General features: G+C 44.7%; 2 protein-coding genes across 14 annotated transcripts; both read left to right on the top strand.

Annotated features, from left to right (window-relative positions):
* Positions 1-1,229: 1,229 nt before the first annotated feature.
* PLEKHA6 (pleckstrin homology domain containing A6) lies at positions 1,230-84,024 on the top strand. Of its 11 annotated transcripts, none has more exons than XM_033917755.1 (26): positions 1,230-1,329; positions 41,637-41,705; positions 41,816-41,915; positions 42,671-42,775; positions 44,135-44,207; positions 47,999-48,099; positions 51,488-51,663; positions 52,700-53,143; positions 53,469-54,012; positions 56,073-56,159; positions 61,528-61,608; positions 62,755-62,823; positions 63,044-63,124; positions 63,736-63,885; positions 65,115-65,210; positions 67,126-67,237; positions 68,598-68,725; positions 71,666-71,821; positions 75,878-76,010; positions 76,981-77,078; positions 79,701-79,883; positions 80,505-80,669; positions 81,412-81,545; positions 81,705-81,847; positions 82,337-82,487; positions 82,790-84,024. In XM_033917755.1, the coding sequence occupies exons 3-25, from the start codon at positions 41,829-41,831 to the stop codon at positions 82,477-82,479; spliced, it is 3,489 nt and encodes a 1,162-aa protein (XP_033773646.1). In that variant the 5' UTR covers positions 1,230-1,329; positions 41,637-41,705; positions 41,816-41,828; the 3' UTR covers positions 82,480-82,487; positions 82,790-84,024. The 11 variants fall into 11 exon arrangements, with proteins under 11 accessions (XP_033773646.1, XP_033773647.1, XP_033773651.1 ...); XM_033917756.1 differs by lacking the exon at positions 1,230-1,329 and adding an exon at positions 19,929-20,014; XM_033917753.1 differs by lacking the exon at positions 1,230-1,329 and adding an exon at positions 19,963-20,076 and having other exon boundaries at positions 51,548-51,663.
* A 3,815-nt stretch (positions 84,025-87,839) lies between these two features.
* LOC117347860 (vesicle transport protein GOT1A-like) lies at positions 87,840-113,812 on the top strand. 3 transcript variants are annotated; one of them, XM_033919313.1, is made up of 6 exons: positions 87,840-88,328; positions 93,257-93,348; positions 96,351-96,529; positions 98,001-98,064; positions 109,893-110,005; positions 112,228-112,359. In XM_033919313.1, the coding sequence occupies exons 1-5, from the start codon at positions 88,304-88,306 to the stop codon at positions 109,956-109,958; spliced, it is 426 nt and encodes a 141-aa protein (XP_033775204.1). In that variant the 5' UTR covers positions 87,840-88,303; the 3' UTR covers positions 109,959-110,005; positions 112,228-112,359. The 3 variants fall into 3 exon arrangements, with proteins under 3 accessions (XP_033775204.1, XP_033775207.1, XP_033775206.1); XM_033919316.1 differs by lacking the exons at positions 109,893-110,005; positions 112,228-112,359 and adding an exon at positions 99,069-100,005 and having other exon boundaries at positions 87,844-88,328; XM_033919315.1 differs by lacking the exons at positions 87,840-88,328; positions 93,257-93,348; positions 96,351-96,529; positions 98,001-98,064 and adding an exon at positions 109,671-109,809 and having other exon boundaries at positions 112,228-113,812.
* The last annotated feature ends 7,686 nt before the right edge of the window (positions 113,813-121,498 follow it).

The following is a 121,498-nucleotide window of genomic DNA, read 5'->3' as shown; positions in this document are numbered from 1 at the left end:
GGGTCTGTTTTGATCCCTCTTCTGTGTAATATTTATTTATTACCTCTCATCCAAAGTCTTTGATAATGATATTTGGGTAATTTGATCTGCGGACCCATCTCAATCAAGGGTCAGACTCTGTGGCTGCTGTTTCAGTCCAAGGGCAGTGGTTCTCATCTCAATCCTGGAGTACCCCCTTGCCAGTCAGGTTTTCAGGATACCCATAATGAATATTCATGAGTTAGATTTGCATGTGTTAGGTGCCATCAACTCGTGCTTGATGATCTAAAAAGAGATCGGTTTTGTGCTAGTCCAATAAAGTCCTCCAGCGTCATCCCCATGGTTGTTTTCAATGTGTCCAGCCAGCTGATTGCAGATCACCCTCTTCGCCTGGCTCCTTCGATCAACCTTAACATAATGTCCTTCTCCAAAGATCTTTCTCTTGCCTCCGTTATAGGCAAATCTCTTTCAACCCACATAACTAAGTGGGCACTGATTGAACTGCCTTTTGTCCGGTTGGCTATATGGGCATTGACACAGACTTGGGCTGATGCCTGCCTCCTCCATGACTCCATCACAGACCCCCTGGCACTAACCACATAGTGCCCCCGAATTATGGAACTCTATGCCATCAGAACTTTGGGAGGAATCTTTGCTGGATCGATTCAAATTGAATTTAAAAAAAAACAACTTTCTAATGTAAAATCCCCCAATCACTCCTAACTACACAGATAAAATTTCTCTCTCTCTCTATCCCATCTATGATTGAATTTCAACCCTCGACCTATTGAATGATGATAATGTAAGTCTGTTAATGAGATCACTTAGAAGTTGGGGATAACAAATTTAAAACCTCTTGAAAATGGAGCCCTAGAGTTCAATATAAGATTCTGCCATCACTACATAAAACATTTCAGCTTCTTGCTCAGATTTTCTGCTCTCCATATCTTGCTTCTGTTTTGTGGAATAAGCTGCCCTCCCTTGTCTGTTAGGGATGAGACTTCTCGGGTCGGGGCAGGAAATCTTCAAATACCCGTAAAGTGTAAATGCCCAGCAGGAGGGTTCCAAGGTGGTGGTGAAGAGGGAGGGAGGGAGCAGGTGCTTTTTTTCAGCCCCTGCTGACCAGTAATAGCCCCCGAGCCTCAGAAGGCGTCCGAGGTGGACTCGGCAGCTGCTCGGCGGCGAGCAAGGGGTTAATCCTGGGCTCCCCTCCTCCCTCCGCCCCGCAAGTGACAGCTCCGAGTCATGTGAGCCGGCGGCCGGGGCTGCTGCCCGGATCCCGGGAGAGGGAAGAGCGCAGGTGGGCGCAGGGCGAGACTGGCAGCGACCCCCGAGCCTCCCGCCAGCCAGGTAGGTCGCGCATCGGTGTTTGCGGTGCCAGGCCATGCCCGTGCCCTCTGCTCCAGCCATGGCAGGTGCTAAGCAAACAATGGAGTGTGTGGGTGGCAGGATTTCAGGCTGAACCAGCTTGCTTCCTGCTGGGACCCCACCCTTGACAACTAGAACCAGGGCACGTTGCAAATGCAATGCAGTGGGTTAATGGTTAATGGATCTGCGCTGCAGAAAGTTGGCCAAACGTTTGCAAAAGCCACCTGCCCCTGGGGCTGGTTTGGCGTCATTTGTTTCATTTCCCCCCTCAGTTGCCTTTTCTCCTAGCCGAAGAGCCCTACTCTGCTTGGCGTCTCTGTCCCCCAGTAATGTGGAGTTCCCTCCGGCAAGCTGTGGGCTTCTGGTCTGGGCTAGATGAGCATTGCAAAGCCATTTTAGGGACCTGCAGAGAGCATTTTACTGGATTGCTTCTGAGCTTTTATGGATATGGATATTCTTTGGGGTGGTTTATGAGATGGGCTTTTGTGTATCTAAATTATGGAGTTCTTTGCCTATGACTAGATATGTTTTTTTTTAAATTTGCTGTAAAGTGTCATGGCGGTATATTAAATCCCCTGAAGAAAGTCACAGCATGATGGCTGAAACGTTGCTTCTACTTGCCCAGATGTGGCAACAATCATGCCAGCTGTGGAAGCCTAAGAGAGCTGTGTTCTCTTTACCAGTCATGGACACTTTTCCATATCTGGGGATCCTTTTTCATAACGAGCTTTTGTTCCAAAGAGTTAGGCCAGCTTGTTTCTTGGAACCCCCTTCTCTTCACGCAATTTTGATATCTTGCCTTGATTACTGTAACCCTTTATGCTTGGATGGCCCCAATTCCAGCTGAAGCGTCTACAAACTTTGCAAAATACTGCAGCATTATTTCTGTGTTTTCAATGATGCCCCCTCCCCCCTGTTATTTCAATTTCATTAGCTACCGATCCATATCCCTATTAGGTGTAAAAATCCTTTGTCTGACTCTTAAAGTCTATTACTTGGGAACTACAAGTGTTTATCTTCATGGACCCTCTGTCAGTAGATGTCCACCAACTGGTTTTTACCATCCCCTTAATATGGGCATTAAGACGCCAACAGACATGCAGCATTTCTTTTTCTTGCTCCCAAATGATGGAACAACCTACCAAGATGATAAAGGGGCTGGAACTCCTCTTGTATGAGGAAAGACTGAAACGGTTAGGGCTCTTCAGCTTGGAAAAGAGACGGCTGAGGGGAGATAGGATTGAAGTCTACAAAATCCTGAGTGGAGTAGAATGGGTACAAGTGGATCGATTCTTCACACCGTCAAAAATGATAAAGACTAGGGGACACTCGATGAAGTTATAAGGAAATACTATTAAAACCAATAGGAAGAAAATTTTTTTTCACTCAGAGAATAATTAAGCTCTAGAACGCATTGCCAGAGGTTGTGGTAAGAGCGGATAACGTAGCTGGTTTTAAGAAAGGTTTGGACAATTTCCTGGAGGAAAAGCCCATAGTCTGTTATTGAGAAAGACATGGGGGAAGCCACTGCTTCCCTGGATCGGTAGCATGGAATGTTGCTACTCCTTGGGGTTCTAGAATCTTTTGTTACTCTTTGGGGTTCTAGAATCTTGTTACTCTTTGAGGATTCTGTTTGGAATGTTGCTACTCCTTGGGGTTTGCCCAGGTGCTAGGGACCTGGATTGGCTACCGTGAAAACAGGCTACTGGGCTTGGTGGGCCAAAGGCTATTCTTAGGTTTGCACTGAACAATCTTTTTCTAAATTTAAAGTGGCTTTAAATGCTCATGGGGGGTATTTAATTTTTGGATATATGTTTTCAACTTCTGCTGGTTCACTGTTTTTCTGGCTGAATTACTGAACTTTGCCTGTCCCCTTCTCTCCTGTTTGTCTCCATTCTGCACCTATTATAAATCATTTTGCATTCCTTCCCTTAGCCCTTATAATTTTGTATTTGCAAACTGCCTTGACCTGCCTGCCAGTGCCAGACAAAACGATATCAAGTTTACATAATAAACAGAAATGTGGCTGGAAAAAGCAGAGCTGCAGGGATGAACTGGACTCTTGTCCTCGGAAGTTCATGATGGTTACAGAGGCATTAGAATAGTCTCTGTTTTAATCTAAGCTTGAAAGGATTACAGGAAATCAGTCTTAACATGAGAATTTACATCCAGATACTAACATTTGTAAATTCAGTTAGAAACATAGAAAGATGACGGTAGATAAGGGCTACAGCCCATCAAGTCTGCCCACACCATCGACCCTCCCTTTTAAGTCTAATGTCCCCTTTAAGTAGAATTGTAATAATGCCATTCTACTGACCCGCTCTTTCAAGTCTATACCCTTTGTCTGAGCCAGAGACTCCTAATTTCTCTGGTAGATATTTGGGGTCGAACAGCCAGGTATGAGGGCTGCTGTGTTTCTATCAGGATGAAATTCACAAGGGGCTTTCTCCCTATTTTCATCATTGTTTGGGGAGCTTGTTTGAGGCGGTTCTGAATCTGAGAGCGTACATTTCTTTTTGGGGTTTAGAGGGAGATGAAGGGGCTCACGCAGAGCAGGGGACCATCCCGTGTAAGATTTTAAAAGCCCGCATTCCTTCACTGGAAACCATCCTCCATTCCTTTCTTCATAATTCTTAACATTGAATCTGCTTTTATGACCTCTGCCAGAGAAGTAACATTAGATGCCCAAAGTCAGCAGTGGGAAAATGCCCGTGTTCAAAAGATACGTCAAGAATTTTTTGAAAATTGTCTATCTGGACATCCAGGCTATTGTTTGTCCAGTCCGCCAGAATGTCCATCTTTATACCATATTTCATCCATGTCCCAAATGCCTAGAACAAGACCATTTGGATGTGGGAAGGGCCAATCTTGTATTGGACTGGTCACCCAGACAGAGCAGTGGGGCACATAAACATCTCACCAGAACTCCCTTATAGGTTATGGTGAGACTCCCCCCAAACCACTCTACCCACCTGCCTATAACTCCAATAGTCCTTATGGCTGCAGGTGGCATCTATATGGCAGTAGAGGAGGGTTGGTGACCTCACATCTTCCAGCATGAATGTAGTGGTTAGAGTGGCTTATGGGCCTGGGTCCTCCTCTTTATGGTTCACTAGCCCCCCCCCCCCCCACCCCCCGGCTATTTAAGATATCTCTGTGCAGCTCTCTAGGCTATCCTATGCCAGGTGCTAATGTTCTGGAGACAGGTAGGTACTTATTTATTCTGATCTTTGGGGGGGTGAGGGGAGTCAGTGAACACGGAGGGAGTGTAGGGGGTCTTTACTTTGTCTCTGCTCCCATCCCGCCCAACCACTCTTCCAGATATGCCCATTTTGGCTCTGGGCACACAGTGGGATTCAGAGACCTAAAAAGTCCTGCAACATGTCCAGAAAATTGGTTTGATTATTGGCACTTGGACGACCTGTATTATAGGTCTTCCAAGGGCTGACTTGGGTGGGTTTTTAGACGTGTTTAAGTTTTTGATTATGAGCCCCTCAGGGTTTAGAGCATCAGGTTGTTTCAAGGAAATCAACATTCAAATCCCACTAACACCCTTTGTGAATTTAGACAAATTTCTTCCCCCTTTTTTGCATGTTTTTTCGTTGCAAGGCCTAGGGGTCAGTGGTTGATAGTCAATTACTCATCAAGCAGTATTTCTGGGAGTTTTTCCTCTATATTATATGAGTTAATATTAAGACAAGCATGGTGCTAGGGAGGTTGTACCGTTCATTTGCATATTCCTCCCAGCATCCTCCGGGGCGACTCTTCAATCTAGCCCAAATCACTTAGTCCTCTCCTCTTGCTGCCTCGTGCTCTTCAGGCACCTGCCAGGTATTGGGGAGGTTTTGCAGTCTATTTGCATATTCCTCCCAGTGTCCTCTGGGCTAAATTCCAGATCCACCCGAACTCATTTGGGCCTCAACTCCTGCTATCTCATATTCTTTCTAGCTTTCTGCTAGGCACTAAGAATGTTTCACAACCTATCTGAATGGTCTTCCCAGCATCCTTCAGGCAGACTCCCTGGTCCAGCTGAACCATTTAGGCCTCTATTCCTGGTGACCCATGTTCCTTCTGGTGGTGTGTCACATTATATTTTCACAAGCCTGTATTTCCTATTGCTCCACTACACTTAATCTTCCTGATACTAACTCTTTTCAGTCTTATTCCCCGTCTCAAACTAATATATATATATCTCAAAACCATACTGCCCATTTTCTGCTTTCATCACCTCACTATCCATTTTGTCTTTGATCTTCAAGCTTCAACATTAAATTCCTTTCACTGACATCCCTCACCTTCTCTTTTCCATATCTCTTGTTCCTTCTCTATTTAAATAACTCTATCACGTCTCCCCTCTCCAGCCTTTCCCTCCAAAGTATAGATATTGAGATCTTTAAGTTTGTTTCCATATGCTTCATGATGAAGACAACATAGCTGGTTTTAAGAAAGGTTTGGAGGAAAAGTCATAAGAACATAAGAATTGCCAGACTGGGACAGACTGAAGTTTCAAGTTTAAGTTTATCAAGTTTATTTGATTATTTGATTAAACACCTATTAAAATACTAAGCGTTGTACAATAATAATTAAAACATTGACAAAAGTACACAGAGACTAACATCTTAACATACTTCAAACACAATATCCTGTTTCCAACAGTGGCCAACCCAGGTCCCAAGTACCCAGCTAGATCCCAAGTAGCAAAACAGTCCATAGTCTGTTATTGAGACAGACATGGGGGAAGCCACTGCTTGCCATGGATTGGTAGCATGGAAGGTTGCTACTCTTTGGGATTCTGTATGGAATGTTGCTACTCTTTGGGATTCTGTATGGAATCTTGCTACTCTTTGGGATTCTGTATGGAATGTTGCTACTCTTTGGGATTCTGTATGGAATCTTGCTACTCTTTGGGATTCTGTATGGAATTTTGCTACTCTTTGGGATTCTGTATGGAATCTTGCTACTCTTTGGGATTCTGTATGGAATGTTGCTACTCTTTGGGATTCTGTATGGAATCTTGTTACTGTTTGGGTTTTTGCCAGGTACTAGTGACCTGGATTGGCCACCGTGAGGACGGGCTACTGACCTAGATGGACCAATTGGTCTGACCCAGTAAGGCTATTCTTATGTTCTTATGACCATTTTAGTTGCCTTCCTCTGGACCGACCCCGTCATGTTTATTTCTTTTTGAAGCTTCAGTCTTCAGAATTGAACACAGTAGTCTATATGAGATCTCACTTGATGTTTTTATAGAGAAGTGTAAGAGTGCCCAAATGGTTAGCACAGTGGGCTAAGAACCTGGGGACCTGGGTTCAATTCCCACTGTAGCTCATTGCAACTCAGGTACAAAAACTTAGATTATGAGTCCACCAGGAGCAGAGAAAGTACCTGCATATAAATAAAAATGTGAAACACTTAGACTGTATCACAGAAAAAGCAGGATATCAAATCAACTCCTTTTTCCTGCTGACCATTCTTCTCCTTTGTAACCTTCAAGGTTTTGACATCACCTTTTCTGCCTGTTCAGCCACCTTTAAATCACCGGATTCAATCACACCCAAGTTCTGCCCCTCTTTTGTGCACAAAATTTCTACACCCCTAAATTGTACTGCATCCTTATGTTTTTGCCTGACCCTGCATTTTGTAGCATTCAATTTTAGCTGCCAAATTCTGGACCATTCTTCAAACTTTGCTGTCGACATCATCAGAGGGTGTCTACCCTATTGCAGATTCTGGTATTGTCTGTAAAGAGGCAAATCTTACCTGACAGCCCTAGAACATTATCGCTTACAAAAATGTTAAAAAGAATAGGCCCAAGAACCGAACCTTAAGGCACAACATTGGTAACATCCCGGCCGATTACCAGTTTTAAAAAGTGTAGCAAGTGCCAGCGCGCGATTTCGCTCACGGACCCTCATCGACGCTGCTTATAGTGTCTGGGACCGGATCACTTCCCGAAATCGTGCCGGCCTTGCTCCACTCTGACAGCGAGAGCGTTTAAGCGCCGCTGTCTACTGTGGGAGTCCATGTTCAAGATGGAAGCTTCATCGGATCCTGCAGCTTCGACATCGACATCGACGAGTGCTTCGACTCCTTCCGCGAAGCCCTCTGCCTCCCTGGCTGCTTCGGGCCTCCTGAAACCGGCATTGTTCACACCGGTTTCAGCCCCGGCTTCGGCGCCGGTGCCTTCCTCCGTCTCCTCGGAGCAGGTATCGACCCCGACAGTTCCACCGGTGGTGCTCAAGGTGCCGAAGACTGGCAAGCAGAAGCACGCAGCACCGAAGGAGCGCGGAGCTTCTTAGGGACCCCCAAGAACCAGGACAAGGACCCTGCCTTTCCAGAAGAGGGATAAATAGCCCGAAGGCCGGTCTGTGCGAGTCTGGCCCATGAGGACCTAAGACAGTTGCCTTCTTATTTTAAAGTGGACTTTCAACAGGTCTTTCTTAACTGAACCATTTCTGTATTTTCCCTTTTGAGCCACTAGTGGGTTTTTTTGTTTGTTTGTTTTATAATAACTGAGTACACTTTTGATTTGGGGCATCTCATCAAATAAAGATGACTTTGATGCTTCTGTATTTTTTTTTAACCTTTAGGCAGTGAAGGCCCTTGCGCGGTTGCTTCTTCACCATCCACCCGACCCGTCTTATGGACTCTGAGTTACACTTTAGTCCCATAAAATGTAATCTGGAAAATATTATGCTCTAGCAAGTTTATCATTTTAGGTCAGGTAGCAAAAGCCCCCTATCTCTCTCTCCCACAGCTCTCCTGAACACCATCGGAAACTCCAGACTCTAAGTTGTCTCCCCTTTCCCATGCATTCTTGAATTCAGATCTCTCCTTTCGTCCCCTTCTCTCATTTCCTTTTTTTCCCCATATTTCTCCATCTTCTCTCCTGTTCTACTTGCAAGCCTTCTTTGAATAGCTGGTCTCTAGGTCTCCATCCTGTTGCTATGGTAACTCAGCTGGCAAACATGGCCGCCACACTGACTCTCATAAGGTTAGAGGTTTCTTCAGCCGCTGCAGCTAAAAACACAAAACAAGCCAAGATATTTCAGCTGAAAATTACGTCTTCCCTAGCCCTTCGTGGGTTTGAGTGCTTTATATTAAGAGTGAAAAATACCTAGGGGGGAATCCACAGATCACATATATAGGGAAGGGCTTAGGTTTAATTATCCTGAATGTTGCACAATCTAAATAGATCCTGAGAACCTTTGAAAACAATATTAGCTCTGTTATAAATGAAGCCATTATTCTGTCAATATATTTTCCAACTCTCTCATATCACCAGGAAACGTGGTATCTTTTAGGCATGAATCACATCAGGGTTATAAAATAAATAAACCAGAGTGCACCCTTTGCTCACCACTATTGTTTAACTATCTTCTCACCCAGTTTATAATTTTTCTGACAACTCCCAGACGGGCCAGCTGCTCGCCAAAATCCTGATAGGCCACATCTAATGCCCCTCCCTGATCCGCACCTCTGGTTATTGCAACAAAGCAATCAAGTTGTTTGGCAAGATTTCCCGTCTGTGAAACTATGTTGCCTTTGATTCTAAAACACGTTGGCTTCAAGATACTGAATTATCCTTTCCTTCAGTACTGCTTCCATTTAGGAGTATTAGGCTCCGAGGAGTACCTTCAGCTTTCTGCCCTCTTTAACCATCATTTAGGGACCTGGGTCTCTCCCCTTGAGGATCATAAGAATTGCCACTGCTGGGTCAGACCAGTGGTCCATCGTGCCCAGCAGTCCACTCAAGTGGCGGCCCTTTGGTCAAAGACCAGTGCCCTAACTGAGACTAGCCCTACCTGCGTACATTCTGGTTCAGCAGGAACTTGTCCAACTTTGTCTTGAATCCCTGGAGGGTGTTTTTCTCTATGACAGACTCCAGAAGAGCGTTCCAGTTTTCCACCACTCTCTGGGTGAAGAAGAACTTCCTTACGTTTGTACGGAATCTATCCCCTTTTAACTTTAGAGAGTGCCCTCTCGTTCTCTCTACCTTGGAGAGGGTGAACAACCTGTCCTTATCTATTAAGTCCATTCCCTTCAGTACCTTGAATGTTTCGATCATGTCCCCTCTCAATCTCCTCTGTTCGAGAGAGAAGAGGCCCAGTTTCTCTAATCTTTCGCTGTACGGCAGCTCCTCCTTTCCCTGAACAAACTTGTAGAAAGGAATAACAGAAGATGAACAAAAACTGTAACCATTAAACTGTGTTGGATTTAAGGGGGGAGAGTTGGATCGAAGAGGAGATCTAGACTCCTTACTTTTCCTTCTGAAAAACAAATCAAACACACTCAATCAAAAACAGTCTCCAAAAATCCTTAAGAGTACTTAGGATAAATATCTCACTGTACTCTGAACTTTTTCTCAAAAATTCTTTTTAAAAAAAAATATTTTCAAAATGAGATAAAAGAAGAGGAAATCCTCAAAGAAATAAGTCTATCATATATGACATTAAAAAAATCATACAAGGCTATGGTAACATTACAGGGGAGAAAGAAGAAACCATAATGGACAAATCCAAGTTTATTAATATTTGATATACAAGTATCTGGTCGGTTTACAATGCTAAAATTTAAGATAATAATAAATAGTAAAAGAGGGAACGTAAATAAAATAGTTATTGGACAAGACATAGACAAATTTGAAACAAAAGGAACTGGGGTAAGGGTAAGATTCAAAATTACACCGAAGTTGAAATAAAATTTAAAGGGAGGTAAGGAGGGGAAAGGGATGAATAAGAGGGGAAGGGATCTCATCCTGAAATAGGAAGGTTTTGAGTTTGTCGAGGGGTGATGGCAGAGTGGAAAAGATGGTGTTTCGAGTATAGAAAAGTTCCTTGATTGGGGGAGCAGTCGGCAGATTCTGATCAGTGGATCTCAGGGCCCGTGAGGACGCGTAAGGGATGAGATATTTGTCTAGGAGGCTGGGGGCTGAGTGAATTTAATTTTGAGGGTGAGTAGGAGTATTTTATATGCTGCTCGGTGGGAAACTGACAACCAATGAGTTTCGCGGAGTAGAGGAGTAACGTGGTCCTATTTTTTTGCTTTGTAAATAAGTTGGATGGCGGTGGTTTGGATCAGTTGTAATCGACAGATTTCATTTTGGGTTATACCACAAACATACACACAACAAAACAAAACAAAAAAATGTCTAAAATGAATTCTCTCTGGGCTCCTTTTCCTAAACTGCAGGAGAGCTTTTTACTGCGGGCCACAAGGTAAATAAACATTATCCGATGCTCATTCAGTTCCTCTGATTGTCCGAGCATTTACCTTCCCGGCCTGCGGTAAAAAGCTCTATTGCAGTTTTAGTAAAAGCCAGCATATGTCCACTGCCCAAAGTCATAAAATGCTCCAGAATTGATCAGGTTCTCCCTCTTAAGTTAAGCTGGAGTTTCTAAGGTGGGTGCATGCTCCAGGTCATGCATTTCCTTCCCAGAAGTTTCCTCTCAGACTGTTATAGTGTTATAATCTGTGCCAGGCTGCTCTTACAAAACCCACACCATCAGAGAGGCCAGGCTGGTTAAAGATCTGTTTTCTCTCGATTCAAAGTCCCTGCCAGCTCCATGGAAGCTGAGGATGTTTGATCTTCCCTAATACCAGATCTCCCTCCCACATGTCCTTCTCAATCTCACCTCTGGGGGAGTGCAGGAGGCAGGTACTTTTTTCTCTGTTCTCTGATATCTGAAGTGCTCAGATACAGTATATGTAGAGCTGAAGCCTGTGGTTCAGTGAGTGAGTGCAGAAGGGACCACATGGACCCAGGAGCCAGTCACGGATCCACTAGCTCTCCAAAGCCACACTCTCTCAGTTTCTCCCTTCAGGACCTCTTAAACTGGAGATCAGACCATTACACTGAAAATACGATAAGCTGCTTTCAGTATCGATTTGAGGGGCTTGCCTGCAGTCTCTTCTTCCATGTCTGGACACAGATGTGTGCCTAGGGCATAAATGTACCTATGTGTGCAAAAGTTTCAGTAGCCTTTTAGCTCAAGTATTTTTCTCTATCTGCCCTGATAGGCTCACACTCTAATGTACCTGGAGCAATGGGGGATTGTGTGACTTGCCCAGGGTCACAAGGAGCAGCATGGGATTTGAACCCACAACCTCAGGGTGCTGAGGCTGTAGCCACATGGTAACCCTAAATTCAAGTCACCCTTTGCTTAATAGTTAACAAGGTGCTTCAGCCACAACTACACAATATACTTTTGGAGAAATAAAAAAGGTGAATAGTCCAAAACACTTTGGTTCAGAAACTTCCTGGCTTATCATGGTTTTCTTTTGCATACTTTGGATGATAACTTTTGGGATGAAGTCATAGAAAACATTCTTTCTGACAACTCCCCATTGCACATCTCTGTGGATCAAGCTGCCCGAATCCCTAAGGCGGGCTCCGTCTCTGGCAGTGCTTTCGACTCCTAACTCCTCTCACCTTGGATTCCACATCTTTAACCCTATATGTCTTGTCTGCCTGTCCAAGTTAGATTGTAAGCTCTTCTGAGCAGGGACTGTCAAAATGTACAGCCCAATAGTAGTAGCCTGAAACACAGCAGTTGAGGAATTGCTTCCATCAAACTGTCTCTTCTTCCGGTTACAAAACAGACATACACAAATACTCGGCTTGGAAAGAATTCCATGGCCCATGTGCCATATATTTTCCCCACTGTGTCCCCCCCCCCCCCCCCCCCCCCCCCCCACCGTCAACTGCTACCTACAACCTTTCAAATGAATATTTAATTTTCTTTGTTTCAAATTTTACTGTCAAACCTAATGACCAAACTAGCAAGGGCTCCCAATCTTTCGATACAATTAGAAAATCTAGATAAAATACCTTTGAAAGGGAAATTTAGGGTTTTCAATTCTGAAAACCCCTAAAAGTAATCCTTCAGAGGCACTTTAATCACCGCTGAATGGCATAATTGGAGCAGGCCAGCCCTGGAATCCCCACCGTGGTGCCAGTGGCCAGAAGCTCAGAGGTTCTGGAATCGGGTGTGAGATGGTGGCTGGGGCTAGGGGAGCTGGGAATGGCAGAAGGGGACAGATGCTGGGGCTGGAGGCTGATATTGGGCCTGAGAGAAGGGGGTTTATGCTGGGGAGATAGAGGCTGATGCTGGAGCTGGGTGAAGGGGGTTTTATTGGCAGATGGTAGGGGCAGGTGGAAGAAGGGAGACTGGTTGTTATGTAAGTATATCATGATATACCGCATCAAAAACACAGTTCTGTAAGCTCTTGCTAAATGAAATGAAACCCTTGTGATTTGACTAAATGCTGCCTGTCCTGTTCTCAGGCTTTAATCAAGCACTGGCAGTGTAATTTCCCATTTTACTGAGACTTTGTACTGGATTTTAATCTCTAGGGGGGCTATGCTGGCAGATGGTGGGGCTGGGCAAAGAGACTGCAGCTAGGTGAGTGGGCTTGATTAGAGACTTGTCTTATGAGGCACCAAATGAAATTCACCTAAAAAGCCTCTAAACGTTATTTTTTGTGATGTGAAGCCACTGATAAATCCCTATTTGTGGCCCTGGGAAAGCATCGAAATGCCCTAAAAACAAATCCCCCATGTGCAGCTTTCTTAATAGTTGTTATGGCTGGTGATAACTAGTGACTGAACCATTTTGGGGGTCTTTTACTAAAGGTTAGCGCATGTTACCTGCAGCAGGGTGAAAAAGGTTAAATCTAAGGCAAAGTTAGTGAGACTCTCTAGGAATGGAGGTTTTTATGCCAATGGCTGACCAATGGGGTGAACTATAATATGCATATGTATAAGACCCCTTAGGCTCCTTTCCGTTATAGACACCAGCAACATTTGATACAGTGGATGAGCTATAAATTAGTTAATTTTGGGTTTTTGACTATTGACCCCATTTTTTGCTTAATATCATATGTTAATGTTGCTATTAGTGCATGAAATGAAGGATCAACAAGTCAATTAGTAAGATTAAATGCAAGACCTCAGCAATGTCACCCAGGATCAACAATTTGCATACTCCGTGGGAATGAATGCACCATAATCATCATTGATCCACAAGAGAATTCTTTAAGTTTATAATATTTATAGGAAGTGACATATCCCCTCCTTCAAAAATTCTTTATTTATTACTTAACATATGTCGGTTGGGGACTTTGACTGACATGAGTCAAGGAAACACCCCTACAAAACCCCAAACATCCTGCTATCACTCTCTTCCTTTTAATAAAACCTCAAACTCTAAACTGGGGGTATCCAACCTCGGCCCTCGCCAGGTTGTTTTCAGGATTTCCTCAATGAATATGCATTTGCATCTATTTGCATACAATGGAAGTAGTGCATCCAAATAGATCTCATGCATATTCATTGGTGAAATCCTGAAAGCCTGACTGGATTGCGGCCCTCAAGGATCAGTGTTGGTCAACCCATATTTTTAAAAATCATACTGATATTTTTTCCTGCAAAGATGCGGCGGTTTGCTTCTCCCAAATGAACCAATCACAACACAGAATACCCAATTTTAAACTAATGACATCCAATCAATTTCTAATTTAAAACATTTACTGCATACACTCAAATATAAGCCTAGATTTTTGGAACAAAACCCGACTTCACCCAACATCTCTTGGAATCATTTACTCCAAACATTCCAGGAAATCGCACGCACTCTTCTCTTTTCCATCTGCTAAGGGTTGTAAATTTAAAAGATTTCAACAATGTCTGCTGTCCTTTCAAGCAGCACTAGGGGATAAGGATATGAATTTCTTAATTATGTCAACTGACTCTTATCTACAATTTCGTCATGTTTTAAAAACGTATCTTTTTACTGAATACTTTGAAAATTAGGCATTCTCTTCCTCTCTTCTCATCTTTGCACTCATAACTTTTTGTGAACCCTGTAGAACTTAGTGGTAATTGAAGTATAAAAAGTGAGTTTTTATGTTATGTTTATGTTCTCTATGCCTTCGTCCTCTTCCGCATGGGTCTAAAATAAAATCTGGTAACCCTAGTTATTATGCTTGTTACCTTGTAACCCATTCTGAGGTCTCTGGGAAGGACGGGATATAAAAGAAATTAATAAATAAATAAAAATGGGTGTCTCGGTTAATATTCGAGTCTTCCCCCTTTCAGACCCATCACAGGCCTCTCCCCCGGTCTACCTTAAGCCATGCTGGTCCAGTGGTGAGCCAGGGCGAGAGCGATCCTCCTGCCCCCTGCAGTTCCCTCAGTAACCCTGCGAGTTCGGTTTATGTTTGAGTAAATAGGGGAACCACGCTGGCACTTCCTGACCTCTCTTTCCTGTCAAGTGTTTTGGATATTCATGAGATCTGTTTGCATACAATGCCTCCCTGGTATGCAAATCTCTTTCATGCAAATTCCGTGTGGATGTCCTGAGAACCTGACAGATTGGGGATCCATGTAATAAGGGCTCATCTGCTAATTCGTTAGCACGCCATGATGTAACTGCGCTGATTACTGCAGAAAGGCCCACTCTCTGCTCCCAGACCAAATTTTTGTGGGTTTTTTTGAGCAGTTAGCATGTGTCGATTTCAAACTTACCACAGGACGCCTGAGCATAGGTATATGCAGAAAATACATTTAAAAAATAAATAAGCATGCTCTAGAGAGCTTACCACAGTTTAGTTAAAGGACCCCAGCTTAGAAGAATAAATCCTCTATCAGCCCACTATGTATCTCTGTCTATCTACTTGTACAAATATGTCTGTATTTGCATTCTTGTGAATTGTCCTTACACATCCACTGATGTTTGCGTGTGCGAGTTCACTGTGAGGTCTACAAAAATGTGTGGGTGTGAGGAGACAGCTGTTGTAGTGCCTGTGGGTTTTTTTTCCTTCTTCAGGCCCATTCCTGCCTTTTTGTCTAACCCACTAATCAGCCCTTTGGTCCTGGTGTGTGAAATTAGCCTGTAAAGCAGATGTGATTATTAGGAGTTGGGTATTTACAGCGTAAGCTTTTCCGTCTGTCTACGAAGAAAATGGCACATCCCCATCTAGTCTGCCCTGGTGCGATTCCACAGTAAGGACAGAGTTGACCTTCTAAGTGCCAGTGTTTGCAGAGTGAGAATGGAAGGAAGAAGTTATCTCAAGGTTCAGTTCTTGGGCCTGTTCTTTTGAACATTTTTCTACGTGATCTTGCAGAAGGGCTGTCTAGCAAGGTTTGCTTCTTTGGGGATGATACCAAAATCTGCCATAAGGTAGACACCCCTGATGGTGAGTTTCAAGTTTATTTAAAATTTGATAAAAATTTCTAAGCGATGTACATAATAATAAAAATAGGGGTTACGAGACAGTTACAAAATACAAACAAGACAAACTTTGGGCAACAAACGAACAGGAAAAAGGGGTAGAACTACAACGGTATTAATAAAAGTTAAAAATAAAGGAAAAAAACGATAGGTTGGAGGCATGACCAGAGCCAAATTTCTTATGAAAACAGATGAGAGTTAAAGATGTGGCATTCTTTTTTTTTTTTTTAATTCATTTTTAAACATACAATAAGTGTATCCATATGTTAAAACAAATTAATCATAAATATATCACTTAATAATCATCAAGAGTACAAATATGCTATTATCACCCACCCTTCCCATTATATAATCATATACATTGCACCATATATAATAATAAGATAATAAAATTATCCCCCTCCCCCCTCATAATTGAACCTGTAAATTTAAGGGAAAAGATGTCATCTAATCAGTACAATATTTTGTTAAAGGCTCCCACACATCTTGATGTGGCGTTCTAATGTTTAGATAAGCCGAGGCTAATGATTTTAAGTTTCAAATGCGTCCTTATAGAGAAAGGTTTTCAAGGAGCGAGTTCCATAGCTGGGGTGCAAGATCTCATTACGTCTGGGGCTGATGATTTTTAGTGAGGGAAGGATCTAGTGAGCTTGAAGAATGGTCCAGAAGTGGGACATGGGTGTGATCGTATGTGACACTATTCAAGTGGCCAAACAGGTAGAAATGGGCCAGTTGCAAGAGGTGATGATGCCACTGTATAAGAACATAAGACTAATGGTCCATCTAGCCCAGGCCAATCCAGGTCACAAATACCTGGCAGAAATCCAAATAGGAGCAACATTCCATGTGGAATCCCCAGAGTAGTAAAATTCTATGCCAGCAGTGGCTTCTCCCAAGTATGACCTAATTTAGAATATTGGCGTCTGTCGGTACTCAAGCATTTTCCCCTGTCTGTCCCAGTGGGCTCACAATCTATTTCATGTACCTGGGCAGTGGAGGATTGAGTGACTTGACCAGAGTCACAAGGAGCAGTGCATGATTTGAACCCACAACCTCAGGGTGCTGAGGCTGTAGTTCTAACCACTACGCCACCCCTTCTCTGCAATTCTGGAGGCCGCGTCTTCAAAAAGATTTAAACGGGATGAGGTCGGTCCAGAGGAAGGCTACTAAAATGGTTGGTGGTCACATCATAAAGCGTATGGGACAGACTCCAAGATCTCAATCTGTATACTTTGGAGGGAAAAGCTGGAGAAGGGAGATATGACAGAGATGTTGAAATATCTACGTGGCAAGTCTAGAATAAGGAGAGATAGGATGAAGGTGAAAGAGAACAGGCTTAGAAGTGACCTGAGGAAATACTTCACGGAAAGGATGGCGAATTCATGAAATGGCCTCCCAGTGGAGGTGGTGAAGACAAAGACTGTGTCTGAATTCAAGAAAGCTTGGGACAGGTACATTGGAGAAGAAGATAAGAACAGCCTTCCTGGGTCAGACCAATGGTCCATCAAGCCCAGTAGCCCCTTCTCACAGTGGCCAATCAGGTCACTAGTACCTGGCCCAAACCCAAGGAGAGTGGACGATGTGGATGGGCAGACTGGAGGGGCCCCCTCTTGCTGCTTCAGGTGACAGTATAATAATCCTGCTGGTGTTAGTGAGCCCCTTTATAATCTCATCTTTCAATACCTTATCTGGACTTTTATTCATTCTTAAATAAGACTACCACAGCCTACATTATTTACAGACACTCTGATGTGACGACACCACTCCTCAGTTTAATGAGTGAGAGTTTGTATTGGGATTTAAATCTCAATCCAGTGCATTTTGGTATTGGGAGTCCTTATTCTCCTATTAAATCTCTGCCCACCCCCACAGAACTATGGGTACCAAAGTTAGTGCAGGGATGAGAAACCCAATTGGGTTTTCAGACTTACCTCAATGAATGTGCGAGAGATCACTTTGCCTACAATGGAGGCAGTACTTGAAACCGATCTCATGCATATTCATTGGGGGAAATCCTTCAAACCTGATTGGGTCGTGGCCCTTGAGAACTGAGGCTACGCACCCTTGGCGTGACCCTAATTCATGCGGCTGCAGAAAAAGTGCAAGACCCCAAGCGGCGCAGGACAATGACATCCTATGAGACACTCACCTAAGTTGGGACCTCAAACGCAGCTTTTATGATCCCATTGTGGGTCCTGATTTCCGGTTGGGGATGCTGGGCTATATTCTATAGATAGGTAAGTGATGCAGGCAGCCGATTTCCTGGTGACAGAACAAACATGTCCCCAGGACAGCGGGCACTAGGCGCAAAGACCTCTGCAATAGTTCATTAACCCATCCCCCGTCCCCACCACCACCACCACCCACCACTTCTCCAGCTTATTGAATGAAAATAATATACCGATAGGAGCCCTGAAGGGCCATCCATACGCCTCTCAAAGAATGAGGCCCAGCTAATGAGACGTGGGGTCCTGGTCTACTATCAACATTTCTCAGTATGGCTTTAGTACCAGCTGTTATTCTGTTCCCTAGCACTTCATTTGCTGGCTGCCTCTAACTGCCAGAACTGAGGACAGTAATTATAGGACCAGTACATGGGGTTTGAGAAAGACACCGCAGATACAGAAGGAGCGAGAAACGCTGGCTTTAGCCATGGTCACCACTTAACATTCCTAAAATACAGACACGTGTAAGAAGCAGTCCCTGTTCCAGGAATCCAAGACAGCCATGCATGACAAACTGACTAGAGATTCTAGGAGGAACGGCCCAGATGAAAACAGCAAACCCCACTTCCAAATGATCTTTGTCTAACTTTCAAGGCTCAGAGAGATGTCGAGTAAGGGATAGGGGATGAGCCTTAGTCCTAGAGATAGATGGGGACAGGAGCTGTGTGTACTCTAACAGCAGCTCAGAGGTTGGTCAGTGGGTGCATGGGGCAGGGACCAGGCAAGGCTTTCATCCCCCCTCCCCCCCCCCCCCCCCCACACACACACAAACATCACTCCTGTGGGACTGATGTAAAGGTGGATAAGACAGAGAAGCTGTTTACAGGTTTAGGGCACTCCTAAGAGCTTCTTTGTTTGCAGAGGTTCAGGAAAATAAACTGACCGCAGAAAGGGTGGCTGCGGAGGGGAGAGATGAGAGGGCTCAGTGTGAGTGACATGCTGAGAGAGAAAGCATGTTGGAGGGGATCATTTTTGTTCCTAGGTAGCCACCAACACAGACCCTGTGGCCAGCTTCTCTCTTTCATTGGAAGCTTTTCCCCACTGCCCCTCAGATCTGACAGCAGCACAGAGACCTTGGTGGACAAAATCAAGGGAAAGAGATTGGGACTATCCTGCTGTCCACGGAGAACCTACGTTACAGGTAAGTAACTACACTTTGTAGTTATATACCACACTCACAGTGGTTTATACACAGCTACTTCAAGCATTTTCCTTATCTGTCCTGGGTGGGCTCACAATCTATCTAATGTACCTGGGGTACTGGGGGTATTAAGTGACTTGCCCAGGGTCATAGGGAGCAGTGTGGGATTTGAACCCACAACCTCAGGGTGATAAGGCTGTTGATCTAACCACTGCATCATACTCTCCTCTAATACAATATCAGAAGTGAGCCAAGTCTAGAACAATGAAGCCATTGTGACATCACTGATAAGGTTGGCTCTTAGGCATTATGACATCACAACTTGAGCTCTGGAATGTTGCTACTATTGGGGTTTCTGTCAGGCATTATGACATCAGGGAATGGGATTGGGACTTGTGTACAGTAAAGTTACTTACCTGTAACATGGGTTCTCCATGGACAGCAGGATCAGTCAGCCACACATCTGCAACCACACTCAAAGCGGTTTACATACAGGTGGGATCACAATAAGGGCGTTTTACTTGTTTGCAAAACTGTCAACCCAGGATTATAATTCAGATAATCATGTGTTTAACCCTGCCAGGTATACAGGGCGCTTTCACATACAATCCAATAAAGGCAGCCGGGGGTGAAAGCAGCGTGGGATGCAGCAGTGATCGTTGCATGACTTTTCTGGTTCTGGTACCGTGATCGCCCCATGATCTCTCTGGCTGGACTTCTGGGGCAGCTGCAGGGCTGTGTTTTTCAGACGCTGCCAGGAGATCTTTCCTGTTGCTTCCTTCTGGTGGTGAGAAGAATGCAGGGTGGAGAGAGGGAGGGAGAGTGTTTTGTGGTTAAGTGTCAGCCAACCTGCGTTTCACATTTCACTCTTGGCTTATCAGCTCTTTCTGCTCAGTGTTTGTATCTGGACACATTCTCCAGTCACCCCCCCCCCCCCCCCCAGCCCAGAGGGAGTTTTGTACCTCATTCCTGAGAGCTTATGCTGCTGTTTTGAGCTGAAGCAGTCAGGGCTCAGCTCCTCTCCCCCAGCACCCATGCCGCTCACATAGGACCTGCAGTGAAAGGTAAATCCAGGTGTTCCTCTGCCTTGCTTCTTCCCTGGCCAGATGTGTTGCCGGTGTGTAAGGTGAGCTCATGGTAAGGCCATGCTAAGACTTCATAGAGGGGCCTGGGTCAGACATTCATGAAGAAGAATTCTTTCTAAAACACTTATTTAAAGTGAGTTTGTATTTCGACGTGAACTTTCTTTCTCTGTGACCTGAGCATCTCTTCCATTCTTTTGCCCCTCTTGTGGTCTCTCGTTTCTGCATTTTCTTCCTCCTTCTCTCTCATTCTGACACTGATTGTCCATCTGTCCTGCTTTGTTCCCTGGGAGAATAAAACCATACCTTGTCAAATTGTTGCTTTTCGCTTACATGGAGTGGCCTTGAAGATTCAGGACCAGCTGAGGCTTCCGAATACTGTACCTGCCTCTCTCATTCTTTGGCCTAGGTCCCAGAGTCATCGGTCGTTTCTATTTTGCTAAATATTTTTTCTCATTTTGCATGTTTGGAATAGGCGAGTCTTAACTGGCCAAACTGGTCTCGGCGGAGAGACGTGTGGGTTCAGTTCCTGGCTCTGGTCTTCCTCTCCTTGGATTGGCCGGGGATGTTGCAGAGTCAGGGCTGACAGCTTCTGGGAGAGGGAATCCGAGTCAATGCACGAGTGCAACACCTAGTGGTCAGATTTGGAGTCCATTACTGCCAGATTCCATGAGGTGAGGACTGTTGCTGCAGCAGTAATGGACTCCAGATCTGACCACTAGGTGTTGCACTCGTGCATTGACTCGGATTTAATGGACTGCTCAGGAGGGAGGGGTGTCCGTTAAACGCGATTGTCTGGAAAATCCGAATATCCCTCCCTCTGTGAATAACTCCCTCCCTCTAAGGAGGGGGGGGTGGTTATGCCGAGAAAAATCCCTGTTTTCCTCTGGGGCTGCTCAGCCCCCAAATGTTGCACTTGTGTCGCTGAAGAGGGTGATGCATTGCAAAGTGGGAGTTGTAGTCGCCGGAGCGCGGTCCATTTAATCCAGTGGTCTCAAGTGTGCGGCCTGGGGGCCACAAGCAGCCCACCAGGTACTATTTTGAGGCCCTTGGTATATTTATCATAATCACAAAAGTAAAATAAAACAGTTTCTTGATCAAATGTCTCTTTAGATATAAATGACAATATTATTATTAAGACTTAGCCAAAAGGAAAGATTTATAAACTATAAAGAGTTTTACCTCATGCAAAATTGTCATTTCTGTAATAAGACATTAACTATTTTTTCTGAGGCCCTCCAAGTACCTACAAATCCAAAATGTGGCCCTGCAAAGGGTTTGAGTTTGAGACCACTGATTTAATCCAAAATCCGGAAAATCGAGGGCTTACTGTATTGATGCTTGGTGTGGGGATCTGATAAAGATTCATCATACTTCCTGTGTGTTACTGAATGGTCTGAGCATGGGGAGGGGGGCAGAGCATTGCCACCTGTCCCTGTCAGGATGCAGACTACTGTGGAGCTGTTTGTGTGTCACCCTTGGGACTTGTGTAGATAGGGCAAGGTGCACATGGGGGTCAGATGGCTGTGTGCTTAGAGGAAGTATTCGAGCTACAACCTGGGGCATTCTGGACTTTGTAGTTTCAGAAGGTCCAGAAAGACTTGAGGAAATGTCCAAACGTGCGTTGGAAGAGAATGTCTCCTGAGGCTCTTTTAACCTAGTGGCAACGGAATCCAAACTGGACTTTTCGCTTTGCTCCTCTCCCAGTTTACAGGAAGCTGGTGTGATAGGCAGAGCATGTTGGCACAGTACTCGTTTGTTCTCATAGGCTTCCGCGGCTGGCGTCATGATTGTAGCAGGCTTCCGGGTCTCGCCGCGTCTGTGTAGAAAGAGCTGACGTTTCAGGGCTTTATTCAGGGCATGATGTGAGGTCTGCAGTGTGTCTTGATATATAGTGGGACTCACGGACCCACAGACTGCCCTGTTCTCAATCAGGTCCGTGATCTCACTATATATCAAGACACACTGCAGACCTCACATCATGCCCTGAAGAAACCCTCAGCATAATGGCTGAAACGTCGGTTCTTTCTACACAGACGCGGCGAGGCCCGGAAGCCTGCTACAATCACAGTTACTCATTTAATTTCATCCCATTTAACTTAATTTCTGCATTATCTCATAAGGCCCAGAACAAATTACAGTCTTTAAGTGAAACTGCAAAATGTAATCAAAATATAAAGTCACAAGCTGAACATACATTCAAAATGACAAAGTCTGCACAGGGGATTGATTTGGGGGCACAGGGAGTGCAGACCTGTCAGCTGGTCACAAATGGCTCCATAGCTCTGTAAGTGCCACGCACAGCATGGCTGCCTTCTGCCTCCTGGTGTCAGTCAGGTCACGTGTGTAGATGCTAAGGAAACTGTATAGTGTCAGATAACACGTATGCACAGGACAGGGAGATCCGAGCAGAATGTATACACTGCCCAGCCCATCACGGTGCATATTTCATATGTGAAGTATATTTTGTCAGACGGCACCTTTAAACATTTGTCATTCAGCAGGTAATTGGGTTTGCTCTTTCCTTTCATGGGCTGACATATGCTCCCTCAGCCAGGTGTAGAACCTGTAGGAAGAGGAGGAGATGCAACCTGGCTTTTGAATGTAGCAGGACCGCCCCTTGGAGATGGCTGGGCTCACCTGTTTACTTTCTCAGTCTGGACAGATAGTGAGCAGGGCGCAGCAGCGTCGTCCCTCTGAGCCCTACACGGGAGCAGCTGAGTGGCCAGGTATATACAGGGCGGTGCAGCGTCCAGGCTGTGGCCCATGTCTCAGCTCCCAGGCTTTAGATGTGGCAGGGGAAGCACAGGGGCAGCTGTAATGGGCATCTTCAGTCCCTGTCTCCCTGAGCTTATGAAGGGCTGGTGCATGGATACTGGCTACCCTAAATGAACTTTCAGCCTTGCAAGTCAACGTTCAATCCCTTAATCCCCCCCAGACATCATGTTTTCAAATAATATATTAAACTTTGGTGTGTGGGACAATGCGCAGACAAACGATGAGAGCAGTTTTGCCAGAACTCGTGGGCTCTTTGGAAACAGTCCACCCTTCCCTCATATTCTGTTTGTGACTCCTTCGTGAGTCAGGGTGCTCTCCTGGGTCCCACTTCTCTTGGTGACTGTTTTGTGCAATTCAAGCCATTTCTGTCCATTTTAGGGCTGGTTGAGGTGTTTTTAATCCTGTACATTGCACTCCTGAGAAAAAGGCTGTAGGGCCGTGTGAGTTCACTTTCCAAGGTAATATAAAGAGATAAAACAAAGGGAAGAAGGTGATTCCCTTTTTTATTGGACTAACTCGATGCATTTTATGATGAGCTCTCGAAGGTCACCCCTTCTTCTTCAGATCAGAAATAAGCAAATGCTGACAAATACCAGGAAAAAGAAACCAATGTCTACTTTACTGAGTATCATTTCACTTCAGCTGAAGCTATTCTTTGGTCCCCCTGCATAAGCTGCTGCCCTAGGCAACCGCCTACTTGTGCCTAATGGTTGGACAAGCCCTATAAAGGGTAGTAGAAGATAAAACAATGAGTGTGTGTGAGAGGATGGGGGGTATATGAAAGTCTGTGGGTGTGGATGTTTGTGCATATATGAGAGCGTCTGTGTTATTCATATGTAGCCTAATATATTCGGAGATAATGTCCATTTACTCTGCTGTTGTTGCCCTAATCGATTTCATTCATGTTGCCAAGTTTCCAAGTTTATTAAAAATTTGTAATAGCGCCTAATCCAACTTCTAGGCGGTGTGGTTTACATCTTTTAAAACCGCTCAATAATTCGTTCCAATTAATACATAGACAAAGAAACGGAAACAGTCATTGGCCTTTTTCCTCGGGAAGAAAATCAGAAATACAAACCCCAGAATTATGTTATAGGATTTTTTTTTAAACCCTCAACCAAGTCCAAACTGGACAGAAATGGCTTGAACTTTTGCGCAAAATGGTCACCATGAATTGGTGACAGAGCTGGGATCAGAAGGGGGGCCCAGGACCACCTTGACTCATGCAGGGGTCACACACAGAGCCGGGGATTAGAACCCAAGAATAGTCCATCAAGCCCAGTAGCCCAATCTCACGGTGGCCAATCCAGGAGTAGCAACATTCTAAATAGAATCCCCAAAGAGTAACAAGATTCCAGAATCCCCAGAGTAGCAACATTCCAGGGCAAGCAGTGGCTTCCCCCAAGTCTTAATAACAGACGATGGACTTTTCCAAACCTTTCTTAAAACCAGCTACGCTATCTGCTCTTACCACAACCTCTGGCAACATGTTCCAAAGCTTAACTATTCTCTGAGTGAAAAAAAAAATTCCTCCTATTGGTTTTAAAAGTATTTCCCTGTAACTTCATTGAGTGTCCCCTAGTCTTTGGGGGCAGTTATGACACTTAGCTGTGAGGTGGGTATTTTCACTTTAGTTATTATTACTCCTACTATTAATTATTTCTATAGCACGACCAGACGTATGCGGCGCTGTATAGAGTCACAAAAGAGACCATCCCTGCTCCAAAGAGCTTACAATCTAAACAGTTAGGGGGGTTGGTGAGCAGTGGGCAGAAGAGAGTAGGGTTATGGATTGAAGGCTATATCAAAAAGGTGGGTTTTCAGTCTGCTTTTAAACCAGGTAAAGGAAGGGGTGTGACGGGCAAACTCAGGTAGTTTATTGCAGCCATATGGGGCAGCTAGATGAGAGGAATAAAGCCTGGAATTGGCAGTGGAGGAGAAAGGTACAGAAAAAGCAGATCTGTGTAACACAATGCATTCAAGTGTGAAACTGTGAAAGCACGTGCACTAGTTCTTCCTGTGACCTAACCTGACCATAGGAATACCTTTGCTCTCTCCATAGAGCACATTTCTGTGGGCATCTGTCTAGTAGCACCATAGAAATGATTAGCAGTAGTAGAAGAGGTTAGAATCTAATTAGGACAGGCAGAGGCTGGCGAGTTTCTTCCAGAAAGAGTGTTAAGATGAATGTAGGTATCTTATGGTGAGTAGGAGTTGAAAGCGGGCTTGGATTTGAATACTGCTAGAGGCAGCCTGACATAATGACTCAGGCAGTGTGTTCCAGGCATACAGTGCAGCAAGATAGAAGGGACGGAGTCTGGACTTACCCGATGCTCAAGGGCTGAGAAATGTTTTCATGTGCTTACATCCTATATATATCACATCATTGGTGATCATTCTTGCCAATTTGACTATTGTAATATTAATTACTCGGGGGTTCTTCGTAGGCTGTTGCCCTGATTACAATCCTTCCAGAACATGGCAGCCAAATTGGTCTTAGGAAGACCTCACTGGGAACATATTACTCCTTTTTGTAAAGCTCGTTGGTTTCCACTGCACACAAGGTTCCAGTTCAAACTGCTTTGCAATATCTTTGAAGATCATTCGTGGCTTGGCGCTGGCTTTTTTGCCATAGTCGACTGTAGCAGGTTTCTCTAGTTGATGTTGCCTCCGTAAAAGTCTCTGGTGAGATCTCATTTCGAATATTGTGTACAATTCTAGAGGATAAATTGGATGGAGTTGGTCCAGAGGAAGGCTACTAAAACGGTCAATGGTCTTCGTTATAAAGCATATGAAGACGTACTTAAAGATCTCAATATGTGTACTGTACAGGTTATAAATAAACCAAAAAAGAGGGAAATAATAAACAAAGATATCACCTGAATACATTTTTTGACAAGCTTTCAAAGACAGAACCTTCTTCCTCTGGTCAGAGAAGAGCAAAAAATGACAATATCAGAATACAACAAAGATTATTCCAATGACTGTCGCACAGGGAAGATAGAGGTGGGGGGAGGAGTGAAAAACAGGGAGAGATGACGGCTGAACTCGGTTTCTAAGTAAATGGATTTATTGCATTCTCTTTTATGTATTCAAAAAGGTTTCTTCCATTCTGCCCTGAAGAAATATGCGTATTGTAGATAAATGCTGTCATTATCGAAGCAGAAGTAGTTGTTTTTTTAGGATGAATTTGATTCATTTATAATCGTTTCCTATCTGCGTTATGTATACTTTGGCTCTACCAGAGCCTTTAATTAAGTAGCATAATTAAATGAAATAACTATTTCTGAATATTTCTGAAGGAGGGATTTCTGTCCCCGCGCAACTCTCTACTCCTGCCCCCTCCACCCCCACCCGAACCTACTTTGGGCGCCAGGGCCTCAGGCCAAAAGGGGACTTACACTTTTTTTTTATTATGCCCCACCTATTGTATAAAAGCTTAAAAGTACCTTTGATGTCTGTATAAAGCAGAGTAAAATAGACATATTTTAATATTTATTTATTTAAAAATTTGTGTATCACATACATAAAATCTTGTTTCCCTACGATTTCCACATATAGCATAGACATGACTGGACAACATCATAAGCATTCCCCCCCCCCCCCCAATATAAAATATCAGTATATCGAGTCAATACAAATTTCACCAATTAAGAAAGCAAAAAGGCGTCAGATCAAATGATCAATTCCAAAGTAGACGACAAAACCAATTCACCTCTGCTTGCAAAGCAAGCCAAAAAGCAAATCATTGCGTTTTCAGCATTTTCTTAAAATTCATCCTCCCAATACAGGTTTAGTTTTATAACATTAATCCTACAGTAACTTATCCAGAGCCAGGAAGAATCTGGAGCCCCTTTTGCCAAATTTCTCCTGATGTATACTGCTCTACTCTCAGTCGACAACACACCCCACCCTCTGAGAGGGACATATTTTTCATTCTTTGCATGGAAAGAGGGAAAAAGAGGAAGGCTGATCGTGCTAGGGTGGGATAAGACATGTCGGGTCAAACAGCGGACCTCCTATTTCATTTATTCTGCTGGGCAGATCTGCTGCCAGTTCCTGATAAACACTGGAACATTGTCTGGGGAAAGCTAACAGCTTCCATGTGTTCAGTTGCAAGAGAGATGTCAGAATCTCAAATGAAAAGGTTTTATCCACTGGAGATTTATTGAAATACTCAGACACACCTTATCTAAAAAAATATACAGCAGAACTAGAAAAGGTTCAAAGAAGAGTGACCAAGATGACAAAGGGGATGGAACTCCTCTCGGATGAGGAAAGGCTAAAGAGGTTAGGACTTTTCAGTTTGGAAAAGAGACGGCTGAGGGGAGATAGGATTGAAGTCTACAAAATCCTGAGTGATGCAGAATGGGTAAAAGTGGATCCATTTTTTTTACTGCATCAAGAGTTACAAAGACTAGGGGACATGCGATGAAGTTACAAGGAGATACTTTTAAAACCAAGAGGAGGAAATATTTTTTCACTCAGAGAATAGTTAAGCTCTGAAACGCATTACCAGAGGATGTGGTAAGAATGGTTAACATAACCGATTAAAAAAAAAAAAGTATGGACAAGTTCCTGGAAGAAAAGTCCATAGACTGCTATTGAGACAGACATGCTTGTTCTGGATTGGTAGCATGGAATGTTGCTACTATTTGGGTTTATGCCAGATATTTATGACCTGGATTGGCCACCGTGAAGATGGGATACTGGGCAAGATGGACCATTGATGTAACCCAGTAAGGCTAGTCTTAGGTTCTTACTAAGCGCAGGGATTTTGTTCAACTGCATTCAGAATTGCTTTGGAAACCCAGCATCTAACTTTCAAAGAAACGGGGAAGTGTTTATCCTACAGAGCCTGAAAGTGCAAAACACCTCAAGGGTTTAAGCAGGATGCAATAAGCTTTGGATTTGCCACCCACATACTGTACCACTGAGAGGGGTTCAGAACAGGAAGGGAGGATTTCCTCAGGAGCTGCTAGCGGTGAAGGAGTCCTCTCTGTCCCCCGGAGTATGTCGCAGGTCATTACACTTTAAAGAAAATGGCTTATCACTGAAATTCTGGAGCAGGGGTCCCCAAAGTCCCTCCTTGAGGGCCGAATCCAGTCGGGTTTTCAGGATTTCCCCAATGAATATGCATTGAAAGCAGTGCATGCATATAGATCTCATGCAGATTCATTGGGGAAATCCTGAAAACCCGACTGGATTCGGCCCTCAAGGAGGGACTTTGGGGACCCCTGCTCTGGAGGCTCCCTATCTATACACACTATAAACCCCCGGACCTGTTCCTCTCACTCTCCCTTTATATCTCTAGATATCACTCCTGTTTTTGGTGTCCTTATGAAGTAGGCAGATTTGCTGCAGCTGTTTTGGGATCTGTGCATCTCTCAAGCAGTATCTCCAAACGAAAGGAGCAATTGATTGCAAAGGTTAGAAGTTTGCATAATGTATGTGGACTGTCTTAGAAGTCTAAATGACTGTCAGTATGTTAAAAGTTGAGGTGAAAGAGTCAAGTAAAGACAGAAGTGCATTTAAAAAAAAAACAGAAAGAGAATCCAAAAAAAGATAAGAAAGAGTAGCAAGTCCGAAGTAAAACTTGTATAAGGCACGGACATACAGTAAATAGAGGATGTAATATCCAAGCCCCCAAGCTATTTGGCAAGCCCATCTTAGTCCTCAGACAAGGTCCGAGTCATGAAAAAAATCCAGAACCTATATCAAATCTTCTATTTGCATCTGTCTGCCTTTAACAATCAAGAGAGTTTGAACCAGAAACTCAACATAGAGGTGAAAACTGTTAAGAAAAATGCCAAAGGAAAAAGCCAGTTGCTTGGAGGTTTGTGCAAATTGAATATGCAGGTGTAAATGTGGGCATGGAACTTTCCAAGGGCTAATTTTTAAAAGAAGATATGTTCTTGCGTTAGGTGACCTCTTATAAAAATTGCTTTCTAGCGGGGGTCATTTTATAAGCACCTTGAGCATGGATACTCACAATCATCTGCCCTGGACAAATTCAAAAATGTTTGATCATTGCAGAAAAATGTCCAAATTATAAGCCTGCCCTAGTTCCCCCCCCCCCCCTACCCCCCCAAAGCACACCTCTAACACAGCCCCTTCAGGGTTAGTTGCACTGCAAATGAAGAGCATGAAAATCCATCTTCAGCTTGGAGAAAAGATTCAGAAAGGGCATGACAGAAGTTTAGAAAATTCGGATGAGGTGGAATAGGTAACCAGGGGATGCTTATTTATCCTTATGAATGATAGAAGAACAAGGGGCACGTTGACAACAAATCCAAGAATTATTTTTTCACACAGCGCCGGACAGTTAGCATTACTGGGTTTATAACAGATTTGGACAAATTCCTAGAGGAAGCATTTGTAATTGATTAAGAATGCCGTGATCGGGTTTCTGTATGATACTAAACCATGAAATCAGAAAGAGAAAAACGAAGGCAGATCAATCTATGCCATCTTCTATCCCCTCCTCTCCCTTAGAGATCCAACATACTTGGCCAAAGCTTTCTTGAATTCAGATACACTTTTTCTCTCCACCACTTCCAATAGGAGGCTGTTCCAAGCGTTTACCACCCTTTTCTGAGATGACTTGAGTCTATCCTCTTTCACCTTCATCATATGCCTCCTCATTCCAGCGCTTCCTTTCAATTGAAAGAGACTTGCCTTATGCACATTTATACCATGTAGGTATTTAAACATCTCTATAATATCTCCTCTCTCCCTTTCCTCCAAAGTATACAGATTGAGATCTTTAAGTCTGTCCCCATATGCCTTATGATTAAGACCACACACCATTTTAGTAGCCTTCCTCTGGACCAACTCCATCCTTTTTATATCTTTTTGAAGGTGCGGCCTTCAGAATTGTACACAATATTCTAAATGAGGTCTCACCAGAGTCTTATACAGAGGCATCAATACCTCCTTTTTCCTACTGGCCATACCTCTCCCTATCCAACCTAGCATCTTTCTAGCTTTCACTGTCACCTTTTCAACCTGTTTGGCCACCTTAAGATCATCACAAACAATCACACCCAAGTCCCGCTCTTCTGTCGTGCACATAAGTTCTTCACCCCATAAACTGTACCGTTCCCTCGGGTTTTTGCAGCCCAAATGAATGACCTTGCATTTTTTTAGCATTAAATCTTAGCTGTCAAATTCCAAACCATTGATTACTCCTATTACTATTAATTATTTCTATAGTGCTACCAGACGTACAGAGTCACAAAGAAGACAGTCACTGCGCAAAAGAGCTGACAATCTAAACAGACAAACAGGATGTCATGGATGTAGTTATGGGGAATGGTTAATCTGCTGGCAGGGTTGGAGGGCAGAGGGGAGTAGGGTTATGGATTAAAGGCTATATCAAAAAGGTGGGGAGGGGCTTGGTGGACAAACTCAGGTAATTTATTCCAGGCTTAGGGGGGCAGCTAGATGAAAGGAACAAAGTCTGGAATTGGCAGTGGAGGAGAAGGGTACAGCTAAGAGCAGTTTACTTGAGGAACGGGGTTCTTTGGGAGGTGTATAAGGAGAGAGAAGAGAGATATTGAGGGGCAGCAGAATGAACACACTTGTAGGTCAGCAATAAGATCTTGAACTGAAAGGAAAATGGTAAAACCAGAGGATAATTTGAAGTTGAGGGGTGGTAGATTCAAGAGCAATGCTAGGAAATTCTACTTTACGGAGAGGGTGGTGGATGCCTGGAATGCGCTCCCGAGAGAGGTGGTGGAGAGGAAAACGGTGACTGAGTTCAAAGAAGCGTGGGATGAACACAGAGGATCTAGAATCAGAAAATAAGATTAAATATTGAACTAAGACCAATACTGGGCAGACTTGCACGGTCTGTGTCTGTATATGGCCGTTTGGGGGAGGATGGGCTGGGGAGGGTGTAGATGGGCTGGAGTAGGTTTTGACGGAGATTTCGGCAGTTGGAAGCCAAGCACAGAACCTGGTAGAGCTTTGGATTCTTGCCCAGAAATAGCTAAGAAGAAAAAAATTTAAATGGAATCAGGTTGGGCAGACTGGATGGACCATTCGGGTCTTTATCTGCCGTCATCTATTATGTTATGTTAGAGATAGGGAGCCAGTGAAGTGACTTAAGGAGAGGGGTGACATGAGCGTAGCGAGGTTGGTAGAAGATGAGTTTTGCACAATTGCATGGGGGAGGCCAGTTAATAGATTACAATTGATGACTGTTTGTAGGTCATATAACGTTTTAAGGTTCTGCTGCTACCTCATCAATCGTTTTCTTGACGTTTCCCGTCTTATTTGCATTTGAGTCTTATTTCATATCAGCCTCCGTTTACTCTTCCCAGGCTAATGTTTGCGTAGTTCAAGATACAGCATTTCGTGGGTTTGCGCTCTATTCTTCTTTCTGATTTGAGACACGAGACTTCCTGGGACCTAAATCTTGGCTGTTTAAACAGTCTTTCGATAACATGCTTGAGTCATTGTTGACACGGGTCAGACCAGATGCATCTCTGCTTCCTTTCGTGTCTCAGGTTAACTTACAGGTATTTTGAATTATCGTTGTGCAAGACACTTCCCCTTCCTTTTATGTGTTGGGGTTTTTATAAGTTATGCCTTTGTTTTTATGGTAATTTTAATTATATTGCTCTGAAAATTAGAATATCAAAATTAATAAACCTGGATGTGTAACTGTCAGACATGTAGCCACTGAGTTTGGTCCAGGCGGGTGACAGAACCCTGATGGTGTATCATCACTCAACCCCTTTATCCCCAGTTCTAATTTCCTATTTGGTAGATCCGAGAAGGAGAGGAAGAAGACTCCAGGTTGAACAAAGGCAGAGTTAATATTGTTTCTGGGCAGGATGAGAAGAGGAAAAGAACAGGCTTCTGTCCAGGTCAGTAAAGCTCTTTAGCTAAACGGACGACTCTGAGAACCAGGATCACTGCTGAATTTATAAGGTATCCGTGGAGGATTCAGGTTATCAGTCGGTTCCCTTGGCAACAATTTGGGCCTACTGGGAGTCTATGTAAGCTTTGCCATATTGGGACAGACTTACAACAGTGTCCAAGGCAGGTCTCAAGGACTGGGCTTATCCCACGAATAGGCTATGGATTTTCCAAGTTCTCCGTAATGATGAGAAATTGAGGGCCCTTAAAGGGACAAGACAAAAAGGTGGAAAATCTGTCACAGAATCACTGCCCTGGCAACTCATGGCGATACTGCGCCCAGAGGAGACAGTGGTAGAGGTAACCTAGAAGCAGGAGATTATCCTTAAGGGAGTCAGTTTATAGGAGTGGTGATGATATCTGTCTTAATTTAAATCCGTAAGAATACAGAGATACCAAGGGGAGTAACATGCTCATTTGAAGGCTCTCTCCCTCGTTAGGAATGTGTCATTTGAAGGCTCTTATGTTCTTATATACTTTTGGGATCTTGCAAGATATGTAGCACCTGGATTGGCCACTGTTGGAAGCAAAATGCTGGTTTGATGGACCTTTGGCCTGGCCCAGTATGGAAGTTCTTATGTTCTCTTTCACTCTCATACTGTCCAAGCCCCTTCTCACAGATTCTGATCACTATTTCAAGAGCAAGAAAGACAGGAGGCCCAGCCAGGAAGAAGGAATCCGAGTGCCGCTCCCTGCTCCAAAACCTCTGCACATGCTGGAGAGCAGATTTCAGCCCTGGGGATATGATATGAGTGACTTTAGTTATTGGGACAAATTCCTCATGTTGTCGTCACGCTGTCTCTGTCACAGGGGTGGGCAACCTCGGTTCTCCGGGGCCACGGCCCAGTTGGGCTTTCAGGATTTCCCCAATGAATATTCATGCACTGCCCAATAGATCTCCTGCATATTCATTGGGAAAATCCCGAAAACCTGACTGGGTTGTGGAACCCAAAGAAAGGCAGACATTTTGTGCTGCCGCTTTGACTTGCAAAGAAATACAATACATCTAAGTTATCAGAGAGCCTCTGGACTGCGTTGCCGTTCCTCCGTTTACTCTCCAGATAGTACTGGACACTTTATTCTGATTTTTGGTCCTGTATTATTACATCACAAAGCTTTTTATATTCCACCAGAGCCCTAACGAGTTCCAGGTGGATTACGTTAAAGCAGATGACCAGAAACAGACCCGGTTAAACAGGCAATATTGAAAAAAATCATTAAAACAACCAGTTCAAAAATTTATTGAATTAAAATGTTTTTAAAAACTTTCTAAAAACTAGAGAATTAGTTTCTGTAACAGTGAGAGGAAGTTTATTCCAAATAGTCGGAGCTAAAAGAAGCACTAATTTGACAGAATAGTTTAATTGATTTAGGTGATGGCAATTATAAACAGAATTGATTTGGTTGTATATGACCCTGTCTAACAATCATTAAGGAAGTAAATAAGAAGGAGCAGGCCGTGTAAAATATTAAAAACCAATACATGGAGCTTATAAGTTATCCTAGCAAAAGTTGGTAACCGATGTAAAGTAAGGTGTAAGTAATCCTTTCATATCATATATTCTAACTGCAGTTTGTAATCTCTTTAGGAGTCTTGGAGAACACCCAACATAAACTGTTACAATAATCCAGTTGCGAAAGAATTAATGACTGGACCTCTAGTGAAAACGCTGAACTATCAAAACTTTTTCTGACTAATCTTAACTTCCTTAAAAGATCAAAACCTTTTTTACTCACTAAATTAACCATATTGTCTGGTTGAACTTCCAATTTCGAACTTAAAACCATTCTGACAGAAAGAGGATCAAAAGATCTGATCTAGGCAAACCTGCCGGACCCAACTAAAAGAATTTTGGGTTTTTTTCTGTATTTATCTTCAATTTATGAGCAATAATCCATTGTTCAACTGTAGTGAGCAAACATTTCAACATCCTCCAATCAGAATCCTTATTATTGAAAGGTACAAGATTGCCGATATCAGAATAAATATAACTGGAAACATTATATCTTTCAAGTTCTAAACCTAACGAGTGCATCATAATATTAAACAATATTATCTGTATAAGGGCTGAAAATAATAATTTTATTCTTATACACCGCCATACCGAAAAAGTTCTAGGCGGTTCACAATAAGGTGAGCTAATACAAGGGATACAGTTAAAATACAAATTAGAATAAAGGACTTAAAAACATTACAATATAATGCAGAAAATACCAGCATGGCAGTGAAAGAAGTAATACATAGAAGAGATCAAATAAAATGTCCGGATAGTGGAGTCCTATGTTTACCGGCTCTTCTGCCTTGTACCGAGGCATCACCAGCTCTCTCATGGAGGACTCTGCAGGTAAAAGTCCCCAGTGACTTTGCATCTGCCCAAAGAGATTCAAAGCAGTAAAAAGGGGGGAGATATAGAAAGCGCAGCTCAGAGAGCCCCGAGGGAGCCCACCTAGATTCACTAGCCATGGCTGCCCCGTGCTCAAGGCTGGGCTCAGAGCCCAGGCCAGAATTACAGGGCAGTGCTGTCTGACTTAGCAGCTGCAGTGGTTCCTCCTGTCTGTCTGTGCGAGGCTGAGGCCATTGCAATGAGATCCAGCTGCCGGGAGCACTGGTTCAGCTAAGTCAAAGCTGGGTCTGCCAAGTAGAAAGCAGAAAGAGGGGGTGGGAGAGGGGAAAAGACTGCAGCCGTCTGAAAGAGCTTCGCAATGGATTCTTTTTCAAACTTGTGCGGAAGCTGAAGTCTCCTTCTGTGCGTTTGAATTTGGCTCCTACCCTTTTTTCACTTATTGCTCAAGGTGACTTTGATTCAGGTATTGTAGGCATTTGTCTGTTTGTACTCAAGGGGCCCAAGGTCACAAGGAATGGTGGTGGGATATGATCATTGGATTTCCTGGCTCTAGGCATTGCACTGTTCAACCACCATGGCTTGTGGAGGGAACAGAGGATGAGTCCTCTGTTATTGAGAAAGACATGGGGAAGCCACTGCTTGCCCTGGATCGGTAGCATGGAATGTTGCTAATCTTTGGGGGATTCCATATCCGCATGGAATGTTTCTACTATTTAGGGTTCCAGAATCTTGCTACTCTTTGAGATTCTATGTGGAATGTTGCTACTCTGGGGATTCCGGAATCTTGTTACTCTTTGGGGATTCTATTTAGAAGGTCACTACTCCTTGGGTTTTGGCCAGGTACTAGGGATCTGGATTGGCCACCGTGAGATCGGGCTACTGGGCTTGATGGACCATTGGTCTGACCCAGTAAGGTTCTTATCGTATACCTGATGGGTCTCAGGGTGTGACTGTTCCTCTATCATGCTCTTGGAGGATCCCATGTGTAAATCTACTTAGATCTTGAGTGAGTGTTTCTAGATCCTGCACCTGAAGTTTCAGCCTCTGATTGTCCCATATGAAACTTCCCTAGATCCTACAATGAGTTTGAAAAGAGGGGGCTGTGCTGGTCCAGATGCAAAGCCCTCTTGAGTTCTCTTCTCTGGTCTGTCTGCCAAGGTGGAGTTGCTGGACTTTATCCCACTCTTGCTTTTCCAATTTTGTCCTTGGATTCATAACAGGAAGAACTGTACCCCCCCCCCCTGCTTTTTCTACTCCCCCCATGCTGCATCTTTGGAGCTGTGAAATTCAGAAACATGTAATGCTTTGTTCACCATTTCTATGAACTAAAAGAGGATAATGAGGGGGAAATTGAAAATGCTTTTTAATCACATTCTGCAATTATATTTCACAATACATGGCTAGAGCTTAAGCAGAGGCAAAGCTTAAACGCTAGTTTGACTTTGTAAAGGAGGGGGACCGTGTAGGACTGAATTTACTGTCTATATCGCTGCCTTCTGTAGACAAAGATTCGAACCTTCCACCTTTTGGGAATTGGTTTTATCTCAAATAGACCTTGATAACTTCGGCTATCAAGATACATGGCATAAGGTTCTATCCTTCGCAACGGACAAACTGGCTCCTTGTAACTATTAAGACCAGAGCAACCAACCATTTGGCCTCATGGGATAATAATGAATTGATGGAGCTGAAAATATCCTGTGTGTAGTTTTGGAGGCTGCACTTTCAAAAAGATAGAAATAGGATGGAGTCAGTCCAGAGGGCTTTGTCATAAATCGTATGGGGACAGACTTAGAGACCGTAATATGGAGGAAAGATGGGAGAAACGTTTAAAAGTCTCTGTGGCGTTAATGTACAGGAGATGAGGCTTTTTCAAATGAAGGAAGACTCCGGAAGGAGAGGGCATAGGATGAAGTTAAGAGGTGATAAACTCAGGAGTAATGTAAGGAAATATTTCTTTGCAGAAAGGGTGGAATAGTCTTCCGGTGGAGGTGGTGGAAATGAATTCAAGATAGCGTGGGACAGGCGTGTGGGATCTCTTAAGGAGAGAAGGAGATAGCGGATGTTGTGGATAAGCCATGCGGCCTTTATCTGCCGTCATATTTCTCTGTTCACATTGTCTCTTGTCACCTAAAAATGCAACATCCTTAGTGAGCCTTCAAATTCCGGCGCAATCAACTCTCCCGTGCCCTGGTTCTTTCTCTGTGTGACTGGGCTGGGGGATTATTGGGTCTGTGTGTCTCTCTCTTTCTCTCTGTGTGTGTGATCAGTTGGGGGTCTGGGTTTGGGGTGGGGGGAGAGATCCCTATCTTATCTGGGGACGTTTATCTCTTTCCTCGGACGTGGAATATGGCCCTTTATTACCAAAGTTCAAAGCAGTGGTCTGGATGCAGCCTGGCTTTCAGGGCTCTTTTTGACCTCTGGCTGCACAGGGATGTTGAGTTAAAGTTTACCGCATTTGGGTTGCAAATGTTCTTTTATTGGCACAAATAGTTCAGACCTGAGCCAATGTTTTTTTGCCTGTTGAGCCTGAACCAGAAAGCCAGAGAGAGGGAGAGGCTCTGATGCAATATTTATAGAAATAAAGGTTAAGAAAAACAAAAATACATCATGGGGAAAACTTTCTTTTGCTCTAAGATAAACTTGCTTTTGGGAGCTAAAATCCCCTTCCTTCCTTCAGGACAGTGTGAGCAAAAAGATGGCAGTGACAGAAAATAAGTGAGCCATAAAAGAATTGCCTTGATAATCTGAAGGGGAAATGTGGGGAGGGATAGGGTAGAATTTTGCACCTTATGGTGAGTTAATGGAATGTTTGGCCCAGTGGTTAGAGCTCCAGCCTCAGCACCCTGAGGTTATGGGTTGAAATCCTTCGGTGCTCCTTGTGACCCTGGGCAAGTCACTTAATCCCTCCCTTGCCCCAGGTACATTAGATAGATTGTGACCCTGCTGGGACAGACAGGGACAAATGCTTGAGTACCTGAATAAATTCGTGTCAACTGTTCTGAGCTCCCTGGAGAGAACAATAGTCTGATAAGCAGAGCTGGTATTGTGATGTCATAATGCCTCATTCCACCAATAAGAGCCAACCTCATCAGTGATGTCACAAGGGCTGGATTGTCCCACACGTGGCTCACTCTTACTACAGTGGTGCAGTGGTTAAAGCTCCAGGCTCAGCATCCTGAGGTTATGGGTTAAGCTCCTCCTTGTGACCCTGGCCAAGTCACTTAATCCCCCCCTTGCCCCAGGTACGTTTGAGCCCACTGGGACAGAGAGGGAGCTCTGCTTTTCCATGCTTTTTTTCTTGAATCTTTTTTTATGTATAAATTTATTAGCTCATTATATATTTGTGATGTAAATTCTCCCATTTTTTAATTTTTTTTTTAAATTGTATTTATTGTATAAATTGTTAGTTTTTTAATATCCTATTTGTCATTTCCTATTTTAGTATTATGTTTAATTATATGTTACTTTTATATATTGTAATTCGCTTAGAAACAATTTTAATTAAGCGATTAATCAAATATAAATAAAACTTGAAACTTATGATAAAGTGCCTGAATGTCAAATCACTTAGGATATAAGTTGTATATATAATAGATGAATAAATAATATGCTTGTTTCAGTTCAATAATTTCACTCAGAGGCTTATCAGTGTAAATCTATAATGTATGTGTGATCAGTGGCATAGTAAGGAGGGCGGGGCACAGTCCACCCTAGGTGCCCCCCATGCGCACTGCTTCTCTTCTCCTCGTACCTCTGTAACATTCGTGGCATAAGCAGCAACCCTCAAGCTGCTGTCGTGCCAGCATCGGCTCTTCCTCTTACATCACTTCCTGGACTAGGAAATGACATCAGAGGAAGAGCCGAAGCTGGCATGACAGCAGCTTGGGGGTGACTGCTTATGCCACAAGCTTACAGAAGTATGAGGGAAGAGATGTGGCATGCACGTGCGGTCGGAGGAGGCGGGGAAGGAGTGGTGGGGGGCAGGGGGGCCTCTCACCTTCAGCACGCCACTATCTGAGCTGTAGTTGTCTCTGTCAGAAGGTCTTAAGAACATAAAAATCCCCAAAAGGTCCATCAAGTCCAGGATCCCGTTTTCAATCCAGATCCTGAAAGAGTAAAACAGATTTTATACTGATATTAGATGCCGTTGACTAGCGTATGAGTTCTAGTAACTTCATGAAAACAATAGATTGCCGGGCCTTTCTCCTGCGCTGTTTATATTTGATGTTGTCGCCATTGTCACATCAAACGCGATCCTCCACCTCCAACACCATTCAACAGTACATTCACTTCTAGGTCTTACAACAGCAATATTATACCACCTTGATATTATCAGCGGCATTTGACACCATCGACCATCACCTACTACTAAACAGACTGGCATCAATTGGAATAACCGACCAGATCCGAAATTGGTTCCGTTCTATTTCACGGAAAGAACATCAAGTGTAAACTTCAATAATACCATTTCAAGACCACTTACTACAAGCTATGGCATACCCCAAAGATCAAACCCATTTCACCGTTACTCTTCAATATCTTTCTTGTACTACGCATTACCATAAGCCAATGCGTAGGTTTCACACCCTCTGCAGATGCAGAAAACATCCAGCTATTGCATCAAATAGATTCAGAAAACCCAAACCAGCATTCCTTGATCAACTCTTAATCCTATACACATCTCTTAGGACCTTACGATCTACAGACCAAAATTTACTCGTTATCCCCTCCTTAAAAATAATTAGTACACGAAGAAACAAAATCTTTGCAATTTACGCTCCACAGCTATGGAACACGTTACCCTCCTATCTCAGAGGAGAATGAAATCTTGATGGTTTCAAGAGCTCCCTGAAGTCCTTTTTATAGAGAGATGCTTTTCAAAATTAAATATTAAATGCATAATGTTTCTTCCTAAAGAAACACGAATCTCAGGAGGCTCCAGACATTTCTCCTACTAGGCCCAATTTCTGCTTCCCTTATTTGTTTCTTTCCTATAATTATTGTATCATGTTGGTCCTTATTTGGTTTGGTCTATGTTCTGTGATATTGTAACTCTAATTTTTAAATTGTACATTACTTAGAAGCATTATAAGCGATACAATCAAATTTTAAATAAACCTGAACACTGTCCATCTTCTGCTGCCCAGATGGGTGGTACATCGTTAGTCTGACATTTGCCTTGGGAGGCCCTGCTAGTAGTGAAACTACCGACAGCATAGGCAGTGGAACACTGTTTGGTTTGAGGGGGAGGCCCATCTAGACATCCTGGTCCTTAGGACGTTTATATATTTTGACCATTTTTGAAAATCAAAACATCCAAAATAAGCCCATTTGGATGTGGGAGGGGCCAGCAGAAAAGTGGGGCGCCATAGGGGGCACTGCTGTGAACTTCACCTAAAGGGTGCCAACTATACATGTCAGTATAACTCCCTTATAGTGTATGGTGAGCCCTTCCAAACTCCCCCAAAACCTACTATACCCACCTGTCTGCCACCCTAATAGTCCTTATGGCTGCAGGTGGCAGTAGAGTAGGGTTTGGGTGGGTTTTGATGGGATCACACTTTCCAGCATGAATGTAGTAGCTAGCATGGGATATGGGCCTGGATCCCCCTCTCTATGGGGGTGATCACTAGGGGAATTTCGAGGCGGGGGTCAATGCTCTCACCCTCCAGTGGTCATCTGATCGGTTTGGGTACCTTTTTGGCCCTCAGATGCTTTTAAAACAGGTCTTCCTCTGGACATCTTGGGAAATATTTCATTATCCTTACAAGGTGTCCAAGTGATAAGACAGCCCAAATCTCACCCAAAACACACCTCTAAGATGCCCCCTTAACATTTAGACATCCTGGAGGGTAAATGATCTGCAAGACGTTTTCAAAATTTGATTTTGAAAATCAGCACTTGGATATTTTTGTGATTAAAACGTCCAAGTGGTGGATTATGCTGTTTTTGGATGTCTTTATTTTTTGAAATGACCCAATTAGAATCACTTTAAGATTGCTCCTTTGTTCCCCTCCATCCCCCCCCCAAATAAAAATAAAAAAAAGACAAACACATGTTTGAATCTCAAGATCTGAAGGAGCGTGATTATTTTTCATCTTTGTGTTCAGTGGTTGTTTTATTCTGAATGTGGGATCTGAGCAATGTGACTAATTAACGAATTACCTGGCAGGTATTTAGCAGACATATGTTATATATTGTTAATCTGATGGTGTAGGATTGTTACTGCCGCTCTGAGCAGGTTTTGGTTTGAGGTTGTAACTGCTGTGTTCTCTGACATTGATTGGGAGTTTAGCCCCTTGGGGTTTCACATTGTGACCCTCTGCCTAGAACTTTCTATACTTTTTTAGGTCCATATCACCTCTATCTCTCCGTTCCTCAGGGTTTTGTGCATTTAGATCTCTGAGTCTCATCTCAGATGACTTCCAATGTAGAGGCTTCAGCAGAGCTTAAATCCCCAAAGACCTGAGAAGCGGAAAAATTCCTGGCTTTTTCTGGAAGATGCTCTTGGCATTCAGAACCAGTGGCTCGTCACATACTGAATTTCTTTAATTCCACATTTTAATTAGAAGGAATAGTTCTCGCTTACTTAATCAGTGCTACAGCCACCCCTGGGGCTGTTCGCGCCGCCAAAAATCTGACTCACTCTTTGGAACCTGCTATAATTCCATTCTTTTCCTAGCCGGATGCTAAGGAGGTTTACAGCCTAGGATATTTATAGAAGAGCAATAGATGCTATGTGGGGAGGCGGAGGAGGTGCAAGAGGATGACACACGAGCAATCAAAATGCTGTCACCAGGAATCCCATCTACTGTTTATTTACATATGTTTGTTCAGAGCAGGAAGTGACAACACTCATAGACTCACACACGTGCACATACTTGTATGCAATTGACCAAGGCCCAGCTTAATTTGCCTAATGAGAATTAGGCTCATTTGCCATTCCTGGCATGGGCAGTGTTTTACCACTTCTGGCAGTGTGTTGAAGTGGTCCTGCCAAAGAGTCAGTCGCCTTCTGGGACAGTCATAGTGCCTTCCTTCTTCCTAGAAATCCCAGGTATTGCCAGAGCACAGGATGGGGGCGGAGTCTGCTAGGGGTTCCAGTCTATCACCCGCTATTGAATTCATGTAGCCAATGGCTCCACACTGCCATCTGCTGCTGAAAGTGTGTATTCATTTAGATGTCTAAATGACCGTGATAGCAATTACACAAGTATTTAGAAAGAAAAGTAGGTACTGCCCTTTCTTAATAGAATAGGCTTTAAATAGGCGCGTTCTTCGTCAGAGTTGCCAAGTTCCCTTTTGGTCAGTCCTTGTTTTGAACTTGCATCCCAAAGCATTATGGGATTTATAGTCCCTGATTTCCCTCTTTTTCGAGGACTGGTAACCCTAGCTCTAACCACGCCTATGATACCATCAGACCAGGCTCTGGGTGCTGGAGCTGGCAATACCTAATCTGCACTAGCTACAATTGCGATAGTTGGCTCCACTGGGCATAACCAACCCAGCAGCTCCCTCCACTGCTCACGTCTGCTGTTTTTCTGTTTCAGGCACAATGACGGAGGAAACAGCTCTCTGCACCCAGTAACCAGGCAGATCCCAGATGAGACCTTGCAAAGGTTGGTCTCCATGGGAGGCTGCAGTTTGGGGGTTCTATAGGGGGGTGGACATGAGTGTGTCTTTGTGCCCAGCTCATGGCTTGGTTCCTGTCTTTCTTTCTGTTTTGCAGCTCTGCCTTGGACATGTCTAATAAAGCCGTCAGCCTCAGTAGTGAAGCGCCTAAGTACACCATGGTGGCTGAGGAGTCCCAGGAGAGACCCAGTGGCAAGGTAAGCTCCGTGCAGGAAAGCCTCTCTCTCTCTGCCTGTCATCCCTGGAGCCATTTTCCAGCCTTGGCTCTCTTTTCCTGACCATAGGGCTAATCACTGTTGATGTCCTCAGAAGGAAAACACAGCCTGAGCTAGGCTGGGAATGCAATCGACTCGCGTTTGATATTTATTGAATTAATTAAGTATTTCTATACCACTTATAGCCTAAGTGGTTTACATTCAGGTCCTCAAGCATTTCTCCAGGCTCACACTCTATGGGGGATTGCCCAGGGTCACAAGAAGTAGTGTGGGATTTGAACCCACAACCTCAGGGTGCCGAGGCTGTAGCGCTAACCACTGCGCCACACACAAGTTTCATGGCAGACTACAGAAGTAGATTGCTGGGCCTTTCTTCTGCGCAGTATAAATTCAATGCTGTCACCGATCCTCCGCCTCCAATGCTGCTTGTCTGCGGTTGCCCAGATGGGTGGTACATGGTTAGTCTGCCATCTCTGCTGAAACCTGTCCGCCTTGGGAGGCCCTGATGGGAGTGAAACTACTGACAGCATCGCTTTCAGCTTCACAGATGTACAAAAGTCCCCAATGGCACGACAGGCCCACGTACTATGACTGGAGACCCCCATAATATAGGACTGTTTTTAAAACAAATTTCCCAGTTTGCTTCTCGTGGCACTGCATTACAAGCTGTGTGCTGCTCTGAGGCTGATGCTGGACACGTGTGCATGCACCGAAATGTCTTTTCTCTTCTTATTCAGCCCTCCCAGCTATCCAGAAAAGTGATAGCCTTTGGAAAACGCTCAAACTCCATGAAGAGGAACCCAAATGCTGAGGTGGCTAAGAGTGGCTGGTTACATAAACAGGTGAGACACTGCCATCCCAGACTTCTCCTAGCTAACCCTCACCCCAAAACGCTTGTAAATCCAGGGTCCTCCTTAATCCACCCTATTCCTCAAACAAGATCAAATGCATCCTCCACTCTCACACAGTCTGCCGTTGATCACCCTCACTATAAGGCATCATTCACCCTGGCACCTGTAAAATCACGGGCACCCTCACTTCTACGTGTAAACATCACAGGACACCCCTCATCCCAGAACATACCACCCCAGGGTATCTCTGGTCCCAATGTGCCCCTCTGAGCTTGGGTATAATCTAGACCAGTGATTCCCAACCCTGTCCTGGAGGAACACCAGGCCAATTGGGTTTTCAGGCTAGCCCTAATGAATATGCATGAAGCAAATTTGCATGCCTATCACTTCCATCATATGCAAATCTCTCTCATGCATATTCATTAGGGCTAGCCTGAAAACCCGATTGGCCTGGTGTTCCTCCAGGACAGGGTTGGGAACCACTGATCTAGACAATCACAATCCAGTTTTCGCCCCTTTAAATCCCAACCCCCAACCTTCCACACAGTGGAAACACCCATATACTATCTCTCTCCAAAATACCCCCTCCTCCCCCCCACACGCCCACACGCTCACTTACCCACCACCAGGACTGGCTCAAAGGTCTGTGGCACCCGCTTGCCAGTCAGGACATCCACAATGAAGATGCATAAACCTGATTTGCATGCTTTGCCTCCAGTATATGTAAATTTCTGTCATGCATATTCATTGTGGGTATCCTGACTGGCTACAGGACCGAGTTGAGAAACACTGGTCTGTGGCATCCTGAGCCAACTTTTGCACTGGCGCCCCACCCCCACACTCCCCCAGTCTTGCTATCTCTCTACCATCCCCCCCCCCCAGCGATCCAGTATCTTCCTCTCTATCTCAAGTCTCCCCCTCCTGCTGGACCAGGTGAGACACTGGATTAGGGCATTGATAACGGCTGCCAAAATCCCGGTCCGGCATCTAGAAGTCTGAAGATCGGTCGGACTGGGAATTTGGGCTCTCCTGCTCCATAGGTTGAGCTGGCCCTGCCCACCACCCAAATTCCCCTATGCCCAAACCCTACTCACACACACCTGTTATACCCCCACTGAACTGACACACCCACAGTTCACTTTCCCTCACATGCACACTTCCTCCCCTCCCCCACACACCCCCTACCTCCACAAACACCTGCACAGAACACACGTGTGCATCTACAGTCTGCAAGTACGTCGACATGTTACCTCTGCCTCCCCCACTGTCACATCGTACTGTTCCTGACCCCACTCGACCTGGTGGGGGACACACTGAACACACATGTTTTCTATGTCTCATCACTTACAGGCCAGCTCTGGAGTAAAACAATGGAATAAACGGTGGTTTGTCCTGGTGGATCGATGTGTCTTCTATTACAAAGGTACGTGACAACTCGGTCCCCTTGATTTGTCAGGGGCGTAGTCTTCGGTGGTTTCATTTTGACTAAGGGGTAATTTAAAAGTGATTTCGGTGGCACTTACAAAGTCACCTGGGGTGCAATTAGAGAATGACACAGGGACAAATTTGTCACTGTCCCCGCCTCTGCAGGAACTCATTTTCCCGTCCCCGGTGAGTTCTTTTCCTGTCTCTGCCCCATTCCTGAAAGCTCCATCTTCATCTGCACAAGCCTCAAATGCTTTAAAATCTTAAGTGTTTGAGGCTTGTGCGGTTAAGGCAGAGTTTACAGGAATGGGACAGGGACAGCGACAAAACTCATGGGGACAGGACGGGGAAATTGAGTTCCTGCAGGAATGGGAACAAATTTGTCCCCGTGTCATTCTCTACACTGCACCACTCTAGAAATCATAATGTAGTGAAAGTGAGCCAAATCTAGGACAATGAAGCCATTGTGACATCACTGATGAGGTTGGCTCTTATTGGTGGAATGAGGCATTGTGACATCACTGATGAGGTTGGCTCTTATTGGTGGAATGAGACATTATGGAGTACCGCAGGGCTCAGTCTTGGGCCCCCTCCTTTTCAACATATTCATAGGGGACCTAACTCAGGGGCTTCAAGGTAAGATAACGTTATTCATTGATGACGCCAAACTATGCAATATAGTGAGAGACGGAATTCACCCGATAGTATGACACAGGACCTACATTTGTTGGAGCTTTGGTCCTCGACTTGGCAGCTGGGTTTCAACGCTAAGAAATGCAAGATCATGCACCTCGGCAGCAGAAATCCGTGCAGAACTTGCACCTTGAATGGTGAGACCTTAGCTAGAACTTCAACAGAACGAGACTTGGGATCATCAGCGCAGACATGAAAACTGCTGATCATGTGGAGAAGGCTTCATCTAAGGCAAGACAGTTGTTAGGTTGCATCCGCAGGAGTTTCGTCAGCCGGAAGTCTGAAGTCATAATGCCATTATACAGAACCATGGTGAGGCCTCATTTGCAATTCTGGAGGCCACACTACCGAAAAGATGTGCTGAGAGTAGAGTCGGTGCAATGGATGGCCAACAGGATGGTCTCGGGGCTCAAGGATCTATCGTACGAGGAAAGGCTGAAAAATTTGCAGCTGTACTCACTCGAGGAACGTAGGGAGAGAGGAGACATGATCGAGACGTTTAAGTATATTACCGGCCGTATCGAGATGGAAGAAGAGATTCTCTTTCTCAAAGGACCCTCAGCCACAAGAGGGCATCCGCTCAAACTCAGGGGCGGGAAATTTCATGGCGACACCAGGAAATATTTCTTCACCGAGAGAGTGGTTGATCCTTGGAACGAGCTCCCGGTGCAGGTGATCGAGGCAAACAGCGTGCAAGAATTTAAGAGCAAATGGGATGCCCATGTGGGATCCCTTAGAGGGTTAAGCCAAGGGAACCTGTCACCAGGAGTGGGATCCCTAGGATAGTAGACTTGGGGCTGGGTCAGTAGAGTGGGCAGACCTGATGGGCTATGGCCCTTATCTGCCCTCATCTTCTATGTTTCTATGTTTCTATACCTGCTCTGGTTATGAGAGGCTGAAATTTTTCACACTATTTATTTAGTCAATTTTCTATACTGTTCTCCCAAGTAGAGAACGACACGGGAACAAATTTTTCCCGTCCCCATGGGAACTCATTTTCCTGCCCCATCACCACGAGTTCTTTTCCTGTCCCTGCCCCATTCCTGCAAGCTCTGTCCTCATCTGCACAAACCTCAAACACTTTAAAATCATAAGTGTTCAAGACTTGTGCGGTTAAGGCAGAGCTTAAACGAATGGGACAGGGACAAAACTCATGGGGACGGAATGTCCCCGTGTCATTCTCTACTTGCAATCATAATAGCAACTTTTCTGGAATATGTGGACTTGTTCGGGGGGGGGGGGGGGGAAGGCAAGGATTAGCACTTTGTATGAATTTTATAGATTACAGGCTTGTGCGGCTCATACCGTTTGCAAAGGTCCACACCTGCTTCGGACCAGAACAGGTCCAGGTGTAAACTCTGGAGTCATGTCTTAAAGCTACCGATCACAAGTAGGCCCCGCCCTTGCATCTCTGTCTGCCATGTTATAAGACCACTGTCACGCGGAACCAGCCATCAGCATTTAAATCTGTCTGGGCAAAATGTGGGATGTTAGACTGAACTCAGCAGCCGATGTGCTTAAATTTGTTCACTGAAAACAAGACCCTGGAATGACCTAAGTTTTAGCCTCTGGTGGGAAAAAATTTTCAGATGCTAAACCTTTGAAAAGCTCCCCCCAAGTGATTACAGGATTAAAAGAAGGGAACACTATGGTCCGAATATGGTGGTTTTGGGTGGATTTTTTAAATAGCTTCCAAGATATTTTATGATTAGAAATGATTTGTGATGATATTTGCTGATATAGAAACATGACGGCAGATAAAGGCCAAATGGCCCATCCTCAGCATCCACCATCTCCTCCTCTCCCTATTGGCTAAGGCTCTTCACACCTGCATTGTGAGGTCATAGAAACATGATGGCAGATAAAGGCCAAATGGCCCATCCGCAGCATCCACTATCTCCTCCTCTCCCTATTGGCTAAGGCTCTTCACACCTGCATTGTGAGGTCATAGAAACATGATGGCAGATAAAGGCCAAATGGCCCATCCGCAGCATCCACCATCTCCTCCTCTCCCTATTGGCTAAGAATCTTAACATTTGCATCTCCTCTTCCTATAGGCTAAGGCTCTTTACACCTGCATTGTGAGGTCATAGAGCTTTATGGTTATAGAAACATGATGGCAGTTAAAGGCCAAATGGCCCATCCACAGCATCTACTATCTCCTCCTCTCCCTATTGGCTAAGGCTCTTAACATTTGCATCTCCTCTTCCTATAGGCTAAGGCTCTTTACACCTGCATTGTGAGGTCATAGAGCTTTATAGTTATAGAAACATGATGGCAGATAAAGGCCAAATGGCCCATCCAGTCTGCCCATCCACAGTAACCATTATCTCTGTCTCTCTCTGTCTGAGAGATCCCACGTGCCTATCCCAGGCCTTCTTGAATTCAGACACAGTTTCTGTTTCCCACTACTTCTTCCGGGACACTATTCCATGCATCTACCACCCTTTCTGTAAAAAAGTATTTCCTTAGATTACTCCGGAGCCTGTCACCTCTTAACTTCATCCTATGCCCTTGCAGAGTTTCCTTTCAAATGAAAGAGACTCGACTCGTGCGCATTTACATGACATATAATTATCCTCCTTTGTGGCTTTACCTCTCATTCACGCTCTTTCTATCTCTCCTTATCTCTGGCATCCTTGATCATACTTCCCCCCCCCACCCCCACCCAGCTTTCAATCACTCATTCTGTCTCTGGCTTCCCCACTCACTCACCCTCTTTCTGGGTGTCTTTCTCTCTCTCTGGCTTTATCACTCACTCATTCTCTAAATAATTCAGGCAGTGCATTGTTAGCTGGACTCTGTGCTTCTTTGTATTTGTTCCTGAAAAATTAGGGGCAGAGCAGTTGGCAGAAGCAATGCCAATCTGTTTCTCCCCTTCCTGCAGAAGGCAGGGCCCAGGATCTCTGCTCATATATGTTTAGAGGACGGCAGCATATGAGAGGAGAATATTAGCTGATGGGGGAGGGCGGAGCCATCTGATGGGTTCTCTGCTGGCTCTGGTTCCTGGTGACTGTTGCAGTTCCCTTTCTGGTCCTGCATTAACATGAAGATAATTTGTCTCAGGCCTTCTCTTTCCTCTCCACTTTCTTACAGATGAGAAGGAAGAAGGGGTCCTTGGCAGCATCCCTCTGCTCAGCTTTCACATCGCTGCTGTCCAGCCCTCTGATAACATCACTCGTAAATACACCTTTAAGGTTAGTGCCAGGCTCTGTCAGGCCAGGGATCAGTGCCCGCTGCAGCCACTCCCTGTGCCAACATCTCCAACCGAAGGTTACATCAGAGTAAAAATAGTTCTCCATGGACTAGATCCAGGGGCTGATCATATTGGGGGTAATGTGTCCAGCCCAAAATTACTCCTGCTTATTGGAGGCTGTCTCTCCTGACAGCCTGGCTGTCTCTACCATCTTCCCTTAAGCTGCTGCTTGTTTTTCATGGCACTCTACACAGTAAATGCACATTTCATGGATTTCTGTCAGTTTAGGGGTCCTGGGTAGTTTCTCACTAGAGATTCAGAGAGCGCCTGCCACTTGGGGTATTTGAATCCTCTGACTGTAACACATGATAACAGTAATTTCCTGCTCAGGGAAAGTCCATCAGCCAGCGTAGGTTATAGAAAACCAGTGAGAGCGGATTAAATGTAGCACCCTGGACCAGTCCTTTTGCATATTTCTCCTGCGGTATCTCAGACCAGATGCAAATTCCTGGTACCCAGAACTTTCTGACCTAACAGCACAACCTTAAAAGTGTATGTGTGGTGGGGGGTGGGGGGAGTCCCAGGTGATTTGTGGATTTTTAAGGATCTCAGGCTATATGGGAAAGTGTTCATTCAGCTTCATGTCAGGGAGCTCCAGTGGCCAGGTTCTGACATGCAGGAGGACCAGCTCAAGTGACTACGGCTCACTGAATCATCTTTTGCATCAAGTCTCTCACCCCCCAGTGCTGGTAAGAAAAGGTGCCAAAATCCAAAATCCCAATCTGGCATCTCTCCCTCCCTGCCTACTTGCAGAGGAAAAGAGAGGGAGACATGCCGGACTGGGATTTTGGTTCCGGTTCCCTTTATTACCAGCGCAATGGGCCAGCGCCTCAGCTGGTCCATATGTTGAGCAGGCCCTGCTGCAATGTTTTAAGCTTTTGCTTTTTCTAGAGACTCCTGAACTACAACTCCCAGAATGCACCTAGTGCTGTGGCTGAATGCATTTAACGATGGGCTTGGCACGGCTACAAACTTTACAGTCCTCACCTCATCACATGATCTATAAGAACTAATAACTTAACAATTCCAAGAAGTAACTGAACTAATCACTTTCCCAAAACTGAAAAGCAGCTCCTGATATGAGGCCATAAAAGCCCCAGCACTGCTCCTAACCAAAGGCCCGACCCCACCCCCCAGCCGTGCCTGGCCCATCGCTCCTTCTTCTTGGTGTCAGATGCTGATGGGTGGTTGACCGCTTCTCTTTCTCTCCACCTCTTTTTTCTCATGAGGAGCCCCCTGGACAGGACTGGCTCTCTCAGCACCCATGTGAAATGGAGCCAGACCCTCACCCTTAAGTAGTAAGTGCTTTGCTTTATCACTGCTCAACCAACTTCACTAGAAATTGTCTGAAAAAGGACCAGTTAGTCCATTTCACTAGAGCAAATTGTGAAACAGAGACTTTCGATCATGCACAGGTTAGAGCAGAACTGCAGGAAAGGGTGACTCTCCTCTCTAGGTCAAGGGCAGATAGAAGAAGCAAAGGAAGCTGTGCCTGAGATGGAGGAGACAGGGAGGGGGGCTAGCGTCACGTACAGGGAGGGGGCTCCCTCAGTCTGTGCTAGTGTCAGGTACGGGGAGGGGGCTCCCTATGTCTTGTCTGGTGGTGGTAAGATCCCTTTAAATCTGTTTGGATTTCTCTGCATTTTTGGAATGGATTCTGTTTTTAATCCTGGTTGGATAACATGTTGATACAATTTTCTTTTCTTTTTAATTTAAGATTTTGATAAATACATTCACCAAAAGAATAAGGAAAACTGCACGTAAAACAGGAACAGTTAAAGCAAAATGAACCACAGAAGCAAAATTATAGAGAGCACTTTAATGCCAGACTCAATGCCAGGCTGTTTCCGGTGACCAGCATTTGGACCACGGCAACTTAGCCAGTTAAACCAATAGTTAGCGCTAACTGGCAAAGTCTCACGACAGCCACTAAGGCCCATAGTCCTAACTTAATTGGTGGAGCGATTTTAAGAAATGTAGGCCCGTATTGACGCCTAGAAAAACGGTGTCTTCTTTGCGTCTAGAGAGGGGCCTTAGAACGCCTAAGTTGGAAGTAGGCATGGTTAATACCAGAAACGACCTCAGGCGTTCTAAGGCGCATCCGTAGACACGATTCTCCTCAAAGGTAGGCGCCAGGGTTTTAAAGACCTACATTTCTGGCACCTACCTTTGACTTTGTAAATGATGCCATTGTGTAATTGAGTTGCCATCAGACCGTTTACGGAATCCGGCCCTAATCACTAATATTCAGTGGAGGCAACTGGCTGCCCCGGGTTGAATACCAGCCCTTGGCTGGCTAAGTGCTATGTAAGTAGCCAGGAGCCATTTCTGGCCACTAAAAAGTGTTGAATATGGGGGGGGGGGGGGCCAGAAATATCAAAGAAGAGACAAGTTAATTTAATCATGTATTTTGTTTTAATGAGTATAACTTATGGGCAGACTGGATGGACCGTTCGGGTCTTTATCTGCCGTCATTTACTATGTTACTTTATGAAAGGAAAGAGAACTTCATAATTATGAGAATTTCAGAGCCCTGAATTGCTGCAAAGGCCATCTTTGCTCTACTCGGTCCCTCAGACCTTCACAGCAGGTGCCGCAGGGCAGGTGGAAGTACGCTTTGTGCTCTCCACTGCGCGCTGCGTTACTCACGTGGATAAAGTGACTTCTGCTGCAGAGATCACTTTGAAATTTACTCACTACGGGGGGGAACTTTGTAAAGCATTTATTTTGTGTTCTGTGTGGAAAATGACTCTTTCTACACAGTGAGGGGAATTTTGTGTGGGAAGAGCAGATAGGGCCTGAAGACGAACTCTGCATTGGTGTTCCTGGCGGTTTAGTTTAGGAGTTATTTATGAAACGTCTATTTGGAACTGGTGTAAATTTGTGGGGTCAGATTACGACTTGTCTCAATGGAGAATTGGAGATCAAAGACTTGGCTCTTCCCTCAGATGGATTAGAAGTGCCGCTAATTTCAAACTGGCCTGGTGATACTGAAGTGGGAGGTGGGGGGGCAAAGACAGTAGGAGAGGAATAAGACAATGCTAGGTCGGGTTAGAATCGAGTGGATTGATAAATTTCTTGTGACTTTAGGTGGAGTTTGTAATGAAGAGTGGATCAATGATCAGAGCAGGGCGGGATTAGTTTGTGTGCTTTTCAAAAGGAGAGGCTTTCCAACAATGGTTCATGTCATTGGCTGGTTGAAATGGACTTTTCACATAGGTATCATGAAACTGGCTGCATCTAAGCGATAGTCTCTTACTGTGCATTGTGGGTATTGGGGTACTTTTTGAAGGGATCTCCCTGACCTCTCCTATCTGCTTTCCCCTCAGGTGACAGTGTGCTTGGTTATAGAGAAGCTGGACAATAATGGGAACTCCCTCTTTGTTCAGGCAGAACATGCCGGAATCCGGACCTACTTTTTCAGTGCAGAGAGCCGAGAAGAGCAGGAATCCTGGATCCAAGCCATGAGTGATGCCTCATACATGCAAATCCAACTCCCACAGAGGTCAGCCCTAGGGGAAGCTCCTAACCCAGACAACCCCAAGAGACACCCATAACTCTGCTAGTGGTCATTGTAACTGCTACCTTTAGCCAATCCTTTGCTCTTCCAGAGGTCCTGGAGAAAGCTTCAGCGACCAGATTGTCTCTCTTATCCTGAATTACCCTCACCTTGCCAGTGGGGAAACCCCCTTTCCTTCTTAATGCCAATGGTTAAGGCCTGGTGTGTGCCCTCCATAGGACATCCTTTCTATCAGTCCATTGACAGCCAAGAACCTTAGCAGAAGCTTGGGGAATGTCTAGCTGAGCTTAGAGAGAACATAGAATGGGGAGGAGCCTAATGACTAGTGCGGTAGCCTGGGAATCTGGGGTACTGGGTTCACCTCCTTGGGACCCTGGGCAAGTCACTTAACCCTCCACTACCTCAGGTACAAAAAAAGATTGTGAACCCACCTGCATATAATATATGTAAACCGCTTTGGTTGTACCTACAGAAAGGTGGTATATCAAATCCTTGACCCTTGACCCTTAACATGTGAACTCCCTTACCTTCTCTGGACCTGAGGATTTCCACATCTATAGAAGGCAGCTCGGTGGATGCTGAGCACCCCAGTTTCATTGTGTCCAGGAAAAGGTGATTTTTATTGTGCACGGCATCCCAACCATGTTGAAACGAGGGCACCTATGTCTTGTTTTTTGACTGTATTAGATTTGTATACAAGTGAAGAGAGAAAGATCCAGTACTGAAGAGGTTAACATAGCACAGTTCTCAGGACACACCCAGTCAGTCAGCTTTTCAGATTACACACAATGACTATGCATGAGATAAATTTGCATGCTGGGGAGGTGGGGCATGCAAAATGTTTGCATGCATAGTCATTGTGGGTATCCTGAAAACCTGGCTGGTTGTTCCAAGGACTTGGTTGAGAACCCCTGCTCTAGCACATGCATGGACAATGTGAACATGTGTTGTTGGACATACATTGACAAATACATGCTCGCTGAAGCTCACATATGTGACATGTGTGTTCTCATTGTAACAGGCGTGAGCAGGTGGCTTTGGAGAATATCCTCCCTGACAGAAGCCACCAGTCCTACAGATCCAAGGTGCAGCTAGAGACCAAAACAAGGGGAGAGGGAGACGGGCGAGGATCGGAAAAAACTGAGAGGAGATCCGAAGGGATGGAGAACAAATCCGAGTTTGTTCCCAAAACCACTGGTGTTGGGGCTGAGCAGGAAGTAACGTTGGAACCAGGCAATGCATCAGTGGAAAGACCCCAACATCCCAACGGGTGGAAGTACCCATCATCCAGCCGCCCTGGCAGCACAGCCTACCCGTCACAGGGCACTGAGAACCTGGTGCACCAGCATGGTATCCTGCCCAGGAGCAATCCAGAGAAGATGGCCTTACGGAAGAGTTCCATGGCGCAACTGCAGCACTGGGTGAACTTGCGCAGAGGGGCACCATCATCGGAGGAGGTGCAGAGGTGAGGGGGTAGCGAAACACGATAAAGGGGCTGCACTCCAGGCGGGTGGAAAGAATGCACAGGGTGGAGGACGTAGAGAAGTGAGCACCTCTAGGGCATGGAGTAGGGTGTGAATGTGGAGATAGAGGAAGGATTTTAGTGTTCAGAGGCCTGAGCTGCTCAGTGTGTACATGGAAAGTAGAGTGCACATGTATTCACAGAGCCCCCCATCCAAAGCCTAGAGAAATTAGAAAGTGTGTTTGCAGTTGGTAAGTGTGAGACTGGACCGTGGATGAATAATGAATAATTAGATCCAATCTTACCTGAACCGTTCTCTCTCCTGCAGCCCCAGCAGGCTGTATCCTGTGTCTCGGGGGGCACCAGATTACTACAATGCCTACCACCCCCAGTATTCTGAGGATTCCCAGTACTACCCTCCTGGAGTTCGCCCGGACAGTATCTGCTCAATGCCTGCCTTTGAGCGGCTCAGTCCCCACTGGGCCATGGAAGAGAAGCCACACTCCTTCCGCAATGGGACTCCCTGGAAAGATCATCCCGGCTATGTTAGACCACAAGAAGTACCTGTGTGGGTGCCCAGTATGGCCAGGCAACAGGAGGTGCCCCTGTGGGGGCCCGTAGCAGGCCGGCAGTCAGCATTCTATGATGAAATGGATGCAGCTGCGAGTTCCATGCATAGGTTGTCCCTGCAGCCTCGCTCACGCTCCGTGCCACGCTCGCCCAGTCAGGGCTCATACGCTAACAGCCGAGGGAGGCTGTACTCTCCTGTCCGGTCTCCCAGTGCACGCTTCGAGCGGATTCCACCCCAGAGTGAAGATATGTACGTCGACCCTGCTGCCCATATGATGAGGCATTCCATCAGCTCACCAAAGGTAAGTGCACGGTCTGGTCAGAACACATTCAGAGATTCAACTGTCCAGTGTGCAGCAGAGGTCATCCAGCAGGGATCATGTCCCCAAAGACAGGTGCCCATCAGCCATGGAAGCTGGAAACTGGAACCCAGAAAATTGCCCATTTGTGTAAAGGTTCGTAAAGAAAATCAGGTCTTCCCTTAGGAAGCATTTTAAATGTCAAGAAATGTGAAGATTGGGTTATCTGTTTTAACGTAGAGAAAGTTGCTGATCCAAATGAGACATACAAAATGACCCTGGCACTTTTTCTTTGTTGCAACCCCCGCACAGGTTCTCTTGAGCACAAGCACCGATGCCCTGCTGGAACATACGGGTACACACGTTCTCCTGTGTACAATAGAGCTTCCCAAACTGGGCCAGGACCTCAAATAGTGTCAGAGAAACCACATTTGGGGCAACGACCTGGATGGACTCTCCATAGGGGCATCATCATTTACTTATCCCCTCTTTTAGAAAACCATGTTAGGCTTGTTTTTTCTTTTGTTTTTTTTATCACCGGCCATGGCACTATTAGCTCTGATGCTCATAGAAATTCTGGGAGTGTCGGAGCTAATGGGGGTTAATTTTATAAAAGCTTGAGAAGCGCTGAGGTATGAACTGTGGCAGAGGCAAATTTACAAAGCCAGAAAGGGAGAAACGTCACATTCATAAAATATTTTTTTTAATGCTTTCGCTCTGCATATTTCAACTTTATTTAAACTGAATTACTTCATATTCTCTTTAAGGATACAATTATGAGATGATCTTCATAGATCCATTTTGAAAATACTGTTACCAATGAGCACTTGTCTTCGAAATCAGACTTATAACTTCCATCAATAGTATGAATTCCGAAGAGGACAATCCAACATGACACCATGTTTATATCTATCGAACTTGATAACCCACCTTCACCGATACCCGAATGAAGTGGTTTATAATTAAATTATCACATAAGAAGAAAAAGGACCTCTGTTAAATAACAGGAAAGCAGAAATAAGCAACGTTAGTAACAGTCGGTATAGAAATCAAAGAAGATATAGACTACTGAGCTGACAAAGTCTCAGCGTCACCAAATGGTCAAAGAAAAGAGCAAATCGACAGAGCCAAATGGAATTTCGGAAGCGATGATTCGGCATACAAAGACAGAGGAAAGGTGTTCCATAAAGGCGTGCAGGTCAGAAGAGCAGCGTCACAAATGGACTTGCGTTGGGCTAGTGATGCAGGTGGAATGAAAAGACGATGACCCTGGACGCTTTGCAAAACGCAAGGTGACATGTATGGTGTGATGGCCACAGAAAAGTATGATGGAGAACATGAATGAAGGACTTTCTGAGCCAGGAGGAGAGTTTAAATTTGATATGGAAGGCCGCCACGCCAGGCTGTGTATCAGAATATGAAAAGTGTATATATTTCCAAATATTTCTGGTAAAGAGTTTTTCAAAATGACTTTAAAAACTGGACCTGTGAAGATGAGGGGGGTTATTGAATCCTTAAAGAGAATGTCGGGTGCCCACTTTCTTATAATCCACTTTAAATAACATTGAAATATATGAATGGTGGAAGCATCTTTTTCAAGGTTTATTACATTGATTCTTTCATGTGATATCAGATTGTAATATTCCGCCTTTATGAACTAAGCACAAGATATCTGCCTTTCCTACCTAACTTGCCTTTAGCTAAACTACCCTCCACGTATGGAAAATCCAGTTCTATTAGGAGCCATCAGCAGACTGGCATGTAAGAACGTGAAATTTTCTGCATTAATGAGTGTCTGACTTGCTGAAAATCATGTCTGTAGCAGGCAGAGAAATAATGAAGCAGCTTGAGCTGAACCAATAAGAGCCATGAGTCAACTTTCCCTGCGAGGGACAGAGTAAAGGGGCCTTGGGCTCAGTTTGGACCCCTATGCCCAGCTTTTTCTGTATCCCTTGTTGATAAGATCTTTCCTCACTATTCAGCCCTATTTGGGCCAGCTCTGGTGCATGTTATGTGGAGTCTGGCAGTGTTTCATGTATGTTCTGTGACTTGTTTTTTTTCAGTATGACTACTTGGGTGAGAGACGGTCTCTGGCGGCTGGAAGATATCCGTACAACTACCCGGTGTCACCCACTCTTCATGACAAAATGGTACGTTCTGTGATTAGGAAGAAGGGCTAGTTAGTCTCTCTACATGTGCGTGGACACAGATCCGCAGAGGCAGGTGCATTCACGTATGGAGGACCACAGGCCAGACAGACGAATGTGGGCAGACAGGGCACATGCATTTGGGAATACGGACAATCATTTATGTTAGCAGCATGGTCAGAGATGTGCATATGACACTGACTCTCCCAGATACGTATCATATGTGAGCCTTTTGTGGCGGGTGTTAGTAACACAGCGCCCTCTGCAGGAGAGAGGTGGCTGTGGCCGTCTCTTTTCTCCCCAGTACAGTTTGCCCTTTTTCTTGGGAGCTCTTTCCCTGCAGAAACACATAAGAACAAGCAAGCCACAAACACGGAACCTCAAAACGTGCTTGCTTCTATGAAAATGCACATTCACATGTGAGTAGTGATATGTTTAAAAATCTCTCCTTTTCTGTTTATAGTATCTGGCAATGATATAAAGACATTTCATTTGGCATAAATGTTTGTTTTCCAACGATTATTTCACTCTTTATTTATTGTAAAAAAAAAAAATTTTCCTGAATGGATCACATCTTGAGAAGTACAAAATTTTAAAAAGTAAAACCTTGGTCTGCGAGAATAATTTGTTCTGGAAACGTGCTTGAAATCGAAAGCACTCGTATGTCAAAGCAAATTTCCCCACAAGAAATAATGGAAACTCAGACGATTTGTTCCACAACCCAAAAACTTTAATACAAGATACTATACTGTTATGCGTGCTTGTGGGCTCAGTTGCGATGCTGGTGCTGCTTTCAACTGTGCTCAGCAATGCGCTCAGTGATGCGACGAGCGTATGTTGTGCATACTTGTAATTTTAAAATATGTTTTACTTTTAATTTTAAACTTTTAATGACTTATTCCATTGTAAACCGTTTAGGTACTTGTTTGATAAATGGTATATCTTTTTTTTTAAAATTATTTATTTATCATTTTATTACATCCCATTTTACAAAGATGTTAAAGGAAATACAAAAATTATATATCTTATTTAGTTAAAAAACTAAGAAACAAAAAATGAACAATGAAAACAGTCATCAAATACAGTCCACAATTAGAGGAGAAGAGACAAAATTAAATAAAGCCCCTCGGGAAAGGGGAACATATACCCAAGAAAATCACAAATTAGGAAATAGAGCAGGTAAGATGTTATCCTATCCATTAATTAATACCGCATTAATAACCTGTTTCATTCGGACTGTTTAGAGATTCCTTTACCCTCCAGGAAAAAACCTAATTGGGCAGGTTCAAAGAAAATATATCTACTCCCTTGATAGGAGATAAAGCATTTACAGGGAAATCTTAACTGGAACACTGCCCCCAAAGCAATCACCTTTGATCGATAAGTCAAAAATTATTTCCTCCTAGATTGTGTCCATTTAGAGACATCCGGAAATATATATATCCTTTCACCTAAATAGGTGACCTGTTTCAAATTAAAATACAATTTCAACAACATTTCTTTATCTTGTAGGAATACCAAAGAGACTGATAAATGGTATATCAAAGAATAACGAAACTTGGAAACTTCGTGGCCCACGGCGACGTAACCGTATTGCAAGACAACGCTGGTTGATCAAGTTAAAATTTTATAAAGCGTTTTGCTCGTCTTGCAAAACACTCGCAATCCAAGGTTTTAGTGTATCTGAAATTTCTTGAAGGTTTTTTAGGATCGATGAATCCATTGATAACCAATAGACAGTCAACTAGTCTTTCCTTTGGATTTCTGAGATCCCTTTTCCTTCATTTTTAAACATATCACTATTAAATGGACAATAATAACTTTATTTTTATCTGCAGTATTGCCATACCACAAACACTTCTAAGCTGTTTACAAGGGAAGAGACTGTCTACAGACAGCGACATTACAGAGAACTTTGGAAATGACATTGGCATGTTAAGTTTAGTCAGATTTATCTGGAAGTGTTTTGGAAGTACATCAGGTTGAAGTGGGGGTCAGATAAATTTGTCAAAGAGATAAGTTTTGATTGACTTCCTAAACGTTTGGTACGAAAGTGCGTTTGAGATGAAGTTGGTCAAACATTTGTTCCTTTTCCTGCTTGGAATCATAGTGTATCTCTTGTAGGTGAAGCCCTTTAGGGATTGAAAAGCGAACTGCATGTATTAGTTGTGCCTGGAAATTCGAATTGGTGAGACAGATAGGTTGGGGATGAACCTGTCATGGTTTTGAAGCAAAGGCAAACAAACTTAAAAATGACCCTTGCTTCCACAGGCAGCCAGTGTAGTTTTTTGTAATATGGGCTTACATGGTCTGATTTCTTGAGGTTATAAATGAGACAGATTGACGGCTTTCTTGAGAGATCCCAAGTATATAATATTGCAGTAGTCTAAGGTACTTAAGATTAGGGATTGAACCAGCAGTTGAAAGGAGAAGAAATCAAAGTATTGTTTAATGGTACGAAGTTTCCATAGAGTGAGAAGGCATTTTTTGGCAGGAGCGTTAGTGTGATCTTCAAACGTCAGGCTTCGGTCCAGGGTGACGCCAAGGATTTGGGTTGTAGGATTAATTGGGTCGTCTGATCCATTTAGTCTCAAGGAGGTGTTCATGATCTTGTTATTGGGACTTGCCAAGAAAATCTTGGTTTTTTTGGGGATTCAGTTTTAGTTTGGAGTTCTACCTTGGTAAGGACGGATGAGATGAATTGTTCTGTCTCTTGGATCAATGAGGTTATGGGAATAATAATTGTTATATCATCCGTGTATATGTACGATATATAATGATATGTGAAAGTGCATTTTCATAGAACCAAGCGCTTTATGAGGTTCTGAGCTCTTTCCCTGCCTCAGACTCTCTGACTAATGGCTATGCTCTGTTTTTCTTCAATTATTTCATTTGTTCTAAAATTAACCTAGCCTCTACCTAGGATTACCAGATTTGTTGTGGCCCTTAACACACCTCCAACACCCCCCCCCCCCCTGAACTTTGGATGCTCAGCGGAAAAGGAGTCTAGCAAGATGTCTAGAAAGCTGGTTTTGGCAAGAAAAATGTCCAAGTGCCAATTGATCCGATTTTTCAAACGTCTTTGTGTTTTGGAAATGAGCCCCAGAGGCACTGACTCTTATTGGTTGCCTCTAGTTAGGTGTGCTGTTGGGTATAGAAGAGGGGGTACAGTATGTTCTCAACCCAGACGTGTGTCGAACAAGGTTGTCTGCTGGTCACCCTGGGGAGCTGAGTTCGATTCCCACTGCAGCTCACTTAACCCTCCGTTGTCCCAGACACAAAGTAAAAAGCACCTGTATATAATACGTTAACCACTTTAACTGGAACCATCCCTTTGCCCTTGTCCACTTCTAAGACCCTGAGGTCCTGCGCATCTGGCCTCACAGTGTCTTACAAAGCTTCGTTAGTATTTTTTTAGACAGAATTTTGTCAGTTCCATAAACACCAGGTATAAGTTGGGTGATTTGTGCCAGACGTGTAACTTATCCATAGATCGCCATGATTCTAGGTCTTATATATCATAACTTAGAGGCCCTGATGTTGAACTATTCCATATATCCATGTTTCTCTATATTTATGCTGATCACGTACTGAAATATTCAGCAGTGATCATTATACTGCCACTGAGTATAGGAATCTCCAATTATTCCCAAGACATTTCACTGAAAATTGACCTCATATCTGTCTGAACAAAGGTTACTCTTTCAAATGTCTTCTTCCAAGATCATATTTGTGGAAAAAGAGGACATGTGGCCCCCGATCTGCCCCGCCCCATTCCACACCCAGCCCTGCCTCCGCACAAACCTCATCTCCTCTCCTTCCCTGAGCTCAGGGCTGCGTCTGCAATGCAATGAGGTCACACACAAGCACGCATGCATGTGACATCATCACATCGCATCCCCACTTGCCCTCCAGACACGGCCTTCCAAAACCCAGACAAACTGCCAGGTTTTCAAAATCCCTACGGACACCTGGACACTCCTGTAAAAAGAGAACATGTCTGGGTAAATCTGGACAACTGATAACTCTTGGGAGGGTGGGATTGAGTATAACGATCACAATTTCAGGGAAGGTGCAAAGCTGAAGAGCACTGGCCATTTCATGCAGCCTTCTTTGGCGTGGAGAGCTTGGGGATCTGGTCTAGAAAGATGCAAAAGGATGGTGTGAATTTTACTGCCACTGGCAGAGACTAGGGGGTCAGATAAAGACATTTCCCTGAGGTCACTCACTGAAGTGAGACTTATAGGGGAAAAGAAGCACTGACTGATCCACTGGGCTGAATTTGTGCAAGGTGTAGACTAGAGCTTTTCTAAAGAGTCTGATAACAGTGACCCGCTTCGCTGCAGCCAATGGCTCGGCTTTTTCCATACTTTCTGATTCTGCTTTTGTTTTGCTGCTTGTCTGTTGGTGCTTCACCCTGCTAGGATCAACTTTTAGACCATCAATTGCAAAGAAATCTAGACTATTTGGATCGGCAGGTAGGCTTCCTGTCACTTCCCAAAACACTCATTTCTGCTACCGTCTGGTGTCCTGTGGTGCTTCCGTCTGTGATTGTCCTCCATTTTCCGATTGACATTATATCCTGTCTTTGGGAAGTGCATGACTGGATAATAAAGGGAGTGACTTTACTGCATTCTGGGACCTCTCATCTCATTTGCTAGAGCAGTGTATCACAAACTGTGTGCTGCGGTAAGATTCCTGGCGTGCCGCGAGAGGCACGTCCTGTAGGCAGCCAGCCAGCGCCTGCATCTCTCCACCTCTCCACCCCCCCCCCTGCTCAAGGGCATGTGCAGATGTCAATATGATGATGTCAGACATACGCATGACATCATCACATCGACAGCTGCACTTGCTCGGAGGCCCTGCGGAGGGCTTGAAAAAGTTTGTGAGACATTGTGCTAGAGAATGCAGAGATGGGACCATAGCTGAGCGCAGAGATTTCATTGGGGGGAGGAGAGTCTCTGCATGTCTCTCTGTGCATGGTCTGTGCTGTGAGATGTAACGTGTTCCGCGTTCAAGCAAGATGATGTGCTTAAAGATGTCCGATTGTCCTGGAGAAACGACTCACTGACCGTTCGTATCAGAAGGGTCACTGCATGGGGTAGAAGAGTTAATTTTGTAAGGAAAGGGAACAGTAATATGTTTGTTAATGCTAGAGTAGAAATTGCGAGGTATCCAAAAGATCCGGGCACCTAATTGAAGGAATTAGATGCCTTGATCTGACAGATCGAAAACGTTCCATATCTGCGCACCTGCACTTAGGTGGTGCCAGGGGGAAGCAGCTGGATGTGGTTCCTGATGGCTTTACCTTGGAGCCCATGTTCTTCCGAAGCGCTTTTGCATTTCACTTTTCCTTCCTTGTTTGTCACAGATGAGTGAGAGTGAGACTTTGATTAGTATGGTGAACCGAATGGTGGGAAACTCCTCCCCTAGGGCCCAGCTCTACCTGCAAGTAAGAGACTGTCAGAGACCTCCTTTTGCATGGCTTGTCCATTGTCATTCATACACCCGTTCACGCCACCAGCCATGTCATTATTTCATCAAAACCTGTGAAACAGGGCCTGAGGCTCACCTAGGGTTACCATATGGCTCCAGAAGAAGGAGGACAATGAAAGTAAAACCTGGATGTCTCAATCCATCCTCCTTTTTCTGGAGCCATATGGTAACCCTAATGCTGGGCCTCTGATGTGACTTAGGCTGGCAGTGTATGCTAGCCTCTGGCTATGTGTGCTGGCCTCTAGTATGAGTTAGACTGTAAGTGTGGCCTCTGGTATGAATGAGTTAGGCTGGCAGTATGTACTAGACCTCTGATATAAGTGAGTTAGGCTGGCAGTGTGTACTAGGCCTCTGGTGTGAATGAGTTAGGCTGGCAGTATGTACTAGGCCTCTGGTGTGAATGAGTTAGGCTGGCAGTGTGTAGTAGGCCTCTGGTATGAGTGAGTTAGACTGGCAGTGTGTACTAGGCCTCTGGTATGAGTGAGTTAGGCTGGCAGTATGTAGTAGGCCTCTGGTTTGAGTGAGTTAGGCTGGCAGTGTGTAGTAGGCCTCTGGTTTGAGTGAGTTAGGCTGGCAGTGTGTAGTAGGCCTCTGGTATGAGTGAGTTAGGCTGGCAGTGTGTACTAGGCCTCTGGTGTGAATGAGTTAGGCTGGCAGTGTGTAGTAGGCCTCTGGTATGAGTGAGTTAGGCTGGCAGTGTGTACTAGGCCTCTGGTGTGAATGAGTTAGGCTGGCAGTGTGTAGTAGGCCTCTGGTATGAGTGAGTTAGACTGGCAGTGTGTACTAGGCCTCTGGTATGAGTGAGTTAGGCTGGCAGTATGTAGTAGGCCTCTGGTTTGAGTGAGTTAGGCTGGCAGTGTGTACTAGGCCTCTGGTGTGAGTGAGTTAGACTGGCAGTGTGTACTAGGCCTCTGGTGTGAGTGAGTTAGTCTGTGTTCTGGGCCTCCTGTGACTTGAGCTAGTCATGTGAGATAGATCTTTGGCATAAAGAAGCCAGTTTAGCTGACTTTGTGAACTAGCTAAACCTCTGCTGTAACATATCTCTTTATCTCTCTCTCTGTAGTTCTCCTAAGTGATTTGCTTTCTGTGTTTCTTTGTTCAGGTTTCTCCCTTTTCAGATCCTTACCAAGAAGCGCTGCAGGCCTATAAAATGAATGAGCATGACACTGACGTAAGAACCTTCTCCTCCTCATTAAACATCTGTTGTTCCACCTGCACTCAGATCTGTCTTTGTTTTGTCCTTGTCCATGTTTTCACTTTCTTCAACTTTTCTTCTTATTGAAGAGGGGTCGTAGGTGTAACATTAAGACTGTGAGCAGGGAGAGGCAGGTGAAGCCTCGTACGATGAGAAGGCTTGCCAGGGCTTCATGCTTTCACATTTCTTGTGGCAGAAGCTGCTCGGGAAGCTGTGTGAACAGCATAAAGTTGTGCGGGAGCAGGAGCGGCTGGTACAGCAGCTGAGAGCAGAGAAGGTAGGTAACCCTCAAACCCCCCCCCCCCTCCTGTGCCACACACACAAGAGGTGAACAGGCTGTCAGGGGAGAACGCAAAGCAACTCTAGAAGCAGTGAGGCCATAGTGAAGACGGGGGTTGTACTGTCCTTAAAGACGCACACTGAGATTTTCTCTTTTCCCAAGAGAACGTCATCGTTCACTGCATCCGGCACACTGAAAAGGCACCGATTTATCCGTGAGCACATTAGTGCAACAGTGGCACTGAAAAGTACGTAGCACACACTGCACCAGTGACACTCAGAAGGCACTGATTCACCAAGGTCGAACACACAGACATTCATTTACCAAAGCCTGGGATCCTGGAAAACCACTAACTTCCCAATGCAGCACGCACTACACCAGTGGCACTTTTAAAGTGGTGATTTAAGAATGCAACATGCATTAGCGCTGCAAAGGCGTTAGTTTATCAGAAGAGCACATCGTACGGAGAAGTGATCACGAGCAGCGTTACCACGTTTCCCTGTCACGAAGGAGATTTGTGGTCCTGATTTCTCTAAGAGCAGCCACCTGGCTCTCTCTGCTGCAATATTTCTGGTCATTTCATTTTAATTCTGGAGTTTCCCTTGCAGGAAAGCTTAGAAAGTGCTTTAATGGCAACTCACCAGGAGATGGAGATGTTTGGAAGCCAGCCGGCCTATCCTGAGAAACTGCGCCTGAAGAAGGAATCTCTGCAAAACCAGCTGATTAATATTCGTGTGGAGTTATCCCAGGCCACAACAGTTAATGTTCTCACCTAACTTTCTGTTTGTGCCCATCGTCCCACAAATTTAATGTCTACATACAAATTCCCTCCTGCAGTAGCCAGCTTAACCCTTACATTGAGCCATCAAATGGCCGTGCTTTTTTGCCCCTACTGACTTATGCCTATGAGCTCTCTCTCCCCCAATGAGTCTGCACATAGCTTGGCACCCATATGCATCCTGTGCCCCTGAAGGGAGTCACTTGGAGCTGTGCACAATGTTTGTCCTTTGAACTGTTCCAGAGTTTTCCAGAACCCTGGATTCCCTATGAAGTTACTGTGAGCTGTATATACGGGGATGTAACAATTCACAGCCCGTTACAGACTCCCATTAGCCAGGAACATGAGCAAGAGAGCAGAGCCCAGTGTTTGCCCAGTGTGACCACTCGTGGAAAGAATTCAGTGGTTTGGGGCAAAGAGGCCTTAGGCAGTTTTACCACCGAGAGGCTCAGCAGGACTTTCAGGTCACTTTAGGCAATCAAGATGGGACAATCCAAAACAGTTTTTACAGGTTTTTGGTTTCTTCTTCCTTCCTTCTCCTTTGTTCCTTTCTGTTCTTCTCACTTTCTCTTCTCATGGTATAATTAGTTTCTTTCTCAGGGATACTGAGGCTCCAGAGCGCTGCTTTAGGTAGCTTGGTCCTGGTTGGATGTGACTTGCTCCCTGGGAGATTGGTGGCTGAAAGCCATTCTTGTTTCTTCAGCCTCTTGGATGGTTCCAGGATCCTGAAGGGATGAAAGGTGGTCTTAGGTACCCTGCTTCATGGGTGACATTATAGAGCTTAAGCGACCGCTCTTACCGCTAAATATATTAAGGTTTCTTCTAATTAGATGTTCTGGCTATGGTACTCCAGAACGCTCCTAAGTCCTAAGGCTGGATGGACTCCACTCACATGTGGAGCAACAGCTGGAGAGGGAGGAGCCATAGACAAAGATTTGAACTGCTCTGGATTTTATACCCCTGTCAAGTTCCTGCCCAAACTAATCCCCTCCCCTGGTTGTCATACCTTTTTAGAAACTAAGAGATAGGAATAAGGGCAATGAGGTAGTGCTAGAGGGCACTGTGGGATCCCAAAGAGCAAGCCTGGGTCTCAAGTAATGGAGAAGCAGACTAGACTCCAGGCTAGTTGTCCCTCCCACTGTAACCATCAAATGACTTAAAATCTCTGCAGCCACTGCTGACAGCACGTTTTCAATTCCTGCTTTACAGGCACTGAGCAACAGCAAATTGGAGTATGAGAATCTGCAGAGTGATGTGTCCAGGCTTCAGGAGGAACTTTGGGAACAACTGAACCTGGACGTTCAGGTGAGAAAAGCAATTCAGTGCAGGGGAGGAACGGGAGCTACCAAAAGAGAGCAGGGGAGGGAGGAGGAGGAACAAAAGGGGACAAGATTAGATAAGGGAATGGAATGAAAGGGATGTGTTATTTATTGCACATTATCTCACCATTGTAACAATTATAATTAATACACATACAGGGGTCCTTTTATTAAGGTATGCTAAAAGCTAAGGTGCCCATAGGAGTTTAATGGATGTCTTAGCATTTAGCGGGCACTAAATCGGTTCGTGCACAGACAATCTCCAAAACATCAGAATCATTCCAAATTCATGTCTTTAAAAGATTGATAAAAAAATATGTTTTCTTAAAATCTGCTACAATTTGTACCTTCCATAAATCAGAAGGTGAAGGTAAAGAATTCTGTAATTGTTGGATGATATTTCTCCAGCCTCACATTTTGAAAGGACAGAACGCCAAATAAAGGGTCCTGAGAGACTCAAAGTCAGCACCACAGAAATGTTTCCTGATAACATTTTTTTTTTTAAATCAGTAAAAGAATCTTAAAAGAAATCCTAAACTCAATAGGAAGCCCATGAAGTTTCTTTAAAACTGGTGCAATGTGATCACCCTCGCAATCGCATTCTGTGTGACTTTTAAGGGTCTTCGAAATTCCCAGGTACAAACCGTTTCAATAATCAAATAATGGACAAACAGGACTAAAATTTTCAAATCTGCTCAACTCTCGATGGGAAAACCACAACTGCTGCTGCTTTACAAGAGAGATCTGGGGACCGATAGACTGCAGGCCAAAGGCAGGCCAGCTGACTCCCGCTGTTGGCGTTGACTGTGGACATTCAATGCCGGGCACTTTCTGGGGGATTTTGGCCGCTAAAAAGTCAATATTCAATGCTGACTGGTTAAGTTTATAGCGGCCAACGACAGGACTGCTCTACATGGCCCATAGCCACTAACCATGAATAGTCAACAAAGATAACTGGTTATTTCACAAAGAATATTTATTTAACCAGTTAAGCTCTATTTAACTGGTCAGAACTGAATATGGTCCAGCTAGTAGGTGAGGAGTGGCTCAGCTGCTGCCTCAGCACCCTTAGGTTGTGGGATCGAATCCCAGCACTGGGCAAGTCACTTACTCCTCCACTGCCTCAGGTACAAAATAAGTACCTGGATATATGTAAACCACTTTGAATGTGTAACGACAAAATGATGGGATGCAAGACCCTTTCCTTCGCCCTTACTTCAAGAGTTGAGGTATTTGTAACAAGAAATAGCCCATGGTATGATCAGGCATCCCATTAGCATGGAAGTCACACATGTATCATAAGAACAGCCTCACTGGGTCAGACCAAGGTTCATCAAGCCCAGTAACCCGTTCTCATGGTGGCCAATCTAGGTCTCTAGTACCAGGCCAAAACCCAAGGAGCAGCAACATTCTAAATAGAATCCCCAAAGAGTAACAAGATTCCGGAATCCCCAGAGTAGCAACATTCCATGCGGAATCCCCAAAGAGTAGCAACATTCCATGCGGAATCCCCAAAGAGTAGCAACATTCCATGCTACTGATTCAGAGCAAGCAGTGGCTTCCCCTGTGTCTTTCTCAATAACAGACTATGGACTTTTCCTCTTGGAACTTGTCCAAAACTTTCTTAAAACCATCTACGCTATCCATTCTTACCACATCCCAGAGCTTAACTATTCTCTGAGTGAAAAAAATTTCCTCCTTTTGGTTTTCAAAGTGTTTCCCTGTAACTTCACCGAGTGTCCCCTAGTCAATGGAGTAATTATCTTCTCGTGGAAATATGTTTGTGTGTGTGTATATGTTGCAACAAGTCAGAACAGTGACAACTGATAAACCTGTCACATCTCAGGCTCTTTATCAGTCCCTGCCAACTTGTGACATTTCTTCTCCTCTCTCTTTGTCAGAATGAGGCTCTGCACCGACAGATCCAAAAAGAGACATGGCGGATCCAGGATGTGATGGAAGGACTGAGGAAGAACAACCCTTCGCGAGGGACAGACACAGCCAAATACAGAGGTAGGAGGCTGGTCCACCCTAGAGAATGACACGGGGACAAATTTTCCCCCGTCCTCGCAGGAACTAAATTTCCCGTCCCATCCCCGCAAGTTCTTTTCCTGTCCCCCATTTCTGCAAGCTCCGTCCTCATCTGAACAAGCCTCATCCTGTGGGGATGGGGAAAAATGTATCCCTTTGTCATTCTCTAGTCCACCCCTTTGTCTTACTGAAGCTCAAGTTCTGGCTTGTGCAGAGAAGGGTCATGTACCTGACAAAGGTTCCCTTCTTTGCGTTCCTGCGTCATTTACAGGAATTTTCTTGTTTCATTCTGGGGCAGTGTTAGAAAGTGCACAATCTTCCCCCGAAAGGCAGCTAAAGGTAGGTGCTATTGCTCAACCATCTATAGAACAAGCGTGAAAGATTTACGCACGTATGGACTGGGTGCGCTCGTTACATGATGTGTAACAGGATGCGCGCGGGGCATGGCATAGGTGTTCTCCTGTGCGACGCATGCATCCTATAGAAGAGTGTCAGATGTGCGCATTGCAAGGCGCATTAGAAACGCCAGCGTACGCCTGCCATTGACCTGGCATAAGCTGTCGGACCCAAAGCGGCTTCACGTTACTGTTCATTAAGGAACTGACGCTAAGCACGCTTCCGCAGGTGGCCCCGAGAGTTTGCATTCTTTCTCAGTAAGGTCGTGCTCTTCCCTGACAGAGCCTGTGTGTGTGAATCGGAAAATCACAGGGGAAAAACTGTCCTTTGGGACTAAAAAGGACATGAGCTGACACATTTTCCAGATTGTTTCAAACCAATGCTTTTCCCTGCTTCAGGGATTCACGTTTAGGTAGTTGCTAGGGGGGAGACAGAAACTCTGCCGAACCTCCCCATGTTGCAATCTGTATATTCCGCTCAATATTTGATAGGATTTAACTAGGCTAAGCAACCCCACACCCGATAGTCAGCAGCAACTGAGCCAATTAGTGTCACTGAAAATCACTGCTACTGAGCTGGTTAACCGCAATTTTCAGTCTTTGTAACCGCATAAAGTTAGAACAGTAAAAAGGCCGACCGAACTTTATGCATCGAAGTTAATCAGGTCTGAATATTGGCTGGTGCCTGGATAACCCAGATATACAGGCCAGGAGCCACACATGGGCCGGCATTGACTATCTGGCTCAGTGAGTGGCTCCAATGCTACCTACCACTGCGGATTGACTATCAGGGGGCATCTCTGGAAAAATGCAGAGGGCTGTCATTCTAGAAAAAAAATGCTTCTGGGAGCAGTGATTGGAAAGGGTTCTGGGCTGAATGCAGATGTGAGCAACTGTCCTTCGGTTATCAGGAATTGGTCGTTTATTAATGCTCTTTCTCACCGCAGTAGCTGGAACCTACAGTTCAAACAGCCCTGTCAGCCCCCTGAGTTCTGCCAGCCTCACCAGTCCTCTGAGCCCTTTCTCTCTCGTATCCGGCTCACAAGGGTCACCCACCAAGCAGACTGCCAACGAGGTAAGGACCGCGGCAGCGGAGGTTGCTGTGGGGTAAATTCCATGTAGGTGGCTATAGGCTAGACACCACAATCCTGGGTGTTAAGCTAGTATTCGGGGACAGCAGCGTAAGTCTGCAATTACGCGCCAAAGGCGCAGCCACTTATGCCATGTCTATGGCTGGCGTAAAAGCGGCAGGCGGGTGTATCAACGCAACTGTTGTATAAAGTGCGCAAGAGTGGTCAGAATGCCCCGACACACCACGACACACCCATGTAACTCCCCTTCTGCATTTGCACACAAGATTAGGGTTACCAGAAGTCCTTTTTAGAGGACATGTCTGGGTGTCCGGACGGCTTTTCAAAACCCGGCACTTTGTCCGGATTTTGAAAAGCTTTCAGCTGGGACTAGTGTCAGGAGGGCATCCCGAATCCGCTCTGAACAAGTGAACAGGCTGAAGGGGCAGGGCCAAGTGGAAGTAGGCAGGCCTTGGGGCATGGCCATGGGTCCGGATTTTGCTTCCGTAAAATATGGTAACCCTACACAAGATAAGTTACAAAATCTGTTTGTAGAATAGGGACATAAGTCTGTTATACAGTCATTTGGCACCAATTATTGGTATTTATTACCAATTACTTAATTATATTACATGTAACTGGCCCCATTCTATAATCTGAGTCCTGTATTACGTAACCGCCATGTATAGAATGGGGGGGGGGATGAATTCAGAGCACTGGGAATGGAAACAGCTACAGCAGTTCTCTCTGTTAGCCACCAGGTAGCACTAAAATTCCACAAGAATAGGAGCAAATCCTTTTGTTTGGGTATCTTGAAGAAAGTGACGTTATCGTTTTTTATTAACTGCCTTTATGAAGAGATTCACCCAAAGCAGTGTATAAAAGGTACCATTTATAGTAGCTGTGATCTCTTCACCTTCCAGGCCTCATGTACAGGTCTTTTGTTGCTATTTCAAATACACCAAATCGTGCCAGAGGTTACAGTCCTGGGTAGCTCTTTGTGACGTATAAAACACGTGCGTCCTATTCTCACCCCATGAAATGGACCAAGTTCTCATTTTCTTCAGAAAATCAGATCTAGAAGCCTCCGTCGTTCTGGAGAGAATACTTTGGGCATGTGGATCTGCCTAAGCCTAGCCTCTGATTTCAGGAGTAGGATTAAGGTGACCTTACGTCCCGTTTTGAACTGATCCCCTGTCCCGTTGTCCCCACGCACAGCTTCGGGACACTGAAATGTCCCTTTTCAGCGACTGCGTCCCAAAGCTGTGTGTGGGGACAACGGGACAGGCAATCGTGGGAGAATGGGCTCTCTCCACGCTTACCCACCCATCGCCACAACAACAGCTGGAAAGGCATGTCCAGGCACTGGCCCAGAAGCCTCCCCAATGTCAATTCTGATGTCGGAGAGGAAGTTCCGGGCCAGTTAATTGCTGCCTGGCTGGCCCGGAACTTCCTCGCTGACGTCAGAATTGACGTCAGGGAGAAGGCTTCTGGGCTGGCGCCTGGACATCCCTTTCCTGCGGTTGTGGCAAGAGCAGGAAGTAGCAGCGGGCAGCGACGGCGGATTGGGGGAGCAGAAGAATCAGGTAGACTTCGGAAGGAAGGAGGCAGACAGACAGACAAGCAGGAGTCCTGCAGTTCAGCTTTCTTATATTCGGCACGACAAGGAGAGAGGGAGGGAGGCTGGCTGACTAGCTGGCTGGCTTCAGGGGAGGGAGTGGGACAAAGGCTGGAAGGCAGTGAGGGGGAGGCAGGCAGACAGGCTGGCTTTGGCAAGGGAGGGGCACTAAGGACATAGGAAGGAGGCATTGAGGGCACTAAGGACATATGAAGGGGCACTAAGGACATAGAAAGGAGACACTGGGGGCACTAAGGACTTGGGAAGGAAGCACTGGGGGCACTAAAGACATGGGAAGGAGGCACCAGGGGCACTAAGGACATAGGAAGGAAAGAGAGAGGGAATAGAAAGGGACAATTCTTGGGTCTGAGTGCAGAAAGAAAGAAATGAAAGAAAGGATACACAGACAGAAGGAAACGCAACCAGAGACTCATGAAATCACCAGACAGCAAAGAAAGGAAAAATGATTTTATTTTCAATTTAGTGATCAAAATGTGTCAGTTTTGAGAAGTTATATCTGCTGTCTATATTTTGCACTATATTTGTCTATTTTTCTATAGTTACTGAGGTGACATTGCATATTTTAAAGTCATCTGCCTTGACATCTTTGAAACCCCCAAATAGAAATGAGAATTAACATTTTCTCTGCATATAGTGTGCTTTGTGGGTTTTTTTAATTTTATGGTTACCATTATGAATTAATAAGATATTATGGGTACAAGCAAACTGAATGGAATAAATTGTGGGCGGGGCTAGGGCAGGACTGGGGGCGGGACTGATAATTAATAGATGTCCCATTTTGATGAAAAAAATAAATGGTCACGTTAAGTATGATTGAACTGAAGAATGTGGTATTCTCTTTTGGTCCCTCCTAGCTCATACCACAGGGGATTTTCTGAGTCCACAAGGGGAGGAGAACTGAAGAGGAAGGGAGGAGTTAGTAGTAGTTCAGAGCTCTCACTAGGAGCTACAGGTTTCAGCTCTGACTTATATATGAGCTGTTGAGGCTCTGGGGCATTACGTGAGTGCAGGACTACAATACCCAGAATGCTTAGCACTGAAAGCTTAGAGGAGGTGGAGGGTCTTCATTCTGTACTTTTGACTGTGTGGACAAACACCTCTGCTGTGTGTTCTGAGAAAGTTATCTGTATTGTCTCTTTTTCTCCCTTCTCTGTGCTTTTCCTTCTTCCCATCACTGCCTTTCCCCTCTGTTTCCCCTTGTTCCCCCATCCTTCAACCCTGCTCCTCCTTTATTCCCTCTCCCCACCCCACCCCCAGCAGTCTCTTCTTCATTGGCTCCTAACACTGGCTTCCTCTTTACCCCCAGGAGCTGGGCCCACCGCGTCCTCCCCTTCCTAAATCCTACGTACCCCTGGAGTCTCCTCTGACCACCCCTCCATCCCTCCGTGAGGGTCGCCTCTGGCCGTGGCTGTATCCTAGTGTACCTTCCTGGCAGCAGAGCGGCGAGGCAAAGAGGGGACAGGTATTATGCTTGTCTCCATGGTGGCTGCAGTATCCTCACCCCACAGAGGGAGCAGTTCAGTCCCTGGCTCTATAGGGGGCACTAACATTGCCACAAAGAATTGGATGGGATACTGCAGCGCATGGAGCATTCAGAGGCAGCTGGGTCTAGAGATGCAACGATTAACTAAAAAGTAAAATATTTCTACTTTGCTACACACCCCCTCCCCTTATCTGTTCTGCTGAATTGTATCCCTAACAGCTGTCCTTTAGTCTCCCAGCACCTCCATAAGTGCTCAAGCTCATTGCTCTAATCCAGCGCCGAGTCTCTCCTGCAGTTCCCTGACATTTCGTATTTCTTCTTACAGTTCAGGAGTCTGTTGGACGGTTTCCATTCTCTAGTATCCTAGTCCGGGGCTCAGAGATCAATGGAGGAATTTAGCAGATTGGAAAAGACTCTCCCCTGAATAAAAATGAACCATAGAACATTGAGCCAGTGCCATTAGCAAGTGGGGAAACGGCCTATTCTTTGGGGATGGAGCTTCCCCTTTAGGTCTCGCCAGGTCCTCGAGACTTGGACCAGATGCTGGGCTTGAGGGTCTCTTAGTCCGACCCAGGACGACATATCCTGTGTTCTTAACAGTCCTTCCCATCACAGTACGTGATACATGATGATGGACAGAGCTCACATTGCTTTGCTCCACCTAGAGCCCAAAACACTTCTAGCTCCTCCATTGGCCGCATATCAAACCTTCTAAGCAGCGAAAGGACAAAGACGTAACAAGGCAACAAATTGACAAACTGGCAGAAACAAGGGGAAAGGGGGCAGGAACTCCAATGATAGGACAGAAAACAAGAAAGGTAATAAAAGTAGAGAGGGAAAGTCGCTTATGATCTCCAAAATAGCATTAAAATTAACCTCGTGCAGAATTTTAAAGTTCAAAGGCGTATTTGAATAAAGAACATAAGAATTGTCACTGCTGGGTCAGACCAGTGGTCCATCGTGCCCAGCAGTCTGGTCATTCGGCGGCCCTTGGTCAAAGACCAGCACCCTAACTGAGACCAGCCCTACCTGGTTCAGCAGGAACTTGTCTAACTTTGCCTTGAATCCCTGGAGGGTGTTTTCCCCTAGGACAGACTCCAGAAGAGCATTCCAGTTTTCCACCACTCTCTGGGTGAAGAAGAACTTCCTTACATTTGTACGGAATCTATCCCCTTTCAACTTTAGAGAGTGCCCTCTCGTTCTCTCTACCTTGGAGAGGGTGAACAACCTGTCCTTATCTACTAAGTCTATTCCCTTCAGTACCTTGAATGTTTCAATCATGTAAGAACATAAGAATTTGCCTCCGCTGGGTCAGACCAGAGGTCCATCCCGCCCAGCGGTCCGCTCCCACGGCGGCCCTCTCAATCTCCCCTGTTTGAGGGAGAAAAGGCCCAGTTTCTCTAACCTCTCATTGTATGGCAACTCCCCCAGACCTTTCAGTTTACCCATAAATCTATCTAAAAGGTTTTCCTCCCTCAATGCTGTAGACAAGGAATTCCAGATTGGGGGGCCATGACAAAGAAAATAGTAGATCGCCTCGTATTACTAATTCTGAAAGCTGGAATGGACAGTAGATTTTGATCGTCAGGCCCTAAAGATCTTGAGGGTACATAAGGAATAAGAACTCTTTCTATGAATAAGGGGGATTTGGCCAATAGGGCCAAGAGGTGACAGAATTAAAAAATGTATGGGGTGAATATGGATGAGCCCTATCAAGGAAGAGGATGGGATCAGAGCAAAACAAATGACATAGAGGGGTGTAACCTGCATGGAAAAGAAGGTACCGTCCTAAGCAAAGACACAGAGGAGGCAACCTGCATGTTTTGTAAGTTCATGTAAACCTTTTTCTTCTTCTCTACCTACTATTTAAGTTCTTGTAAACCGTGTCGAGCTCCATACTCATGGAGATGATGCGGTATATAAACTTAAGGTTTAGATTAGATTAGATTAGATTAGATGAGCCACCTTGCTGGACAGACTAGATGAAACATCCAAGGTACAGAAGGGGATAGACTTAGTAGATAAGGACAGGTTGTTCACCCTCTCCAAGGTAGAGAGAATGAGAGGACACTCTCTAAAGTTGAAAGGGGATAAATTCCGTACGAATGTAAGGAAGTTCTTCACCCAGAGAGTGGTGAAAAACTGGAAAGCTCTTCCGGAGGCTGTTATAGGGGAAAACAACCTCCAGGGATTCAAGATAAAGTTAGAACGTACACAGGTAGGGCTAGTCTCAGTTAGGGCTCTAGTCTTTGACCAAGGGCCGCCATGTGAGCGAACTGCTGGGCATGATGGACCACTGGTCTGACCCAGCAGCGGCAGTTCTTATGTTCTAATGGTTATTTGCCCTATATTGTATAGCACCTCCCTAAGGGTTGCTCATGATTAGGGTTACCAAACGTCCGGTTGTCCCCGGACGATCTGCCCAACGAGAGCAGGCAGCAGGGGGTGGGATGGGGCGGGACTAGGGCGTGATAGGGCGGGCATGGGTGGAATGGGCGGACCTGGCTACGGGTTTTGGGTCCAAACAGAAAATCTGGTAACCCTACTCATGATGGACACGTTGGACCCACCACAGGAAACACAGTGCAGTTTAGGGACGAACCATCCACTTCATTTGGGTGTCCTCAGGACTTTATTTAGGGAGCTCTAGGTGTAGTTTGGATTAGGTATGGAGGATGCCACCGACCCATCCCTCCCCCAAAAGTCACAGGGAATTGGTCCCCCTCCCCCACCTATCAATATGACTTTCTTACCCTTTGCTCCCCACTAAAAAGTAAGCAGGCAAGCAACACCAACGTGGGGATCCTCTGTGTTTATTCCACAGATCTGAATTTCATGACCACTCCAGAAGGACGGTACAAGCGGCCACCACCTTCTGTGACATATCACAATCCCTAGTTATATAAGAACCAAACTGACCCATCCATGCATGTTGGAAGAGTCCGTGTCAATAACAATAAAGCTCCTTCCCCTCCCCCTCTCCCTTCAAAAAACAATCCCTGTATCAATAAGAATGGAAGAGTCGAGCCTCCTATCAATAGCATGGAGGTGTCTTTTCTTCCCTCATCAGTAATAGTGGAAGAGTCCACCCCCCCTATCAGTAACAATGGAAGAGTCCGTCCTTCCTCCATCAGTAACAGTGGAAGAATCCATTGCCTGAGAGGGTTCTAGTAATTGACCAATGGCATCTCATTCAGACCGTGCTATGTTCTGATTGGCTGTCAGTGTGCTCCTTAGGAGGGCCCACTTTGGATGTAATGGTTGCATCTCTTTCTCCCATGGCATGTAGATATTTTCAGTCATTTCTGTTCTGTTTGTCTCCCTTGAATTCTCTTTGTGCTGTCTTTCCCTGGTTTCCTTCTCCCTGTCCTGTGGATTACTCTTTGCTGTAACTAATGCAGAATTTTAGTTTCAGGGGGTGGACTCTTTGCCAGACCTCAACTCACATGCAAACATTAAGATCAGACTCAATACTACAGCGAGTCCATGTTCTTGCTTTCAGTATTCTACAGAAAGCACACTGCACTGATAACACTGACAAGGGACCAGTTTACCAAAGGAACGCGCACTGCACTGATAACACTGACAAGGGACCAATTTACCAAAGGAACGCGCACTGCACTGATAACACTGACAAGGGACCAATTTACCAAAGGAACGCGCACTGCACTGATAACACTGACAAGGACCAATTTACCAAAGGAACGCGCACTGCACTGATAACACTGACAAGGGACCAGTTTACCAAAGGAACGCGCACTGCACTGATAACACTGACAAGGGACCAGTTTACCAAAGGAACGCGCACTGCACTGATAATACTGATAAAGGACCAATTTGCCAAGGGGACCAGTAACACTGTGTTTCTTGATGGGATCCTACATGTCCTCAATGGTAAGATTTCTGTCTCCCTCCCCAGCCCATTTTGATGTTGCTGCATGCTGTGCATGAGTCGATTCCTTAGGGTTTTCATATGGCCTCATATTAACTTTCGCAGGCGTGTAACGGGAACCTGCGCTGCCTTTCTTTTTACAGCTAAAGCTGAACTTTGAACCTCAGAAGAAGGAAATGCAGCAGACCCTTCCCCTTCTCCTTGGTGAGGACCTGAGTCCCCCCCAACCCTGTGCAGAGATGGCAGAGGCAGAGAAGCCCGTGGCCGTCAATAAAGGTATGGAGACAGCTTTTCGGGTGTTGCGTCTTTCTCTGTCCTGTGCAAGTGTCGTGTGCAGGAGGGATCCAGTAGACTCATGCAGTGGAAATCCTGGGCCTCGCTCGGACCTCAGCTGTACGGACACAGTTCTATAACTGTGCGCCTGTATTTGGGCATGAGAAACGCACCTCAATGCCCAGAATGCGGGCAAATGCGCAGGTCCTTGCCAATATTCTGGTTCTGTGCTGTGCCCACTCTATTGACCCACCCCCACTTTGAAGGTGAGCGGATCCGTTGGCAGAGTCTAAAGCATAAATTCTTTGTTTATTTTAAAAATTTCTGTTCCGCTTATGACTTAACTGGATTGCAGTGTTCAGAAGCACAAATCCAGTCGTACACTTTAACAAATAGTCAAACAGATTTAGCAAGAAAAATCATCCCGTCCTCCCGGAAGAGCTCAGAAGGGGTTACAAGTTTACATTCATAATAACGCATAACAGGATCTGGGAATGTTTAGGGTTACCAGATGTCTGGGGTCCGGACGGCTTTTCAAACCCCGGCACTTTGGGTTTTGAAAAGCTTCCCCCGAAATTGTGTTGGGCAAGAGGGCATCCACGCATGCAGAGCAAATAGGGCGAGATTAGGAGCAGGACTGGGGCGTAACAGGGTGGAGATGGGCGGGCCTGGGGGGCAGGTTTAGGGGTCCTAAATCATACGTGTGTATTTGCGGCGTTACGCTACTGTTCTCTCCAGGGATGCAGGGAATCTGCAAAGATTTCTTTGAGAAAGCCTTTAAATAGGTATTTCGGGGTGAAGGTGCAGTATCTTAGCACTGTGAACCGCAGAGAACGGCAAGGACGATGCGGTATTGAAATGATTTCTTATGTTATAGGATTAGCCTAAGCATGTCGCCAGTGTTCACAGCTGTGCTCTCTTTTTCGGGAAGTGACTGGGACCTCATGATTCCTCTTCTTTGTTGTCTTAACAGTTGGAATTGTTCCGCCAAGAACCAAGTCACCCAGTGATCAGAACCCAGGGCCGAGCTCGTATGTTGTGCGGAGAGAGAACGGCAGTCACAACTCCCGGGTAACTTCTCTAGATCTCTCATTGACTACAGAAGGGGGGGTCAGATGGGACAGATTCAGAACCAATGCTAGGAAGTTCTTCTTCACCCAACGGGTGGTGGACACCTGGAACGCGTTTCCAGAGGGAGTGATAGGACAGGGAGTTCAAGGAGGGATTGGAGAATTTTCTGAAGGTAAAGGAGATAGAAGGGTATAGATAGAGGGTTAGTATACAGGTCCTGACTGAAAAGGATTCAGGTCCCAATTCCTGCCCCATACTTTCTCTGTCTCTGTCATTTGGAAGTCAGGTACCTGGGGACACATCTTAAAGACCAGAAATCGTCTTCCAAAACATGTCCAAATTTTATTATGAGTTTCACATCTTTTATACGAATCAGGTTTGCCAGCATGTGTCAGCATGTGACGTAAATACAAACCATATATGGAAGGTCACATGAAACTTTAAACACATCAGCATTTTTCCTATCTGGAGATTGAAGTCCACAGAGGGTCAGAAAAAGCCTTAACCAGCAGAGCTTCTAATCTAAATCTGTCTGTAAATACGGCTTAACAAAACAATTGAATTCACTTCACTACATCTCTGTTTAAACATACCTGTCCTTGTACCATCTTCAAAGAAGGGAAAGATAAACAGGGCCTACCTTTGCATCTTTAAACAACATATGCCTAAGGATACTTACTAAAGTTCTGATACGTGTCCGTTCACTGACCTGATGGGCCGCTGCGTGAGTGGACTGCTGGGCATGATGGACCTCAAGTCTGACCCAGCAAAGGCACTGCTTTTGTTCTTATGATGAACTGAACTGTAACATAAAATTATTCGACCTTGCAGAACTACATAAAAAGGGCACAGAAGAAATACATGTCCATCACACAAGAACATAAGAACCGCTATACTAGGTCAGACCAGTGGTCCATCTAGTCCAATCTCCTCTTTCCACAGTGGCCCATCCAGGTCACAAGTACTTGCCAGAAAAACAAAGAGTAGCAACATTCCACATAGAATCTCAAAGAGTAAGCAAGATTCCGGAACCCTAAATAGTAGCAACATTCCATGCGGAATCCCCAAAGAGTAGCAACATTCCACATAGAATCTCAAAGAGTAAGCAAGATTCTGGAACCCTAAATAGTAGCAACATTCCATGCGGAATCCCCAAAGAGTAACAACATTCCACATAGAATCTCAAAGAGTAAGCAAGATTCTGGAACCCTAAATAGTAGCAACATTCCATGCGGAATCTCCAAAGAGTAGCAACATTCCACATAGAATCTCAAAGAGTAAGCAAGATTCCGGAACCCTAAATAGTAGCAACATTCCATGCGGAATCCCCAAAGAGTAGCAACATTCCACATAGAATCTCAAAGAGTAAGCAAGATTCTGGAACCCTAAATAGTAGCAACATTCCATGCGGAATCCCCAAAGAGTAACAACATTCCACATAGAATCTCAAAGAGTAAGCAAGATTCTGGAACCCTAAATAGTAGCAACATTCCATGCGGAATCTCCAAAGAGTAGCAACATTCCACATAGAATCTCAAAGAGTAAGCAAGATTCCGGAACCCTAAATAGTAGCAACATTCCATGCGGAATCCCCAAAGAGTAGCAACATTCCACATAGAATCTCAAAGAGTAAGCAAGATTCTGGAACCCTAAATAGTAGCAATATTCCATGCGGAATCCCCAAAGAGTAGCAACATTCCACATAGAATCTCAAAGAGTAAGCAAGATTCCGGAACCCTAAATAGTAGCAACATTCCATGCGGAATCCCCAAAGAGTAGCAACATTCCACATAGAATCTCAAAGAGTAAGCAAGATTCTGGAACCCTAAATAGTAGCAACATTCCATGCGGAATCCCCAAAGAGTAACAACATTCCACATAGAATCTCAAAGAGTAAGCAAGATTCTGGAACCCTAAATAGTAGCAACATTCCATGCGGAATCTCCAAAGAGTAGCAACATTCCACATAGAATCTCAAAGAGTAAGCAAGATTCCGGAACCCTAAATAGTAGCAACATTCCATGCGGAATCCCCAAAGAGTAGCAACATTCCACATAGAATCTCAAAGAGTAAGCAAGATTCTGGAACCCTAAATAGTAGCAATATTCCATGCGGAATCCCCAAAGAGTAGCAACATTCCACATAGAATCTCAAAGAGTAAGCAAGATTCCAGAACCCTAAATAGTAGCAACATTCCATGCGGAATCCCCAAAGAGTAGCAACATTCCATGCTACCAATTCAGGGTAAGCAGTGGCTTCCTCCATGGCTCTCTCAGTAACAGAAATTGTCCAAATCTTTCTTAAAACCAGATACATTAGTCGCTCTTACCACATCCTCTGGCAACGCGTTCCAGAGATCAACTATTCTCTGAGTGAAAAAATATTTCCTCCTATTTGGTTTAAAACTATTTCTCTGTAACTTCATGGAGTGTCCCCTAGTCTTTGTAATTATTTATGGAGTAAAAAATCGATTCACTTGTACCCGTTCTACACCACTCAGGATTTTGTAGATCTCGATCCTATCTCCCCTTAAACGTTGCACTCCCTTCGCACACACACACATTCCAAACCTCTCCCGCATATGCAGAATCCCTGGATCTGATGCTGTATTTGTGTCCACAGGAGCGGCCAAAGAGTGCCGTGTTCTCCAGTGAGCTGAAGGCGAAGATGAGTGTGGAAGAACAGATCGCTCGCATGAAGCGCCACCAGAGTGGCTCCATGAAAGAGAAAAGGAGAAGTTTGCAGCTTCCCTCGAGTCAGCAGTCAGAGCCTCCCAGTGCTAAGTCTTCAGTGTCATATAGGGCGGTAAGTCCTGCCTAAAGAGGTTGCATCTTAGTAGATGGGGTGGGGGGGCTTTTCCTCCCCTGCTTTGCCTTCATGGCTGCTGGAGTGCTGGAGAGGCCTTAGGCTGAGATGCTAAGGGGTGGAGGGGGAGATGATTTGGGTTTTGCAAGGGCTGGTTCAGCAGATTCGATCCCAGATTGCTGACAGAATGACACCAACAGGAAGACAGCCTCGCACTCCCACTATGAGAAGAAGAAACGGTAGAGGGAGCAAGGTTGTATCCAGGTCCAGGCTAGAAACCACTGGCTTAGGTAATGATTTGGGAAGCCCCCAGGTAATACCCAAGTAATTCCCTAAAGAGTATCAGTTACAAATCTGTTTTGCTACTTGGGACCTGGATTGGCCGCTGTTGGAAACTGGGCTTGATGGACCTTTGGTCTCTTCCAGTATGGTGATGTTTTAATATTTGCTAAATCTGCAGATGGTATAATTGTGTCTACTGGGTGCAAATCTTGGCTGGGATATTTGAAAGGAGACCACGTAATTCATCCTGTCCTAGGATCAGGGTCGACCTTCTCAAGGAATGTGGTTAGGTTTAGTGAGAGCGATGTACTTCTGAACAAAGTCTGGGCACCCTTTCAGGTCCGCCGGCACCGCAGTATCCATGAGGTTGACATCTCTGACCTGGAGGCAGCCCTGCGCTCAGAAGAGTCCAACCGCGCCTATGAGACCCCGCGAGATGAGATCACACGCCTCCGACGGATGGAGCTGGAGCCACAGCATTACCATGTGGACATCAGCAAAGAGGTGGGAAGATTTTATTTCTCTGTAAAGCTCTGAAAAATATTGTGTTCCTGGCGGTGGTGCCTTCCCTGCCCCTCCCCCACCACCACGCGCGCGTGCCTTCCCTTCCTCTGAACCCTTTTAACTCTTCACCATCACCAGCAGCATCGCCAACCTGCTGCCCGTGCCGGTCTCGCAACCGGGAAGCGACTTCAGAGGGAGAGGCGAGGCCAGCGCAAACAGCAGGTTGCTCCCGCTGGCAAAGAGGTATGGGGGAACGGAGAAGAGCGGAGGTGCCTGCGCCCCCACCAAGATGGCGCCTCTGGCAGTCCACCCCTCTCCGTACTATGTCACTAGTTCCCGGTAGGGCTTTGAGATTGAATCAGTATCCGATATAGATGGAGAACATTTCTGTTACGGCACCTGAGACAGGAGAATGAGGTGACGTGGTTTAAGAAGTTTCCAGAAACAGCGCTGGTTCGTTCTGAGTCTCATTACCCTGCTGTTTTGGGATGCTTTATTTTGTAGTGCTTGTGTGAGGATTATACTTACGTTATTTTTTTAATGTTATATTATGAGTGTGTTTTATATAAACTGCTTTGAACAGATGCTTTTTGGTGTAAAGCAGAGAGAGACATTGGGAGTGGGCGAGAAATGGCAGGTGTGGGGTGGGGTACAGAATATGGAGGGGCAGCGGAGAGCATAGGAATGACGGGGGATGGGACAGGCTTTGGGCTTCCCAGTAATGCTTTTCATCTGCTTCCAGCTTTGCACCCCAGATAAAGTGGTGATTCCCGAGAGATACGTAGAGATGGAACCAGAGAATCCTCTGAGCCCCGAAGAGTTAAAGGAAAAGCAGAAGAAAGTGGAAAGGATTAAAACACTTATTGCAAAATCTAGGTGAGGTGCTGTTCGGTGTGTCTGGGTGGAGCCTGTTTCAAATCCCTATTCCATGTAATCCAGTTTTCCAGAGATCGGGATGTACTTGTACAGTGAGATAGGGAGGGAGGGGGGCACCCCTGACGCTCAGGATCATCCCCCATGCCTTCTCCTTCACAGTCTGCAGAATATGGTACCTGCCAGTGATAGGGAGCCGGATGAACCTGCAGATCCGGAGTCTCAGCTGCAGGAGCAGGAGAAGAGGATTGCCCTGTCCTGTGCGCTGGCCACAGAAGCATCGCGGCGTGGCCGCTTGCTGTCTGGTAAGTGATGGGACCTCACCACCCTGTTCTGTTCTAGTTGTGCCTCGCTGTCCGTCATTAGAGAATGACACGGGGACACATTTTTCCACGTCCCCCCGCGGGAACTCATTTCCCTGCGAGCTCCGTCCTCATCCTCATAAGTGTTTGAGGTTTGTGCACTTAAGGCAGAACGTACAGGAATGGGTCAGGGATGGCAAAAAAAACCATAAGAGGGTGTCACTCAGAACGTAGTGGGGGCACCTGATTGGCTCGTACTCTCACCCCAAGCTGAACTAAGCAGATGCGGCTGGCAGCGGTCTGGGAATTGTCAGAGCCAATCAGGATCCTCTGCTACCTCTGAAGTCCCTCCCATCCCCTCCCCTCCCCCTCGACATCTCTTCATCTCATCTCCTGCAGGTCTAGATGTCTTTCTGTGATGCGGATGCCGTAACCTGTGCTGTCGGTTTTATTTTCTCTCATGTTTCACGTTGTCTTCATTTCTGTTTCTAGTGCTGTGTTCCACCCCCAGCCCACCCTCTACCCCTGTCTCCTCGAATGCACAGAACAGCTCCCTCTGGTCGGAGCCTCCATCCCATTCAGCTGGGAACAGCAGCAGCAACAACGCCACCGTGGGCCATTATATGTGTGTTTGAGCCACAATGTAAGCCCGCTTGGCATTCGACATGTCTACCCCCTCCCCCCTCCCTGCATGCACTTTCACGTGCTTAATGTGGAATTAAGGGCCAGCAAAATACAGGAGTCTAGTTAGCGGGGGCTGTTTTTACAGGAGGAGGTCAGGAGTATTTATAAGGGATTTCTTCCCGGCTCTCGGAGCCGGGGCCATCTTTTACGTGTACTGTCCAGTCCTGAGTATTTTCAGCAGTACCGTGAAAATGTTGGGTAATAGCAGAAGAGCTGTCTGTGTTTCTTTCTGGTTCATTTCCTCCTTTTTCCCCCCCACAGCTCAAGGCCTGACCACTGTGAAGTTCCACGGAGCCACCTTCTAACTCCTCTCCACGTCGGAAACTATCACCAGCTCAAATTTCCCTAACTGTGAGCTCAGCCCATTTAGGAGAGGAGGGGGCTTTCCTTCTGGCCTACTGTACCTGGAAAGAAGCCACCTGCATGCAGAATGCCAGAAGCAGAATCCCATTTCTGCCACCATTCACATTGCATGGGGAATGACATCACGATCCAGGGTGCGCTGGGGACAATGTGCACCAACAGTCATCTGAATGCCCCTGTTCAGACATCATCATGCTCCCAGTGTGAACACATAAGAATTGCCGCTGCTGGGTCAGACCAGTGGGCCCCCAGGTCAAAGACCAGTGCTCTAAATGAGTCCAGCCTCACCTGCGTACATCCCAGTTTAGCAGAAACTTGTCCAGCTTAGTCTTGACACCCTGGAGGGTGTTTTCCCCTATAACAGACTCCTACTTTGAAATGACTAACGTTTCTCATTCATTCTCAGACCATCATGACTCCTCCCTCACAGAAGAGCTGGTCCATAAAGTCAGGCAATAAGAAAGCAGAGTCAGAGCGTGGAATAGCCGCTGTCTGTCCGTGGAGTGAAGCCGCTGGTCTATTCAGGACAAACAGTCACTCAGGGAAAACGCCATCTTCTGACATGTGCAGATGAGCCAGACAGATGGACGATGGTGTTAGGGGCAAGTGAAAACCACTGGCGTGACAAGTGAGAGGTGGGATAAGCAGAAGTCTCAGTGTGCCGGGGGCTGGAGACCCCCAACCCAGATGCAGCTCTGGCAGCGAGACATTCTGCTCCGTTTCATGGCCTCTGTGCGGGAGGGTACCATGGACACAGGACAGAATGACCTTCTCGTTCCCAGCCCTCAATGCCCAAGGCAGATTGAGAAACCCCTGTGTGTACCGAATGGATCCAGTACTGACGAGAGGGAGCCCATAACAAGCCATTGATTTTACTCCTCATGCCTTAACATATCTTTATGAAATTCCACCTATGATATAAGTGACATATCATATATACAGTAGCTCTATATACAGGATTTACATATGTTTGTTTTAACTGATATTTATTCCTATAAGTGAGTATCATCCTGCAGGATTCTTTATCTGAGAACATCTGGAGTCAATTTAAGAAAAGAAAGACATATTTAAGAAATCTCATCAAACAATATCTCTGTACTCGTTGTATTAAAGGCAAAATATTTAATGTTTTATATGGTAAGGGTGTTGACTTTTGGCTTCAGCATTCCCGGGAACGGCTAGAGGAGGATTATCTCTTTAACGGGAGACAGACAAACACACTAGAACGGTATTTTTTAGCCCCCAAACCATGGGAGCATCAGGGAATTGCTATAGGGATTTAACCTATGCCAAACAGCCTGCTGATCTCGGGACTGTGATAAATGTCAGAGCTGTCACCAGGGTGAGGCAATGGGATCAGGGCACACTGGCATGCCCCCCCCCCTAATCTGTACCCCTATCCTGAGATCCAAGATTTCATACTTTTAAATATTACACTTTATTTGTAAGTGTGTTGTGTATTTGGTAGCGGGGGACATTTGAAGGGGGCACTTGGCTTGGAAAACACTGGTTTAGAGAGTAGAGAATGACACTGGGACAAATTTTTCCCCATCCCTGCAGGAACTCGATTTTCTCATCCCATCCCCGTGAGTTTTGTCGCTGTTCCTGCCCCATTCCTGTAAGCGCTGCCTTAACCACACAAGCCTCAAACACGTAGGATTTGAAAGTGTTTGAGGCTTGTGCAGGTGAGGACAGAGCTTAGGCATTGGTGGAATGAGGCATTATGACATCACATCTCAGCTCTAGAATGTTGCCACTTAAGGATTTTAAAGCATTAGAGGCTTGTGCAGATGAGGATGGAGCTTAGGCATTGGTGGAATGAGGCATTATGACATCACAATCTCAGCTCTAGAATGTTGCCACTTAAGGATTTTAAAGCGTTTGAGGCTTGTGCAGATGAGGACGGAGCTTAGGCATTGGTGGAATGAGGCATTATGACATCACAATCTCAGCTCTAGAATGTTGCCACTTAAGGATTTTAAAGCATTAGAGGCTTGTGCAGATGAGGGCGGAGCTTGCAGGAATGGGGAAAAATTTGTCCCTGTGTCATTCTGTATTAGAGAGTTCAGGGGAGAAGAGCAGAAGAGTGTATTCCAGCATGCTTTGATTGCAACCACTAGACTTCCTGCTTGGCTGAGCAATATATCATCATCAGTTGATGACTTAAACAGTTTCTGGTTTGTTGACCTTACGACCCCTGAGAAAGGCTCCACGAAGCCGAAACACAGCCTGTGTTGGGACAAAAACTCTTTTTTTTATACATTTACTACTCTTGACTACCACAGTTAAAAGAGTGTTGAGACTCCACTCTTTGTGTTTCTACTTTGTCTGGAGAGGGATGTAACAAATACAAACATATGATGAGGGTAATTTCAAATTCCAAGTCATTTGTCAGGTAAATATATTGAAACACCCCCCCTCCCCCCTTTGTCTGATGCTGTTTCTTGCCCAATAGTGTGTCAGGCCCTGGGTGTCACAGGTGGCTGAAGGTGATTCTTCTATAGGGGCTGACATGGCGGTCATGGCTATGGGGGCTTCAGCAGAACTGGGTAAGATATGAAAGCTGAGGTCCTGGGAAGGGGCCTAGTTTGCCCTACAACTGCTTATCATTTCTATAGGGCTACTAGACATAAACATTCAAGAGACAGACCCTGCTCAGTAGAGCTTACACGCTAATCAAGCAGACAAAGAGGGAATGATGAAAAACAAGCGTGGGAGTTACTAAACCTAGAGGAGGATTTTTTAACAGATAGGATTGGCAACAGTCAAAAACACAATCATCTTTTGTAAGAGAACGAAATGTAGACTGGGACTGATCTGCTGTAATATGGATCTATGGTTAGAAATCCAGTGGTGAATTTACCTTCTGTTATTCCACTGGAACAAGGTGAGCTTTACATAAAACCATAAGAGTTGCCAGACTGGGACAGACAGACCACAGGTCCATCAAGTCCGCAGTAAAATCCAGAATTCATGGACTAGAAGTCCAAGCAATCCAGTGGCTGACCCTTCCTTCTAAAGGAGGCTGCATAGTGGAGTGGGGAGGGATTGCAGTGCTTTTAAAGTGATCTCTGCAGCTCACAAATACCTGGCAAGATCCCAAAAGAGTAAAATAGTTTTTATGTTGCTTATCCTAGAGCCCCCAGGAAAGGGACTTGGGAGTACTTGTAGACAAGTCAATGAAGCCATCCTTGCAATGCGCAGCCGCGGCGAAAAGGGCTAACAGAATGCTAGGAATGATTAAGAACGGGATCACAAACAGATCAAAGAAGGTTATCATGCCGCTGTACCGGGCCAAGGTGCGCCTTCACCTGGAATAGTAAAATAGTAACAAGAAAAGGGGTCATTTATTAGAAAACCATGAGTGACTGACGAGACAGACAGACTTGGTACGAGAGGTACTGGGGTTGGCCTATGTAAAATATTTCGAAGTAAAAAAAAATTAAAAAGGAAGGGAAAGAAAGAGGGAGGGGGAGTCGCTTCTTAAAAGCGGTATTCTTTCGTCATTTGGTCATGGGTGGAGCTGCCATTTTCAAAATGCTGTTCCCTATTTTCAAAGCCCTCAGTGTATGTCATTAGCTTGCTAGAAAAGGTCATTTTCATTCATAAGACCACAGTTTATCAAACTTCCCTTCGATTATATTGTTCATTTTGTGCCAAGCATCACATATAGGGACAGAATTATTTTTCCTTCTGTAAAAATCAAAGATTTCCTTTTAAAAAATTCCTAATCATGGAATATTAGTACCTTAAATTCATCAATTATCTTAGGAACTGCTCTGGGCCCTTTCAGGATTAAGCAGGTGAAAAATGTCTCCGATTAGATTAATTTATTGAGATTTATTAACTGCCCAAGTTGGTGGACAACAGGTTCAGTTTAACAGAAAACTTACAATTTTGTTAACAGCAGAACTATGGAGCTGACCTCTTTTTTCCTACCAGATCTGTGAAAAACATCTACAGTATAACCTTGGTTTGCGAGCATTATTTGTTCCAGAAACATGCTTGTAATCCAAAGCACTTATATATCAAAGCAAATTTCCCCATAGGAAATGATGGAAACTCAGACGATTCGTTCCAGAACCCCAAAACTTTAATACAAAATACTATAGTACTTGCATTGCAAAACTTCGCTCATTTCGAACAGTCACTCCCGCAGCATCAGAGTCAGAAGAACCATCGGCTCAGTTGTGATGATGTGACGCATGTATACTGTATGTACTTGTATTGCAAGACTTTGCTTGTATATCAAGTTACAATATAATCAAATGTTTTGCTTGTCTTGCAAAACACTTGCAATCCAAGGTTTTACTGTATTTATTTATTTAAAAAGTTTTACATCCTAAACAGTAAAACAACAAAAATAAAAAATCACATTTTATAAAAAAAAAGCTTCTTGATAATAACCCCTCCCCTTTTACTAAGCCGCAGTAGAGGTTTCTCTCACAGCCTGGAACACTAAATGCTCCGACGCTCCTAGGAATTCTATTTAGTGTCCCAGGCCATGGTAGAAACCTCTAGGCCAAAATGTCTTCACACACATTCTAGATGCTACAAATGGAATCGGGGAGCCAGGATCGGACTGACATCTGTTGTACAATGTGTTATTTCCAACCCATCCAGACATCTGCATTCAGTCATATTCTACATAAATTAGCTTTTCAAGTTACCAGCTTATGTCTGATTCCCTGAGCTTAGCCACCCTCCAGACACGGAACCATATCTCAGCCTAAAACATACATCAATAAATACTGTAAATAGAGCCCTGACTGAGCTGTCCTGGCTACTGGACATGACCTTGCTGTCATTTTGGATTGCCTCTATCATACAATATGACCTAAAGAGCTGTGGGCCCATCGCAAGGGACTCAGCGGATTGGGAGAGAGGTGAGAGGCAGGCAGGAAGGCCTACAATGACCATGTCTTGGTGTGCCCTTTGGACTTTGTACTCTAGCACTGAAAGCCAGAGCTTACTGCATTCTGAGACCCATCATATCTGTTTCTCATGACAAGACGAGGAGCAGCACTCCTATTACAACTTCCTGTCTGCCACACTCTGAATCTCTGAGACCCGCAAGGTGACAGGTACTGTGAGGCCAGAACAAGCCACTCTTGGGTTTTCAATCCTAATTACCCGCAGTAAAATCCAGAATTTGTGGAACCGAAGTTCAAGCAATCCAGTGGCTGTCACTGCTGACCCTTCCTTCTAGAGGCGGCTGTCCAGTGGAATGAGGCAGGGGAGGGACGGCTGGGCTTTTAAAGTGATCTCTGCAGATCTGTTAATGATTTACCAGATGACAGGATCTCATCCCTTTCCAAGGGTCACCTCTCAAACAGGACGTGGAAGTAGCTCCCGGGTTTCATCAAAGCTGATTGGTATGAGGATCTTCTCCAGCTGGTCTCAGACAGGACAATGATTTCCATCACAGAGTTTCAGAGTAAGTACCAGGGGGAGAAGCAGAGGCCAAGAGATGCACTGTGACGTTTTGGAATAACTTCTTAGGAGTTACAAACAAATCCTCAGAGTCGGTTTGTTTGATTGATTGATTAAAATGTATATGCTTTCTGCTTGGAATAACCTGTCCCCATCTCCTCCTCCTCCTCCTCTTTATTTCACTAAGCCTTCACCCGGTAACAATAATTGGAGGATCTGAGACAATTTGTCAGATGCTTCCTTGCCCCAATATTTAGATCAGGGGAGAGCATAGCAAGGCTGACCCTACCATTGGGTGGACACAGCTGCAGAATTTAGGGGGTGACAGTGTTCCCGCTAAGCTGCGTTGACGTGCGCACGCGCACAAAATATTACCTCGCAGCGCACATGTTTCTCGTCACAGCGCACACAGTGTAGAGCACAGTTCTTCAACCGCCGGTCCGCAAACAAAATCTTGCCGGTCCACGAAGGATTCGGTCCCCGCCGCAACGAAAGGCCGGCGTCAGCTGACTTGCAACTTCCTGTTGCAGTCGCTGTGCCGGGACTCCTGCCTTCGCCGGGACTCCTGCCTTCCACCGCGTTTGCCTCCTGCCTTGTCTCCGCACCTCCAGACCAGCAGCGGCAGCTGTGTATGCTTTTAACTTCGGCACAGAGCTGCCCCTAATCAATAGTTTAGCGCGGTTTCATAAGGCAGCCTCGGGGCCTTTGCTAGGCCGGCCCACATCGCATCATCGAAGCGGGCCGGCTATCAAAGGCCCCGAGGCTGCCTCATGAAACCGCGCTAAACTATTGATTAGGGGCAGCTCTGTGCCGAAGTTAAAAGCATACAGAGCTGCCGCTGCTGGTCTGAACTCTTGGGCCGCTGAAGGAGGGCAAAAAGCAGCTGTCCTGGAGGTTTCCCTTCCTCTCGCCTTTACAGGTTCCTTTTTTCCACCTTTTTTTTTTTCCTTCAAACGGCAACGGGCCCCAGCATCGACATCAATCAAGTAAGTTCCACTGTCAATCAAGCGGTTCTGCTCGGCCAAAGCTTCCCCTGTGACATGAGCCACCCTCAGGGGAAAGAAAGTGACCCACAAAGGTGAGGGGAAGGGGGGCAGATGATGGAAGTTGGGGGGGGGGGGGGAGAGAGAGAGAGAGAAGGGGCAGATGATGGAATGGAGGAGATGAGAGAGAGAGAGAAGGGGACAGATGATGGAAGTGAGAAGAAGGGAGAGAGAGCAGAAGGCAGATGGATGTCAGTTGAGAAGGGAGAGCAGATGCTGAATGGAAGTGGGGAAAGAACACATACTGGATGGAAGGAGGAGATAAATAAAGGGGGAAGAAAATAGTAAGATAATGGAGGGGTGAGGGAAAGGGGTGACAAGCTGTGTGTAGACACAGTGAAAAGAGGGAAACGGGACTAAATAGTAAGAAAGAATTTAATTTAGATGGAGGCAGAAAATAGAGAAGGAAGACCAGAGAAGAAAAGGGAAGAGAGAGCAGAGAATGATCAGATCTGAGTGGAGGAAATGAGAAGAGAGATATGCTAAAAACCACAGGGGGGAGGGAAGGATAGAGATGCCAGACCATGAGGGGAACAGAAGGAAGATGATGGATGCTAGACCAAATTGGGGGGTGGGGGGGGGCAGGAGGAGAGATGGCAGGGAAAGACAGACAGTGAATGGAAGGGGCAGATGCTGGACTGAAGAGACAGAGAAGGTTATCATGCTGCTGTACCGGGCCATGGTACGCCCTCACCTGGAGTACTGCGTCCAGCACTGGTACTTTAAGAAGGACACGGTACTACTCGAAAGGATCCAGAGAAGAGCAACTAAAATGGTTAAGGGGCTGGAGGAGTTGCCGTACAGCGAAAGATTAGAGAAACTGGGCCTCTTCTCCCTTGAGCAGAGGAGATTGAGAGGGGACATGATAGAAACATTCAAGGTACTGAAGGGAATAGACTTAGTAGCTAAGGCAGGGAGAACGAGAGGGCACTCTCTAAAGTTGAAAGGGGATAGATTCCATACAAACGTAAGGAAGTTCTGTGGTAGAAAGCAACATATTTATTTGGCTCATAACTTGCTGGCGCCCGATATTTTTAGCTCACAGTGAAAAAAGTTTGCTCACAACACCCGCCCGCTTAGAGGGAACACTGGTGACAGTTGAGATCCTGCAGGCAGGTAAGCATGGGGTCTTCCAACACAGGCACGCTCCCTCTGACTGGAAGTCTTGTTGTGGTGGGTGGGACTTGGCGGCAATACTCCCTCTAAGGATTGGCCAGGAGTGTGCAAATTTTTTCTCATGTGAGCGACAAGTTCTAAAAATATTTTTCGTAAAAGCAACAAGTTCTAAAAACCAACAGTTTTCCAGATGTGCAAGTATTCCTAAAATGTACGAGCAATTGCTCATGTGCTCAGATTAGGGGAAACATAGGTTGGCAGCACTCAAGGCCTCGCGTCGTGCTTTCATTTTGTTGCAGTCTCAGCCTGCAGAGGGGGGATTGTGGCAGCGGAAGTGGGGAAGGGCAGGGAGATACGTGACATTGGGATGGGGATAAGGAAGGAGAGGTAGGACCTTGAGCCATCCCTGGGGGAAGAGAGGCACAGATGAAGGTTCGCCTAGACTGTCATCTAGCCTAGGATTGGCCCTGAGCATGTCATGTGGTGTACAAGTTCTTAGATTTCAGACAAGGCTTTTGGATGGTTCTGCATAGCAGACATAAACAAACTGAGGCCCTTGGGCTGGGTCAGATATTCAAGTTTCAAGTTTATTAAAAATTTGATTAATCGCTTAATCCACATTCTAAGCGATTTACATATTACTAAAATTACAATAAAAGGGGAAAAATACACTGAATAAGACTGAACATACTATTGACAAAAATTTAAAAACAAAAAACAAAACATGAAACATGAGGAAAAGCATGGGTAAAAGTTACAATATATTTTGAAGATAGAAAAACAAGTAGGGAAAATACATAAGGGAAAGGAAAAGGCTGAATATTTCAGTAAAAGATTAGAGGTAAAAGAATTATTATTAATTAGTGTAGAAATGATTAATTAGAAAAGGCATCTTTAAAGAGAAAACTCTTCAGCTTACCTTTGAATTTTTCTATGTTTGTTTCTTCCCTTAAATAGATAGGGAGAGAATTCCAGATTTGGGGGGGCTGAGACAGAAAAGATAACTTGTCGTCGAGTATTAATGAATTTAAGAGAGGGGACCGATAGCAGATGTTGTTCTGTAGATCTTAATATTCGATTAGTAGTATATGGAATCAAATATTTATGAATAAATGCTGGGGTTTTGAAAAGAAGAATTTTATATGTAAGCAGGCATATTTTATAAGTTACACGATGTGTGACTGGTAGCCAATGGGCTTCTCTAAGAAGAGGTGTCACATGGTCGAATTTCCTTGCTTTAGTAATCAATTTTATAGATGTGTTTTGAATAATCTGAAGGCGTTTAAGTTCCTTTTGAGCAATACCATTATATAGAGAGTTACAATAGTCTATCTTAGATAAAACGAAAGAATGGATAAGAATTTTAAGAGACTTTTCACAAAGAAATTGAGAAATAGAGCGAATTTGTCTAAGCCTAAAAAAAGATAATTTGACAACACTGCTGATATGATCATGAAAAGTGAGTTTATTATCAAATATAATTCCTAAGATATTGGTCATGGCAGCCATGTTGGAGGGTAGCAGAGCCAGGCCTGGAGGCAAAGTAGGGACAGTCACTGGGGTGATGCCGGAAAGCAGCAGAACAAGGCCCGTGTAGCTGGCATATCCTGCTGTCCATAGCGGAGAATGTGGCATAGTGGCTAGAGCTACAGGGTTCAAACCCTGTGACCCTGGCCAAGTCACTTAATCTTCCACTGCCCCAGGTACATTAGATAGATTGTGAACTCACCGGGACAGAGAAGGAAAAATGCTTGAAATACCTGTATGCAAACTGCTTTGAGTGTGGGGGAATAATTAACTAAGCTTTCAGGAGGTGATATTTAGCCCCAGTGCTCAGTGGTTTTAAAGCCATTGACAGATGTGGGTGAATGACAACGAAAGAGCAGGACAGGCAGGAGTAGGGTAACTAACCCATTTCCACCCTAGACTGACATGAGGAATTCGTTGAGTGAATTAACAATCCTAAAATCCATCGCCCATCCCCAGGATACAGAAGGAATAAATGCAGCAAATCCCCAACAGAGCCGCATCCCACACCTGCTGGTTCTACTGGGCATCGGAGCTGAGCTTGATGTGGAGAGGCCGCCATTTTCTCCTCCTCAGATAAATCAGCAGAATATTTATTTAATTCATTCGTTTTCTATCCTATTCTCCCTAAAGAGCTCAGGTTAACATACATAATATACAATTTACAGGTTGCAATGTGCCAGAATTCCAGTACAAGATTTTTCAATACAAGTTTTTATCCTAATGTGATACATACATACCGACGGTCTAGTAGCAATATACATTTTTTGTAGTCTATAGGTCAAGGGTAGGGGTTTAGGTGAAGAGATAGGTTTTTATTGCTTTCCTAAAGTTGAGGAGACCTTCAAGGGATCTGATCTGCGGGGGAGTAGGAACGTTGGTTGGCGGTTTGAAGTCGAAGGGGGCATTTTGAGGCGTGCTTTCTCCTATCTCTATGGAGTGCCATGGCTCTATCCACATAGTCTTGGGCTGAAGCTAGAAGTCATATAAGTATTACCAATTCGTATACAGCACTGGTACGCAATAATCATCTGGATAAGTTATGACAACTCTTTCACTGGGAACAGCTTGACTCTCTATCCAGGAAATGCTGAGCACAGTGTTTAAATATCGGGGTATGTTTCTAGGTTTTTAACTTTGCCCCTTCCTTCTCTCTTCATCTCATTGGCTCTGATCTCTTTCCGTCATTGCCTCGAGCCTCCCTCTTCTCCACATTTCACATTCTCACTACCATTTTTCTTCACAGAGCTGGGAGCAGGAGTGGCAGGCTTTGGCATTTTCTTCATTCTGTTTGGGGTCCTTTTGTACTTTGACTCGGTGCTTCTGGCCTTTGGAAATGTAAGTATAGCTTTAAACCTGCTCTTTCCTCTCCTGGGGTAACTAGACCTGCTTCCATATCCCACAATTAATGGACCAGTTCAGTATAAGGATCTGAAAGTTAAAATAGACTACCGTTTATGTTTTCATGACAAGTACGAAGAGCTCTAGGGGTACATTTAATGCAGAAAGTTCTAGAGAATGACACACTGTTCCCTTCCCCGAGGATAACCACGGGAAACTACTCTCAAGCCTTGCATCAAAGAATGCTGGTGTAGAAGGACTGAGGATGAGTTAGACACGAAAGTAGCATACAGGATGGTTTCCAGATTCATCACCGTCCCTGTCTGTGTGGATCACCATAGGAAACCATCCCCATGTCATTCTTTAAGGAGAGAGGGAACAATCCAAGTCTAAATGGGCCCAACCACTGACCCTCAAGCCTTGCACTGAAGAATGCTGGTGTAGAAGGATTGAGTTAAGCTCTGGAACATAAGAACATAAGAACATAAGAAGTTGCCTCCACTGGGTCAGACCGAGGTCCATCTCGCCCAGCGGTCCGCTCCCGCGGCGGCCCATCAGGTCTGCGACCTGTGAAGTGGTTTCTGACCACTTTTATAACCTACCTCAAGTTCTATCTGTACCCCTCTATCCCTTTATCCTCCAGGAACCTATCCAAACCCTTCTTGAACCCCTGTACAGAGTTTTGGCCTATCACTTCCTCCGGAAGCGCGTTCCATGTGTCCACCACCCTCTGCGTAAAAAAGAATTTTCTAGCATTTGTTCTAAACCTGTCCCCTTTCAATTTCTCCGAGTGACCCCTAGGTTGTGGTAAGAGCAGATAGCGTAGCTGGTTTTAAGAAAGGTTTGGACAAGTTTCTGGAGGAAAAGTCCATAGTCTGTTATTGAGAAAGACATGGGGGAAGCCACTGCTTGTCCTGGATTGGTAGCATGGAATGTTGCTACTCCTTGGGTTTTGGCCAGATACTAGGGACCTGGATTGGCCACCATGAGAACAGGCTACTGGGCTTGATGGACCATTGGTCTGACCCAGGAAGGCTGTTCTTATGTGCTTATGAGATGGATACTAAAGAATGACACAGGATGGTTTCCTGTGGTTATCCATGGGGATGGGAACAGTGATGAATTTTGAGACCGTGTCATTCGCTACTTTTGAAGGCTGAGACACCTGTCCTCAGCCCATCATAACAATTCTTCAGATATGTTGTGCACTGCCACCACGAAAAGTGCTTTGTACGTGGCAGAGCATTTATAGAGGGTATCTAGCAACAAGCCAAGCCCAGTTCTGCCTGTTCAGCTGCCTCCGCAGTTTCAAAATATTGAGTTAGCTTTCAAAAAAGCTACTATTCTACATCATAACAAAATGTATGCATCTAAGGGATCACTCCTCGTCAACCAGCCTATGCTGGGGCATCAGCTATGCAGCAGAGTTGCTTATCTGTAAAAAAGGGTTCGCTGTAGACAGCAGGATAATGCAGGCACAAAAGCAGTGCGATCATCCAGATGGAGCAGGTTAGAATCCAGGAAAGTCTTCATATGTACTCCCCAAGCAGACTCCAGTTGGTTTAGAGAAAATGGTACAGATTAGGGGGTGAAGAACTTATGTGCATGACAGAAGAGCGGGACTTGAGTGTGATTGTATGTCATGATCTTATGGTGGCCAAACAGGTTGAAAAGGTGATGGCGAAAGCTAGAAGGATGCTAGGTTGCAAAGGGAGAGGTATGGCCAGTAGGAAAAAGGAGGTATTGATGCCTCTGTATAAGACTCTGGTGAGACTTCATTTAGAATATTGTGGACTATTCTGGAGGCCGCACTTTATGTTTGGATCAGCATGTCTGTTTACTCTGACTCATTATTAGAACACATCACCTATTGGGTGTACACCCTTTTCTTGAACTAATGTATTCTCATCTTTTTCCTTTTTATGCATTTATTCATTTGTGATTACTCTTTCACTGTGGATGCACTTCACATTTGTTAATGCTATTGTTATTCTGTGTTCCTTGTTAGAACACCCATATTGTTGGCTTTGTATTTCTTCTCATATATAAAATCAATAAAACTCTTTGAACTAAAAAAAAAAAAAAAGGATGAAGTCGGTCTTCATGATAAGGCGTATGGGGCAGACTTAAAGATCTCAATCTGTAGACTTTGGAGGAAAGGCGAGAGAGGGGGGAGATATGATAGAGAGTTTAAATACCTATTTAATGCAAATGCGCACAAGTCGAATCTTTTTCATTTGAAAGGAAACTCTGCAATGAGAGGACATAAGATGAAGTTAAGAAGTGATAGGCTCCGGAGTAATCTGAGGAAATACTTTTTTACAGAAAGAGTGGTAGATGCGTAGAACAGTCTCCCGGAAGAGATGGTGGAGACAGAATTCAAGAAAATGTGGGATAAGCACGTGGAGACCAAAGCAGGAAGCGGGGGGGAGGGCGGAGCTAGGGCAGGAATGGGACAGAGATGGGTGGGCCTGGAAGCAGGTCTAGGGTGTCCGGATTTTACAATCATAAAATCTGGCAATCCTAGAATATTGACTGAATGTAAGCCTATCATTCAGTGTTCACACATAACATTTTGTATTTACTGTGGAATAATGACAGTTACCAGTCATCACTGAACATGAAATCATTAGGCCAAGAAGCCTATTTTCAGCTTTAAGAAACACAGTTATGTATTTTAACCTCTTTCCATTCAAGTTAGATGGAAAATTAATATAATTTCAGTACTTGCATTTTAAGTATCAGATTAACAATCATTGAGCGACCTCTAAATGTTCACCAAAAGATTTATAATTTGGCACAATTAACAGTGGCCAGACATAGAATAAAGTAGACTTGTGGCTGTCATGGCTCATGAACTTGATTTTTTTGGACCACTAAATGTGAAAATGGGTGTGCAGGATGATAGAATTAGGGGCTTGTGTCTGTGATACTGTCAGCTCACTGTAGCACTTTTCATGCTCTTGCACACCTGTCGTGCTTCTCTCTTTGGGCTGCAGATCCTGTTGTTGGCCGGCCTTGCACTAATCATTGGCTTCCGAAGGACTTTCAGCTTCTTCTTCCAAAGGCCCAAGCTGAAGGGAACTAGCTTCTTCCTGGGCGGTGTGGTCATTGTCCTCCTCAGGTGGCCCATCCTGGGAATGACCCTGGAGGTCTATGGTTTCATCTCACTTTTCAGGTGAGCACTGGTTTATTACGATGTGGAGGGCCATTTTTGAAAAGGACGTCTAACTCCAACTTAGATGTTTCCTGCTAAATGCTCAAATTGGGAAACACAGAAACATCCATTTTTGAACGGGACACCCAAATAATTTTTTGTTTTTAAATTCACCTACTTGGACATCTCAGCCGCCACAATGTCTAGACCGCCAGAACGTCTAACTTTATTTGTTTTCAACCACAAAGCCATCCAAGTTAGAAATGTCCAAATCAACAGCATTTAGACATGTGAGGGGCCAACAGAGCAGTGGGGCACCTTAGAGGGCACTGCTGTGAACTCCACATAAAGGGTGCCAGATGTGCATCTTACCATAACCCCTTTATTATGATGAGCCCTCCAAAGCTCCCTAAAACCTACTATACCTAAAACCTACCACCTCAATAGCCCTTATGGCTGCAGGTGGCACCTATATGTATAGAAGGGTTTTGGTGGGCTCATACTTAACACCATAGAAGTTGTGGTAGGAGTGTCTTATAGGTCTGGCTCCTCCTTTCTATGGCTCACTAGCCCACCCACCAGGCTACTTAAGACACCTGTGTGATGTTCTACTTGGATTTCCCATACTACGTATTGCTGTTCTAGAGACAGATTTTTGGGGGGTGGGAAGGGGTCAGTTACCACTGGGGGAGTGTGTGTGGGGTCATTATGTAATCCTTCCAGTGTTCATCTGGTCAGTTTGGGTAACTTTTTGGCACTTAGATACTTCCAAATGAGATCTAGACCAAAATGTCTAAGTTCCATCCAGAACATTTTGCAAAAGGTTTGATTATCCCCCGCAAGACGTCAAAGTCTAGCCCACGCAAAGCATACCCATAACACGCCTCTTATCACACCCCCTTGAACTCTGGAAGCACAGTGGGTGAAACGTCTTGCTAGACGTCCAGGAAAATGGTTTTGATTATCGGCACTTGGACGTCCCGGCGATTAGGACACCTAAGTGCCGACTTGGGTGGCTTTTTGGATGTTTTAGTTTTTTGATTATGCCTCTATTAGAAGACCACCTTTCAATCACCCCCCATTCGGTTACTTTTAAGTTTCCCATCATGACAAGAGCAGCAGTCCAGATGTAGAGCACATGCCTAACCTTCCAAAATTCTCTTGTGGGAATGGCCAACGGTTTCTTATGGTGTAATGGCTTACTATTACTATTGGAGCTAGTGTTTTATGCTAGTTCTAGTTTCCCTTAATGGTCAGAAGAATTCTTCATTGTTCTGGAAACTGCATACATAGAAACAGGTCACAATGCAATACATTAGTAGAAGCACTAGAGGTCTCTGCGTTTATTTTCTGCCTTGTCAGAAGCAGGTATTTTTCTGTTTATAAAGACTGTTAGGTTGGATGAATCATTGAATCTGTTGCCAGTGCACTGAACAGTTTTCAAACCAAGAAAATGAAGGAATGAGTAATTAAGAAACTTCTCTTTTTCCAGAACATTCTTCCCAGCTGTGTTTGGGTTCCTGGGATCCGTGTCCAATGTCCCCTTCCTGAGCATGGTAAGGTGCATTAGGGAACCTTTCCTGAATAGGGGTCAGGGCAGAAATTGGAAGCCTGTGTTGATCATTGGATTAGAAGACAGCCCCATGCTCACATCTGATGAAATCTTAAAATCCATTACCCTGATGCCCCCAGTGACTTACAACATAAAATCACAAGTACAAAGTTGAAACAATCAATACACAATTAAAACCCCACCTCAACAACTGTCCGCCACAAAAGCTTCCTTAAACAGTTATGATTTCAGATGTTTTTGAAAAGTTTTGATATCTTTCATCAATCCTATTTCTCTGATCAGTGCAAATCCATGAAAAAGGTTCTAATTCCACCCCCAGTTGGTCAAAGATTCATGACAACCCCCTGTACTGTGAGGATTATGGGGAATACATACAGTATGTATCCAGCTCTTTTGTCTCCAGCGGTGAACAACTAGAGATATGGGGCAGGGAAGGGTGGTGCGTGCATGGCGAGGGGAGGAGGGGTTCCAGCGTGCCCACCAACATGGCGCCCAGGGCGGACTGCCCCCCCTTACTATCCCACTGATTTCAATAGCAGACACCCCTTCATAATCCTGTTTGAAGGAGAGCAGGTGAACTCAAAAGAGCCAATGGTCCATGTCTCAACAACAACCAGAGACTTTAAATAAGATCCTGGGCTCCATGCACGAGGTAAGGAAAACCTCCATTCAGGAGAAAAGACTGCTTAAAAAACCCTGATTCTTACGAAGGTGGGCTTTGCTCCCTGAATAGTTGCTTCTAGCTTTGAGACTTTGCAATTCTGTTGTTGCAATTCAGTGCTCGAAACAGCGACTGTCCTGAGCTAATGGCAAGCTGACATTTTGTAGCACAACCTCTAATGGTTATGTCAATGCCCCCTGACATATGGACCTCCTTGGGCAGGTAAAGGTGGGCAGATGCAGGTTGCAAGTTGTGTTGTTTTCCTTTGCCATTTGTGAATTGGAAAACACCATTGAATCCCTGAACCCACATTGGTTTTGTTTCAGCTGTTCCAAAGACTGGGAGAGACAAGCCATACCGCAGTATGATCTGGAAGCAGAAGATAGGACGATGACATCACTTCCTGTTGATGTACCAACGGAGTTATGCTTTTGGAATCCTTTTCTGTCATCAGCACCCTCTACCACCGTCCCAGCACTGCCAGGAAACCTCTTTCCCAGCTCTGGGGGCCTCTTTGCTGTTGTGGCTATTCTGGGACTGAGAGGAATCGAGGAACTCAGGATTTATAACTGCTCCTGTGGTTTTCCTTTGGTACAGTCCTTCATGTTTGTGCTTCTTCCCTTGAAAACTTTTCTGTGGGCAGTCAGGACAACTGCAATGCCCCCTCCCTACCCCTCTCATTCTGAAGTGCCCTGTGTGCCCCATAAAATTCAGTCGAACCCTCCATTTCAGCCCTTCTGCACAGGGAACAGGGAGGGCTGGAAAGTCAGCATTAGCAGAGCCATAGGCATCCTACCTGTATCTAGCAAGCCAGCCACATATGTAAGACGCACTAACATATATGTGCTTTCCATGACAACACAGGGAACATCTGCAGTCCCTGCTCTTAGCCTGACTTGTCCTTTTGCAAAGTCCTGGAAAAAGGATCAGTCTTCCCGTTTCCAGTCTTAGGCAAGGTGCATCTCTTTCTGTGATTTTGAAGGGAAGAGGAAACAGCCCTGCGATCAGGGATCAAGTGCCTTTTTTGGTCCAAATGAGTCCTGAGAAGCTGGAAAAGCTTCGGGCACCTTCAAGAGCTTAGAACATAAGAATTGCCGCTGCTGGGTCAGACCAGTGGTCCATCGGCTCACGCGGAAGATTTACCTTTTGTCAGGAATGAGTGAGTCACCAGACTAAGACTGCATCACCTTACGCTTAGAGAGAAAGAGGAGTTTCAAATCCAAGGAGACCAGAGTTGTGCAAGTAATATATTACTCAGTTACATCTTATGGATTATTGTTTATTTTAATTTAATATATTGTTGGTCCAAATGAGATAACAAAGCAGTGAACAATAAATCTAAATCTGACAGGAAAGAATGCCAAATGTTAATGAAAGGAAGGGGAAGAAAAGTCATAGCAGAAGTAATATATTACTGGCAGCATTTCACTAGTAATCTATTACTTTTCAAGATCAATAATAGTTATTAACTTTTTAAAGTCACAAACAACGGAACATCCCCACATCTACGATCAGCTCAGTGGCCCCTTTTCGGAACTTATACCTGTTTTGACTTAGACTAAGTCAAAACGTATAAGTTCCGACTAGGTAACCTGCTCAAGGTTTTGATTATACTTGCTGTACGACTAAGTCTAGGTCGGCCTACCTCCTGCCCACCTGCCGCCCTTTCCTCTCCTCTAAAAATGCCTCTTTCTGCTCTAGGCGTCTAAAACCAGCTTTGATTATCCAAGCTTTTTGATCGTCCAAGTACCGATGTAGGCCCCTTTTTGGACTTTTTTTTTTTAATTATGAGCCCCTTTATCTTCCACACCAAAGGAAGCCTACCAGTATGTTCCCTGATGGACATTAAGTGGCATTGCCACTGACTTTTCCCAGTTTACCTTATAGCCTGACATGGCTGAAAACCTCTCCAACAAGGAAAACAAGGCAATCAGGGACTCTGCTTTCAAATAGAACATCAAATCATCCGCATATGCGGACAACTTGCAATGTAAAGTACCACATCACACATCCTCTATTAGAGTATTACTCCAAACAGCTATAGCTAAAGGCTCTAGAGCCAAATTAAACAGCAGGGGTGATAATGGACACCCCTGCTTCATGCCTTGAAAAAGAGGAAAAGCTTCAGACAAAATACCATTCATAAATACCCAAGCACTAGGAACTGCATATAATAACCGTATCATACTCAAGAACTGTTTGGCCCACTCCAAACCACCGGCAAAAAAACAAAAGGAATTGACCCCAAGATATCCACAGAAAAGAAAATCCAGAGAAAACCAAAAAAACTCTGTGGAGTGACGATGTTCCTAAATGGACTTTATTTGAAAGAGTCAAAGTTCCAAAGGTACACCAAAATCATCCACATAAAATAATTTGTTTAGCATGATCTTCGCACATCCACCATTTTTATAATACATTTAAGTTCTTCACTTCACTCTGCATTTTGCATAGACTCAAATATTTTCTATACTTACCACGATTTTTCACCAACTCATTTTCATTAGTGCCACTCACACCACTGTGTCTTTTATCACACATCTTTTATACTCTTTGCATGTTAGATATCATTCACAGTCTTATATCTCATCACAACTACCATTCATAACTTACATGCATTCTTAATGTACCCTTCATTATTTATAGGACCCCTGAAGAAGACTTTTTGTCGAAACGTGGACCGTGTTGGGTCCTGTATCCCTAGCGGACTAGGTCCTTTAAGGCTTTTATGTGGATGATTTATTTTTATGTGGATGAAATTATTTTATGTGGATGATTTATTTTTATGTGGATGAATTTATTTTATGTGGATGATTTTGGTGTACCTTTGGAACTTTGACTCTTTCAAATAAAGTCCATTTAGGAACATCGTCACTCCACAGAGTTTTTTTGGTTTCCACTCCAAACCACTCCATTCTATCCTATCGAAAGCTTTTTCTACATCCAATGACAATGCCACCAAAAGGTCAGGCAAATTATGAACAAGAGAAAGAGCCATCCAAAATGTATGCGAGTTATAAGTGGTATGCCTCCCCTTTGTAAATCCACTCTGGTCCACATGTATTAGAAGAGGCAAAAATTTTGAATGCCGCATTGAAAGTATTTTAACATAAATCTTACAGTCCACATTGAGCAATGAAATAGGTCTATAGTTCTCTACATGAGTAGAATCTCAGCCAGGTTTAGGTAGAACTATAATCTGGGACTCACCAAAAGATACCAAAGAATCACCATGCTCTAACAAAGCCTGATAACACTGCAATAGGTAAGGGACCAACAAGTCTAGAAATGTCAAAAAATTCCCCAGGGAACCCATCAGGGCCAGGTGCTTTTCCTGCTGGATGGCTTTTAATAATAATAATAACAGCTTATATACCGCAATACCGTGAAGTTCTATGCAGTTTACAAAGATTAAGCAAAGGTACAAATTGATTGACTTTAAGAGGGGAGGAAGAAAGAGGGTTAATAGGACAGGAAAACCATTTTTGAGGAGAGAGTGATCAATAGAACAAGTTAATCGCTATAGAGGGGAGAGAGAAGAGAGGATCAGTTGTCTAGATACTTTAGGAACAGGTGTGTTTTCAGACGTTTCCTAAATTCCTCATAAGTAGTGAGCGAAAGCAATTGTTCTAGGTCTTTACCCCATGATGCTGCTTGGTGCGAGAGAAGATGTTCATTGTGTTTTTTTCAGTTTACAACCTCTCACTGGGGGGAAACGAAGTTGGAATGTGAGCTTCTCTTGTGTCTGTTGGCTGAGAAGACGAAAAGGTCAGTTATATATTTTGGGGCAAGTCCGTGTAGTGCTTTGAAGCAGAAGCAGGCAAATTTAAACTTTACGCGCGCCTCCATTGGCAGCCAATGCAGCTGCCGGTAGTAGGGTGTCACGTGGTCAAACTTCCTCAGCCCAAAGATCAGTTTGACCGCTGCATTTTGCATCAATTGTAAACGCTGCATGTTCTTTTGGGAAATTGCTAAATAGGCGATGTTACAGTAGTCAAGTAGACTCAGTACGAGGGATTGGACTAGGGTTCTGAATGCCGCTGTATCGAAATAAGCTTTAATGGATCTGAGTTTCCAGAGAGTGAAAAATCCCTTTCTGATCAAGGAGTCTCTAATTTTATCAACTGTCATATTTCCATCGAGCACATCTTGCTGCTACAGTGTAAGTACGGGATGCGGCAAACTAGTCAAAAAAAAATCATCTAGCTGTATTGAAGAGAAGTCTACTTCTGATTTATACAAGCTTTGATAAAATGCCAGAAACTCCTCAACAATATCAACATCGCAAGCTAAAGAAGTCCCTCATCTCCCCACAACTAAAGGTACCCTAACCCTATTTTTCATCCCACATAAGTACTGTGCTAAAAGTCGAGTAGTATAGGGACCTATACATAAAATAGAACCCCCTCCTTCATTACTCAACATAGCATTATAAGTATATGTTAACTTTTGCAGTTGTTTCAATTGATCCCTTGCACCCATGCAGCTCTACTCCAAATGTAATCAAGTTTAATAAAATTTGATAAAATCGCTTATCTAGGATTACTAAGCGAATAACAGTTAAAACATAAGTAGACACTTACAAATAATGGAGGGACATAACAAACTGGCACAATACATTACATTACATTACGGATTTCTATTCCGCCTGTGCCTTGCGGTTCTAGGCGGATTACAATATCAATTTCACAGAAGATAATACATATAACAGAAGATAATACATATCACAGAAGGTAATACATGTCAACTGAATCAAGTTAGATCGGGTGTAGTGTAAAAGAGTTACAATAGGTCAATAAGGGGAGAAATACAATCTTTATAAGGAAAGAGACAAATAAGGTGAATTCAACAGGAATGAGGGGAGGAAAAGAGAGAGAGGAGAGAAAAAAAAAGAAGTCAGTTAAAAAAGAGCTAAAAAAATTTAGCATTTGTAAGCATCCATCAAACGGAAACATTTAAGGTTACTTTATAAATGATCTATATTCTTATCTTCCCTTAAATATAATGGGAGGCAAAGACCGAAAAAAATATTTTGCCAATGTGCACCTACAATCTTTAATGATGGGACCATCAGAAGATGTTGGTCCATCGAACGTCGTATAATCCCACCTCCTCTTCTTCATCTTTGCAGCTGCATAATTAATCGCAACACCCCATAACTATTATTCCACAAATAAGTGACTCTACCAAAAAGGGCAAACTACCATTAAAGATCAAAAAAATAATCAATACGGGAATAAGATAAATGAACAGGAGAGAAAAATGTATATTGCCTTGTTGTAGGATGACTGCCCACACCAGGGGTCCAACAAACCGCACTCCTGACCAACTGAGGAATAGTTTTGCAAGTCTTTGAGGGCTGCCTCTGACTTGTTGACTGCTTATCCGAATGCACATCCCACACCTGGTTAAAGTCACCACCCAAAATAACATATACCCTTCCCAACTCACCAACACAACTAGCAAGAGCATGAAAGAACTTTGGAGCATTCACATTTGGTGCATACACATTAAGAAGTGCAAACGGTACCCCTCCCAACTCCATCTACCTTCCCTGTCAGAAGCCTGAGTTAGCACATTGTCCTGGCTAAAATCAAAACCCCATCCTTCTCCCCCACTGTGGGTGAGTAAACCACTGACTCATAAACAAAATCCTCATATGCTTTAGAATCAGATGAGTCTCCAGAGAATAGGCAAAATCTGCTAGTAGATGCTTGAGATACAGAAGCATTTTCTTCCTTTGAAAGGGTTATTCAACCCCTTAACATTTAAACTAACCAACCGCATTCCAAATCTCATATATAAATAACCACATATTGAGCAGTACAGCAACCCAGCTCAGCTCAGGAGATGCATCAGATTTAAAATAAGTGCCTAATCCCAAACCCACACCATTCAACCCAGCCCAAATCTCCTCCCAATCAAGCGCAAACATGGCACTAACCTATTGCAAAGTATATAATGGAACATAACCCTCAACCCAGAAATTTATGTTAACCAGAGACTAACGAGAGTAATATCCAATGATGTTTTCAACGATATGCGATGGACCTTGGAAGAGAAACCTATGCCAAGAGCCAGGGGAGGCATTAAATATGGGACCCAGCCGTTTGATAATCCACAGTACCATTTTTACAACTTGAAATCTCACATATCGTTGAAAACATCATTTGATATTGCCCTGAAGATTTTCAAGACTCCTGAAGCAGGCCTTCTCGGCCAAAACATGTACATGTTGACTCATAGAGTTATTGGATGCAATAGATTGTGTCCACCAGTCTTTTTTGGACAATTCCACCTCTTATTTTGCGAAAGAAAAGGGGTCACATATCTCTCCCTCTTTCACTTACACACAAGCAGGGGCAAAAATCTGAAAACTTGGCTTTTCAAAAAGTCTCTGTTAGGGGCTTAAGGAAACAGACTTTAATAAATGTTAACTCTATAGAATGATAATATCAGCCTTCACGTACTGTTTTCGATGCCTTATCTTACATCGTTTGGTTGAGGATGAGCTGGGGAGAGCATCAATTGCTGGGAAGATGTAGATGGGCTGGAGTGAGCTGGAGACTTCAAGAGTTGGAACCTAAGCACAATACCGAGCAGAGCTTTGGTTTCTTGCCCAGAAATAGCTAAGAAGGAAAAAATATATATATTTTTTAGATTGAATCAGGTTGGGTAGACTGGATGGACCATTCGGGTCTTATCTGCCGTCATCTACTATGTTACTATGTTACATAACATGTATAATTTTATGTAACATGTATAACTCAATGACTGTATGTAGCCTGCCGAGAACTCCGATTTGCGAGGATTCGGCAGGATATAAGATTGCACAGAACATAACATAATAATGAAAAAGGAAATTTTTGAAAGCTGGCCTGTTTCTCTTGTGTAAAGCTTAATAAAGTCAATGGATAACTTAGGAACCAGAGGAGAGATTGAGAAAGTAGTACATAGGAGGGGAAAAAGGTGAAGAGGAGTAGGACAGCTGGGGGTGATGGGAAAGTGCAGTCTGTTTTCTTTACTCCCCAAACACTTCCTTTGTCTTCTCTCTGGGTTTCTGCTCCCTCCAAGAGGAAGTGGAGGTCTCTGTGCTGTGCTGTGAAAGGCTGCAGGAAGGAGATGTGAAGAGCCCCCTGAAAACACTTCAAAGTAAAAGGATGCCAGCAGAAACAGAGAAGAGGGAGTGGGGGGGGGGGAGAGATGGAGGTGAGGAGGGACTCCAGTCCTGGCCTGGGTTGGAGCCTGTCTGCTGATGTCACAGCTGCCTCTGGAATAAAACCTGAGGACTTCTGTTGGCAGCCACCACTTTCAGAGGAAGGATCCCAGGTGGCAGACAGCGGACGGACGGACAGACTGGCAGACAGGTACATCACCTCCTCTGCTTATTTCTGCATCTCCAGTGCAAAACCCTCATGTGGAGGTTTCTTTTCTCAGATTTGGTTTAGAAAACTTGTAGCTTAGAGAGGGGCGATTCTCTACTAGTATGTCGGACATAGTGGGGTGTAATCAGTCAGCAGACAAAGGCCTCATTTTGGTGCCTCAAACATTAGACCTGTTTCTGGGTATATTTGACCTGCTGATTCCAAAAATGGCACCAGTTTTCTCCCATCAGCTCTAGTTTTTGAGATACTGAACATGTGCCATATACCAGTCTTCACTCTGCTCGCCCATTAAAACATCAGGATATTTTAATGTAGGGTTTAAATTAATATCTTGTAAGCATGAAGGAAACGTATTAAAAATTAAAAGAAAAGGGTACAACATGAAAATCCACTTAGTTCATAGCAAAAGCACGGTGAAATGATATGAGTGGGAATATACACACCTCCGACCTATACCATCATAATTATTATACACTTAAATTGCTTTCCTTTTGTAATCCAATGTTTTGGATGTAAAACTTCAGTTGGAAATATGTAAAAACTCTCACGATATCCTTTTACGCAAAAACATAAACCAGGTCACAGAAGATAAAGTTGAAAAACCTGTTAGAATTTCAATCTAAGTGCAACTGTTTTAAATAGATCAGGTTGAGAAACCTTTGAAACAGAAATTGATGTCGTCTAAAGAAACCATCTAAATTTTTTGCACATAATTAGTAATAAAACAGAAGAAAGGCAATTTTGTCATTTGAGCTTTACATCTTTATGCCAGTGTGCATTATAGGAAAGGAAGTGGATAAATAGTTGTGAAACAAAGGTCATTTATACATTAAAAAAATGTGGGTAATTTAAATACATAAATTTCCCATTCAAAAAAGAAAGCTTGTTATGACATCCCGATTCTGCAGAAGAGATCTTTTAAATAGTGGTAAAAAACATGAAGAAATTCAGCTATATCTAAGAAATTGGAGCTGATGCTGTCTAACCAATGCAATTTTCTGAATCAGCCCAAATAACCCCAGGAACAGGTTAACAAAAAACCCAAGGCACCGAGATTTTTTTTTGCTGGCCTGTGTTATCAGAGGCAGAACTCTAATGCGACTCTTCTTGGGGAGCCATGGGGTGTGCTGGGACAACCTCAGATGAACCCCCTCAGGTAATCTGGGAGGAGGGTTGAAATCACCTCAGAGGAGCCCAGAGTAATCTGGTAGTGGTATGGGGGGTGGAGGGGGTTGCTGAGATAACCTAAGGAGTATTCTGGGGGAAGGACTGGGATAATTTTAGGGGGAGCCCAGCGTAATTTCAGGTGTAATCTAAGGTGGAGAAGCTAATCGGGGGGTGGAGGGAGGGGGGGCTGGGGCATGCTCTCCGTATCGCTTCCTTTGCTTGGAAACTCCTCCTTCATGCCTTAGGTTTCTACCAACTAGACTAACCCCCCTCCACCATCCCCCCCCCCCCACACACACACACACATATACTCATTCTTCTTTCACTTCTGTCAACTTAAACAGATATCAGGCCAACAAAAAGTGTCTCTGAACAGAATAGGGCAGATGTTAAAAAACCTTCTGTAGACTTTCCATTTTTTAAAAAAAGATGTCGCTGAGTGTTTTCCTTGCTTTGAGTACTAAACAGATGAAGGTCTTATAATTTGATATTATTCAGCTAATTTTGGCAATGTCCGTTTGAGTAATACTCGGTTCCAACTTTTCTATAATATCTGCTATGTTTAGGGCAATAAATGGTTATGTATCTGCCTCTTGGAACATTTAGATGTTGGGTGTCTAGAACGTGTAATATCTGACTTTTGAGATATCTTGGATGGGGCTGCATAATATTTAGTTCTTGGGTATATTGGCAATAGAGGCTGTGTAATAACTGGTTTATGGAGATGTGGCTGTGTAATATCTGGCTCTAGGGGTATAAGGTGCACTGGTGATATGGGCTGTGTAACCTGGTATTAGAAGAGGGAAGCCTGGGTTCAAATCCCCACTGGGTGTCAATGAGCCATCAGAGATAATCACACTGGGTCTGCGAGAATAAAACTACTGGACTCTTCCGGTATCCTGGAGTGTTTTCAACCTGGGTGAAATTCCTGCCTCTTCTGGGGTTATCTGTTAATCTACTTCAGTTCATAGACAAAAACACCAAACCCAGGGAATCGTATTTAATCTACTAATTAGTGCTGAATAAATTAGGTACTCTCTAGCTGGCTTTCACTTTTCTGGTTAAATGCAATACCCAGGACATAACTGCCTAAATGAACGTGGCAGGGAGAGGTTCCAGCCCAGTTGAAGCACTTGCATTGGGCTGACTGCTAATATTCAGGCACTCAGGACCCAATTAGTGGGATGTATTTTCAGACTTCAGAGACACAGGCCTTCCCTGCAGGGACTGGGAGCAGAGAGCAGTGACAGTAATCCCTAATCCATCGCCTTTTCTCCTTTTGCTCCTGCTCCTGGTCCACCCAAGCCTTTCCCTCTCCAAGTTCCACATCCTTTTTATCTGCGCGTTAAGCCCTGGCGAACATCAGCACCAACCGCTAAAGCTAGGCTTACCAGAAGTCAAGATTTACCCAAAGCTGATACTGTGATGTCACAATGCCTCATTCCACCAATAAGAGTCCACCTCATCAGTGATGTCACAATGGCTGGATTGTCCTAGACTTGGCTCACTTTCACTATGTTTTGATTTCTAGACCAGTGGTTTCCAACCCTGTCCTGGAGGACCACCAGGCCAGTCAGGTTTTCAGGGTAGCCCTAATGAATATACATGAAGCAGATTTGCATGCCTGGTACCTCTCCATTATATGCAGATCTCTCTCATGCATATTTATTAGGGCTATCCTGAAAACCTGACTGGCCTGGTGGTCCTCCAGAACAGGGTTGGGAACCACTGTTCTAGACCACCCTGAGGTTGTGGGTTCAAATCCTCACTGTCCCTTGGGACTCTGGGCAAGTCACTTAATCCCCCTATTGCCCCAGGTACATTAGATGTGCCCACTGGGACAGAGAGGGAACAATGCTTCAGCACCTGAATAAATTCATGTAAACCATTCTGAGCTCCCTGAGAGAACAGTCTAGAACAGGGGTAGGGAACTCCGGTCCTCGAGAGCCATATTCCAGTCGGGTTTTCAGGATTTCCCCAATGAATATGCATGAGATCTATGTGCATGCACTGCTTTCAATGCATATTCATTGGGGAAATCCTGAAAACCCGACTGGAATATGGCTCTCGAGGACCAGAGTTCCCTACCCCTAGTCTAGAAAATTGGAATACATAATTCAAAGCCATTAAATGTTTTCTTTTGTCTTTTTTCCCTCCTGATGATTTTTCACATGATTTTAGTACAGTGAAGACCTGCTGAGAGATGAGATGTCCGTGTCACTCGCTCTCCCTGCAAAATTGCGCTGAGCCCCAGAGTTTGATGCTGGTGCTGTCTCTGCTACTACTACTAGACCCGCCCCCAGGCCTGGCCAGTTCCGCCCATCCCGGCCCCCTCCTGCTCTTGTCGGGCAGCAAGGAAGTCCGCACATGCGTGGACTCCCTCCCTGCCCGACACGATTTGAGGAGGCTTTTCAAAACCCGGACCGGGTTTTCAAGTGTCAGGTTTTGAAAAGCTGTCTGGACCCCCGGACATGTCCTCAAAAGGAAGCCATGTTCAGGGAAATCCGCCCGTCTGGTAACCCTGACTACTACTATCCATTCAGTTGTGTCTGACCCTTTAGGCCAGTCCTCAGCATGAAACTCTTCTCTTTGTTGCAGGTGTTGGGAAATGATGACCTTCTCCGTGTTTCCCCTGTTCTTCCTGCTTCTCAGTGCTCAGCTTGAGGGGTCCTTGGAAAACCTCATTCCCATCCGCATCTCAAAGGTCACAGGTACCCAAGATGAATTCAAATGTCAGTTAGGCTACCTACTGCAGAGCCTCACACACCACCCGGGAAACTCCTCATCAGCCTTATTAAATTTGAGATATGATTTCACGGCCTCTATTATTGGGGAGAAAACACTCAGCAGAAAGGCTGCAGGAGCTGTATCTCTTAATGCAAAGGGTGGTGGGATACATGGTAGAGAGGTAAGGAAGGGGAGGAAAAGCCTGGGGTCTGTGATTCTGGGGAAGGGAAGGCAGTGGTCCTCCTCCCTCCTTCTGGGCCCTGTGAATGGCTTATGGGGGCTGCCATAAGCAGGATGGTTTCCATGGCAGGCTCCAGGTGAGGTGAGGTTGCCAGCATCATCCCCAAGCCCAGGGTCACAGGTAGCTGCTGTGGGATTTGAACCCGAGTCCTCTGGTTCCTAGCCTATGCAACTGCCCCCCCCCCCCTGGTGCACCTTATCTGACATCATATTCTGTGATTCTGGGTGACTGTGTGAAATTAGTGGGCTGAATGTAGGGAACCTGCTGTTTCAAAGTCACCTGGGTGGTTTGTTTTCTGACTTGTCAGTGGGGGTTCTGCACACCAACCTACCAAAGGGAATTTATCTCCTGCATCACCAGGCTTCAGCAGCAGCACCCAGATAGCTAGATGGTTAACTTAGGACGGTCTTTTTTATGTGCTAAATTAACTGATCCATCCACTACATATCAGTGGTGTCCAGTGCAGTGGTGTACCAAGGTGTGGGTGGGCAGTCCACCCTGAGTGCAGCCTATAAGGGACTGCTCCAAGTGAGGGCTGGCATCATGGTCTAACTCCAGGAACTTCTTCTGGCAGCTCTGCTGGCAACAGGCCTTCCTCTCTGCCGGGTCCTGCCTTTTCGGAAACAGAAAGTAGGCGGGACCCTATAGAGAGGAAGGCCTGACACCAGCAAGAGCAGCAAGTTCTGAATGCTGTGCTGCCGACTGAGGGGTAAGAGAGAGAAGGAGGGAGGGGAGGGGAGGGGGAGAAAAATGCTGCACCCGATTGGGGAGAAGGAGGGAGGGAGAAGAAAGACCATGGAAGGGAGAGGAGAGGAAAGAGAGATGCCAGACCATGGGAAAGGAAGGGAGAAAGAAAGGGTAAGGCAGAAAGGAAAGGAAATGCCAGGCCATGGAGAGGTAGGAAGAGAAGCCAGGGCATGGGGGGGAGGAAAGGGAAGGAGACAGAGATGCCAGACCAGGGAGAAAGTAGGGAGGAAGATAAAGGAAAGAGAGGAGATACCAGAGCATGGAGGGAAAGGGAGAGATGGACAGAGAAGAGAGGAGAGAGATCCATGTAGATGGGGGAAGGGAAGCAGATGCCAGACCATGGAATTAGTTGGGGTGGGAAGGAAAAGAAAGGAGAAGAGAGAGATGCCAGAGCATGGGGGAAGAAATGGAGACAAGAAGAGAACAATGGAAGGGACAGAGAAAGAGGACTGTTGCTGGATGGAATGAAGAGTATAGAGAAGATGAGGAAAGCAGAAACCAGAGATGACAAAAGGTAGAAAAAAAGTTTTTTTTTTGTTTTTTTTTAGCATAAAGTAGTATTGTAGCTGTATTGATAAACATTCATAAACAGAAATGGAAATAAGGTAATCTTTTTATTGGACTAATTTTAATACATTTTTTTTTACTTTTTGGAGACTAAAATCCCCTTCCTCAGTCAGTGACGTACCAAGGGGGGGTTACTAAAAATATCACATACCCTAGATACACCACTGGTCCTGGCTCGGTCATGGTACTAACTGCAGAGTGACAGGTGATCCAACATTAGTTGGTTCTGTGCCTCTGAATATCAGTTTCATGATGTTCAGAGGAGAATAATTCCACTAGTAATAAAGAATTAATGGATTTTGTTTAGCAAATCAAAACAAAGGAGGCCGATATTTGGAGGGAGAGAAAACTGGGTAGGAGGTCTGGGGATGGAGTCGGGTGGCAGGACAGGCTGTGCTAACTTGCTGCTGAAAATCAATGATGCCTGGCAAGCCACTCAGAACCCCAATATTCAGGGCTGATCCCCAGATAAGGAATGGCATAGCCAGCTGATTGTTACCCCCTTAGAACATCTAATACCCACTTTGGTAGGTTTTGTAAGCATGGAATTAGATTTTTGACAATAATTTTGCTTTGGAATGGAATGTGAATGTTTGTCTGGAAGATCATTATTCTATGTAGCTGTGACAAAACATCTCTGTTTTACTACAGCTGAGCCCTTTGAGAGTCACTGGCAGTGGAAAAGCTCCTCCCCCTGTTCTGAGAAGAGAGCAGGTCAGCGCAGACCCCAAAACCTGCAGGAACTGTACCCCAGACACAGCCAGATCCTCTCTGCCCCTGAAGACACCCAGTTGGTGCAGAGAGAGAATGACCTGTCCACATACAACTGGAACTCCTTCGGCCTACGATATGGCAAAAGGCAAGCAGGATGCCAGAAGCCCAGGCGGCCCATCTTTTAGACTCTGGTAACCTGAAGGGGGTACAAGTGGGGGGTGGAGGTGGAGGTGCCGCCCTAAGGGATTTTCTACTCCAAATGCACTTGTGAAACAAGGTCATCAAAAACTAACAAGGCTATTGGATAAGTTATGGAATAAGAAAAAGTAGATTTCTCCCAAAGAAACTAGAATGGCAGTTAAGTTTCCCAAACCTGCAAATGTACAGGGTGCCCCCAAAAACACTCCTTGATTCTAAAGGGTTACAAAATCAGAACTTATTGGAATATGTTTCTAAATAAGATGACAGCAAATGAAAGTCCTAAAAAGAGCGGTTAGCACGATCTTACACAATCGCTTGCACTTTCACCCTTATAAGCTGTGATTGGTGCAGAAGTTACAACCTTCAGACAATGCAACGCGACAAAATGACCAGCTGTTCCTCAAGTGGCCCCCGAGGTCACGGACATTACTGACTTTTTCCTTTGGGGGTACGTGAAAGACAGAGTGTAAGTACCTCCACTACCCACAACGCATCACTGAGTATAAACGCGCTCACGCCGGATACGCTTCGGAGAGCTCAATTATCACATCGATGTTTGCCGAGTAACAGGTGGGACGCACATCGAGTGAATGTAATCAACAGATACCATATGAAACTTTATGAGTTGATGAAACTGTAGCCTCAAAGGTGAAAGAATATTCCCTTAATTTTAGTTTTGCAACCATTTAAAATCAGAGAGTGTTTTGGGGGAACCCTGTATAATCTTGTAAGTGCACTTCATCACTAGGAGAGAGACTTTACACCCTGCTATTACCTAAGTAGTGGAACATATTTTCACCTCACCAGCACAGAATAAAACTATTCCATTACACTGCTTCAAAGACCCTGGAGGACGCTGAGAGCTTCCTTTTAGACCCTTTGTGGCCACTTAGGTTCTCCTCTGGGGTTACAATGGGGGGTGGGGGGGGTTGGTAAGATGGGAATTCTCAGGGCTTTGCAGGAAACAGAGTTGATATGTTAAAACACTTCCCTTTGTCAAGTAAAGATTTCTGTGCCTATTTGTGACTTCAAAAGGTACATCATTGTTTAGATAGTAAGAACGAATTAAATCTGATCAGAGAAGTGGAAAAATAAATTGAAGAAAGCTGAAAGGAGGAAGAGAAAAATCCTGGAAAAAGTCAGAAGTGAATGGGCAGAAGATAAAGGTAGAAAAAAAAAAATCAATCAAGTATAGAAATAAAAAATAGAATTCAGATGATATCTTTTCATTGAACTAATTTTCCTGTATTTTTGACCTGAGACTTCTGAGAACTAATGAAAAAATGGTTTAAGTTTGTTCAATAAAAAATCATCTTATTTTCCTTTTTATCACCCCTCCCCCTTTGACAAAACCGCAATAGCGGTTTTTAGCGTAGGCTGGTGCGCTGAATGCTCCGTGCTGCTCCCAATGCTCACTTTAAAAAAAAAACCACACTTTAAAGGGGCTTGAACATCATCACAGGTCAGAAAAACCCGGTAATCTTTTTTTTTTCATGCTATTTTATGTCAAATTCATGTGCATGTGCAGACATTAACTATTGTACTCATTGTATTTTTAAATTTCATATAAAGATGCTTATATTGTTTCAATGTTCAAATGCCCAGTGTCGTTGGCGAGAGAGAAGGAGCAGCAAGTGTTTTCATCTCCTCCTGCTCCCAATTTTAAGGTACGGGGCACGGGACCTGGATGGGGAGTGGGCATCCCTCCTGCCTTTTTCTTCAGGGGGAGGGGAGGGGGGGAGGTCTTTCTTCCGGGCAGGAGGGAGTGGGCATCCCTCCTGCCGTTTGTTTTAGGGTGAGTCGCGGTGTTTGTCAGGGAGGTGCGCAATTGTCAGGGGTCACTGGTAGCAGTGGGGGATTTTTTTCATTTTTTTTAATGGGGCAGATATTTTGCATGTGTAATGATAGTTATGGCCTAGGTGCCTAGTTTGCCTGAGATCAGTTTGGCTTGGACTTTTCATGGGGCTGTATTTGGGAAGAGGAAGGTTTTCGTGGCCTTCCTAAAGTTCCATAGGTTCTCCAGTTCTCTGATGGATGGGGGGATGAGGTTCCAGAGTTTGGGCATGAAGTGCGAGTAGGCGTACCTGTGAGCTGATTCTCTTTTGAGGGTGCGTCCAGGGGGTGAAAACAGCCGTCTTTCATTCTGGGATCTTAATGGTCAGCTTCTTCCCCTTTTGCTTTTACCAGATAGTGGTAATGTCAGGATGCCATGGTGACAGCTCACTCTTGGCCCTTCTTCAGGCCTCAGTATTTCATGTCAGCAGCTGCTTTTGGTCTCATCTTTGACTGTTCTTCAGTAAATTGCGAATTGTTTTCCCCCCCGAGTCCTTGTATCTGCAAACAATGGCACTGCTGAGTTGCTCTTAAAGTCCAATCTCTGGCCTTTCAGTTCTGTAGCAGGCCACAGCTGGTTCCTTGGCTACACACACACTCAATGGTTCAGAAATCTTATTGAAAAATTCCTGCAAGGAGTTGGCTTAATTGATTAGAATCTGTGACTCACAAACTGAGCTGGGCGGAAAGAAAAGGGGTTCGGGGGACGACATTGGCTTTAGTATAAAGCCAACTTTTGCAAACGATTGGGGGTGCTAACCTCAAAACAAATTGCCACTCACTGGACACATTCAAATAGGCAAAGACCACCCATTCGATGGGAATAAAACAGTCAAAATGAAAACGTCCTGCTAACAAACAAGCAGCTAAAATATTTCTTGAAAAAACAGGTTTTCAACAGTTTAGTATATTTGAAGTACAGTAGTTACATTCACGTCTCAAGGCCAACAGCAAAGAATTCCACAGAAATGCTAAACCATTTCAAACGAATGCAGAAGGAAGTGCAATCTTACTAAGGATATAAGAATAGCCGATGGTCCATTTAACCCAGTCCTGTTTTCACCAGTGGCCAATCCAGGTCACAAATAGTAGCAGCAGTCCATGCTACTGATCCAGGGCAAGCAGTGGCTTCCCCCATGTCTGTCTCAATAATAGACTATGGACTTTTCCTCCAGGAACTTGTCCAAACCTTTCTTAAAACCAGCTACGCTATCCGCTCTTACCACAACCTCTGGCAATGCGTTCCAGAGCTTAACTATTCTCTGAGTGAAAAAAAACTTTTCCCCTGTAACTTCATCGAGTGTCCCCTGGTCTTTGTCATTTTTGATGGAGTGAAAAATCGATCCACTTGTACCCGTTCTACTCCACTCAGGATTTTGTAGACTTCAATCCTATCCCTCCTCAGCCGTCTCTTTTCCAAGCTGAAGAGCCCAAATCTTTTTAGTTTTTCCAAATACGAGAGGACTTCCATCCCCTTTATCATCTCGGCTCCTCTTCTTTTAACTTGTTAGCGTGCCTCAGTCTCTAAGACATCATATAATAAAGGAGTTTCACCAACAACAATTTAAAATCAGTGGATAAACCTTAAAATCAAGATGCTCCTGAGCAAGTAGCTAGCGCACTTTGATTAACTGCTGCTTGTAACCCACCAAAAACTCTAATTTGTGAGGATTTGGCAGGATATAAGATTGCACGTAATCTAACATAACATTAGAAGTCCAATCACACCATCAGATTTAGGTTTGTTTTTTTTTTTTTTTTCCCATGAAAATTTTTATTTATTTTATATAAACCAAAGTAACAGAGGCACAGAGCAGTACAAATACTAATAATATTACAGAGAAATAAACAATAAATACATTCATACATTAGATGTTGGCAGATATTGTAGTAAAGGGGACCAACAAGAATTAGCAGAACGTATTTGTCCTTTACATTTGTAAAATGCTATTTCATATTTATGATATTGTAAAACTAAGTTCCACCAATGTTGGATATGAAGTAAGTTTGCAGATTTCCAGTGAGTTAGAATCAATTTCTGAGCAAGAATGAGTAATATATCAAACAATTTTCTTTGAGAATCCAATAAATCAATGGAATGAGATTTGAACATTACAATAGATAAAGATAATTGACAATCTAGATGAAACATAGATTTCATTGTGGACCATACTTCTTGCCATAATGAATTCACATAAGAACAGTTTTATTCAGACTAATCTTGCAGCCGTGTAAAGGTTGCAATCTGGCCAAAAGTGCCCTAGTACAACCCAAATAAAGAGAATGGCAGTGATACTTTTTTAATTGGACTAACAATATATTTATATGAACATAAGACTAGCCTTAACCTACCCTCTGTTTTCTATCCGATAACCAATTCCTAATCCACAACTGAACTTTGCCTCCTATCCCATGACCCTTCCAATCTTCAGACCCTACAGACGATTTTAGCGACAGGTTACAGGTCAGCAATTTCATGTTTGAGTTCTTTCAGTACCCCTGGGATGTATTTTTGGAAAAGCTTTTGAGGAATTCAAAAGCTGTGTGTCAAACGCAGAGGTTCCCTAAAAGTGACATCATTTTCACAAAGGGAAAAAAGGCTTAGAGCAGTGATGGGCAGCTCAGCTCCCACCCTAATGGAACAGGGAAGGGGATACAACCTTGGCCACCTTTCTGGACTGAGAGGATGGGCCATACTGGTCTTTATTTGCTCGTCTCTAACCTTTGCAAATTTCCACTGCTTCCAGGATCCTTTCGTGTATCTGTGGCAACACCCTCCGCCCAACCAAGAAGAGAATGACGTGGATATGGTTCAATCAATGATCTCAAGTAATTTCGTTTCTGCAAATTGGCACTTGACGAGATAAGAGAAGACACTTTTCGGCTACAGAGGCAAAATAATGCTCAGAATATAGGAAATTGGTTGTTGTTAGGCTGAATAAAATTGACAGATCTCCGTCCCCACAGATGGAGATCTGAGGCTTTTTCCTCCAACACTGCTCATGTTATATATGGTTTGTTAGATATTATTTAACATAATATATTGTGCACTTTAATTTGAGTCACCATTTTTCTGTACTTTTTCAAGACCCAGGTACTGTATTGCTTATATATAGAAAGAAGTGTTCTTGTTTTCTATTAAAAGTGAGTCCCTTGTGACATCACTGATGAGGTTGGCTCTTATTGGTGGAATGAGGCATTATGACATCACAATCTCAGCTAGGAGGGGGGTGCTGAAAAGTTCTCAGCCCAACCAAGAAGAGAATGACGTGGATACGGTTCGATCAATGATCTGAAACAGTGTCAAAACAGAGAATTTTGTTCCTGCAAATTGACATTTAACGAACTAAGATAAGACTCTTTTCAGCTATGGAGGCAAAATAATGCTCAGAATTTATGAAGTTGGTTGGTTGGGTTGAGAACTTTTTAGCACCCCCTCGTACTCTGCTGATAAAACCTCCCCATTTCATATTCAGATAAAGGCACTCTGCACTCAGTGTCAGCAGCTTCTCATCACATCTTATGGCCACCCTTGTAAGCTGAATTTCTTTTTCTCATGTGCCTCTAACTACGCACAGCTCCACCAGGCATTTCTGCTCCAGCTCTGAGCAGGATCACCGAAGTCAGAGTCTGACGCAGTCCTTGGGTGTCACTCAGTCCCCTGGCAGGTCCCACTGTGGGAATGCTGAAGCTCCCCTTTGCCAAGAAACATTAATATCCAGAGTGAAAAACTCAAAGAAACCTTAGAAAAACAAGACATTCTCGTGGTTCATCTCAAGGGACACAGTGGTATAGCCATGTGACACTACACTCAGTCAAAGTAAGGACGCAGGGACCTCAGGGGTCACAGAGGGCCAGGAAGATGAAGAGGGCGGCTAGCAGTGCATGAGAAGAGAGAGCTGGTCACCTAGCGTCACTCCCCCTCCCCACATCTCTCATTTCAGGAACTGCTCAACGGATCACAGGTCACATCACTTCCAAATTATTCACACACCACAGACATGGCAGAGTTGCACAGGGAGGAAACTTTCAAAGCAATTTACGGAGGAAAATGAGCCTGTTTGAAAATGGCCATTCTATACTGTGCAAGAGGTATTGGGGGTCGGGGGGGGGAGAGTCATTTCTTCTTAATAACGGCTAACTTTGGGGCCCACTAATCGATTCAGCGTGTGCTAAAGATTAGAGTGCAGTCAATGGTAAGGTGCCCATCATATTCTATCGGTTAGCATGCCTTAGCAAAAAGGCCCCTTTATTTGTAAATTGATCCCGAATGGCCCTTCGTTACGGAATTCAGTTCCAGACGTCATTCGTTTGGCGTCTGATTTCTTGGCATTCCGGAAAAGTTTAACAGCTTTTTTTTTCCGATTGGCTTTTTCAAAACTGGACAGTGTGAAATTTGGTAATTATTTGGCCTTATTTTTTAAGGCACCGGTTTCAGGTTGTAAGTTGTATGATTTGTTGAATTCGGTTCTAATTATGTATGCGTTGCAATTACCCGCATAGATGTTGGATATGCGGCCTATAAATGTTTTAAATAAATAAAAATTCACACTTGGATAAACATTTTATTACTCGTGCGCCGGATCCAATCCATGGACGCACAATTCATGAGGATCCAGTGTGTTCATCCTCCTCCTGCATCCCAGGTATTTCTTTAGATGATTCAGGCATCTTCAAGGTGATGAGCAGAAAAGTTGTAATGGAGAGCTGTAGAAAATCCGACCGATGGGAATGGGCGGAAACTAAAGACTGGGGATTAGGGGGAAGCAGGGGGAAATGGGTAGGGCTCGGGCATGCTCAGAGAGCTCAGAGAGAGAGAGAAAAAAAAAATCTCTCTGAGCTACTGGAGAGCTTATCCACAAATTGGGAGCTGTTGGGACAACACCCATATGTGGCTGACTATCCTGCTGTCCACGGAGAACCTATGTTACAGGTAAGTAACTACACTAATCTTACCAAATATTTTGGGTTAATGAAACATACAGATTGTATGATATCTCCCTATATCCAGGACAAAACGCTTTTGTTTGCTTCAGTTCCGCTGTTATCATCAGAGGTCCCATTTGGCTCAAATGCTCATTTATTTTTTGTTCAATTTAAAACTCAAGAGAAAGTGGAGCCTAGAGGTTAAAGCAGAGGGCTAAGCACCAAGGAGGCCTGGGTTCAAATCCTGGGATCTTGGGACGTTCACTTCACCCTCCACTGCTTCAAGTACTAACTTAAGGAAGTAGCCTTGAGCTCAGATTTAAAACCATAAATATATTCTGTTCAGTATCCTTCAGAGGCCTTGTCACATCATTCTCTAGATTTACCCCATCACAGTTCTACAAACACAAATGAGATTATCCCCAACATCTCAGTAACACCTTTAAAATGATTCACTAATTTCAAAAGACCAAATTATTCTTCCTGAGAGAAAACTCAGGGGTCCATCATTACTTTTAAGCTATAATGAGGCACTGCATACTCAAGGCAGATCATTAAGTGGTTTTGAACCCTAGGCAGCTGCCTGTTTCATCTACTCCTAATTACAACCTGCATTAATCCAGCTATACAGAACTGGAGTACAACAAACCCTTTGCACGTTTCCAGTTCTGCAAACAGAGAAGCTGCATCTATGGGCAGTGGCAATGCTAAGGGGAGCAGGGGGGCGGTCCACCCCAAGCACTTCTCCGACTCCTTGTTGTGTGCGTGCCTTCCCTTCCCTCCAACACCCCAGACATCAAACTCCCCCCACTTTCTGATTTCTCTGACCCCTCCCACAAAATCCTAATAGTCTTGTGGGCTTGGATGCACAAGGAGGGCCACCATTATGAAGAAGTGGCCATCCCTCCTGCCTGATTTTTGACAAAAGGTACAGTGGGGGCTGTGTCAGCGGTGGAGGGGGGTCTGATCCAAACCCCCCTCCCAGACCACTAGACCACCAGGATTTTGTGTGAGGGTGAGGAGTGATCGGAAGACGGGGGCACTTGGTGTCGGGGGGATGTCAGGGGGGGGCCCAGATTTGGTGGCAGAGTGCAGTGGGGGAGGATGTGGAAATGTGCCTCTGCCCCGGCGCCCCCTACCCTCGCTATGCAGAACTCATCATATAACATAGTCTATTTCTGATATCACTCCAATAACTACCACTGCTTATCATTCTATAATAGCAATATTAGATGATTGATGTCGCAAGTTGAAGTGCTTGGACCATCCATGGGGAATCATTATTATTTCTAAGAGCTATCAAAGTCACGCAGAGCTTTACATTAAACATGCAAGCGATACGCAGGATCCCATGACAACTGCTTCCATCCCAAAGAAAAAAGGTTTGGATCATTTCTTAAAACAAAAGCCTACCTCATTATTGAGATGGACTTGGGGAAATCCACTGCTTATTCCTAGGATAAGCAGCATCAAATCTGTTTTACTCCTTGGGATCTCGCCAAGTACTTGGGGCCTGAGTTGGCCACTGTTGGAAACAGGATACTGGGCTCGATGGACCTTCGGTCTGTGCCATTAAGGCAGCTCTTATGTTCTTATGTGAGCCGAGTCTAGGACAACCAAGCCATTGTGACATCACTGCTGAGGTTGGCTCTTAGGCATTGGTGGAATGAGGCATTATGACATCACAATCTCAGCTCTGGAATGTTGCTACTCTTTGGGTTTCTGTCTAGTACTTGATACCTGCATTGGCCACTGTTGGAAACAGGATACTGGGCTTGATGAACCTACAGTCTGTCCCATTATGACAATTCTTATGTTCTTATGTGAGCTGAGTATAGGAGAATGAAGCCATTGTGACATCACTGATTAGCTCTTAGGCATTGGTGGAATGAGGCATTATGACATCACAATCTCAGTTCTGGAATGCTGCTACTACCTGTATTTGGGTTTCTGCCTGGTACTTGGGACCTGGGTTGGCCACTGCTGGAAACAGGATACTGGGCTTGATGGACCTTCAGTCTGTCCCAGTATGGCAAGTCCTATGTTTTTATAGTGTGTGGGTATCTCTGTATGTGCAGGAGAGGGGAGATATGATAGAGACATCTAAATACCTAAGTGATATAAATGCACATGAGTCGAGTCTCTTTCATTTGAAAGGAAGCTCTGGAATGAGAGGGCATAAGATGAAGTTAAGAGGTGATGGGCTCTGGAGTAATCTAAGGAAATCCTTTTTTACAGAAAGGGTGGT

Source organism: Geotrypetes seraphini, chromosome 13, assembly GCF_902459505.1.
Source record: "Geotrypetes seraphini chromosome 13, aGeoSer1.1, whole genome shotgun sequence".
NCBI classification, from domain to species: domain Eukaryota; kingdom Metazoa; phylum Chordata; class Amphibia; order Gymnophiona; family Dermophiidae; genus Geotrypetes; species Geotrypetes seraphini.
This window is presented reverse-complemented; position numbering and strand designations above follow the sequence as displayed.

Excerpts from the sequence above, each read along its gene's own strand:
- PLEKHA6 (XM_033917752.1), top strand. The coding sequence starts at position 20,057 with ATGTGTTGCCGGTGTGTAAG. Across the intron at positions 41,706-41,815 it reads CCAGATGAGACCTTGCAAAG|CTCTGCCTTGGACATGTCTA; the intron begins GTTGGTCTCCAT and ends TCTGTTTTGCAG. Across the intron at positions 71,822-75,877 it reads GCGAGGCAAAGAGGGGACAG|CTAAAGCTGAACTTTGAACC; the intron begins GTATTATGCTTG and ends TTCTTTTTACAG.
- LOC117347860 (XM_033919313.1), top strand. The coding sequence starts at position 88,304 with ATGATTTCCATCACAGAGTTTCAGA. Across the intron at positions 88,329-93,256 it reads TTCCATCACAGAGTTTCAGA|AGCTGGGAGCAGGAGTGGCA; the intron begins GTAAGTACCAGG and ends TTTTCTTCACAG. Across the intron at positions 93,349-96,350 it reads TGCTTCTGGCCTTTGGAAAT|ATCCTGTTGTTGGCCGGCCT; the intron begins GTAAGTATAGCT and ends TTTGGGCTGCAG.